This window comes from Miscanthus floridulus, chromosome 1, assembly GCF_019320115.1.
Source record: "Miscanthus floridulus cultivar M001 chromosome 1, ASM1932011v1, whole genome shotgun sequence".
NCBI classification, from domain to species: Eukaryota; Viridiplantae; Streptophyta; class Magnoliopsida; order Poales; family Poaceae; genus Miscanthus; species Miscanthus floridulus.
Genome location: NC_089580.1, coordinates 82979806 through 83121392, shown reverse-complemented (window position 1 = coordinate 83121392; position 141587 = coordinate 82979806). Strand labels below are relative to the sequence as shown.

General features: G+C 44.3%; 9 protein-coding genes, 2 non-coding genes and 2 pseudogenes across 27 annotated transcripts; 8 read left to right on the top strand and 5 right to left on the bottom strand.

Moving 5' to 3' along the window:
• Nucleotides 1-659: 659 nt before the first annotated feature.
• LOC136536965 (large ribosomal subunit protein bL28c-like) lies at nucleotides 660-3656 on the bottom strand. Of its 10 annotated transcripts, none has more exons than XR_010779100.1 (7): nucleotides 2926-3656; nucleotides 2430-2658; nucleotides 2142-2255; nucleotides 1611-1740; nucleotides 1322-1468; nucleotides 1133-1208; nucleotides 660-847 (listed from the first exon to the last, which is right to left on the bottom strand). XR_010779100.1 is itself a non-coding variant. In XM_066529094.1 (3 exons), exons 1-3 carry the CDS (start codon nucleotides 3083-3085, stop codon nucleotides 2202-2204), a joined length of 438 nt encoding a protein of 145 aa, XP_066385191.1. In that variant the 5' UTR covers nucleotides 3086-3325; the 3' UTR covers nucleotides 2101-2201. The 10 variants fall into 10 exon arrangements, 5 of the variants coding, with proteins under 5 accessions (XP_066385191.1, XP_066385210.1, XP_066385208.1 ...); XR_010779099.1 differs by having other exon boundaries at nucleotides 1322-1428; XR_010779102.1 differs by having other exon boundaries at nucleotides 2142-2250; nucleotides 2926-3324.
• On the bottom strand, nucleotides 3480-3676 carry LOC136511625 (U2 spliceosomal RNA). Its single transcript, XR_010772776.1, has one exon. It is a non-coding gene; the product is annotated as a U2 spliceosomal RNA (small nuclear RNA).
• A 674-nt stretch (nucleotides 3677-4350) lies between these two features.
• On the bottom strand, nucleotides 4351-9746 carry LOC136536942 (cationic amino acid transporter 3, mitochondrial-like). Of its 3 annotated transcripts, XM_066529074.1 has the most exons (14): nucleotides 9360-9746; nucleotides 8990-9191; nucleotides 8746-8830; nucleotides 8526-8666; nucleotides 8066-8184; nucleotides 7883-7979; nucleotides 7597-7769; nucleotides 7412-7478; nucleotides 6327-6485; nucleotides 6057-6237; nucleotides 5526-5655; nucleotides 5237-5343; nucleotides 5049-5124; nucleotides 4351-4751 (listed from the first exon to the last, which is right to left on the bottom strand). In XM_066529074.1, the coding sequence occupies exons 1-14, from the start codon at nucleotides 9520-9522 to the stop codon at nucleotides 4631-4633; spliced, it is 1821 nt and encodes a 606-aa protein (XP_066385171.1). In that variant the 5' UTR covers nucleotides 9523-9746; the 3' UTR covers nucleotides 4351-4630. The 3 variants fall into 3 exon arrangements, with proteins under 3 accessions (XP_066385171.1, XP_066385176.1, XP_066385180.1); XM_066529079.1 differs by lacking the exons at nucleotides 5049-5124; nucleotides 5237-5343; XM_066529083.1 differs by lacking the exons at nucleotides 4351-4751; nucleotides 5049-5124 and having other exon boundaries at nucleotides 5264-5383.
• A 25892-nt stretch (nucleotides 9747-35638) lies between these two features.
• Nucleotides 35639-54289, bottom strand: LOC136536925 (protein RRP6-like 2). Of its 3 annotated transcripts, none has more exons than XM_066529068.1 (14): nucleotides 53414-54289; nucleotides 52703-52858; nucleotides 50692-50850; nucleotides 50526-50609; nucleotides 50115-50194; nucleotides 49966-50016; nucleotides 49741-49840; nucleotides 48962-49044; nucleotides 48828-48873; nucleotides 48617-48704; nucleotides 48363-48532; nucleotides 47987-48262; nucleotides 47802-47915; nucleotides 35639-36021 (listed from the first exon to the last, which is right to left on the bottom strand). In XM_066529068.1, exons 1-14 carry the CDS (start codon nucleotides 54134-54136, stop codon nucleotides 35986-35988), a joined length of 2166 nt encoding a protein of 721 aa, XP_066385165.1. In that variant the 5' UTR covers nucleotides 54137-54289; the 3' UTR covers nucleotides 35639-35985. The 3 variants fall into 3 exon arrangements, with proteins under 3 accessions (XP_066385165.1, XP_066385161.1, XP_066385159.1); XM_066529064.1 differs by lacking the exon at nucleotides 35639-36021 and adding an exon at nucleotides 46281-46413; XM_066529062.1 differs by lacking the exon at nucleotides 35639-36021 and adding an exon at nucleotides 46573-47450.
• Nucleotides 54290-59726: 5437 nt separating this feature from the next.
• On the bottom strand, nucleotides 59727-60700 carry LOC136459648 (uncharacterized). The gene is made up of 3 exons (XM_066459493.1): nucleotides 60545-60700; nucleotides 60218-60468; nucleotides 59727-59799 (listed from the first exon to the last, which is right to left on the bottom strand). Exons 1-3 carry the CDS (start codon nucleotides 60698-60700, stop codon nucleotides 59727-59729), a joined length of 480 nt encoding a protein of 159 aa, XP_066315590.1.
• Nucleotides 60701-61456: 756 nt separating this feature from the next.
• On the top strand, nucleotides 61457-62435 carry LOC136488670 (uncharacterized). The gene is made up of 4 exons (XM_066485520.1): nucleotides 61457-61640; nucleotides 61746-61855; nucleotides 62047-62165; nucleotides 62233-62435. The coding sequence occupies exons 1-4, from the start codon at nucleotides 61457-61459 to the stop codon at nucleotides 62339-62341; spliced, it is 522 nt and encodes a 173-aa protein (XP_066341617.1). The 3' UTR covers nucleotides 62342-62435.
• Nucleotides 62436-80695: 18260 nt separating this feature from the next.
• LOC136536901 (soluble starch synthase 2-1, chloroplastic/amyloplastic-like) lies at nucleotides 80696-91035 on the top strand. The gene is made up of 9 exons (XM_066529041.1): nucleotides 80696-81007; nucleotides 81304-81534; nucleotides 82603-83074; nucleotides 85548-85612; nucleotides 86625-86702; nucleotides 86774-86884; nucleotides 87448-87492; nucleotides 87760-87933; nucleotides 89488-91035. The coding sequence occupies exons 1-9, from the start codon at nucleotides 80828-80830 to the stop codon at nucleotides 90442-90444; spliced, it is 2313 nt and encodes a 770-aa protein (XP_066385138.1). The 5' UTR covers nucleotides 80696-80827; the 3' UTR covers nucleotides 90445-91035.
• A 125-nt stretch (nucleotides 91036-91160) lies between these two features.
• On the top strand, nucleotides 91161-92534 carry LOC136536910 (uncharacterized). Of its 2 annotated transcripts, none has more exons than XM_066529051.1 (3): nucleotides 91161-91299; nucleotides 91457-91581; nucleotides 91674-92534. In XM_066529051.1, the coding sequence occupies exons 2-3, from the start codon at nucleotides 91482-91484 to the stop codon at nucleotides 92291-92293; spliced, it is 720 nt and encodes a 239-aa protein (XP_066385148.1). In that variant the 5' UTR covers nucleotides 91161-91299; nucleotides 91457-91481; the 3' UTR covers nucleotides 92294-92534. The 2 variants fall into 2 exon arrangements, with proteins under 2 accessions (XP_066385148.1, XP_066385144.1); XM_066529047.1 differs by having other exon boundaries at nucleotides 91162-91299; nucleotides 91398-91581.
• A 5877-nt stretch (nucleotides 92535-98411) lies between these two features.
• Nucleotides 98412-98608, top strand: LOC136511558 (U2 spliceosomal RNA). Its single transcript, XR_010772758.1, has one exon. It is a non-coding gene; the product is annotated as a U2 spliceosomal RNA (small nuclear RNA).
• Nucleotides 98609-99006: 398 nt separating this feature from the next.
• LOC136536867 (large ribosomal subunit protein bL28c-like) lies at nucleotides 99007-100131 on the top strand (annotated as a pseudogene).
• A 140-nt stretch (nucleotides 100132-100271) lies between these two features.
• LOC136536892 (protein RRP6-like 2) lies at nucleotides 100272-114339 on the top strand (annotated as a pseudogene).
• On the top strand, nucleotides 101787-102437 carry LOC136459641 (protein RRP6-like 2). Its single transcript, XM_066459484.1, has 3 exons — nucleotides 101787-101810; nucleotides 101893-102375; nucleotides 102432-102437. Exons 1-3 carry the CDS (start codon nucleotides 101787-101789, stop codon nucleotides 102435-102437), a joined length of 513 nt encoding a protein of 170 aa, XP_066315581.1.
• Nucleotides 103040-107164, top strand: LOC136536877 (uncharacterized). Of its 3 annotated transcripts, none has more exons than XR_010779098.1 (5): nucleotides 103040-103494; nucleotides 103582-103611; nucleotides 103695-103728; nucleotides 103834-103889; nucleotides 107026-107164. XR_010779098.1 is itself a non-coding variant. In XM_066529028.1 (4 exons), exons 1-4 carry the CDS (start codon nucleotides 103205-103207, stop codon nucleotides 103837-103839), a joined length of 360 nt encoding a protein of 119 aa, XP_066385125.1. In that variant the 5' UTR covers nucleotides 103040-103204; the 3' UTR covers nucleotides 103840-107007. The 3 variants fall into 3 exon arrangements, 1 of the variants encoding a protein (XP_066385125.1); XR_010779097.1 differs by lacking the exon at nucleotides 107026-107164 and adding an exon at nucleotides 106271-107007; XM_066529028.1 differs by lacking the exon at nucleotides 107026-107164 and having other exon boundaries at nucleotides 103834-107007.
• Nucleotides 114340-141587: the final 27248 nt, after the last annotated feature.

Below are 141587 nucleotides of genomic sequence, written 5' to 3'. Positions count from 1 at the left end.
TTGTATAGCCGAGTCCCCGCCTCCGTGCTGCTTGGCTGGGCGAGGTGGGACTAAAGGGGATGAAGCTGCACGCACTGCGTGCGTGGTGCTTGCGAGCTGCGAGCGTGAGACTGCTGCGTCGGTCCAGTGCTATATGTTAATGGGCTGCGGCCCAGCGGGCGTTGCCGCCTTCTCTACTTATTAGTTAGGCCCACTAGTAGCACGTGCTCGAACTCTCCTAACAGAACGGGTGCTGCTTCATTTCATGAGTCTTTAAATTGAATCTTTTTTATTTTTTATTATAATTACTGTTTTATTTATACCGATTGTTATTACCGCTTCATTTCATGTTTCTTTAAACCGGAGGAGACGAATGGTCTCACTTCAGATTTGACGGTACGATCGTACAAATGAAAATTGCCCAAAAAAAAAGCAATTTCTTTTCAAAAAAAATAGTGAATATCTCTAGTCTGGAGTATTTGGTTTAGGAATCAAGCTATTTTAGACGGACTGTGCGTCATGAATCTTAAATTTAGTTAAATGGTCATATTTCTCAAACGAGACTGGACACTGGGCACTTCTGTACTTCTTTCGTACATGTGCCTGTCTATGTTCATTATCCTGGTCCTCCTTCAAAACTGCAGGGATCAGAAACCCCCAGACATCTTTGAGAAAACAGCTTCTGTAGTCGCCATGTGCTTTCATTTTCTGCTATCAAAATGTAAAAGAACTCTACCCAACATTGAACTACAAAGGTGATATGCGATGGTAGGCCATGCTTGCCAGTGAACTATGCTTCAGGCCGTAGAAGAAGTATATGAGGGCCCCAGCCACCAGCCATATGGAAACACGAATCCATGTGTGACTCCTGAAATCATTTGAGTTGAAACTTAAGGTCAAGATGATCTTCTGGATTCCGACAAAGCATAGATCGCTATCTGGAGATTCTGAGTTCAGACATCTCAATATATTGTAAACTAAATATTTGGCTTCATTAAACTGCATATTATTAGCTTAAAAGAATATGTGTGTTGCCTGATCAAACAAACAGTCTTATGAAATTTGCACACCATGCAGACAATAGCAGGAATGTAAGCTATATTTTGCATAAAGGATGAACAAAAAAAAGATGGTTGTAAGCTATATTTCTTACCCGAGGTTCATAAGCAGGTATAAGTTGACGTTGATGCAACAAATTGGAAGTAATGGGACCAACGGGCACATGAAACCTAGGAGGGACAATAGCTAATTTGAGATTGCATTGAATTGCAAAACCATATTTCTCACTCAGAGTTCATCAACTTTACAGAAATGCTAAATGTCCATGTTCCTTGGCTTGTACCTCCAGTTTGTCCCAAAAATCTCTCGTCTTGTCCAATGCACAAAAGCACAATAGAAGAACTCAACACTACCAATCCGCCTACAGTGCATGCAATCGTTTGCACATAACTATAGAAAGCAAAACAGGATCAGATGATGTTGCCTTTTCCTGGCAAAAGAGAATAATAATATGCAGTTGTGGTCACACTCTTCAAGCTCAAGGAACAGTGTTCACAATTACTTTGTTTGTGCATTGTAGATATTTGAAAGAGTGCCCGCAGGGATACAGGAGGTGGAGACCTATCACTTACAATGGCAAAAAGGAGACAGAAACCGCAGAAATCAAGACGATGGCTCCGACACATATCAATAATATGTTTCCAATGGCTTTCTGTCGCCTCACTTTGCTGGCTACCTCAATGACAGTAAGTGCTTCTTGAACTAATTCCAGATACAATGGGGGAAAAAGTCAGAAAACGAATTAGAGCATCTCTGTAATCATGAAGGTAAAGCTAGAAATGCTGTAATATGATATCTGAAATAATGGGATGCTGGTGCAGATACTTGCAAGCAATTCATACAAATTACAAATAATAATAAAACAAATATATCAAGGAAGCGCTGCTAATGTGTCAGCCAGCTTCATTATCAAACAAGAAGAAGATGCAAGTTCCTAACGCGTTTCTAACGTTGCTGCCTTGCTGGTGCAGATAACTTGCTAACATATGAAGTTCAGCCAGCACCTTATTACAGTGTGAATGCAAGTTACTTGCTAAAAAAAGGCAAACATAGTTCCTGCTATAACTTGAACTTAACAGTTCATAAAAAATTATTCTCATTACCATTGCCAAAAGTATCTTCTGAATTTTGCTCCCAACACGATCGATTCAGATGAGGAAACCTTAGCTCCCAACACGAGACCAAAAACATATATGTGCAACCTCGATCTGCCTACACTGATTGGTATGGTACACACATCAAACTGGGGAGGAAAGTAAATAAAGGAGATATAATGCTGTGATTTGATTGTGAAAGAACAGCAGGAGGCAGGCAGACAGACAGACGAGACGACCCCGTGAATGTCAATGCTAAGCTAGTGCCACACCACTAGTTTGTTTGGCTGCTCTCACTTCTTGTTGAGGTCCATGCCGGCCTTGCGCGCGACGGCGTCGAGGCCGTGCTTCTCGATGGTCTTGAACGCCTTGGTGGAGAGGCGCAGCTTGACGAAGCGCTTGCCGGCCTCCCACCACAGCTTCTTGTACTGCAGGTTCACGAACTGCTGCTTCTTCGTCTTGTGGTTGGAGAAGGACACCTTGTTGGCCCGGTTCGTCTTCTTGTCCGTGAACGGGCACACCCGCCCTGAACACACACAGCACACTCCATCATCTCGTCAATCAATCAGGTGCCGATTTATCTTTAAAAGAATAAAATGCTCTGAAGATTAGCTGAATCAGTTACTACCAGAGGAGAGGCGGAGAAGAAGAATGGAACAGCCAAGACGGCTGAAGATTCAGATAAGAGCAGAGGAACCACGAAATCCAAAGGCTCGTGCGTACAGTAAACAAGGGAAGCAAACGAACAAGGAAACAACAGAAAATCAAATCGAAATCGAGATCGAAGACTTACGCGCGACAATGGGCTGGAGCTGCAGGGCGACGGCGGTTGGAGTTGCGGCGCCGGCGGAGAGGGAGAGGCCGGCGAGCTGCGACGTGGCGAAGCCCAAGGAGGCCCTACAGGCGGCGGCGGGCATGGCGAAGGAGGAGCTCAGCAGCGTGGCGGTCGCCATGGCGGATGGACGGACGGACGGGAATGGAATGGGTTCGTTGGATCAGCCAGACGAGCCTACAAGTTCCTTTTCGGCCCGGCCCATTTCGACCCCCTTCTCTAGTGATTATGGGCTGGGGGAACTACCACGAACAATTTCCTCTTATATATAGTATAGCTCCGGCTCTCTGACTAGTATTAAAGAGAGAATAGTTTTTTTAATACAAGTGGCTATCTGTAAGTGATTGTCTAATGCAACCTAAAGTTCCAACATTTTAATCAGCACTAATCACCCCTGTTAGCTAAAGTTCAAACACAAACCAAGTTTTATCATTTTTTGGTATAAATTAGAACCTACCACCTCAGTTAACAGAAGTTTAACCAGCCCGGGAAACCAAATTTTTAGCTAGCATTGGTTGGGGTGCGCCAGGCCCTGCCAACAGTGCAACGGCTGGGCGACACGCGAGGGCCCCAGTGGCAAGCCACTGTGGTGGACCCTCCCCCACAAAAAATAAATTTAATATCGAAGTGGGCACATGGCCCACGTATCAGATATTAAACTGATAAGAACAGATACTACACTTGATCTTAGCCAAAAGGCCGAGAAAGGTATGCCTTGGCCTGCTGCCCTGGGTCTCCTTGTATAGCCGAGTCCCCGCCTCCGTGCTGCTTGGCTGGGCGAGGTGGGACTAAAGGGGACGAAGCTGCACGCACTGCGTGGTGCTTGCGAGCTGCGAGCGTGAGACTGCTGCGTCGGCCCAGTGCTATATGTTAATGGGCTGCGGCCCAGCGGGCGTTGCCGCCTTCTCTACTTATTAGTTAGGCCCACTAGTAGCACGTGCTCGAACTCTCCTAACAGAACGGGTGCTGCTTCATTTCATGAGTCTTTAAATTGAATCTTTTTTGTTTTTTTATTATAATTACTGTTTTATTTATACCGATTGTTATTACCGCTTCATTTCATGTTTCTTTAAACCGGAGGAGACGAATGGTTTGACGGTACCATCGTACAAATGAAAATTGCCGAAAAAAAGTAATTTCTTTTCAAAAAAATAGTGAATATCTCTTGTATGGAGTATTTGGTTTAGGAAAGCTATTTTAGACGGAGTGTGCGTCATTAATCTTAAATTTAGTAAAATGGTCATATTTCTCATACTAATACTAATTACTAGCTTGTGAGGAACAAGGTAGTGATGGATCAACTTATTCCATTCCACAAACCAAACAAAAAACTAAAGAGTGAGATGATGATGAACTACTTCATTCCACAGACCAAACACCCAGCCGTAGTCATCCTCTTTAACCAAGAAAAAAAAATCAGAAACTTACAGAGGTAACTGTAAACTGTTCCAGTAGTTTGTGCAATTGCCAGAGAAAGAAACAAGCTCATACGAGACTGGACATACTTCTTTCGTACATGTGCCTGTCTATGTTCATTATGCTGGTCCTCCTTCAAAACTGCAGGGATCAGAAACCCCCAGACATCTTTGAGAAAACAGCTTCTGTAGTCGCCATGTGCTTTCATTTTCTGCTATCAAAATGTAAAAGAACTCTACCCAACATTGAACTACAAAGGTGATATGCGATGGTAGGCCATGCTTGCCAGTGAACTATGCTTCAGGCCATAGAAGAAGTATATGAGGGCCCCAGCCACCAGCCATATGGAAACACGAATCCATGTGTGACTCCTGAAATCATTTGAGTTGAAACTTAAGGTGAAGATGATCTTCAGGATTCCGACAAAGCATAGATTGCTATCTGGAGATTCTGAGTTCAGACATCTCAATATATTGTAAACTAAATAGTTAAATTTTGTTTGGCTTCATAAAACTGCATATTATTAGCTTAAAAGAATATGTGTGTTGCCTGATCAAACAAACAGTCTTATGAAATTTGCACACCATGCAAGACAATAGCAGGAATGTAAGCTATATTTTGCATAAAGGATGAACAAAACAAAGATGGTTGTAAGCTATATTTCTTACCCGAGGTTCATAAGCAGGTATAAGTTGAAGATGATGCAACAAATTGGAAGCAATGGGACCAACGGGCACATGAAACCTAGGAGGGACATAGCTAATTTGAGATTGCATTGAATTGCAAAACCATATTTATCACTCAGAGTTCATCAACTTTACAGAAATGCTAAATGTCTATGTTCCTTGGCTTGTACCTCCAGTTTGTCCCAAAAATCTCTTGTCTTGTCCAATGCACAAAAGCACAATAGAAGAACTCAACACTACCAATCCGCCTACAGTGCATGCAATCGTTTGCACATAACTATAGAAAGCAAAACAGGATCAGATGATGTTGCCTTTTCCTGGCAAAAGAAAATAATAATATGCAGTTGTGGTCACACTCTTCAAGCTCAAGGAACAGTGTTCACAATTACTTTGTTTGTGTATTGTAGATATTTGAAAGAGTGCCCGCAGGGATACAGGAGGTGGAGACCTATCACTTACAATGGCAAAAAGGAGACAGAAACCGCAGAAATCAAGATGATGGCTCCGACACATATCAATACTATGTTTCCAATGGCTTTCTGTCGCCTCACTTTGCTGGCTACCTCAATGACAGTAAGTGCTTCTTGAACTAATTCCAGATACAATGGGGGAAAAAGTCAGAAAACGAATTAGAGCATCTCTGTAATCATGAAGGTAAAGCTAGAAATGCTGTAATATGATATCTGAAATAATGGGATGCTGGTGCAGATACTTGCAAGCAATTCATACAAATAACAAATGATAATAAAACAAATATATCAAGGAAGCGCTGCTAACGTGTCAGCCAGCTTCATTATCAAACAAGAAGAAGATGCAAGTTGCTAATGCGTTTCTAACGTTGCTGCCTTGCTGGTGCAGATAACTTGCTAACATATGAAGTTCAGCCAGCACCTTATTACAGTGTGAATGCAAGTTACTTGCTAAAAAAAGGCAAACATAGTTCCTGCTATAACTTGAACTTAACAGTTCATAAAAAAATATTCTCATTACCATTGCCAAAAGGATCTTCTGAATTTTGCTCATCATGCTCTAAGTGCCCAGAGAATGAAGCTAGTGACTCAGATGATCCTGCAAGAGCCACTTCCATTGGCATCTCATACGGAGGAGCATATCTTACTACTAAAACAGAAATGGCAACCGTAGTAAATGCCAATAAGGTTCCCACGCTTACCTGAACAAACAGATCAAGAAACTGTTATCATCTGGAGTACCTCTATATCCAGCATTGCTGCCATTTTTATATGATGATTAGCATATTACCATCCCTGCCAATTGGGAGACATCCATGAAAAAGGCCAGGATAGCAGCACATATGCCAATTAATACTGTGCTCAAGATTGGCACTTGAGTTTTTCGATTAACATCTGAGAACAGTGGCGGGAGCAATCCATCTCTAGCCATAGCCATTATAATTCTTGGCTGACCAAAAGCAACATGTAAACAATTATTAGTCAGCCATTCAAGGTTTAACTTTTGATAAACGATTCTTCCTCAAATGGAATATACAATGACCATGCTACATTTCTACTTTAAATAAACCTAATGATTACTTTGTTTGTGTTAGTTTGTTTGGGAAAACTGGTGGGTAACCTTCTCTCACCATTCCACTCTGTAGTTAACTGAATTCCACAGGAAGTACCTAATACTTTTACATATTACAACAAAACATACCCTCAAGATAGGCAAACATATTAATCACGCATGCCTTGTTACATATTTGTTCACCACCATTTTCTCGGCAATTGTTACTAGACTAGTCTTGATGCCATGCTATCCACCTTATGGTGAACAGATCAATTTCAATGTGTTTGGTGAGATCATGTTGCACAAGATTGCTTGTGATGGTGACTGTTGATTTCTTTTTGTCATGTAACACCACATGTCATTTCTGAACACAAGTTCTGCCACCAAGCCCTTCTCATCATGCCACATTGGTCCTGGAACTACCTTGGCCTCCACCTCAGCTTCTATAATCTCCTCAATGGCCATGGACACCATGGTATCCTCCATAGCCACCACCATCAGAACCTCTGAAAGCTCCACTGCGGCCACCACAATTCTCTGTGAAAGGACAGCTGTAGCTCAGGTGTCCTTTCTGCACACAATTGTAGCATTTCCTGCCATCAGCTATGGTGACCTCAAGGTTTGGTGTCAGTTCTGGCCTTTGAGTCGCTCCTCTTTTGTTTAATTTTCTAAAAGATCATTAACGATCTCACATATTTCATTTAACTACAGCACATTTCAAAACAGTAGTTTTTGCATTTCTTTTACTCAGTCCTAACAGAAGCAGGAAAGTAACTGAAATGAAACGGGGAACTCGACAATGCTTTGGTTCATAAGTATACCTGGGGAAGAATACCGCCTATCAGGGATGCCACAAGAGCAAGAACAGCTCCACTGGAAACAACATACCTACAATTCAGTGGAGTAAAAATTGCTCAATAACTGACATAATACACAAGATGTGCAAATAACCTCCATCGCAGCTGGATCATTCAGCATTTCAGCTGGAAGGTAACCTGGAACTTACTCGGCCCACTGCATCCCATATCGCGCAAACGCAGAAGAAATAGGGGTGTCCGGATCCATCGCGTGGTACGGCACCAAACCGACCACAACAGCAGAAACCATCATGTAGAGGAAGCAACACAGGGACAAGGTCAGGCCCATTCCCAATGGAAGATCGCACCGAGGATTCTTTACCTGGAAATCACTTTGGCAAACCCAATTAAAGGCGATCATGTAACTGGTGTGCACAAGCTGGAGCAGCATTTACAGGAACACAAATGACATTTTGTGCATGAATGTAAGCTGACCTCCTCGGCCATACTAGCAACTGTGTCAAAGCCAATGAATGCGAAGAAGAGGGTTGCTGATCCAGAGATAACTCCACTGACACCATTAGGGAAATAACTGTGTACCAGCCAAATAAGTTTCAAAATCCAAATAGGGGTTCAATGTACTGATTCGGCTATATGAATCAAGAAATTTTACTATACCCTTCTGGCACTTTATAACCAACCCAGCCATTCCTGAATCCTAGCCATCCACCAGCACAGATGACAAAGAGCATCACTATGATATTTGCAGTGGTGATGATGCCTTCCACAGATGAGCTCTGATGAGGACATAGCTCATACTTGAGTGTATACTTTTAAGTTGAAAGTAGCCAACTGTTGAACTCCAGAACAAGTGGAGTCATAATTTCATAGAACAAGAAACATTTTAATCTATACTGGAGCACAAATGACGACACAAAAAGAGTGTGGCATCAACACATTTCCATATTACTATCTGTATCTATCTGATGGATAAATGTGCTTGTGTCTAGAAAGGGCACTAACACACAAAAGAAAAACCAAGATTGTAGAATCCACACCACAAAGGTTCATGTAACTGCATAACTGAAACGATGGAGAACAAAATTTCCAAGACAAGTTGTAGGCTCAGTGCTAGTACCTCTTTAATTCCCAGACAGAGTAATGCAGTAACTATCAGAACAAGAATAGCAGCACATGGATCAAGTGGGGTGTCAAGCCCTTTGACATGCACTTGTGCTAGAAAGAACGGCAACTTATCTTGGCCACCGAAAAATAGAGCCTGAAAAAGGATATTGGTGACCTTGTTACGAAAAGATCACTTCTCTGAAGAGATAACTTAATATAATAGATAGAATTACCAAGTTTGGCGACATGCCACGTGCCACTGATGATCCGCCAATGGTATACTCAAGGATCAAGGCCCACCCAATCAGCCAAGCAACACTGGACATAGTTTGTCAGGAAGAAGAGCAAAACGCTAAGGTGAGAGAGGGACCGACGTTTCTCCTTATGATGGATACTAGTGTTCATGCACCACCACCAAGTAAGGCAGAGAGGGGGAAATAGAAAGAAACCGATGCCAATGTACATTTGCAGATGTACCTCTCTCCAATGCAGATGTAGGAGTAGTGATAGGCGCTCCCAGCTGAAGGGAAACGGCAGGAGAGCTCAGCATAGCACAATGCTGAAAGCGCCGCGGCGACGCCGGCTATCAGGAAGGAGAGCGTCAGGCCTGGCCCGGTGTGCTCACGAGCCACGGTTCCAACTAGGACATAGATGCCGGCGCCAATCGTCGAACCGACACCTGAGGATCATGTGCGTATGTTCAAGTGAGGCACATCTTGCATTGCCTAAATCTGAGAGAGTAGTAGTAGATTCAGTGAAAGCACAAGAACCCTCTCCATCCAGAGTCAGGAAAGAGACTGCATGCCCACTGAAACTGAAGTCCGAACCCCCAAGGACCTGTGCGTACCGATGGCGGCGAGGTGGGGAACAGATAGCGTCCTGGCGAGGCGCTGGCCACCTCCCCTGTCGGCGTCTTCAGCCCAGCCAGCGGAGCTCGCCGTCGCCGGCTTCCGCCGCACCAGGCACTGCAAATTGGGCCAGGAGGGGCCTCCATGGCCATGCCTGATCATCCAAGGGCTGAATTGATGCCGTTGGGAGAAAGGGGATGAAGAAACTCGAGAGATTGTCAGGTTGTTGCAGTCTCGTCCTCCGCAGATCGAGATCGCTGCTAGCGTCAAGCGAAAGGTGGTTGACCTTCTCTGCTCTCTTTGGAAAAGGAGCTGGACAGCTAGAACAGCATTGACTTCTCCTCGGTTACTCCTCCCTCATCTGACTCGGCTCGACTACTTGTCCCTTTCGGCTAGTTCTCTTTCGGAGAAGGGCAGACTTCTGAACTGAACTATAGAGTACTGTGTCAGGTAAGGCGAGGGCGAGGGGCTCCACTAAAACATTTGCAAGACCAGCGCAAAACAGAGATAACCATCCTCTTAACCAAATACAGATACAGGATAATTGTATGCTAGAAAACTAGGAGCCTGTTCGGGCCGTATCGTATCGTGGATTATTTACTGCTGGCTGGTTTGGTGTGAGAGAAAAACACTGTTCCCGACTGGAAATTTACGATCGTTTACGAGCAAGCGAACAGGCTGAGAACGGAACCATCATCTTATCTCAGTTTGTCCTCGAACCCAACGGAAAGAAGAATAACAATTTGGAGTGAACTACCATTTCTATTAAAAACATATCGCTATAGGATTCATGCTGACTAGGTATGTAGAAAATATTAGCAACATTTATATCTCTAAATAAGTTATTATCAAAATATATTCAGCGATTTATCTAACGATATATATTTTGTACAATAAATATTGTTATATTATTACATATATATCTGGTTAGAATTAAAATATTTGATTTTAGGGAAAGGTAAGAATGATATTTTTTATAGGACAAATGGTGTAATTTGAAAGACTCTCTAATTAATAAACAATGAATGCTCCAAGTACGTACTACCTACAGAGGGTTTGAACATGAAAAGTTCTATAGTTGAATATATGCTGCAACAAGGCCATGTTGCTAACTTGTAGGAGCATACTCTTTTTAATTCTATATATACCGGAAAAAAAACTCATTATCTGCACACCAGAGTATAGAGTAGGGGCAGTTCTAATGGGATATTTATAATAGTTTCTATCTATCTTAATTACCTCGACAATTGAATAATTTGTTGACGTGGCAGTAGCTTTATTACGAGAGAGAAGAAAATAAGGAGAAACCGTTTCCTCCAAACGAAAACCGGTCTTCTCTCGTACCGATGCAACAAGAAACGATCGAATCTGCGTTGGGGAGACCCAGCTCGTTTCTTCTGCCTATGGCTCGGATCCTTGCGCCGCCGCAAACTTTCCTCGCGCGCGCTCTGCTTCCCCCCCTCCCCACGCTGCTCGACGCCCGCCTCCTCCCGCGCGGTCGCTCGCGGTCCGCTTCCCCGCGCGCGGCAAGCTGGTCCCGCTACGTCTGCGCAGGCTCGCGTGCGGCCAGTCGACTTCGCCGCCGTGGAGCTCCGGCCATGGCACGTCGCCGTTGCGCCGTCCTCCTTGCTCGACTCTGCGTACGCCGCAACAAACACCGTGGAGCGCACCCGCAGTCACCTGTGCGCTGCCGTGCTCCTGGGGTCGTGGACGAGGACACCTGTTCACGCGTCTCCCTCCTCCCTCGGCTCCATGCGCACGAGGAGCTCGCGCGTCTCCATCTCCCTCCCCTTCGCATCTGCGCACTGGAGTTCGCGCATCTCCCTAAACCCTCGAACCAGTCGCAGCTCTTGCCAACGGCGGCGGCGGCCCCGGCACACGCGGGCATAGTGCCTGATTTTTTTGCCCTTTTTCGAAAGTTTTTGACAAATGTGCCATGGAGGTAAGATTTCAAAATCTGGACCCTTAGCTCGGCGCCGAGCTTACACGTCTCGGTGCCAGTGCATATGGCGCCTAGGTTTTGAGGCCACGTAGGCGTCAATGAAAACATGGCGGTGACCTGGCAGGCACCATGGCGTCGAGCCCGACGCCAGATATCTTGGCGCCATACCGGCCTTATAGGTGGGTCTATTTTCTCTCTCCTCCTTCCTTTCCTCTCTCCCTCTCTCGTTCTCTCTCACGCCTCTGTCTCACGCTGCTCCGCGTCGGTATGCGAGCCCGCCTTGAGCACCGACGCCACAGCCAGCCACGCCCTGCCCCGCCCCGTCCCGCGCCCTAGCCGATCACGCACCGCCCCACGTGCCCAAGCTCGCCCCACCCCGTCCCGTGCGCCGGCCGGCCGCGCGCCAGCCCACGCGCCCTGTCCTATGCGTCGACCAACTGCGCCCCGTCCCGGTCGCCGGTGAGCTACGCCCCGCCCCGCACACCGTGCTGCGCCGCGTCGGCTGGGACTGCCCGACCATGCCCATCCCCACCCCGCGCACCGAGCCGCGAGGCGCCATGCCCCACCTGTCGTCGAACCTGGACGGCCGCGACCGCGCCAGCCCCTGCTACGCCGCCCTGCCTTGACCGCTCCACAAGGGCAGCCAGGGTCTTAGATCGGTAGCAGGGTGCCGTTTGCCGGCCTCCTGTGGCCGCCCGTCCCCGCCCGCTTGGCCACTCCGGTTGTCGCCCGAGTGCACGTGTGGGCGCACGACAGCTTCCCCGTCAGCGTCTCTGCCTCTTGTCGACCGACTGTGCCTCCCCTGCACTCGAGGTACATTAGTTTTTAAATTTTGTTATTTAACAGTGGTTATTAGTTGGTTAGTGTGGTAGTGATTTAGATAGGTAGAAAGATATTTAGACTGATAGGTTGATTGATGGATACTTTACATAGTTAGATATATAGTTAGTAAGATAGTTAAAAAGTTATATACTTAGTTACATAGTTAGTTAGATAGTTACTTGACATAGTTAGTAGTACTTAGTAGTGAGTAGTGAATTGATAGTATCTATTTAGTTAGTTATTACATACTAGAGAACTTCTACTTAGTATGCTTCATTTATATTGGACTAAAGGAATTGTGCGTCCTTATGTGTATGAACTAGATGGACAACCTAGTGAGCATATATCATGGAGGCGCCGTGGAAAGAGATCACTATGGATATGTTGAGTTTGTTGAGATGGAAAGCGTGCCTGTGTTATTCAATGAGAAGCCTTCATTTAGTAAGTTGGTTGCAAGGGCTCGGGAGGAGCTACATTGCCAGGGAGATGATGGCATCACAGTGGAGGGTGTACTTCACCTAGGTTCCCCTCCCAACATCTTAAGGAAGATGATCCCAATTGGGTGTGCAGACCAGTGAGAGAACTATGTGAGATCGGCTATGAAGTGCCAGTTCTAAAGTTTGGACGTGGTTGTACATCGGGTGTTAGTTGATCCTATCCCTCATGGGTTTTCCCCACCAATGGGTCAGCAGGCACACTTTGACCCTCTCGTCCCGGAACCTGATATGAATGTGGAGGTTGCACCTATGGTTCTCGATGCTCAATCGACCCCCAATGAGCTAGTTGTCAGACTCATGATGTTGTGCCAGATCCTCCTCATGAGATCCCTTTGACATAGAATCATCCAAGTAAGTGTCTTATCCACATGGTTATTGGGAGCTTACCCCCTCCCTTATATCATTTTTTCATTCTTTCCTCATTTTTCTACTTATATTGCAGGAGACATTCCTGACAATGTGGATGTGCCTACTGTTGCTGCGCAAGTACACTGTGGAGATGGATTCTGTGGCTCCAATAGTGTTGAAATTATGAATGATTCGAAGCCATATGAGATGGCAAGGGCTCTTGATTCTGATGATGATCGTCCTGTTGGAGAGCTAACAGAGAGTGATGTTGAGATGTCGAGGCGTATCTTTCTCGGCCGTCATGATCCAAGAGTTCACGAGTTCAGCGATCTTGCTCATTCCAATCAGGTCTGTGCAGAAGGACGTGATGATGAGCTCCTAGAAGCTCCTGAGGGCGGCCCTAACATGGTAATTGAGAAGGGTAGGGTATTCAAGAACCTCCCTACATTGAAGAGGCGGTTGTAGGCGTTTGAAGTGATACGAAAGAGACCTTACAAGGTCTTGCATTCATATGCGGAGCACTGTTACATAGTTGTGTGTGACAAGGAACGCTGTCCATGGAGGGTTTGTGCAAGGAAGCAAAAGGTCACCAAAAAGTGGAAGATCACAAAAGTTATCGGGCCACACAATTGTGCTGACCATGTGCTGACACTGAAGCATCAGCAGTTGACATCTACCCTTATTGCCAAGCGGTTGATGGGAATATTGCAGGGAGAACCCAATAAGAAGGTTAGGACAATTATTAGGACCGTTGAGGCGTTGTATGGAGGTTATGTGATAACTTATGGTAAAACTTGGAGGGCTAAGCAGCGAGCATGGAAGATGATATATGGGGACTGGGAGGATGGGTATGAGCAGCTACCAGTACTTTTCAATGCAATCAAAGCGGTGAATCTAGGCATGCATTATGAGTACATCCAAAAACTAAATGAATGGAAGGATGGGAGGTAGATATTCTTCTGTGCTTTCTGGTGCTTCCCTCAGTGTGTTGAGGCCTTTAGGCACTGTCGTCCCGTCTTCTCCACTGATGGTACGTTCTTGATTGATAAATATCAGGGCACACTTCTTATAGCCATATCCTGTGACATGAACAACAAGTTGGTTCCTTTGGTATTTGCTTTGGTTGGGAAAGAGAACAATGACAGTTGGGGATGGTTCTTGAGGCTAATCTAGATACATGTGGCTAGGCCTGGCAAGGAGGTTGGCGTCATATCTAATAGGCACCAGGGCATACTTAATGCCGTGCGAGAGCAGATAGAGGGGTATGCACCTTTGCACCATCGTTGGTGTACTCGGCACCTTGTCGAGAATCTACTTCGGAAGAATGGTGTGAAGGATAACTTTGATCTGTTCTAGGAGACTGCTCGACAGCTTGAGGACAAGTACTTTTAGAAAAAGTTGGAGCAGGTCAGAACCGCATCAAATGCAGAAGGTAGACAATGGCTCATAGGTTTGATGAGGGATTTGGAGAAATGGACAAGAGCTCATGACGCTAGTGGATGGAGGTACGAGTTTTAGTGCAGCAACATGGCGGAGTCATTCAATAAGTTGCTATTGGGGATACGTGGTATACCCATGAATGCAATCGTTCAATTCACCTTCTATAAGCTTATTGCCTGGTTCAACGATAGACACGCCTATGCATTGAAGTTGCGGAGTGATGGAGAGATATGGGCTCCAAAACTAAAGACACGCCTAGAGAAGGCAAATGAAAGGGCTGGCATACATGAGGTTACATGTTTTGACCATGCCACAAGGACTTATTAGGTCGAGCATAGGGGCGGTACAATGTCCGACGACGAGGTCCAAGAGTTGAGGATGCATGTGGTAATCCTCTAAGATTTCACATGCACTTGTGCTAAACCAAGGCAGTACCACTTTCTATGTTCTCATTTGGTGGCAGCAACTAGGCATCGCAACTTTAATATCGAGAGCTAGATACCTCATGAGCTTAGTGTCGACATGCTTGTACATATATGGAGCCCTCGCTTCGTGCCTTTCTAGGACCCTGGAGAGTGGCCTCCATATGATGGGCCAAAGTACATTGCGGATCTAGCTTACCGTTGAAACAAGCGTGGATCAAGGAAGAGGATAAGGCACAGGATGGTTATGGACCAGATACCTAGAAGAACGAGGCGTGGGAGAGAAACCCCATTTCTTACTGACCCCGAGCAGTACGAGTGCGGCAAGTGCGGTAGACTGGCCCACAATTCATGCACTTGCCATTGGCAGATTAGAGAGGTGCGACTATTGGTTGTTTTCATTATTTTATATTTGTTGTATTCATTCAATTAATTATGCATGTCTCAGTTTATGCTTGTAATTGTGTCAATTACCTGTACATTTCTAAGTTTATGTTTCATTGTATATTGAATTTGCATTTCATTGACTTTTTTGTAGGATGGCGCAATTCCACCTGCTCAACCCGGCGTATGAGGAGACCCACCGAGGATGTCTCATAGCGGAGGGGCAGGTAATAATCTATACGTCTTGTTCAAATTTTTATGAGCGTACATGTGTTCATAAAGTAACGGGAGACTATGTTTTATTCCATGCAGGACCTTCCGCTCCTTCATCCTAGAACCCACAATGTGTTCTTGGACATGCAGTACGACAACAGGTACACTCCTTTCCTATAAAGAGCTGGCCTAGATGTCATCTCTTTTTAGGTTCGTCGTGGGTTGCCCAAGTTCAACTCAGCGGCCATAACTACATTGGTTGACAGGTATTATCTTCAATCATTACCTCCATTCATGGCCATTTGTTTGTGTGCTTGCCTTTTTGACATGTAATCTTGCTTTGTCTAAAATGTAGATGGCGGCTGAAGACTCACAACTTTCACTTGCCTTTCGGAGAGATGACAGTCACGCTCCAAGACTATCAGAAGATGCTAGGTCTGAGGATTCATGGCAATGCAGTGACTGGGCAGTGCAGGTCAGAAGGTTGAAGAGCACGAGTAGAGGCCTTTCTTGGGCGTGAGGTTGGCGAGCAAGGGGCTCGCAGTTCTGGAGTTCTAATCTCCTGGCTTCGGTAAGAGTTCACACAGTGCCCTAAGAAGGCAGATGAGGAGACAGTTGGGTACTACTACAGGGCATGGATCCTACACCTGTTTGCCTACGTTCTCTTCCCTGACGCCATGGGTGACACTACATTGTGGATGTGGGTCCACTGCCTCACTACCTAGGACTAGGCGGGTCAGTACAGCTAGGGCTCTGCAGTGTTGGGTTTTCTTTACCGACAACTTTGTGAGGCGTGTCATCGGACTTTGTCCTCATCGTCACTTGGTGGATGTGTGTACTTTCTCTAGTTGTGGATGTGGGCTCGTCTACCAGTTGGTCGTCCCGAGGTTCTGGCTAGTCATGAGTGGTTCCCAGGTCAGCCTCCACATCGACAGTCGACGTGGGCGTACCTTTGGGACCAGGTTAGGGTTTTGCACGTGAGGTTAGAGCGGGCGTACATTAAATTCACAAACAATCTAGACACGCTTATGGCATCTAGTGTAAGTAAATTTTATTTCCCATGCTGGTTTGAAATAGTTTAGTATAGCATCTAACATCTTGTTTGGACATGTTGCAGGTGTCGTGGGAGCCATACGATGGAGAGGGGGCACTTCCTTTTTAGTTTAGCAACATGTGTGGGTGCGACAATGACTTCTACAGGATGGGGTGCCCTCTAATCTATTTCTATGCTGTCGAGTTCCACCTGCCAGATAGAGTTGCACGCCAATTTGGAGTGAGATAGCTTTGGCCAACGACTCCGTTCTCGACTGGCGTTTACTTACACAAGTAAGTGTTTTGCTATGTTAATTGTCTCATGATGGTCCATTTCCATTAATTCCTATATAAGATGAAGTAATGATGACATACGTGCACTTTTAATATGATGACATGTACATCGATTGAGATGAATTTGCGTGTATGGGCATTTCTTGTTCTCATCATTATGGCAAGTTATAGGACTATGGGTTCAACCCATGTAGTGATCTATTTTCTCTTCTTTCTTTGGAACCCACATGGTAACATTTTCCATAGTGAAGCTTACATATGATTATATTGTTACGTATGATTTCTTCAATCACTATGTACCTTTCTTAAGAAGCTTACATCAAATAGTCGCATCATATAGCTTAGGCGCCATTGTTTTACAGCATTAATTTCATACCTGCCAGAAACTAACATCTTACGTGACGTGCGGGTTGGATCGTCAGAAGGATAGAAATATTTTTGATTGGGAGAAACACCACCAGTACTACATTGAATAATGAGAGATGTTGCATGACAACGTGGATGAGAACAACAAGTCACACACGAACTGTGAGTATAGGCGCTACCAAGCTTGGTATCAACATGTGACACATTGTAGGCTAAGGCTACAATGGACAGAAGATGACTACGCCAACATCGAGTCCTTCGACGATGAAGACACGGCGTACGACCAAATTACTCGTGTAGGAAGACAGGTGGAGGCAGGACCAATCTTGGATAGAGTGGTAAGTCAATTGCCTTATTTTTCTATGTTAAGTTGCATAACAATACATTCTGCATTTGAGGTCTCTATTTTAGTTAGTGGCACCTTCAAGTCGTAGCATCCTTATAATTTAGTGCAACAGATAGAGTTGAGGAACTGGTCAGGAATTAACTAGTACTCTGTACTAGATTAGTAGCGTCCTCATTTTTCAATGTCCACCACAATCTTACTGTGAACTTTGTTGCAGGGCAATACCCTCAAATGCTCGGTTGAAGACATTGAGCGTTTTCATCCGAGAGTTAGGGACGACGATACGCATAGCTTCCTAGATGTAAGATTCAAAATATTCTTTGAAATATATTATTAATACATTAAATTCTTTTAGTTAACATTATTTTGCACAGCAAAGACTGTCATGTCGGCTACGTCGTGTGGCTGCTCGTTGTGGTTGCAGGATAGCCACGACGCAAGACATGCACGTTCCTTCTATAGGCAGAGGAGGCTTAGGTTTGTCTAGCCAAGCACCTACAGGGTCCATAGGCATTGCGTATGAGGATGAGGACGAGGACGATGACGAGGTGGACCAGAGGCACAAGGAGCTTGGCCCGTGAAAGCTCTAGTTTGGTTTTGGTGAATTGATGAAACCCTAAGTGCTAACCTAGTTTATCAAGTGATCATGAGATAGGTAGCACACTCCAAGTTGCGAAGCAAACAAAGATCATAGCATGATGATGAAGACACCATGATGATGATCAAGTGCTTGGACCTAGAAAGAAGAAAGAGAAAAACAAAAAGCTCAAGGCAAAGGTATAAACCATAGGAGCTATTTTGTTTTGGTGATTAAGACACTTAGAGAGTGTGATCACATTTAGGTTTGATAGCCATACTATTAAGAGGGGTGAAACTCGTATCGGAAAGCAGTTATCAAAGTGCCACTAGATGCTCTAACTCATTGCATATGCATTTGGGATCTAGTGGAGTGCTAACACCCTTGAAAATGTTTGTGAAAATATGCTAACACATGTGCACAAGGTTATACACTTGGTGGTTGGCACATTTGAGCAAGTGTGAAGAAGTTAGAAGTGAAATGGAGTTGGTCGCAATGATGCTGCCGTTGGTCAACTGACCGAATGTTGGGTCGCTCTGCGACCGGAAGCTGAAGGGCTGTGTCCGGTCGTGTTGTCGGTCAGCACAGTGATTAGGGTTAAGCACCGGACGCTGGGCTGTGTCCAGTCAAGCATGACCGGACGCGTTCGGTTGGCAAAAACATGTTTTGGACCCTAACTGTAAACAACCAGACGCTGAGGGTCCAGCGTCCGGTCAGCTCTGTCGGGGCGTCCGGTCAACATTTCAACCGTTGAGATCAAACGTTCACTGTTGAACACAGGAGACACGTGGCCGCCATCAGGCGACCGGACGCTGAGGAGCAGCGTCTGGTCAGCTGGACCAGAGCGTCCGGTCTGCCCGTGTTATGCCCAGTGAAGGGGTATAACGACTCTATTTCGAAGGGGCTTCTATTTAAGCCCCATGGCCGGCTGTGGCTCACATCTTTGGCCATTTTCATTGACATAGCAACCTTGTGAGCTTAGCCAAAGTCCTCCCACTCATCTCCATCATTGATTCATCATCATAGTGAGATTGGGAGTGAATCCAAGTGCATTGCTTGAGTGTTTGCATCTAGAGGCACTTGGTGTTCGTGTTTCACTGTGGATTTCGCTTGTTACTCTTGGTGGTTGTTGCCACCTAGATGGCTTGGAGCAGCGAGGATCGTTGAGCGGAGGGTGGTGATTGTCTCTGGCTCCGATCATGGTGATTGTGAGGGGTTCTTGACCTTTCCCCGGCGGAGCACCAAAAGGTACTCTAGTGGATTGCTCATGGCTTATGTGATCCTCATCTTGTGTTGGTTGTGCAGCACCCTATTGAGGGTTTGGCGTGTGAAGCCAATTAGCGCGTGAACCTCCAAGTGAGTGAATCGCCACAACGAGGACTAGCTTGCCAGCAAGCAAGTGAACCTCGGTAAAAATCATTGTGTTCATTATTGATTCTGAGGTGATTGGTCTTCATTGTTATTCATCCTTGGGATTGATTGGTTCATTCATCTTCACGGTGGTATAATCTTCTTGATCACTCTCTTTACATTATCGCAAACTAGTTGACAAGCTCTTTAGTGTAACTAGTTGTGAGAGCTTACTTGCTTGGTTGGTGTGGCTCTTTAGTTAGCCTTTGAGAGCACACTAACATAGAGTAGTGTCATACCTCTTGTGTGAATCGACACTATCAAACTAGAATTGTGGTAGGTGGCTTGCATTTTGAGTAGGCTAGCGCAACACTTGCTTCGCCTCATAATTGTCTAACCATTTTGTTAAGTGTTGTTGTAGAAATTTTATTAGGCTATTCACCCCCCCCCTCTAGCCATTAGGACATTTTAAGTGGTATTAGAGCTGAGGTCACCGTTATTTGAGGCTTAACAACCTTCGGTGTTAAAATGGCTCAAATCAACAACACCAAGAAGCCACCCCAATTTGATGGCTCCAACTATTCCTATTGGAAGGCCAAGATGACAACTTATATCTAGTCAATCAATAGGAAGGTTTGGAAGGTGGTAGAAACAAAAATTGAGATTGAAGATCCGGAGAATCCCACCGCGGCCGAAGAAGTACTTCTCCAAAACAATGACATTGCTCTAAGTGCTATTCATGATGCAATTGATGAAAGAACATTTGAGCAAGTCAAAAATATTGAGATGGCTCATGAGGCATGGAAGAAGTTGGAAGAGTTATTTGAGGGCACTCAAGCCATGAAGGGTGCAAAGGCTTACATTCTCAAAGAAAAGTTTGCAAGCTTCAAGATGAAGGATGATGAAAGTGTGTCGAAGATGTTCATAGGCTTCAAGTGCTTATCAATGATCTCAAAGCACTTGGAGAAGAGGTGAAGGACAAGGACTTCTCCCACAAGTTCTTGAGATGCTTGCCTTCAAGATTTGGTACATTGGTCACCATTCTAGTGAGAAGCGGTTTGGACACCATAACACCAAACCAAGTATTGGGAGATATAATGACCGATGATACTTATAGAGATGATGATGAGAAGGAAGAAAAGAAGGAGAAGAAAGATGAGAAGAAGGATGAGAAGAAGAAGAGCGTGGCATTCAAAGCCACATCATCCAAGGGCAAAGCAAAGCAAGAAACATCAAGTGAAGAAGATGAATCATGGGATGATGATGATGATGAGAAGATGACTCTATTTGTCAAGAGATTTGGCAAGTTCATGGTGAAGAAGGGTGTCAATGAAATATGGTCGGCAGTCTACCTAGGGGTATGCCCAAGGTAGTAGATTGTCGGCAGACAGATGCGCAAGCCACAAACAAGATGGTGACGTAAGATAGACATGAGGTTTTATCCAGGTTCGGCCGCCGCGAAGGCGTAATACCTACGTCCTGCGTCTGATTGTATTGTTGTATGTCAATGAGAGCTGTTTTTAGAGGGGTCCCCTGCCCGCCTTATATAGTCCGGGGGACAGGGTTATAGATCTAGAAACTAATCCTAGCTAGTTACAATTGCCATAGGTGGCCGGATAAGGATTCCTATTCTAACCGACCAGGATCTTGCTTGACCTCCAAATCTACCTTGACTCCTTGTGCGGGATTCCGAACAGGTTGGCTAGGCCACGCGTCGTCTTCTAGTGGACCGGACCTCCTGATCTAGGCCAGCCCAAGCCTAGCCGTAAGGGTATAGGGGTTAATACCCCCACAAAGGGCTACCGTGCTAGAAGAAAGAAGTCTTCATCCAAGAACAAAGAAGAGTCAAGAAGGTGCTTCAAGTGTGGAAGCAAAGATCATCTTGTTGCTCAATGCCCATACAATAGTGACAATGATGATGACAACAAGAAGAACAAGAAGGAAAAGAAAGAGAAGAAGGACAAGATGGCCTTCAAGAAGAAGAAGGGTGGTTCATATGTAGTCACTTGGGATAGTGATGCTTTCTCAAGTGATGATGATGATGACAGTGATGATCACAAGACCACCAAGAAGAAGGTTCTTGCAAGCATTGCCATAAATGAGAAGCCTTCTCTCTTTAAATCTTCATCATGCTTCATGGCTAAGGCCACTAAGGTACAATCGTGTGATGATGAAAGTGATGAAGAACATGTTGATGATAATGAACATGAAAATGAAAATGATAGTGATAGTGATAATGATGAACCTACTAAAGATGAATTATTTGACATGCTAGAAGATGCTAAAGAACATTTTGACATTAAGAGAAGAGAATGCAAGAGCTTGAATAAGGAGGTAAAAGCCCTTAAGCAAGCCCTTGATGAGCTCAAAGCAACTCATAAGAAGCTAGAGGAAGCCCATGAGAAGCTTGGCAAAGCTCACAAAAAGCTTGAAAAGGCTCATTCATCTTCGCTTGATGAGCAAAATAAAAAGAAGCATGTTGAAACTTGCAATGTAGGTTTAACTTATGATATAATTGATGAATCACTATCTATGCCTATCATTGTTGCTACTACTAACCCTTCTTGTAGCACTTCCACTTCTACCTCATCTAGTAGTTATGGTCTCACTTGTGATACCTCACTAGTGGTTGAGAATGAGAACCACAAGAAGGAGGTCACTAAGCTCACTCACACCTTAGCTAAGGCTTATGGTGGTGAGGACCGCTTGCTTATGTGCTTGGGTAGCCAAAGAGCTTCTCTCTACAAAGAGGGATTAGGCTATACCCCCAAGAAAGGCAAGGCAGCCTTTGCTCCTCACAAGACTAGTTTTGTGAAGAACAATGGTCGGTTTTGCACTAGTTGCAAGCAAGTTGGTCACAAAGAGCAAGAATGCAAAAACAAGAGCAAAAATGCTAATGTATCCTCCATTAAGCTTGATTCATGCTATATGCTTACTAGGGGTACAAATGGTGTAAAGGCTAAGTTCATTGGTAAACCATGGATGGGCTCAAAGAAGAAAGCCATTTGGGTACCAAAGAGCCTAGTGACTAACCTTCAAGGACCCAAGCAAGTTTGGGTATCTAAAAAGAATTGATCTTCTTTTGTAGGTCAATTACAAAGCCAGAGGAAGGCATTGGGTTCTTGATAGCGGGTGTACTCAACACATGACCGGTGATGCAAGAATGTTCAACTCAATCAACACCAATGGCAATGATGGTTATGATAGTATCACATTTGGTGACAATGGCAAAGGCAAGGTCAAAGGGCTTGGTAAGATTGCAATATCCAATGACATGAGCATATCCAATGTGTTGCTAGTAGAGAGCTTGAACTTCAATTTGCTATCCATGGCACAATTGTGTGATCTTAGATTCAAATGCATATTTGGGGTAGATGATGTAGAGATCATAAGTGTAGATGGCTCTAACTTGATCTTCAAAGGCTTTAGATATGAGAATCTATACTTGGTTGATTTCAATGCTAGTGAAGCTAGATTGTCCACATGCTTGTTCACTAAGTCTAGCATGGGTTGGTTATGACATAGAAGGCTTGGTCATGTTGGAATGAACAATTGAATAGATTGGTTAAGCATGACTTAGTTAAAGGCTTGAAAGATGTTGTGTTTGAAAAGGATAAGCTTTGTAGCTCTTGTCAAGCCGGCAAACAAGTTGGAAACACCCATCCTAAGAAAAGTATGATGAGCACTAGCAAAGCATTTGAGTTATTGCATATGGATTTGTTTAGGCCAACACAATACACTAGTATCGGTGGAAACAAATATGGCTTTATGATAGTGGATGATTACACTAGATACACTTGGGTATTCTTTCTAGTGGACAAAAGTGATGTGTTTGCAACATTCAAATCATTTGTCAAAGGCATTCACAATGAGTTTAAAACAACCATCAAGAGAGTTAGAAGTGACAATGGTAGTGAGTTCAAGAACACTAGAATTGATGAGTTATGTGATGAATTTGGAATTAGACATCAATTCTTGGCCAAGTACACACCTCAATCAAATGGCCTTGTTGAGAGGAAGAATAGAACACTCATTGATATGGCAAGGTCTATGCTTAGTGAGTACAATGTGAGTCAATCTTTTTGGGCCGAAGCTATCAACATGGCTTGCTATTGTAGCAACCGCCTCTATTGTCACCGATTGAAAGAGAAGACACCATATGAGCTCTTGAATGGTAGAAAGTCCAATATTACATATTTTTGGGTCTTTGGTTGCAAATGCTATATCTTGAAGAAAGGCACAAGATTAGGCAAGTTTGATAAGAAATGTGATGAAGGATTCCTACTTGGCTATTCCACCACAAGCAAAGCATATAGAGTTTGGAATTTGAATAATGATACTCTTGAGGAAGTTCATGATGTTGAATTTGATGAAACCAAGGGTTCACAAGTAGAAAATGAGAACTTAGAAGATGTTAGAGGCATTCAACTTTCAAATGCCATGAAGAACATGGATATTGGTGAATTGAGACCTAGGCAAGTGAATGATGATAAAGAAGATGATCAAGTGCAAGTGCTCTCTAACTCAAATGTGCAAGATGATACAAATCAAGTTAGTGCAAGTGAATCTCATGACAATGAACAAGATCAAGTGGCTAGTACATCATCTCAACCCAATGATCAAGCAAGTGCAAGCAATCAAGTTCCAATCCTCCAACCAACCAATATTGCAAGAGATCATCCTTTGGACACTATAATTGGAGATATTTCAAGAGGTATACAAACAAGATCAAGATTGGCATTATTTTGTGAGCACTTCTCATTTGTATCATCCATTAAACCAAAGAAGATAGATGAAGTATTGAAGGATGTTGATTGGGTGAATGCTATGCATGAAGAATTGAATAACTTCACAAGAAATCAAGTATGGGAGTTGATAGAAAGACCAAAGGGACACAATGTGATTGGAACCAAATGGGTCTTTAGAAATAAGCAAGATCAAGATGGGATAGTAGTAAGGAACAAAGCAAGATTGGTAGCATAAGGCTATACACAAGTTGAAGGTCTTGACTTTGGAGAAACATATGCCCTGGTTGCTAGATTGGAAGCAATAAGAATCTTGCTAGCTTATGCTTGTGCCCACAACATCAAGCTATATCAAATGGATGTTAAGAGTGCATTTCTCAATGGCTACATCAATGAAGAAGTATATGTTGAGCAACCTCCCGGTTTTGAAGATGACAAGAAACCCGACCATGTGTACAAGTTGAAGAAGGCATTGTATGGATTGAAACAAGCACCTAGAGCATGGTATGAGAGATTGAGGGATTTCCTACTCTCTAAAGGGTTCACAATGGGCAAGGTTGACACCACTCTTTTCATCAAGAAGATTGGAAAAGATCTATTTGTATTTCAAATCTATGTTGATGATATCATATTTGGATCAACCAATCAAGAATTTTGTGATGAGTTTGGAAAGATGATGGCTAATGAGTTTGAGATGTCCATGATTGGAGAGTTGAGTTACTTCCTTGGGCTTCAAATCAAGCAATTGAAGAATGGTACATTTGTGAGTCAAGGCAAGTACATTAAGGACATGATCAAGAAGTTTGGCATGATTGATAGCAAAGTCATTAGCACACCAATGGGAACAAATGGCAACTTGGATAGTGATGCAAGTAGAAATATGGTGGATCAAAAGTTATATTGGTCTATGATTGGAAGCCTACTCTATGTGACTGTATCAAGGCCGGATGTCATGTTTAGTGTATGCATGTGTGCAAGATTTCAAGCCTCACCAAGGAAAAGTCATTTGAAGGCTACAAAGAGAATATTGAGGTACTTGAAGCATACACCAAATGTTGGTTTGTGGTATCCCAAAGGAGCAAAGTTTGAGCTAGTTGGTTACTCCAACTCGGATTATGCGGGATGCAAGGTTGAAAGGAAGAGCACCACGGGCACATGCCAATTGTTGGAAAGATCACTTGTTTCATGGTCATCAAAGAAACAAAATAGTGTTGCATTATCAACCGCCGAAGCCAAATACATATCCGCCGGTAGTTGTTGTGCACAAGTACTTTGGATGAAGGCCACTTTGAGTGACTTTGGAATCAAGTTCAAGAAAGTGCCATTGCTATGTGACAATGAGAGTGCAATCAAGTTAACCAACAATCTGGTTCAACATGCAAGAACAAAGCACATTGATATCCGTCACCATTTCATAAGAGATCACCAACAAAAAGGGGACATTTGCATTGAGAGTGTAGGCACCGAAGATCAACTTGCCGATATATTCACCAAGCCATTGGATGAGAAAAGGTTTTGCAAGCTAAGGAATGAGTTGAACATATTGGATTTCTCAAATATATGTTGATGCACCCCACTCATATGACATGCCTCTCCTTCGAGCAATTCAAGGTAAAAGTTGATTGGCATGGCATACATCCTTGCTAAGGATATGTTTAGTGCATCTAGTCATATTTTCAATCTTATTAGGACCTTTCAAGTGGTTCTATTTTATTAGGCTCATTCATGAAAATCAAATGATTTTAATGTCTATATGGTATCACTATTGCTTCTATGCTTGACTTGATCTAGTGATGGCATATGACATGTTTATGGGCTTGTAAACCTAGTGTTTAATCTAGAAAATGAACTATAAGTGTTTAACTCAACATGGTACAAGATAACCCTTATTTGGAGGTGTGAAGAAGTTTGTCCTTGGATCAAACCGAGTTAAATATCTTTGGCAAATAATCTAGATTGGACCAAATTTGGGAAAATGGTCCTCACCCCATTGATTGACATTGATAATCTCAACCCTACAAGTAATACTATCTATATTTAGAACCTTTGTGGTCATTAATGACAAAGGGGGAGAGAAACAAAGATAGTAGCAAAGATAGTGAAAAGGGGAAAGAAATATCATAAAGGGAAAGAAACATATGATATCTTGATATATGACATAGGGGGAGAGATATGACAAAGGAAAGGGATCAACTAAAATTTTGAGCACACAAGTAGGGGGAGCAAGCTCATGAACTTGGATGGTGCATTTGAATGTGCATTTCATATGTTTGCTTGCATGTCACAAGTATTAAATTTAAACATCCATGCTTGTGTGATGTATGCTAGTTGTTAGATTGAATGATGAATTGAAATCACTAGATAACTTTCTTTTCCAAGTATTGTTTCCAAGTGGTATTGAGCTAACCATGGTGCTAAGGATGGTATATTGGTGCACTCCGATTGGTATCATGCTTCAAAGGTCCATCTCTTATACCTTAGCATAATGTGGTAGACATTGACTCCTATATTTTCTATCTAAGCATATGTGCAAGCTACAATCCAAACTCTTAGCACATGTGTAGGGGGAGCAATTGCTACCATTTGGGGTTCATGAAACTTGTCCATATCTTTTTACACATGGTAAATATGCTTGGGCAAGTAACATGGATTCAATTGAATTTCAATTCATATCTTTGTGAAAGGGTTGTCATCAATTACCAAAAAGGGGGAGATTGAAAACTCTAGTTTGGTTTTGGTGAATTGATGAAACCCTAAGTGCTAACCTAGTTTATCAAGTGATCATGAGATAGGTAGCACACTCCAAGTTGCGAAGCAAACAAAGATCATAGCATGATGATGATGACACCATGATGATGATCAAGTGCTTGGACTTGGAAAGAAGAAAGAGAAAAACAAAAAGCTCAAGGCAAAGGTATAAACCATAGGAGCTATTTTGTTTTGGTGATCAAGACACTTAGAGAGTGTGATCACATTTAGGTTTGATAGCCGTACTATTAAGAGGGGTGAAACTCGTATCGGAATGCGGTTATCAAAGTGCCACTAGATGCTCTAACTCATTGCATATGCATTTGGGATCTAGTGGAGTGCTAACACCCTTGAAAATGTTTGTGAAAATATGCTAACACATGTGCACAAGGTGATACACTTGGTCGTTGGCACATTTAAGCAAGGGTGAAGAAGTTAGAAGTGAAATGGAGTTGGTCGCAATGATGCTGGCGTTGGTCAACTGACCGGACGCTGGGTCGCTCTGCGACCGGACGCTGAAGGGCTGCGTCCGGTCGTGTTGTCGGTCGGCACAGTGATTAGGGTTAAGCACCGGACACTGGGCTGTGTCCGGTCAAGCATGACCGGGCGCGTCCGGTTGGCAAAAACATGTTTTGGACCCTAACTGTAAACGACCGAACGCTGAGGGTCCAGCGTCCGGTCAGCTCTGTCGGGGCGTTCGGTCAACATTTCGACCGTTGAGATCAAACATTCACTGTTGAACGCAGGAGACACGTGGCTGCCATCGGGTGACTGGACGCTGAGGAGCAGTGTCCGGTCAGCTAGACCAGAGCGTCCGGTCTGCCCGTGTTATGCCCAGTGAAGGGGTATAACGGCTCTATTTCGAAGAGGCTTCTATTTAAGCCCATGGCTAGCTGTGGCTCACATCTTTGGCCATTTTCATTGACATAGCAACCTTGTGAGCTTAGCCAAAGTCCCCCCACTCATCTCCATCATTGATTCATCATCATAGTGAGATTGGGAGTGAATCCAAGTGCATTGCTTGAGTGTTTGCATCTAGAGGCACTTGGTGTTCGTGTTTCGCTACGGATTTCGCTTGTTACTCTTGGTGGTTGCCGCCACCTAGACAGCTTGGAGCAGCGAGGATCGTTGAGCGGAGGGTGGTGATTGTCTCTGGCTCCGATCGTGGTGATTGTGAGGGGTTCTTAACCTTTCCCTAGCGGAGCGCCAAAAGGTACTCTAGTGGATTACTCGTGGCTTGTGTGATCCTCATCTTGTGTTGGTTGTGCAGCACCCTATTGAGGGTTTGGCGTGTGAAGCCAATTAGCGCGTGAACCTCCAAGTGAGTGAATCGCCACAACGAGGACTAGCTTACCGGCAAGCAAGTGAACCTCGGTAAAAATCATTGTGTTCATCATTGATTCCAAGGTGATTAGTCTTCATTGTTATTCATCCTTGGGATTGATTGGTTTATTCATCTTCACGGTGGTATAATCTTCTTGATCACTCTCTTTATATTATCGCAAACTAGTTGACAAGCTCTTTAGTGTAACTAGTTGTGAGAGCTTACTTGCTTGGTTGGTGTGGCTCTTTAGTTAGCCTTTGAGAGCACACTAACATAGAGTAGTGTCATACCTCTTGTGTGAATCGACACTATCAAACTAGAATTGTGGTAGGTGGCTTGCATTTTGAGTAGGCTAGCGCAACACTTGCTTCGCCTCATAATTGTCTAACCATTTTGTTAAGTGTTGTTGTAAAAATTTTATTAGGCTATTCACCCCCCCTCTAGCCATTAGGACCTTTCAGCCCGTCTCAGCTCTGGGACGCTCCCTCGACTCAGCCTACACAGCCTTTAGGCACTAGGCGACGCCGTCCACCTGACCCTTACACTCCAGGCACCGACGTTATTGGTCACAAGGGTAAGGATAAGACTAGGAGACAGTGAGGGTTTGTGGTAGATGTTATTATGTAGTATTATGGACTTTGTGGACTTTCATTATGAACTATTGTGGATTGTATGGACTATTATTATCGAATATGAACTACTATAAACTATAATTATGGACTGTGTGGACTATTAATATGCTCATGTATATGGTTTCAGATGAATGTGGTATATATTTGTATGTTTGTACATGTTGTATTGAGGTTAAATATTTATCTCATATTTATGTATGGATGGCATCAAAAATAGGGGAAATTATGACAAAATTTTCTGCCTAAAGTATGTATTAATTAGCGACATCAGTTTTTTCGGTTTGAAATAGTGATTGATGTCTGAAATTGAATAGGCTTTTCAGTCATAGAATCTAGGGGAAATAGCCTTTACAGTGATTTGTCATGTCACCGTTGAATAGACTTTTCAGTGTCCTTCGAAATAGGGATTGAAATCTGAAATCGAATAGGCTTTTCAGTCATAGAATCTAGGCTCTCCAGTAACCTACGATGTAAATTTTTCAGTGATTCTAAGTAGACTTTCTAGGAGCATTTACAACACAATACAACAGCTAGCAAACCTGCCTCCGCCTATATATGCGTTCTAGGATGCATTGCTAACCAAAAGAAAAACCAAACTAGTATTCGGTTTTGTTTGAGTAGGAATGTCTAGAGGGTCATCTAGAGGAAAGAGTTTTGGGAGTGGGAGAGAAAAGGGGGGATGAAGGGAACTCCCATTGTGTGGGAGGGGTCTCTTGGGCCTGATTTCTTTAAGGAACTAGTGTATCAGTTTTCTTCGAGAGCAAGAGTGATTTCACTAAAGAGTACCCTCTCAGAGGATACGATAACAGGAAGGAAGATTGGCCAAAATGCATGCATGGTGAGGACTGCTTAGTATAGATGTTCACCGAGGGGGTCGATGGAGGTCGTCGCTTCTTCAAATGCCCGCGAGCATGGGTAATTGCTATTACATTTTGTTTGTTAAATATATTTCTCGAAAACTCTTACAACTCACACGATATACTTATTGTAGTCTTTCGAGTCCGAAGAAAACTATGGGTTCACTAGGTGGGTTGATCCTCGACCAATTTATCTGCATCAGCAGTACATCTACTACCTGCAGGACCAAATCTTCGATCTACAAAGGGAAATTAGTAGCGGGTACAAGGAAGATGAAGACGACGACGACAACAACAATAGTGCAAGTTCAAAGGAGGCACTTTACAATGATCCATATTACACCTGCCCTAATCACAAGAACAAGGGGCCTCCGCCGTCACCCCCGCCGCCGCCACCACCAATAATGAGAGGCTACTGTGGAGAAGGTGCAACACAATTTGCTATGTGGCCACACTACTAGGACGACCCTATCTTATTCACATGGCACATCCATGTGTTTGTTGTTTGGTTTAATTACCTAAGACAAGTTAGGTTTAGTCAAATGAACTATGTACCATTGTTTGGTACATGTTCTCACATGTCATTTCTTGTGCTTATTGTTCACTTCAATTACCTAAGGCATGTTAGGTTTAATTTATGACCTCTGTACCCTAATTCGGTACATGTTCTCACATGTCATTTCATGTGTTTTGTGTGTTGAATTATATAATACCCTACTTCGTTAGATTTTGTTTGCAACACGTGATCATATTTCACTACGTCCGCGATATTAAACTGAATATTATGACCATAAATAATGAAAACAACTATATAATAAAAAGTTCAATACTTTGACACATTAAACAACACAATAATACTAGAAGTACGTGCCGACAAACTAAATAACGCAGTACATGACCTAAGCATGCCCATACTTAAAGTGCATTACACGACAACACAATGAAAAGTCCATAGAACTAGCAAGTAATGGAGACTACTGAGTGCAACGAGGCCACTTTCTCTTCCTCAGGGCATCGGGATTCTCCTCCATTGCTGCTTTCGCTCGGCGTGCACGCTCAAGCTTCTTCTCCCTCTCCTTCCTGTACGCAGCAACACACCTCATTTCCTCCTCTTTCTTGTGCTCCTTTTTTGCAGCCTCCTCTCCGCGTCTCTTCTCCATCATCTCCTTGTCCTCTGCCTCCCACCATAATAGTTTCTGCATCCATTCCTTGTCTTCAGGCTTGATCTAAGTGTCAATCCATTGCTCAAAATCACAGAGCGGTGGAGGGGTCTGCAAAAAATGCAATTGTTACAAAACAAAAAAATCATGCAAGATGTCATATGACACAAACATCAATTCCTCACCATCTTGTTAATGCGGCGCTGACGAAGTGTAGGCTCAAACGCAAAATTAGAACACATCTAATACATCTGTCTATATGTGTCCTCTTTATCGGGCTTGACTACCTTGCAAGGATCATCGCAAAAGCACATGGGCACTGAAACACCACTAGGCAGAGGCAATGGATCAAAGGAATTTCTGGTTATTCGGCCATAACTATAATTTAGCCATTTTCGTTTTAAGAACCGAAAGCAATTAACATTAAATCCTACACCTAGGGTTTCCCATTTAATCCACAACAATGAACCCATACCATAACAACGTGCGTTGAGGTTACCTTTGTTTGGTAGCTTTTTCATGTTTTGGCATCCTACGGTTGTATAATTTAAATATTAGAATTGCATGAAACTCTAAGTAATGACGATTCTTAAGTTGAAAAATCTAGCTAATATACCGAATCGATTTAGAAAAAACTAGGAGGGAGCGAGGATACCTTGCTTTCGAAGATCTACGGATCAAATCAAAGTTTTTAAAGTCCAATATGCTGATTCGTGAGGTAGGGCAAAGTGGGTGTGGCAGAACCTCCTAAGGAATCGGGCCCACGTGCACCTATCGTTGTCTTAACAGACCTCGGATAGCGTACACGAGTTCCCAACAACTCAACAGGTCTGTCGGGTGTCCTCGGGAAACCCGAATCATCCACGATTCTCTTTTCAAACAGGATCCCAACCACAGTCATTGTAGATTACAACAGTTTATTCAAATAAATACATCAGAGTAAATGATAGCGGAAGTCTTAACGTAACATAGGTTACAAACCAGTTGTTTTCAAACTTACAATACCACAAGTGTCATACGACCATAGTAGCAGGATAATATTACATTAACTTTATTTATCATACAAACTAGTGCCTTGTCCAAAGGCCATTCATCACTCCTCATCGTCATTGACTTCAAACACAGACATGCAGCAGGGACCAAAACAAGCCTGCGCATGTGACTCACCTGCAACAAGGGTTAACAAACCCTGAGTACAAAGGTACTCAACAAGACTAACCCGACGTAACGGGGTGTAAGACTTTTAAAGATGCAGGGGTTTGGGACAAGGTAAGGATGTAGCAAAATTCAAAGTCCTTTGCCAAAAGCTTACTATTCTTATCCCATTTTCAAATTTTACCCTTAAGACCTTTAGTTCATTATCTCAAACTAATTGTACTTTTTCCATATTCCATTCCTTCTCATTCCATTCTTTTCTCATATTTTAGTAATTCACCAGTCCTGCATTGCTTCTGTAATGAATCGAGTCTCCATATCCGTGGAGCACCGACAATTCGAATTGATTCAAGTCCCAGCTAGGGATTCCTTATCACACGACATATGTAGAACTTAATCTTGCATACATCAACCTCGCTACCAGATCCTCCTATACTAAGCCGTCTCCACGCCACCCGAGAGCACAGCACACCTCAAATCCAGCCACATTCCAGCCACGAGGATACACGCTACTCCCGCCATCTCTCCACTCCCAGTGCGTGGGCATTCGTCTTAGCATTAGATTAGCCGAAGTAGGCTTACCGGAGTATGTGACCAGTACTACAAAGTGTCTCGTTCAGAAGATCCACAATGAGTGGCCTTTAAGCGACATAGTCGGCAACATTACCCAACATTCAAGATAAGTTACCCGACTAGTCTCTAGTTCATTCTACCTTCTTTCTTTCTTTGGCCAGTATGCCATCTTTGATTATATCAAAACTTTTACTTTGAAAGCCTACCATAAAGCATACTAAGCATTCTACGTCTTTGTAAATGAAAACATCTTCAAGGATGGTAAACAATTAACAAGGTAGGCAATGCATCAAGTAGGTAACATTTGACATATCAACTTAATGCAATAAGTAACATAGGTGATAAACTTTTCAAAGTAAACAAGGTAATGGTTTAATGCATAAACCGGGGCTTGCCTTCGTTGACGATCTTGGGTTCCGGATCAGTACCACGATTATCGAATCCCGTGACAACCAGGGATTCTTCCAGAACTTGCTCAACTAGAATCGTTTCACTCTCGGATTCTACATGAAATAATAGCATATGCTTCAACATGATGATAATGTAAACATGATACTTTCATGGTGCATGAAATATAACAACACCTTGAATACAACTTTTCTTCATGGTACAGTTACAAGCCAAACTAACCAAACCATATTCGTAATGGATGTGACCACGCCAGCACCGACCACTTCGGCGAGCTCTCCGACCACTTCGGTGAACTCTCCGACCACTACGGTGAACTCTCCGACCACTACGGCTAATTCTCCGACCACTACGGTGAACTCTCCGACCACTATGGCTAATTCTCCGACCACTATGGTGAACTATCCGACCACTACGGTGAACTCTCCGACCACTACGGTGAACTCTCCGACCACTACGGCGAATTTTCCGACAAAACATGACCAAAACAAGATCAAACACTTATGGTTTGCTTTTATTTATTTTTGAATTAATTTGGAAATAAGCCCAAAAATGAACTTGTTCCAAATGACCTCAAAATTTTATGTAAGCTTCCTCATGTCAAATTAGTGTACCAAAACAAATTTCATAATTTTTGGAATTATACAGTGGCCTACAAAAATCATGGAAATTGCATTTTTTTAATTAATGGACTGAATATTTGAACATTAAAAATTTATTCAAATTTTAAACCATACTAGAGCATGTACAGAGGCTACATACAAAATTTCAGAATTTTTGGAGCTATGATGAATTTCCTACAAATTCCCAAAGTTTTAGCACTATTCACAATTTCAGAAAATACAAAAATTGCACTGTTCTTCTTCCTCACTCGCACTGACAGCCAGGCCCCGCTGTCAGTGACTCAAAGAAGACGCACGTCGGCGCTGTTAGTTCCGATCGGCAAAACGCGCCGGCGGTGAAGCTCTGGCGAAGCAGACCGCACCTACATGACCTACTCTTTTCCCCGAACCGATCTCAGCTATCAGAAAGGAAGAAGGTGCACCGGAGACACCTCCACGCCGGGCATGGCGGACTGGGCACGACGGTGTACGGCGTAGCCACGGTGACGCTGTAGTAGGGACTAAAGCTAAACGATCTTCACGTTCAGGAGCTCACCGTGATCACGTAGGTAGACTCGGTGAAGACGAAGATGTACTGGATCGACGGGTCCACGGTGAGACCGAGGATGGCGGAGCTCCAGCCGGCTCCGAAGAAGACGAAGTCGCGCGGCGGTGCTGACAGGCTAGAGGCGAGGCGAGCAGGTCGGGAATGAGCGGCAGGGCGAGGCGGAGCTTCTGGCCAAAGCAAATGGCCCTAGATACTACGGCGAGGACGAATTGCGCGAGTGCGGGCAGGACACCGGCGGCGAGCAGTCGACGGGAAAACTCCGAAATGACGACGGCGTGCTCCTATTTATAGCAAGGAGGGCGTGCGGTGTTGACAGCACACGGGCGAACTTGCCACGGAGGTATTGGCGTGTCACTGTGCGTGAAAGCGACGAAATCAGATCGGCGGCGACCTCCGCGTGGCGTCGGCGGCAAGCAGAGAGGTGGATGTTGATTTTTGAAATATTTACAGAACTGCCACTGAGTCCATTTTTCAAATTACTCTCAAATTTTCTAAAGAAGTTGAAAATTTCCAAAAATGAAAGTTGTTCAATTTTTCAAACTCTACAACTTTGCTTCTAGGAATATTTTCAAATTCTGCCTCCATTTTGAAATTTGAATTTGGGGTGCATTTGAGCATTTGAATCATTTCAAAATTACTCCAAATTTTATATGTAAACTTGAAAAACTTTGAATACCAAAGTTGATCTACATAAAATAATCTCCAACTTTGCTTTTTGCCTCAACTCCAAATTCCACATGGATTTTGAATTAGTCAAAAGGGACAAAAATGACTTTTATAAATTGAATTTGAATTCAAATTTGATTTGTCTTCCTTTTACTTAAATTTTGATTTTTTTTGACCAGTAACATGGCCCATTAGGGTTATTTGAGTCAAATGACACATGGCCTCATATGATCACATGAAATTTGACCCTTGTGGTCATGATCTTTATTTAGGGTTTTGAAACACATCACATGAAATAACAACATTATGAAATAAAGCTTATTTAGTGAATGCATTCAAAATTTTCTACTTCATGAATGCTTTGCGATGCATATGATGACATGGCAAGTTTTAGTGTTAGGTCAAAACACCAGAGGTGTTACAGTGGGGAGAGAAAAAACACAAGAGGGAGGAGAAAGAAGAGAAAAAAGGCTCGGGCAGAATGTTGGGTGCCGGGTTAAAACACCACCTCGACGTCATAGATCTTGGCGCCGTTCTCGGCGCCAATAACCACGGCGCCAAGCTCGACGCTAAGATCTATGACGCCAAGGTGCCTGTCAAGTTACCGTCACGTCTGCGTCGAACCCAAGACCTAGGCACCAAAAACCTATGGCGCCAAGACATGTAAGCTCGACGCCACCAACTATGATACTGAGTTAAGGGTCCAGATTTTAAAAGTATACATTCGGCATATTTATGAAAAAATTTGAAAAAAAAGAGGCTAAAAAACAAAAATTTCGGGCACAGTGCGCGCGCTGCGGAACCCGTCGTTCGAGCATCACGCTCGCATCGTTATCCATCCGATAAACTAGCAGAACTTGCTGTACGCATGCATGCCTGCTGCCCGAAAGGACATGTTGATTTGCTTCTTTCTAGTGCACGAACGTGGACAAGCTTTGCTAGCTTCTTATCCCTGAAACATGTTTGCACGTGAAGAAGACTTGTGCAAATACTAGTTACCTGTGTTGTTCTTTGCTGCGAGATGTTTGATCTGATCTGCATAAAGCAATCAGGCTATATGGTTGCTTGCCACAGTTGATCCATTCAATTTTTTGTGTTGCATTTAAGTTATCTCTTGTATAAAAATTATTGTAGGCTCTCTTTTGGAAACTGCATCAAGAAATTATCCATTGGGACTGCCCTCGTGGACCCTGTTTAGAAATGCAGTGCACGTTTGGAAATTAGTTTAGGAGAAAAACTGTAGAGCGGTAACAAAACAGGACCCTGGAGCTCAAAAGCAAAAACACGACAATGATTGTGTAGAAAACATCGTAAAATGTACATCCTTCTGAACTACTAGGGCGCTCTCATGTTCCAAACACCTTAAAAAATAATGCAATACCGAACACTGTTCTCGTAGTCACCTAGCACGTTCATGTTACCAACACATCAGGACACCGCAGTGCAGTAGCAGTCTCGGCGGTTTCTTTCCCTCATGAGTCATGATGAAAGGGCCAGATAACAAGTTGTCTCCGAGATATCCCAGTGCAAATACAAATAGAACATACAACGCGTGTTTACCCTTTTAGGGTACTCTTTTGCCCACAATTTTTGGAATAATCCAATTTCGTCAGTTATACATCTCAACTTACTAGTGATATGTAGCACTTCGATTGCCAGAAGGCGGGAAAGCCTGCCGTCTTCTTGGATGCTAGAAATTTCCCTCGTTCTCTTCCCCGCCTATCTTTTTTGAAGCCATCCGCTTATCTCCAGAGTCTAGATTTATGGCCCTTGCAACCGCATCGTCTTTTCTCCTCTCAGCTTTAGGCTCACTAGACACGAGATTCTTTCTGGCTTCGGCATAATCAAAAGGGACCACCGGAACACTAAATTCGAATTCTCAAGGTGTCTTCTGATTCTGCTGAACGTTTCTTTCTTCGTTGAGTGTTCGGAATCGTTGCTTGGTACCAGAGGTAGACATAATCTCCCACTTTGAATTCTAGCGGTCGTCTACTCTTATTAGCATAGCTTTTCTGTCGGGATTGAGCTACCTTCATATTGGCTTGTATGAGTTTAACTTTCTCTTCAGCTTCCTTGACCACATCCGGTCCAAAGAACCAACGTTCTCCAGCTTCTGACCAATTTAAAGGTGTTTGGCATCTACGGCCATACAGTGCTTCGAATGGTGCTATTTTAATGCTCTCTTGATGGCTATTGTTATACGAGAATTCAGCTAAGGGAAGACATTCATCCCATTTAGTACCAAAGGAAAGGACACATGCTCTCAACATATCTTCAAGAATTTGATTTACCCTTTCAGTCTGTCCATCTGTTTGCGGATGATAAGCAGAACTACGGATAAGTTTAGTTCCTAAAGACTCATGTAGACTTTTTCAAAACTTGGATATGAACAATGACCCTCTGTCAGAGACAATGGTCTTGGGTGCCCCATGTAGACTGAAGATTCTATCAAGATAAAGCTTTGCATACTGCTCCGCTCGATATTTATCTCTGACTGGTAATAAATGAGCTATCTTGGTTAGACGATCAACAATAACCCATATTGAATTGTAGCCTGCAGATGTCCTAGGCAATCCCACGATGAAGTCCATACAAATATCTTCCCACTTCCAAGATGGAACTGGCAACGAATGTAATGGACCTGCAGTCTTCATATGAACCGCTTTGACTCTCTGACAAATATCACACTTGGCTACATATTGAGCTATTTCTATTTTTATTTTGGTCTACCAATATCTCTTTCTCAGATCATGATACATTTTGTTGCTACCCGGATGAATGGAGTATCTTGTAGAATGAGCTTCATCAAGAATCTGCTTTCGCAGCTCTGGATTTTTGGGTACTACCAATCTATCCTTGAACCATACGACATCTGATTCATCAATCTTGAAACATGTTGGTCTCCCAGATCTGACTTTATCCTTAATATGGGCTATGCCCTTACTTTTCTGTTGAGCAGCAATGATCTGATCTTTGATAGTGGACTCAACTACAATATTGGACAGGGAACCTTGTTCTATGATTTGTAAATCCAGATGCTCCATCTCTTGACACAATGTTCGCTGCATAGGTTCTACAATTAGGCAATGACAATGACTCTTGCGACTCAGGGCATCGACAATCACATTAGCCTTGCCCGGATGATAGTGCACTTCTAAATCATAATCTTTAATAAGTTCCAACCATCTTCTTTGCCTCATATTCAATTCTGACTGGGTGAAGATGTATTTCAAACTTTTGTGATCCGTATAGATATGACATATATTGCCCAATAAATAATGTTGCCAAATCTTGAGTGAATGGACAACAGCAGCTAATTCAAGATCATGGGTGGGATAATGTTCTTCATGCTTCTTGAGTTGTCTGGAAGCATATGCTATGACTCTGCCTTCTTGCATAAGAACACAGCCAATACCAATTCCAGATGTATCACAATAGATATCAAATGGCCTATCGATATCAGGTTATGCTAAAACTGGTGCAGTTGTCAGCAACTTCTTCAATGTCTGAAAGGCCTCTTCACATTCTATTGACCATACAAACTTAGTTTGATTTTTCAGCAATCCAGTAATTGGCTTCGCAATTCTGGAGAAGTCAGGGATAAACCGATGGTAATACCCTGCCAACCCCAGAAAACTACGAACTTGATGAACAGTTGTAGGTGCTTTCCAGTTAAGGACTTCTTCTACCTTGCTCGGATCAACAGCTATACCTTCAGCAGATAGCACATGACCCAAAAATTGTACTTCCTCCAACCAAAATGCACATTTGCTGAATTTGGCATATAGTTGGTGATCTCTTAATCTTTGTAGAACAATACGGAGATGTTCCGCATGTTCCTCTTTGCTCTTAGAGTAGATAAGAATGTCATCAATAAACACCATGACAAACTTATCCAACTCGGGCATGAAAACTGAGTTCATCAGGTACATGAAATGAGCCGAGGCATTGGTCAGCCCAAAAGACATGACTAAATACACATATAGACCATATCGGGTAGTTAATGCTGTCTTTGGCATATCTTCATGTCTGGTCTTAATCTGGTGGTAGCCTGATCTTAAGTCTATCTTCGAGAATACCTTAGCTCCCGCAAGTTGATCAAAAAGCAAATCAATTCGGGGTAAGGGGTATTTGTTCTTTATGGTGACTTCATTTAATGGCCGATAGTCAACACATAACCTTAAGGTTTGGTCCTTCTTCTTCACGAAGATAGCAGGGCATCCCCAAGGTGATGAACTGGGTTGAATGAAACCTCTTGTCTAACAACTCTTGTAGTTGCATTTTTAATTCTGCTAGTTCTTTGGGTGGCATCCTATATGCTCTTCTGGACACTGGTGCTGTTCCTGGTTTCAGATCAATTCTGAACTCTATATCTCGGTCTGGTGGCAGACCAGGCAGATCATCGGGAAAGACATCCGTAAACTCACATACCACTAGAATTTTCTCGGCTCCTTCAACAATAGTTGCACAGACTATTTCCATTGTACTCTTAGGAAAGGGAAGTTGGATGAGAAGTTGGGTTTTGCTGCTAGGTGCATTTACCCTTATGGTTCTACGCAGGACATCTATGATAGCCCCGTGCTGAGTTAACCAGTTCATACCAAGGATCACATCTATATCTTGATCCTTTAATATCAGCATATTGGTAGGGAACTCATAACCTCCTAAATCAATAGGTACATGCTGAACTACCTCCCTTGTACAGATTCGTCCCTCGGGCGACTGTATATGATATGGTTCTTTTGTTTCCCCAATAGCTATCTCATGCTTCACAACAAATATACGATTGATGAATGTATGGGATGCACCAGAATCAAATAAGGTAATTGCAGGATGCTTAGCAATGGGAAATATACCCATCATAACTGGTTCTCCTTCTGGAATAGATTTCACCTGAGTATAGAATACCCTTTCAGTTTTCTTCTCGGCCTGACCCTTCTGATTGATCTGAGCATTGCCCTTGTACTGATTCTGAGCTTGAGTAACAGGGGCTTTGGGTGCATCAGGATTGTTCTTCCTAGGATACGGACATTCTCGGGAAAAATATCCGGGTTTACCACAATTATAGCATGGAAAATTGTGATTCTGGGGAGTAGCATTGCGGTTTGCATTATTTGTATTATTTTGCTGCTGCGGTGCTTGATGAGTATAAGGCGTATTAGTTGCAGGGCGAATGAAGATTTGCTGCCTGCTTTGGCCTTGTTGTGGGCGGAATGGTGCACGGCCATGATTCTAAGGATGGTATACTATCTTCTGATGCTTTCCACTCGACGATCCGGAAGCAAATATTTTCTTTTTTTTCGCCTCCTTGTGTCGGCGGTAATTCTCCTCCGAAGCGATAGCAATGTTGATTGTCTCATGGTAAGTTGCGTTACCATAAGTTGCCATCATGGTCTGAAGTTTAGTGTTCAGGCCTCTAAGAAAATGATTCTTTTTCTTCTTGTCAGTATTCACATACTCAATAGCATACTACGACAGGTGGTTGAAACGCCCAACATAATGCATCACCGGGTGCTCCCCTTGCTTAAGAGCCAAGAACTCTTCTAACTTCATGGTCATCACACCGTCTGGAATATAGTGTGCCCTGAAGGCATCCTTGAACTCCCTCCAGTTGATTTGGTGACTAGCGGGCTGTACTGCTACCAAATTTGCCCACCAGGCACCAGCAGCTCCTCGGAGTTGCTGTGCCGCAAACCTTGGTTTCTGAACCTCGGTACAGTGAATCAACTCGAACTTTTGCTCTATTGTCCTAAGCCAATCGTCTGCTTCTAAAGGTTCTTCTGCCTTAGAGAACACAGGCGGACGTGTGTCAGTAAAATCCACATAGGTTGACTCGTCATTTCCATTACGACGGCCACGATTAGGGTATGGTGCCTGCTGGTTCTGCGCTAATTCCCTTAACAGCCTAGCATTCTCTGCCGTTGCGTTGACGAGTGCGGCTATGGCATCTGCCATAGTCGAAGGCATTGGTGGAGGATTTGGGCACTCATCATCATCATGCGAGCCACTAGCACCAGTTCGGGTGATAGGACGAGGCATCTGTTAGAGAAACATGTTTACTTACATTATTCTTTATTGAAAGCATTTAAACAGTTTCATACTACAAAGGGTCCTTATTTAAATTACATGTCTTGTATCCCACAAGACAACCCTGGTTTTCTAGGAAAGCAGTAAAGGAACTAATTCTACTCCGAGCTCTCAGTCTTCGGCATCCGTGCCCATATCGGACGAAACCTCATCTTCATCTGAGAAGTACACTAACTCCTCAGGATCCTCCTCCTCTTCTTCATTCTCGACTTCTCTTGGATCTACAATTATTTCTTCATCTGTAACTTCACCACCCCCATGAGGAGGATGAAGTTGAGCATACAACAGGTGGACATTCTCATGAAGAATGGCATTGTCCATCTCCAGGTCTTCCACGTAGAACTCCAACTCATGGACGCGTTCATTGGCCGCATCCTCTCATGTCTAGGCTTCATTCCACAGCTCCATGGTCATGGTGATGCCCCTTTGCATTTCCGCCAACTCCTCTTGATCTTTGGCATGAGCTCGACGAAGAGTGTTGAGCTCCTTGTTAAGGTTCTCGACGTTGGCGGGGTTGCTTGAAGATCCTTCCTCTCCTATGTTCTTGGAACTTCCTTCACCAAGCTCGTGGTTTCTTGGTGCTAATTGGTGACGAGGGACTCCATGAGGTCCGGTGGACTTGCATGTGGTTTTCTTGGTCTTTGCCATAGCCTTTAGGATTTAAGGTAGGACTATAAGAATAGCTTGAGGATAATGGAGGTTAGCAAGAATGAGATTGACATTACTTACCCAACCACTATTAAGGGGAATTATTATGCAAGGTGCTCAAGCATGATGCATGAATCGATCTTACAAATCTAAGTACAAAAGATTTATATAATCATAAGTACTAGATTTTTAATACATAGGACAAACCTAAGCATATTATCTGCCATAAACTTTTCAAATAAGTCAGGATTGAGTCTAGATCAAAGGTAAGAAGAAAGAAATTGAACTTTCAAAATATCAAGTTTACTTTCTTTGATCCAAATCAATTTGAAGGTTTTCCAAAGTAACCTACAATGATCTTAGATGGGAACTGCTCTGATACCAACTGTGGCAGAACCTCCTAAGGAATCGGGTCCACGTGCACCTATCGTTGTCTTAACAAACCTCGGATAGCGTACATGAGTTCCCAACAACTCAACAGGTCTGTCGGGTGTCCTTGGGAAACCCGAATCATCCACGATTCTCTTTTCAAACAGGATCCCAATCACAGTCATTGTAGATTACAACAGTTTATTCAAATAAATACATCAGAGTAAAAGATAACGAAAGTCTTAACGTAACATAGGTTACAAACCAGTTGTTTTCAAACTTACAATACCATAAGTGTCATACGACCATAGTAGCGGGATAATATTACATTAACTTTATTTATCATACAAACTAGTGCCTTGTCCAAAGGCCATTCATCACTCCTCATCGTCATTGACTTCAAACACAGACATGCAGCAGGGACCAAAACAAGCCTACGCATGTGACTCACCTGCAACAAGGGTTAACAAACCCTGAGTACAAAGGTACTCAACAAGACTAACCCGACGTAACGGGGTGTAAGACTTTTAAAGATGTAGGGGTTTGGGACAAGGTAAGAATGTAGCAAAATTCAAAGTCCTTTGCCAAAAGCTTACTATTCTTATCCTATTTTCAAATTTTACCCTTAAGACCTTTAGTTCATTATCTCAAACTAATTGTACTTTTCCATATTCCATTCCTTCTCATTCCATTCTTTTCTCATATTTTAGTAATTCACCAGTCCTGCATTGCTTCTGTAATGAATCGAGTCTCCATATCCGTGGAGCACCGACAATTCGAATTGATTCAAGTCCCAGCTGGGGATTCCTTATCACACGACATATGTAGAACTTAATCTTGCATACATCAACCTCACTACCGGATCCTCCTATACTAAGCCATCTCCACGCCACCCGAGAGCACAGCACACCTCAAATCCGGCCACATTCCAGCCACGAGGGTACACGCTACTCCCGCCATCTCTCCACTCCCAGTGCATGTGCATTCGTCTTAGCATCGGATTAGCCGAAGTAGGCTTACCGGAGTATGTGACCAGTACTACAAAGTGTCTCGTTCAGAAGATCCACAATGAGTGGCCTTTAAGCGACATAGTCGGCAACATTACCCAACATTCAAGATAAGTTACCCGACTAGTCTCTAGTTCATTCTACCTTCTTTCTTTCTTTGGCCAGTATGCCATCTTTGATTATATCAAAACTTTTACTTTGAAAGCCTACCATAAAGCATACTAAGCATTCTACGCCTTTGTAAATGAAAACATCTTCAAGGATGGTAAACAATTAACAAGGTAGGCAATGCATCAAGTAGGTAACATTTGACATATCAACTTAATGCAATAAGTAACATAGGTGATAAACTTTTCAAAGTAAACAAGGTAATGATTTAATGCATAAACCGGGGCTTGCCTTCGTTGATGATCTCAGGTTCCGGATCAGTACCACGATTATCGAATCCCGTGACAACCGGGGATTCTTCCAGAACTTGCTCAACTAGAATCGTTTCACTCTCGGATTCTACACGAAATAATAGCATATACTTCAACATGATGATAATGTAAACATGATACTTTCATGGTGCATGAAATATAACAACACCTTGAATACAACTTTCCTTCATGGTACAGTTACAAGCCAAACTAACCAAACCATATTCGTAATGGATGTGACCACGCCAGCACTGACCACTTCGGCGAGCTCTCCGACCACTTCGGCGAACTCTCCGACCACTACGGCTAATTCTCCGACCACTACGGTGAACTCTCCGACCACTACGGCTAATTCTCCGACCACTACGGTGAACTATCCGACCACTACGGTGAACTCTCCGACCACTATGGTGAATTCTCCGACCAAACTGCTCTTGAACCCTACTGGTCACAAAACATGACCAAAACAAGATCAAACACTAATCAAACACTTAGGGTTTGCTTTTATTTATTTTTGAATTAATTTGGAAATAAGCCCAAAAATGAACTTGTTCCAAATGACCTCAAAATTTTATGTAAGCTTCCTCATGTCAAATTAGTGTACCAAAAAAAATTTCATAATTTTTGGAATTATACAGTGGCCTACAAAAATCATGGAAATTGCATTTTTTAATTAATGGACTGAATATTTGAACATTAAAAATTTATTCAAATTTCATGTTTCAAATTTTAAACCATACTAGAGCATGTACAGAGGCTACATACAAAATTTCAGAATTTTTGGTGCTATGATGAATTTCCTACAAATTCCCAAAGTTTCAGCACTATTCACAATTTCAGAAAATACAAAAATTGCACTGTTCTTCTTCCTCACTCGCACTGACAGCCAGGGCCCGCTGTCAGTGACTCAAAGAAGACGCACGGCGGCGCTGTTAGTTCCGATCGACAAAACGCGCTGGCGGTGAAGCTCTGGCGAAGCAGACCACACCTACATGACCTACTCTTTTCCCCGAACCGATCTCAGCTATCAGAAAGAAAGAAGGTGCACCGGAGACACCTCCACGCCGGGCATGGCGGACTGGGCACGACGGTGTATGGCGTAGCCACAGTGACGCTGCAGTAGGGACTAAAGCTAAACGATCTTCATGTTCAGGAGCTCACCGTGATCACGTAGGTAGACTCGGTGAAGACGGAGATGTACTGGATCGACGGGTCCACGGTGAGACCGAGGATGGCGGAGCTTCGGCCGGCTCCGAAGAAGACGAAGTCACGCGGCGGTGCTGACAGGCTAGAGGCGAGGTGAGCAGGTCGGGAATGAGCGGCAGGGCGAGGCGGAGCTTCTGGCCAAAGCAATTGGCCCTAGATACTACGGCGAGGACGAATTGCGCGAGTGCGGGCAGGACACCGGCGGCGAGCAGTCGACGGGAAAACTCCGAAATGACGACGGTGTGCTCCTATTTATAGCAAGAAGGAGGGCGTGCGGTGTTGACAGCACACGGGCGAACTTGCCACGGAGGTATTGGCGTGTCACTGCACGTGAAAGCGGCGAAATCAGATCGGCGGCGACCTCCGCGTGGCGCCGGCGGCAAGCAGAGAGGTGGATGTTGATTTTTGAAATATTTACAGAACTGCCACTGAGTCCATTTTTCAAATTACTCTCAAATTTTCTAAAGAAGTTGAAAATCTCCAAAAATGAAAGTTGTTCAATTTTTCAAACTCTACAACTTTGCTTCTAGGAATATTTTCAAATTCTGCCTCCATTTTGAAATTTGAATTTGGGGTGCATTTGAGCATTTGAATCATTTCAAAATTACTCCAAATTTTATATGTAAACTTGAAAAACTTTGAATACCAAAGTTGATCTACATAAAATAATCTCCAATTTGCTTTTTGCCTCAACCCCAAATTCCACATGGATTTTGAATTAGTCAAAAGGGGCAAAAAGGACTTTTATAAATTGAATTTGAATTCAAATTTGATTTGTCTTCCTTTTACTTAAATTTTGATTTTTTTTACCAGTAACATGGCCCATTAGGGTTATTTGAGTCAAATGACACATGGCCTCACATGATCACATGAAATTTGACCCTTGTGGTCATGATCTTTATTTAGGGTTTTGAAACACATCACATGAAATAACAACATTATGAAATAAAGCTTATTTAGTGAATGCATTTAAAATTTTCTACTTCATGAATGCTTTGCAATGCATATGATGACATGGCAAGTTTTAGTGTTAGGTCAAAACACCAGAGGTGTTACAGTGGGGAGAGAGAAAACACAAGAGGGAGGAGAAAGAAGAGGAAAAAGGCTCGGGCAGAAGGTTGGGTGCCGGGTTAAAACACCACCTCGACGTCATAGATCTTGGCGCCGTTCTCGGCGCCAATAACCACGGTGCCAAGCTTGGCGCCAATAACCACGGCGCCAAGCTCGACGCTAAGATCTACGACGTCAAGGTGCCTGCCAAGTTACCGCCACGTCTGCGCCGAACCCAAGACCTAGGCGCCAAAACCTATGGCGCCAAGACATGTAAGCCCGGCGCCACCAACTATGGTACTGAGTTAAAAGTCCAGATTTTAAAAGCATACATTCGGCATATTTATGAAAAATTTTGAAAAAAAGAGGCTAAAAAACAAAAAATTCGGGCACGGTGCGCGCGCTGCGGAACCCGTCGTTCGAGCATCACGCTCGCATCGTTATCCATCCGATAAACTAGCAGAACTTGCTGTACGCATGCATGCCGGATGCCCGAAAGGACATGTTGATTTGCTTCTTTCTAGTGCACGAACGTGGACAAGCTTTGCTAGCTTCTTATCCCTGAAACATGCTTGCACGTGAAGACTTGTGCAAATACTAGTTACCTGTGTTGTTCTTTGCTGCGAGATGTTTGATCTGATCTGCATAAAGCAATCAGGCTATATGGTTGCTTGCCACAGTTGATCCATTCAATTTTTTGTGTTGCATTTAAGTTATCTCTTGTATAAAAATTATTGTAGGCTCTCTTTTGGAAACTGCATCAAGAAATTATCCAATGGGACTGCCCTCGTGGACCCTGTTTAGAAATGCAGTGCACGTTTGGAAATTAGTTTAGGAGAAAAACTGTAGAGCGGTAACAAAACAGGACCCTGGAGCTCAAAAGCAAAAACACGACAATGATTGTGTAGAAAACATCGTAAAATGTACATCCTTCTGAACTACTAGGGCGCTCTCATGTTCCAAACACCTTAAAAAATAATGCAATACCGAACACTGTTCTCGTAGTCACCTAGCACGTTCATGTTACCAACACATCAGGACACCGCAGTGCAGTAGCAGTCTCGTCGGTTTCTTTCCCTCATGAGTCATGATGAAAGGGCCAGATAACAAGTTGTCTCCGAGATATCCCAGTGCAAATACAAATAGAACATACAACGCGTGTTTACCCTTTTAGGGTACTCTTTTGCCCACAATTTTTGGAATAATCCAATTTCGTCAGTTATACATCTCAACTTACTAGTGATATGTAGCACTTCGATTGCCAGAAGGCGGGAAAGCCTGCCGTCTTCTTGGATGCTAGAAATTTCCCTCGTTCTCTTCCCCGCCTATCTTTTTTGAAGCCATCCGCTTATCTCCAGAGTCTAGATTTATGGCCCTTGCAACCGCATCGTCTTTTCTCATCTCAGCTTTAGGCTCACTAGACACGAGATTCTTTCTGGCTTCGGCATAATCAAAAGGGACCACCGGAACACTAAATTCGAATTCTCAAGGTGTCTTCTGATTCTGCTGAACGTTTCTTTCTTCGTTGAGTGTTCGGAATCGTTGCTTGGTACCAGAGGGGTCATCTGAAGGGGACTTTGACATCTCAGTGTCTTCAGTCTCACAGTGTCCATCCTCGTTGCCATTTTCTGGTGGTTGTGGCTCGTCTGTTTCCATGTCCAACTGTATCATTTCTTCCAACTGACAAGCTGGATCACTGTGTTTGATGCTTTCTGGTTCAGAATGCAACGATTCTTTCGCTGGGAGGACAGCTGATGATGGTTTTGCACCACCAGAGAAATGATGAAAAGGAAGTACCACGGAAGACGTTATCTTGTCCACCTTAGTCTTACCCTTAAGTTATCACACAAACAACATAAGTCAGGACAACTGTGGCCATCAAGCATTCCATATCAAAAGCTACCAGAGTGGTACGAGAACCCAACTTAAATACAACAGCAAATCGAAGTTAATAAAGCCAGTAAATCAACAATCGGCGAACTTAGGTTCTACTATGTTGCGCTGATGCATGCTCATCAAAGAGTTGCAAATACCAAGCATGTCAAAACTCTAGCAATGCACTTAATGTTTCAGCAAAGCAGTAATTCGATTCATGGAAAGGGCATCTTCCTAGATACAAGGCTTCAATACCACCACCACTGAGATCAACAGTTCTGATAGAGAAAAATGTACAACAGATAATACCTGAACATTTGAAACCCCTAGGAAAAGATCTGGCCTTCTTCCAGCAGCTGGTTTTCCAAACAGAGCTCCAAAAGCTGTAGGCCTCTTTGATACTTGAACAGTAGCCTTTGCTGCCTGGATAATTCAACTGTTTAAATACAAGGCCAGAAATACAGAGGAACATATGTAAAATGATTTTTTCTTACTTGCTGCTGGTCATTGCTCAGTTTTTCCTTATCTGCCGGTCCAGTAAACACTGATGAAGTACCCGAATCCTTTGTTTCGGGCGCAACGTCCTCTAAATGCATATTACCCAAAGAAGCTTCGCTTGTAATAGTCCCCATACAGGGAGCAGCACCAACATCTGTAATCACTGCAGAAACTACAGCAGATCCATCATTCGGATCTTCAATGTTATCAACATCAACAGCAGGAATCATTTCAGTGTCCTCACTGCTGTTCTTCACATCTGCCACTGTTAACTGCAGAAAACCATATTTTCAGTTCAAATGAAATCCAGCAAACTGAATAGAAATCTCATAGTAATGTGGAAGACATGTTAAGTTAAAATCAGATAACAACCTCTTCCAGCTTTCCCTTCTTCAGCTGCTCCGCTATTCTTTCAAAAGCACCAGAAGCTGCTATGGCATCCCTTATATTGTTAATAACATCTTTGAGACTGCGCTCAAGAAACGGATTTCTTGATTTAACAATTCTTTTTAACTTCCCACTTGTGACAGGCATCTCCTTTGCTATAAATCCAAAAATCAATGGCAAAGTTATTAGCCAAGGCAAGCAAAGCAATACAGCTAAATAGGTTGAGATTAGTAATAAACCTATCTCAAGTAGAGTCCTATTGGGTAATATATAGCCAGTGCTCTCATCCTCAGCACGGGCAATGCCATCTCTCCATCGATATAGACTCTGGGAGGGAAAAGGAAAAGAAATTAGATGACGGGTAATAGAATGTTTTTTTACAATTACTTCAATGTTGCGGCCTGGTTAACGCCAGTATGATGCCCTGAAAAGGAGGAATAATGTACTTACGGAAAGAACTGACAGCTGTCTTGCGTTCAGCTTGTTTTCTTTCAACCTGCAATTGAATAAACAAATATTACAAAACTTCAATAGATTTTGTAATCTATTGAATAAAGCCACATTAAAGCAAGCACAATACAGACCCATGTATATGTAGATATGATGTATCAGTCAGCTGCTCCTTCTCATATAGTTGCAAGCAAATGTCATTGCTGCGCTTGCAAACCTGCAGTAAACTAAAGAAACATCAGTTTAGTTGTTCCTGCCCGTATGATGTATGGTCACACACACAGGAAAAGTGAATCTGTAAGCAATAAGGGTGGAATGAGAAAAAATGCATGTGATCAGTGTTCAAAATCAGTTAATAAGATATAAAAACACACATTGAAGAATGCAACAACTCAGGTAAGTAAGACGCGAATCTTAATTTTAAGACATCTCCATTTTATACAATAGGGCCTACCACACTTGTCTCACAGATTAATAAACAGTGAAATTTAGTAGTTTACATATGAAATAGAAAAAAGAAGAGAAATGTCCACCCTGCTAATATAGATAATTGATTGCAGAGCCAGCTGCTCCAGTGCTCTACATTAATCTAGAGGAGAATACCAGAGGAAGAGAATACTGAGCAAGTCCAGTAAAGGGCGTGTTTGGGACCGCGTATTCCGTGGTGACGGTGGAAAGAATCGAACAATCGCGCCAAACGCCCTGCGGCCGTGATGATTCTTTCAACCGCACTTGGCACGGGAGTCGCGAAAATGAACTAGCTGCTCGCGGTGCTCGCGTTTACGCCACCGCGACTCGGAGCTCGCGGTGCCCATACCGCACCGCGCAGTCGACGACCGTGGTCCCAAACACACCCAAAGTTGGACAATAGATAGGGAAGACGGGAAAATGCACTAACGAAACAAAGATTTACCTCTAAAAGAAGATCATTTTCACCTGATGACTCGTTCACTAGTCTCAATCTCATCAGGTCGTATATATATAGCAGATAGTGTGTATCCTCTCTAGCATATCTGCACACAGCAATCACAATGAGATACACTTGGTGGAAATTATTCTCTGGAGTCAGGATGGAAAATGATAAAAAGAAATATTAAAAATACATGATATCAAAGGACAGAATATCAATGCACAGTACTTGATCATTTCATCAGGAAGGGGCCTCAATCTCCAATCAGCAGCTTGGTATCTGCAGGAAAATGTATATCATGCTTTACAGTTCCCAATTTCCCAAGACATGGAACCTGTAAACTAGAAGCGTTAAGAAGGTAAAAAGAAATCACGCACTCTTTATTTGCGGTCACTTCACAGAAATGGTGCAAAAGATGCTCCAAGCTGTTGCGGTCCATCTGCATGACCTTTGAAGCCTATTTTAAGTTGGAGGAAAAGATCAAGTTTCAGTTAACAAAACATTAAGATGACGACTAAGGGGGGCGTACCCAGTGCAGAGAGCTCCCGCTCTGTGCGGGGGGTCTGGGGAAGGGTGTCAGTGGCAAGCCTTACCCTCGCCTGTGCAATGCAAGGAGACCGCGACTCGAACCCGGGACCTTCCGGTCACATGCGGTAAGACTCTACCGCTTGCACCAGGCCCGCCCTTCATTAAGATGACGACTAAGTATAACAAAAAAAAATGACAAGTAAAAGAATCAGAAGTAAAATGTATGAACTATGGACATAATCATGCTTTGTGCACCATACCTGGCCTGTGTCAAAAAGGTTGCACACATATATGCTGAAGTCTCGTTGAAGCCATATTATATCACGACCTGCGCCATGCATTACCTATTTGTCATAAGACCAATAAGAAACTACAGTTTTAGACACATTACAAAATATAAATGTATAGAAAGCAAGTATATTGCACCTTTTTCTTGGTTGGATCTCTGAAAAAATCTCTTAGATAATCACCAAGATATTTACGAAGCTTAAGAGTGTCAACAATAAAGTCCTCTGTTCTTGTTGAAATCTGCATCAAACATGTCAAACCCTGAAACGACCTATAATGGTTGTGTTCCAAATCGACCTGAAATGATCAGACAAAGGGTCAAAATATTTTAATTAATAAACAGTGCTCAGTGCATAGATGCATAATCACGCAAAGAAATAACTTTTACGACAGCACAACATAGAGAAAATAGGAGTGCATGTAATTTCCAAACATTATGTTTAACAATATAGAGTAGAAATCTCTTCTAGAAAATGTGATGCATCAATAAATGGTGAAATTCAACCAAAGTATTTTGAGTGATAAGACGGTAGAACTAACAAACTGCCAAGGAATCTAAACAAGCAAAGAAGGTAATGGACAACTGTTACTTATACTCCAAGTTGTAATTGACCATATATATAAAAACCAACCCCCCCCCCCCCCCAATTGGGTGTGAGGTGTTCCCCTAATTCTGTACAACAACAATATATCTAACCACTTTGTGCACATTAAAATGCCTAAGCCCTAAATTGGCAGCAGATATGACATTACTATACTAGGATCCATCATATTCACCACAGTACTGATAATTAAGAACAATAGTTTGAATTTGATGGCTGATATGATGACAATTAACACATTCAACATGCATAACTCACTGTTGCACCCATCCAACAGTTGATGTGTGAAATCTCAATTTATTAGATGTCGGTGCCACAGGATCGGGCATCCTGCCAGGCACATGGTGGGCCATGATGGCTGACTCAAACGGGGGGCTGGCCCACTAAGGCCCGGACAGTGAACAGGAGTGTAGTGACCAAACCGAGGAAGACCAGACGTGGCCCTCAGCGCCTGGTCACCTGTGGGATGCTGGTGTGCTTGGCACTTGCGTCCCGGCCAAGCAGGTTCCGAGCCTAGTCGGGCGAGCAGCTGCTGGGCAGCGATGGGACGCACCTGCCCAGGGCATTGGGAAGGTGCTAGGCCGTTTTGACATTACCCCTGACTGCACCCCGATGCCCAGGACTGTGTGCATTAAATGAGATGGAAATGCTAAGGCACGCACGGCGCGGGGGCAGACGCCACCATCATTGACTGCCTCAGTCACGTCAAGGGGCACGCGCTGGGTCTAACGGCGCACCGTGCCATCGCGGTTTTCCTGGCGCCAACGCTGAGGTGTGGGGGAAGGTGGGCTGACGGTGAGGAGCAGCGCTGCATTGCAGCCAGAGTACGGTGTGTGGCTCCCTGGGGCTCCACGAGGGCGGGCGGGCGCTGGTGTGGCGGGCGGGCACTGGTGTGGGGGGCGGGCATTGCAGCCAGGGTATAAAAGGCCGCCTACACACCCATGTAAGGGATTGAACATACAATAGAGTAGCAAAGGGATCCAGCTCACCCACTAAGAGCGTGTTCTCGTCCTCTGAACCCTTCAGTCGAAATCTAAGCTAGCTTCTGCTGGTCTGTTGTCATTCATCACTGGCAGATCTTCATTGAGGCCAAAAGGGCCCCCCCCCCCCCCCCCCCCCCCCCCCCTTAAAGTTTTATACTTAAACATTACTAACCTAGCTCTTTTAGCACTAGTGGCCCCCTCTCACATTTATGTGAAGCTTCACCACTGCCGTTCATCCGCCGACATTAGGTTGGTAGTGCAGACTGACCCTTAATTCTCAATGTACACTTACAAAACAGAAATTCTCAATGCACATGATAGCACCAGTACAGAAATTAATGTTCAACAGCTAGAACTTAAGTATGATGACACACAATGCTACCTTCAAATTCCTAATCTCAGTTGGTACTTGGACACAATCAAAGTAAACAAGCCTCCTGAATACTCACAGTAAACAGTATGAACTTAAGCATGATGACAATTATATCTAAGTAAACTGCGTGACATGCAATTGTCACAATCATTGATCTATTGGAGGCATCAACAAGGAAGAAGCACACTTACAGCAAACTCAGTTGCATTCTTCAGCTTTGTGGCTAGCACCTCCAAGGTTTTCAGGTCTTCAACAAATGTAAAAGGAGTGTCATCTAAAGCGGGTGGCTTAACTGGCTCACTATCAGGAACATTTCTGCTGATTAGTTGTTCAACAGGGAGTTTTTCCTGCAAATACAGGACATGCATGCAAATTAATTGTTTTGTACATTTGATATACAAATGCAGAACATGGACAACAGCATATACTTCTCTAATGCTGAGGCTAAATTTGTGATGCCTTGGTGACGAGATTTTCTGCATGCATGGATTTTGCATCCTATCAAGTCGCCAGGAATGAATTGAATGTCCCCACCCCCCCACCCCCCACACACACACACACCCAAACACACACTATTTTGAAATCCATTGTGTTTCCATAAAAATCAAGCATAATCAATTCGTAATAATGTTGCATTGATTCTCAACTATATGGTTGATACACATTTTCACATGATCCATCACCAGACACATGTAAAACCCATTGATCCTATGTACACGCTACCAAACAGAAAAGCGCTTCTCTACATCTTTATTCTGTCTTTAAATTAGTCAAATCAAACACAACATACAAACAGTAAGCCGAAGTATTGTTTCTGTGTCTCGGTGGGTGAGAATCAGATATTAAGAAAGTGGCATTGCTTTGATGTGAGATTAACAAAAATTGTGCAGAGAAACACTAACCAATGGGTGCACGACACGAGTGCCATCCTCGCTGCGCTCAAGCAATACATGCTCGAACGGCTTGCTGGAGTTGTCCACCACAATGCGGTACACATCCTGCGGCCGTGGGATGGTTCGGATGTGGAAGGGCACCTTCGCCTTCACCCCCGGCGCGGCCGCCTTGTCCTTGGTGACCATCTTCACAGAGCCAGAACCCCCAAACGCCTCAACTCTTCCAACGCGTTCCTCACCCACATCGCCCACCTTCTTTTTCTTCTTCCCGCACACCACTTGGAACCCGTCCCCGTCCCCGTCCCCGTCCCCAGCCTCCGGCGCCGCCCTCCGCCCGGAGGCCTCCTCCTTCTCCCGCAGCGCCTTGAACTCGTCCGTGGAGGCGCCGAAACGCTCGAGCAGGTCGTCGTTGAGGGCGACGAGCCAGTCGTACGCGTCGTAGAGGTCGCCGCCCCCTGGGAACGGCTGCTGCTGCCGCGTCGGGAGAAGCGGGGCCGCGCCGAGCACGCCGAGGGAGGCGTCGGCCTTGGCGGCCGCGGCGCCGACGGGGGATTTGAAGGCCGGGAAGTTGTTGTAGAAGTGGAAGTCGCGGGACGAGGGGAGCGCACGGGAGCGGGCCGAGAGGCGGGAGGCCGCGGCGGCGAGCGGGCCCGACGAGGCCTCGATGGCCGCGGCCGACTTGTTCTGCGCCCACGGCGGGGGAGGCGGCGCCGAGGCCTCGTCCGCTTCCATGGCGAGATTGAGTGGGGAATGGGGGTGGTTTAGGGTATATGAGAGAGGAGGCCGCCGCCGCCGCTGGCCTGCGAGTGAATTCAGCGAGCGAGAGCAAAAAATCGCTTTTTGGCCGCCGCTGGCGTTTTCGCTAGGTTTTCCTTTTCTGCTTCTTTTGTGTTGATGAATGAACTGCCGTGAAGTTTTGTGTGCCCGCACATGCTTTGGGTGTTTTAAACCGAGAAGCTCATGCAAATGTGGATCGCAATCATATTCAGACATTCATTTAAGTAACGGGTTGTCGTTGCAATTGTTTTCTTAAGCGGCCGGGACATCGTATTAGCAACTGCGATCTGCGACAATAGTTCCATTTGGTCATCGTTTGTGATCATGTACTATGTTGGCCTAGTTTAGGTGCCTATCTTACTTTGATCTCTGTTGTTTGTGCCAAGTTGAAAACTTAGAAGGTCGCGAGATAAGTTTTTGTATGTACTATTGATCAAATGGTGAATAAACTTTAAAATGCAGTTAAGCATTGCCTAGACCTCCAATATAAAGCTGAAATTTATAACGTCATGTGAAAGAATTTATATGATGGATTAGTAGCATCATTGGATGAAAGCATTTAATATACATGTTTCGGATTAAGCTACTGAATGAACTAGTATATTACGTTTGCTAACGCTACGGCAAATCCCAGCATGTCCAAAGAGATCAACCATACATCCATAAACACATCATGTGATTTCATCTGGTTTTTCTAAAAAAACCCAAATATTACGAGATGTACTTGCTCCCAATTTCCTTCTACTTCCTTCAAGTTGTAAGCATTTGTTCGGATCGAGCTACTGAATGAATGATGAATGAGCCAACATTTGTTCGGTACAGGATGACGTGGGAAGGAATGATCTTTTTTTTTAATAGGACTATCCTTTTTCTCATGTGTTAGTTGAGAGTGATAGATTTTATTCTATTTTCTGGTTGGTAGAAGGATGAAACCAAATAAAATGGATGACGTTTTACCGTGAGCAACTATCGAGTGTGGGGTCCACCTAATCATTTGCGGGGCCCAAATGTCAACCTAACATTTTTTCTCTTATGTAAAAAACAACTTCTTCCTCTATTCCTTTTCGGCCCCGTTCGCTTGGAGGGATTCCGGAGGAATCTGGATAAATCTGAAGAAATTTATGAGAGAAAAAGACTGTTCCGGATGAAAAAAGAAGCGGATCTCCCTAGCACCGCCCTCTGTCTTTGCTTGATCACCTCCATCCGTAGCGGCCTCTCCGCTCCCATCGGTGCCACTATCTTTGCCCACACCCGTGTTGCCCTCTCCACCCCATCTTGCGACACGAGCTCGCTGGAGAGCCCAGCCGCCGAGATTTGCAGCACCACAAGCTCAACAGTAGCCATGAGCTCCATGCTCCATCACGTGCAATTAGCCCGAGCTTCTTGCCTGCCATCGCCAACTCCTCGTCAAGCCATCCATCGAGCCTATGTCGTCGGTTTTTGCGCCTCCCAGTCAAGACAGTGTCGCCCAGTTAAAGCCCTGCTTTTACCTGTGCTAGCAGCTACAAGACAAACAAGCAACGTCGTTCAGAGAGAATAAGCTGGTCCCCTCAATTTCAAGGGATAGGGGCATCCAAGGGAAACACGAGGCAAGAAGGGTCATCTTGTCTCATTCCAGATCGTCCTATGAACCAAACAATTGGTTAGAGTATTAGTTTTTGGGGTCTCATCATTTGTAGTTTTCATTTCAAGAATGTGGTTAAAGAAAAGAAATTTTGTGTCATGTAGCTTTTGGTTTGATTCTTTATCATGCAATTCTATCAATCCTGAGAAACTTGTTGTTTACAAAAAGCAGAGAACACCTAGGGCTGGATTTGCCACTTGGGTGGGGATACGTGGCTCGTGCCCCTCCTACCCTAGCCATGCCACCCCACACCCCCATAAAAATTGGGTTTGTCTACCTTTTACTCGTGTGACATGACACCGAGTGACACATGCCAAATAAACACTCAGAAACTAGCCGGTTGATAGAATCGAGTGTTCTAAGGCCACGAAACACTCGAATTTTATAACCACAAGAATGATCAAAATTAATTCAAACAGATAGAACATATAAAATAAAAAATTATCCAAATTATTTTTATGAAAGCCAAATTAGAAGATTTCAAAAAGGAACCAAATAAAACATACAGACAAACAACTGGATTTAGATCAAATGATCAAAGTTGATTCAAACAGATAGAACATATAAAATAAAAAATTACCTAGATTAGATCTATGAAAGCAAAATTAGAATATTTCAAAGGGAACCAAATAAAACATACGAACAAAAAAGAGCCAAAAAATGATCTGACAACTGTTTAACTAATTTTGACTACTCTCGTTTACGGATAATTAATTTACACCAATTAAATATAGAATTTATACCTATATAGAAATAGTAAATTGTGGTTCAATACAATGTAATCCACTCCTGTTAAAGGAATAAATCTGTATCAAGGGCGAGGTGACGTGATAGCGACGAATCAGCAACGAGCCGGTCCACCAGCCTTGCTGCAACACTACCAGGTAGCTGTACACATGCATGCCTAGCTAGTGGGTAAGCCGGTGGTCTTGAGGCAGCAAAAAGCGAGACGCACAGCATGCACATCTCTGGTTTCGCAATGTCAACGGAGAATTTTCCGTCGGGGGTTACTACCCCATCCCCGTTTCCGCGGGGGCAAATTTCTCCCGTCCCCGTTCCCGTTAAGGCTTATGAGGGGCACTTTTTCCCCATCCCCGTCCCCGCTCGGGAATTTAATCCCCACGGGGATCCCCATCTTGCATCAACTGCACGTAGAAAAGACCTGGTATCAGAAAGCTACTCACCGTACAAAGCATTGCCTTCCTCAGGGTGACAATGGACTTAAAATGAAGATGCGTAAACAAGACATGTGGTACTCACGCCAAAAAAACAAAGGTCAGTGCTAGTAGAACAATGCACATGTGTTGAGACATACAATTATGCATTAATGTTCAACTTCAAATAACTTTTTCCTTTCTGTTTACTTACATAAGAAAAAAAGTTGGTTTAAGAATTATAATTGTTCAAAGAAAACATAAAAGGTGTATTCAATGGTAGAAATATAGAGATAATGCAAGATCGTTGCAGCCTGAACCCTACCCAAGCCAAGCACAATACAACAACCACAAACCGACCCTATGCACAACCGGTCTCAGCTGCTTATGTTAAAACAATTAATGGGATTGTGCAAGTCCTGGTGCCTTTTTGAACTCGAGTAGGCCTAAAGCCCAGCAGCATATACATTATTTATGGAGTGTGCTTTGCAGAAATATGATATAACAGATAGTATGTCAGCTGTGAAAATTGGGTACCAACTACAGTTAAAAACGTATAAAATAGGTTCAATGATTGTAGGGCTACACATTTCCTGAGATGATAAATGTTCATATAATTAAACACACCTGAATTTTTTTCCTCAAAAGTGCTTATCAACATTGCAAGTATTCAGGTAGCAAACTCACCTTCCCAACTAATTTAATCAGGATAATCCCTCAACATACAACCAAAATGCATGAGAATTAATACTTACTTCTAGTGAACCAATGCCAGTAAAAGAGTAAAGCCGCGTCGGAGTGACAACCATCACATAGTATCTTGTGGAGTTTCCAACCACAGCAGTCTCCATCTGCACAACCAATTGCTCAATCACGGTCACTACAGTTAAAACAGAATAATCAATTTAGTAGCAGCAATCTGTCTAAGGGTGACAATGGACTGGATGTCTGGATCCTCCCACCACGTTTGTTCTAGAGCACAAGAACATGTCACACAACATCAGTAACCAAATAACCACAGCAGTTAGGGGCAAATAAGAACTTGGTGCTTCGGCAATACAACAGTGCATCACCAACTAGGAATCCAGCATAGTTTGCTTGGCACAACAACACAAAAGTAGCACCATAAATTTACAAGTTCATGGGCTCATCACAAAGAGGAGTTATGACACAAAATGACAAATTCATAACAATCTTGGAAGCAAACACTAAGGAGTGATACAAGAGCCCAACAGCAGCCAACTGACCCAACTCTTGTCTTCAAAGTTCAAACAAGTGCCGGTCCCTATATCCAACAACCAACAAAAAAAATACAACTAGTCAAGTATGAGTCAACAAAGAGACTAAAGTATTTATCAATTTTAGTTTTACACTTTACCTCAACCCCATCTTGAATCTCTTGAAGACAACTCCAAAAGCTAGCAGTTTCAATATTGTCTTCACCTACAGAAAAGTATTAGAAGAATTAATTTAGAACCATGACACTTATAGAATGTATGGAGTATGCCATAAATGGGACAGCACAAGTACCTTGGTATTTGTTTCGTGGCCAGTTCTGTGAACACATTAAAGCCTCTAGGGTATCTGAATTAAGCCTACTGTGGTGCTCACTAAGAACACGTCCACTAGTGCTAAATGCAGATTCAGATGCAACTGTACTAACTGGGATGGCAAATATATCTCGTGCTACCTTCCTCAATATGGGATAACGTGTCTCAGCTACCTTCCACCAAACAAGAATCTTGAAGTTTTCTGTCTCAATTGGAACCAACTCATCTTCCAAGTACCTTTCTAGCTCTGACTTGAATCTAAATGTTGTTGGCCTTCTACTAGCAACACGTGCACTGATTATAGACAATACACCCGAACTGGAAAGTGAAGGAGCTGAGGATTCTGTATTATCTTCATCCTCTTCCACTTCATACTCCTTCATCAAATCATACAGACAGTTTCTAATCTTAGTAACTCTCTCTGTACACTCTTCATGTGAGTGACCAGTGAGAGTTTCAATGAACCCAAGGAGGAAGTCGGTCTTAAACCGGGGATCTAAAATGGTGGTCAATCTCATTGATCCTTGAATCTCCTTCCAATACTTATTAAACTTCTCATTAATTTCAAACAACATTTTCTCTATAATGGGATTGCCACATATACTCCATTTTCTGATTTGCTCTTTAGCCTCACAGATTTTAAGAAGATGAATATTGGCTGTCACATAATTTGTCCTAGAAAATACTGTTGTAATATCATTAAACAACTTGAGTCTACCAACTACCTCTCTACAAAAATCCCATTCTTCCTCGCTAGGTGCACAATCATACAACTTGTGATGCACGACTAAAAACAGCTTTGTAAGGTGCACAAATATACAACTTGTCAACAATTGATGCACGACTAAAAACAGCTTTGTAAGGCATTGCAATGCTAAGTATCTTGAAGGTAGAGTTCCACCCAGTCTTGCAATCAAGGCCTAACTTGTGTTCCAATTTTACTTTGATATGTTTAGCAATTTCTTCAAATTTCTCTATTCTTTTAGGTGTGGCTGTCCAATATGCAACACTCTCATGATTTTTTGCAATTGAATCCTTTATCACCTCTAAACCATCCCTCACAATTAAGTTTAGAATTTGGGTAGCACAACGCATATGCAACAATTTTCCATCCAACATTAGCTTTGATTTGCCTATCTTCTTGACAAGTTCAGGGATTACCTTAGCATTAGTGCTACAGTATCAAGAGTCAAAGTCGAGATCTTTTCATCTAAGTTCTACTCCACCAATGCTTCATAGAGCACTTCACTGATAACTTCAGCTGTGTGTGGAGCTGGGACATAGATAAACCTGGAAATACATGACGACAACAATATTTTATCAAGACAATAAACTGAATATGATGGTAGCAAGAAATAAAATCATTTTTTGATGAAATACCTCATGATAATGTCTCTAAATGCCCATGAATCATCAATGAAATGAGCTGTAATAGCCATGTACTCTCTTCTTTAGTTATCCGAGGTCCACAAGTCAGTAGTAATAGCAACTCTCGACTTAGTTCCAGGCATGTAGGATAGTGCCTTTTTCTTTTCTTCCACACACGTATTCATAATATCCTTCCTAAAAATTACAGCAAGAAAAGGTAAAAAAAAGAATAAAACTTTAGTGCAAACACACACAAAAATGACAGCTAGGTAGTGCCAAATATTACCTAATAGTGTTTCTAGTCATCATCTTGAATAATGACCGTAATGCACTCACAAACCTTCGAAAGCCAGCATGGTCAACAATACATAAAGGATACTCATGCACTACAATCATGGAAGCAAGCTCCTTCCTAGCAACTTCTGGATCAAATGTGTAATTCTCCACTGATATTTTCCCTCCTTTAGAACCGAACCTCAAGGCTGATGGTTCAAGTGTCTTCTGCTGACCCTTTAGCTTGATCTTTTTAAGTGTGCATATTTTCAAATGATCATGTAGATGCCTTGTCCCATTTGTGCTTTTCCCTCCAAGCTGTTTGTAGTAATGAAGGCATTGAGCCTTCACAATACCACATACTTTGACCTTCTTGAAATCATTCCAAACAAACAACAGAAGTCAGCTTTCTCTTAGTGCCAAAGTCCATGTCTTCGGGCTCATCATCATCAATTTGTATCGGCTCAGAATCATTAACAGATTCAGTTTGTGGTGGAAGTGATTGTGAATCTTGTTGGCTGCTACTCCCGCTGCCTTGAGTTGCGTTCATAATGAATCTGACAATTAACAAATAAATATGAATGAAATCTGCGACTATATATGAAATATGCAAACATAAATAAAATGCACAAAAACATGCTGCAATAATCTGAAGCTCAGAGCGTAGAATATAAATATGAACATTGTAGCATACTATGTAAATCGTTACACACACACATTCAATAATAATCTGAAATTTTAACTAAGGGCGCGTTTAGATGGCAAAATTTTTTGGTTTTGGCTACTGTAGCACTTTCGTTTGTATTTGGTAATTAGTGTCTAACTATGGACTAATTAGGTTCGAAAGTTTCGTCTCGCAATTTCTCATCCAACTGTGCAATTAGTTTTTTTTCGTCTATATTTAGTACTCCATGCATGTGCCGCAAGATTTGATGTGACATTTTGAGGTGAAAATTTTTAGAATCTAAACTGGGCCTAAATGATTCAGAACCATGGGCGGAAGCCGATACATTCGGTGTTGCAGGAGAAACCGCGCGTGCCGTGGCGGCTGGGCCTCGGCGCTCGGCTCGCGAAACCGGGGCGCCGCGCCGCCGTTCGCCTCTGCTGCATGGCAGACACGAACTAGTCATATGACCCTGACAGGCCCTCTACCTGCACATGCGTGACGACGCGTCGCTACCACGCTCGGGTCAGGTCTATCCACTGACCGCACCAGTATATATAGCACAGCACGTCAGCACGATGCCGTCCAGCAAACTTGAGAAAAGCTTTGCCGAGAGTCCGAGAGAGAGAGAGAGAGACGACGATGAAGGTGCTGGTCGCGGTGGACGACAGCGACGGCAGCCGCCATGCGCTGGCCTGGGTGCTCGACCACCTCTTCCCGGCCGCCGAGCAGCAGCATGAGGAGGAGCCTCAGCCGCCGCCGGCGCTGGTGCTCGTCCACGCCCAGGAGCCGCTCCGGCACGTCATGATGTACCCGGTCGGGCCAGGTGATTCCACGTCCCCGTAGCACGACCACGGTCACCGGCACATGTTTATGTCCGCCTTCGGCCATACGCGTCTCACCTCGTAGTCTCGTACGCGCTGGCTCGCAGGGTCCGCGGTGTACGGTGCGCCGTCGATGATGGAGTGGGTGCGGGCGGCGCAGGCGGAGAATGCACGCAACCTGCTCGACAGGGCCAACCGGATCTGCAACCGACGAGGGGTAACTTTTTTATTTATTTATTTTCTTTCTACTACGTACTACCACTAGTCTCCTACTACTGGTACTAGTAGTATCAAATCATCAAGGCACGTTGCATATGCTGCTGCATCTTGCATATGATGTATAACCAACATACTGGGTGTGCGACGTGGCGCAGGAGATGTGACGCATTTTGCATCGTCCGCCCGTAGGTGAGCTCGGAGGGCGTGATGGTGGAGGGTGATCCCAGGGATGCGTTGTGCCGCGCCGCCCAAGACATGGGCGCCAGGCTGCTCGTCGTCGGCAGCCGTGGCCTCGGCGCCATCAAGAGGTATGTTGGATTGAATGGAACACGGTGATCGATCGACCGATCCAGAGTCGTTCCTGTGTGTTTGCAGGGCGTTCCTGGGGAGCGTGAGCGACTACTGCGCGCAGCACGCGAGCTGCCCGATCATGGTGGTCAAGCCTCCTCACGACAACGAGCATGACCACCGGGCGACGACCTGATTTCCGGTCTCCGTTCTTCGATTCCAGCGAGGCCTTGTTCGGTTCTCTCGGAACCGGCCGTTCCGGGCCCGAAAATCTTTCGCGCTAATACAAATTTGTGCGGCTGGAAATCATTTCCCTGCAACCAAACGGCCTGGAGAATGTATCACTCTTGTCCCCTCCGGTCGCCTCCGGCTGTCCTTATTTTCCTGCTGCCATTCGTTCGGTTCACCCTGAAAGGATCAAGATGTCTAAGAGGAGGTGAATTGGACTAATTCTAAATTTTCTTTCAATAATTAAATTCTACGGTTAGCCCAATTAACCCCTTTGCCTAGAAAAGTGTTTCTATTAAACTAACGCACAAAGGACTTGCAACTTATGTTTCAAACTTACTCTAGCATGGCAATTCTATGAATGTAAAGACAAGTATTGAATTGCTCAAAGTAAATGCTCAAGGTAAATAGAGAGAGAGGAACGCGGCGATGTTTTGCCGAGGTATCGGAGAGTCGCCACTCCCCACTAGTCATCGTTGGAGCACCCGCGCAAGGGTGTAGCTCCCCCTTGATCCGCGCAAGGATCAAGTGCTCTCTACGGGTTGATTCTTCGACACTCCGTCATGGCGAATCACCCAAAGCCGCTCACAACTTGAGTTGGGTCACTCACAAGCTCCGTCGGGTGATCACCAAGCTCCCAATCACCACCAAGCCGTCTAGATGATGGCGATCACCAAGAGTAACAAGCACGAACTCTTATTTGACCACTCGAAGCCTAATGAGAAGATAGATGCACACTTGGCTACTCTTGATTCACTAAAGAGGCTACTCTCTTGGATTCTCAAATCTCAATCATCTCACTAGGATCTTGCTCTTCTTGGCACTCACAAACATGTTGCTCAGCTGTTGGAATGAGCAAAAGTAACTCCACACACGAGTGGAACTTCTATTTATAAGGCAGCTTAAAAACGAACCGTTATGAGCTTCTGCGGGGTGACCGGACGCTCCGGTCGTATTGACCGGACGCTCCAGTCAGTTCAACCTGCGAACCAGTGAAAAATGTATTGACTGGATGCTGGCAGGGTCCGGTCACCACTGACCGGACGCGTCCGGTCGTATTAAACCCTTACTGGAACCTTATTGTACTCGACCGGACGCTGAACCCCCAGGGTCCGGTCAGTACTGGTCGCAGATTCCCTTCTCTGTAACTTTACTGGAGTCGACTGGACGCTGCCTCTCAGCGTCCGGTCACATGACCTCTCCAGCGTCCGATCGCACCGAACGCAGACTGCTTGATCAAATGAACTGACCGGACCCTACGGCCAGCGTCCGGTCACACCGGAGCCAGCGTCCGGTCAGCATTTGACCCTCCATTCACTTTCAACTCTCAATCATATGTGAATGAAGTTTGCTCCAAAAGATCTTAGGTATTCATAGGAGCTACCTAAAGCTAGTTTTAACAAGTGTGCACCACACCTAACTCACTAGTCTCACCTAGGTCAAGCTACCCGTCCATACCCCCCTTAATAGTACGACCAAAGAAAAAAAACAAAGTCCTAAACTACTCTAAGTGTCTCTCCAACTCCAATCGACACTTAGAACTAGTCATCCTTAAACTTGTCGTCCATCCTTTGAAAACTGAAACGATTTCCATCGTAGGGGCATGACAACCTTGATTGCCCAATCGATCTCCATTACCATGACCTAACTTAATTGTCTCTGCAAAACACACGTTAGTCATAGTAATCTTGTATTGTCATTAATCAACGAAATATAACTAGGGGCCTAGATGCTTTCAATCTCTTCCTTTTTGGTGATTGATGACAATACCACCTTGAGTATGTAAAGGAGTAAGGTATTTGACGAGCTTAGTTCATATAAGCTTTTGTCGATAAGAACAAAAGTGTTAGTCAAGCTTATATGACCCAAGCCAACACAATGTACTCAAAGGATATGAATTAAGCATGAGTACAAGTAATAAAGCTCATTTGCATCGGAGTATAAACGCGGAAGCAAAGGCAAATGAGCATAACACAAGTGATAGGACATATAAATAATGTAAAGTAGAGAGCACACATGTCATATATCACAATCACGTAGATATCACTATCACATAGATATAATAGTATGCATGAAAGTAACACATGAATACATAAACGTAATAGTGTATCACACAAATAAGACTCCAAATGTATATAGTAGACTGATACTAGATAACTAGCTCCCTCTAAATATCGCTCCCCCTGAGTCTACATACTTGAACCCTCTCCCCCTTTGACGTTAAACACCAAAACCTAAGGGTCGGTCGGCGGGGCTACAACGGATGAGCCAGGCGCTGAAGTACATGGAGCAAGATGAAACTGAGTGCCATCATCATCTGACCCTGAGCTCTGTACTGACTGACCCTCTATAGCAGGAAGTGTCGCTGAAGCGGTCTGGGTCTAAGCTGGGGCAGGTGCTACCTGTGATGCTGCTAGGACGTCTGTCGTAGGATCTGACGAGGCGACAGACGAGGGGAGCCTCTGAGTAGTCATGACAACTGGAGCTGCTGTAGAAGCACCGGCGGCATGCATATGAGGCGGTGTAGGCATGCCGGTCAACTCGCTGAAGGATGCTCCAAGACTCCTAGAGACTAACGTGTCAGGCACAAAAAGCGAGGAAGACTGATCCGATGAGAAGCCCGTATGATATGGAGTGAACTGCGGGGCAACCACTGGTGAGGACAACCACTGGGACACCTGAACTGTGGGTGAAGCAAAAGGAGCTAGAGGCTGTCCCTGACTCTGAAGCCCACTGGGCTGTACTGTTGGAGTCGTCGTAGTGGTGGTAGGCTGGGTAAGCTGGGGCGAAGGCTATGGCAGTGGGGCCCTAAGTGCTATTACTACATGCTGCATAAATCCCATGAGCTGCTGCTGCCTCTAGAACTCGTCCTGACGAGCCTAGAACTGTGCGAAGTTGGCAGCAGTCTCCTGTGCCTGTCGTGCCTGATCCTGCTACATCCGCTCAAGAATAGCAATCAAAGTGGGGTCCGTCTACGGTGCAGGTGGGGCTGAGCTAGAACTGCCGGCCTCTACATCATGTCTGCGTGGAGGCATCTGAGGAATCAGCTGATAGTCATCATCCGAACTGTCACTGGACTTGGTCAACTCCTGCTGTGCCTCAAGTTGCTCCTCCTCAGTAGCGGCTATGCCTCTGATGATCTTGTCCTGCTGAGCTACTGACTCTAAAACATCTAGACGACGACTGGGCCGAGCGGGTGCCTGTGGTGTGCTATGCAGGATCCTCTGTGTCATGTTATAAGCTGGAAACTCTATGGTGGCACCTCTGTACTCGGCAACCATCTCTGGGGTCCTAACCTGCACAGACTAGAGCATCAGGAATGTAATCCAATGTGCATATGGAAGCTGTCTATGACCCTTGAAGCCCTCAACTATAGTATCCTCCATCTCTGATAGAAGGAGGTCACAAATGTCGAACACGGTCTGCTGCATCAGGGCGTTGAGGAGCCAGAGCTATAAGCGAGTCAGACCCTCTCTGTATCCCAACCTAGGAAGTAATGTCCTCCTAATGATAGCCTCAAGCACTCACGCAGTAGGAGTAAGATCACTAGGGTTCCTCCTCGACCCCTCACCAAAGGGCTCCTTGAAGCAATGTCGCACCAGATTAGTAGGGGGCACCATCCCTCCATGAGGACGCATGGGAGGCTCCTGCTATCCATAATATACCTCATGCAATCTAACAGGCTGATCTTGTAGCCTCAGTATCTCCCGGGCCCTGAAACTCATCACCTTGTAGTCTCTGCCGTTGAATATAAAGTGTATAAAGTTATGCTGCGGATCAACGTAGAGTGAAGCATAAAACTGCCGAACCCAAGATGGTACATATACTCCTGTCCGGCCAATCAGATCTGTCAGCCCCGACAAATACGACAAGTAGGGGCGGATATGCTCTTCGGCTGCTGCCATAATAGACTCTATACTGCAGACTCTCTGAGATCTGAACACTGCCCCACTGTTGAGATAAGCATTATAGAAATCCTCCTAGAGCGGTGTATAGAAACCCTATGTTGCTCTCTCATCCCTCCTCAGAGGGAACCACACGTCAAACTCAACAAACCTCAGCTGGTGAACCTGTCTGGCTGTGGTGACCCTCAAGTCAAGGTGTACCACTAGAGGCAGACCCTATGGTCTAGGCGGTGGGCGTGAACCCCTACGTTGTGTAGCTGGCCTTGGTGGAACAGTAGCATTGGTACGACTAGAGTGACATAGCTGGGGTGCCGACTCGGTCTCCTCGGCCTGCTGGCCCTCCTGAGTCTCCTGAGCTGGCTGAGGTGCTACTGGTCGGGGCTGCTGTTGTGGCTCCTACTGGGACTCCCCCTGACGCTGAGGCTCCTCAATAGCCAGACAACGTCCTGCCATCATGATAGTCCCAGGTGGACTACCATGAAGTCGCTCAATCTCCCTAAGTCTGCCCTGAGCATTGGGTGCTAGATGATCTGCTATGACAACTCCACTACGAGCACCACCTCTCTCGGCACGCTCTGCGGCCTTAGCGACTGCTGCTACTCTCACTGTCTCTGCGTCGGGGTACTTGCGCTTCTTGGATGTCACCTGCTTCGTTGCCTTGCCTTTCGATCCTGTAGGCTGGCAAGGCGGGGGCCTTCGATCGTCATCTCCTAGACCACCACCAACATTCTTCGTGTGAGCCATCTGATCTGACAAGAAGGTGAACTACCGCTGATGAAGATCAACTGTCAAACTGACACTCCCGAGGCTTGGCCTCGATCCATACTCGTGAGCTTGGCTCCGAGTTGTCTGACAACTGCCATAAGAACCTCAACGGCACCGACTCGCTGCACGATGGAATAGATGGATATACAAATAAATACAATATATCTAATAGATGCGAAAGACCTAGGAAGCAAGCAATGTAGGTACGAAATTGAGACGACGGGCATTCTACCTGACGATCAGCGATCCAGGAAAAGAAGAGACGTCACGCGGGGAACCTTAGAACCGACTAGGGTTAGGGTAGATCGAAAGCCCTAAATGTGATTTGAAATCAGTGCATTGCAATTTGATCTAGGTCACAAGCAAATCAAATTGGGAGCAAAGGTCTGGCCTTACCAACGAGGAGGTAGGGCTAGGGCACTGGAACAACGGCCTTGAGTGGCGCTCGGTGCCTGGGAGCCGACGGTGGCACACGCGGGCGACGACGACGTGGCGAAGTGCTTGGATGCGGGCTCAGCACAGGCAGTCGCGGACGGTGGTGGCGCGCGGCTGCAGTGGATGGCGGCGCGTGGAGCTGGACGATGGCGTTGGCACGGGAGGCGCACGGCGAGCTAGCGAGGCGTGCTGTGGCAGCGTCGGCGGCTAGGGCATGGACTGGATGGGGTGGTATGGCCGAATTGGATTAAATAGGTCCCCCCCAACGCAATAGATAAGGAAATGGAAGAAGAGTCCTGATGTCGCGCGAGATCCACTGACGGGACGCTCCAGTGGTAGCGACCGGACGCTACCACCCAGCGTCCGATCGATTCCAGAGAGGTCCAATTCCTCAGGAATCATGACCAGACGTGTCCGGTGGTCCATGACCGGACGTAGGCAGGGTCCAGTCAGTACAGCCTGTTTCTTCTTCAAATGACCGGACGCTGGAACCCTTCCTGACCGGACGCACAAACGCAGCGTCCGGTCACTCCTTCAGCAGCAGTTCACCTCCTTTTCCAGCAAATCTTCAAAGTTCCTTCGCGTTGTCTGTTTCCAATCAAGTCCCAACTTGAATAAGATCCAAATAAACACCAATTGGGACTGATATGAGTGACCTCTCTCAAACCCTCATATTTTTCAAAATATTTTGCCTTAGGCTATAGTTCTTTTTAAGAAAATAGGCAATAAGAGGGCAAATGGAACAAAATGACAAAACAACATCCATGCATATGCAATACTTTGTAAGTAAATCTAGTTGCTTGTCAAGTTTGATCCAAGCTTAAGCTTCTTCACACGCTTTTCGGCGGTTATCTTAACCATGTTAGATAAGCCCTATATGCATTGCCAAAAATTAAACATGTTGTATATTATAATGAATGCAAGGGACAACACAAGCTCAATTTTTAGTAAAGTTGCTAAAGTCAAGTACATTGAGCTCATTCCGCAATCTACAAAATATAGCCTTATCTAGCGGTTTAGTGAAGATATCCGCTAATTGATCTTCGGATCTTACACCTTCTAGTGATATATCATTTTTAGCAACATGATCTCTTAGAAAGTGATGGCGGATATCTATGTGCTTGGTGCGAGAGTGTTGAACTGGATTATTTGCAAGTTTTACCGCACTTTCATTATCGCACAAAAGAGGTACATTTTCTAGAACTACACCATAGTTTAGCAAAGTTTGTTTCATGTATAAAATTTGTGCACAACAAGCACCCACGGCAATGTATTCTGCTTCGGCGGTAGACAAAGCCACACTATTTTATTTCTTGGAGAACCAAGACACAAGTGATCTACCAAGCAAATGGCACCCTCCGGATGTGCTCTTTCTATCAACTTTGCATCCGGCGTAATCCGAATCAGAATAGCTAACTAATTCAAATATAGCTCCTTTGGGATACCAAAGGCCAATGTTTGGTGTGTGCTTAAGATACCTAAGGATTCTTTTTACGACAATTAAATATGTTTCCTTAGGACTAGCTTGAAATCTAGCACACATACACACACTAAACATGATGTCGGGCCTAGATGCGGTTAAATATAACAAGCTACCAATCATAGAACGGTAGAGAGTTTGATCAACCGGGTTATCTCCCTTATCTAGGTCGAGATGTCCATTGGTAGGCATTGGTATCTTGATTGGCTTACATTCATCCATCTTGAATCTCTTGAGAAGATCTTTTGTGTATTTCTCTTGAGAGATTAAGATGCCTTCTTTCATTTGCTTGACTTGAAAACCCAAAAAGAATGTAAGTTCATCAATCATAGACATCTCGAACTCTTTCGACATCAAATCATCAAATTCTTTGCATGAGTCTTCATTTGATGATCTAAAGATGATATCATCAACATATACTTGACAAATAAAGATATGCCCATCGAGCTTCTTGGTGAATAGTGTGGTGTCGACTTTCCCAATGGTGAAACCCTTCTCAATGAGAAAGTTCCGAAGGTGCTCATACCAAGCTCTTAGGGCTTGCTTAAGCCCATATAGTGCCTTGGACAACCTATAAACATGATTAGGATATCTAGGGTCTTCAAACTCGGGAGGTTGATCAACATAGACTAGTTTATTAATAAAACCATTTAAAAAAGCACTTTTCACATCCATTTGATATAGTTTCATTTGATGATATGATGCATATGCAAGAAGGATACAGATGGCTTCTAATCTTGCAACCGGTGCAAAGGTCTCTCCAAAATCCAAACCTTCAACTTGATAGAACCCCTTTGCAACTAGTCTTGCCTTGTTCCTCACAACAACACCTTGATCATCTTGCTTGTTGTGGAACACCCACTTTGTTCCAATGACTCTTGCACCTTTTGGTCGCTCTTCAAGAGTCCAAACTTCATTGCGAGTGAAGTTGTTCAACTCTTCATGCATGGCATTGATCCAATCTAGATCTTTGAGAGCTTCTTCTACCTTGGTAGGCTCATAGCAAGAGACAAAAGAGTGATAAGCAATAAATAAAGCAAGTTTTTGAGATCAAGTTATTACACCATTTGATGGACTCCCTATGATGAGATTTTGTGAATGATCTTGTAGGAGAGGTGTATTTCTTCTATTGACCACTTGAGGAGGAGGTTGTGAAGCATCAACATCTTGTGCTTGTACCACCATTTGCTCATGGAAGATATGAGTATCTTTATTTTCTACTCTCCTATCTTTTTCACCATCTTGTGGCACACTTGATGAAGAAGGTTGATCAATGACTTGTACATGATCTTCATCATCTTTTGGCTTGATGTCTCCTACCAGAATATTCTTCATAGCCTCCCTCAATGGTTCATCACCTACATTATCAAGATTCTCATGTGCTCCTTAGGAGCCGTTAGATTCATCAAATTTCACATCATATATTTCTTCAACCAAGCCGGTGGCATGATTAAATACTCTATATGCTTTGGACTTTGACGAGTAACCAACAAGAAAACTAATATCGCAACGTCTTTGAAACTTTCCTAGGTGTTACCGCTTCTTATAGATGTAGCATTTGCAACCAAACACCCTAAAGAAGGAGACGTCCGGCTTCTTTCCATTGAGCAACTCATAAGGAGTCTTGCCAAGGAACTTTTGAAGGAATATGCAGTTTGATGCATAACATGTGGTGTTGATTGCTTCCACCCATAGAGCTTCAGGGGTGTTGTACTCATCTAGCATTGTCCTTGCAAGAGTGATCAAAGTCCAGTTCTTCCTCTCAACTACACTACTTCATGCTTGATCCCAACTTTATCACAATAGGCTTCAATGTTTGTATTGTCAAATTCTTTGCCATTGTCACTTCTTATCTTCTTGAGCTTTACTTCAAATTCATTTTGAGCTCTCTTGGCAAACTTCTTGAAGCAAGATGCAACTTCGGATTTGTCATGAAGGAAGAATACCCATGTATACCTTGAATAGTCATCAACAATCACAAGACAATAGAGATTCTCTCCCAAACTCTTATATGTTGTTGGTCCAAATAAATCCATGTGTAGGAGTTCTAGCACTCTTGTGGTTGACATAAAAGCTTTGGTTGGATGAGTATTTGCAACTTGCTTGCCGGCTTGACATACACTACAAAGCTTGTCCTTCTTAAACTTCACATCCTTCAACCCTCTCACCAAATCATTCTTCATAAGCTTCTTGAGTGAGCTCATCCCAACATGAGCAAGTCTTCTATGCCATAGCCACCCAAGTGTTATTTTGGTGAATAGACAAGTCTTTAAATTTGCATCTTCGGAGGTGAAGTCCACTAGATATAAGTTGTTGTATCTAAATCCATTGAATATCACTTGATTGTCATCTACCTTGGATACAACAACCTCCTTCTCGGTGAATAAGCATTAGAAGCCAAGATCACATAATTATCCAACAGATAGCAAGTTGAAGCTCAATGAAGCAACATAGAGCACATTGGAGATGGAATGATCATTTGATATTGCCACTTTGCCCAATCCTTTAACCTTGCCCTTTGAGTTATCTCCAAATGTTAATTTCTCTTGTCCATTTACCTCTTCATCTAGTGAGATGAACATATGAGGATCACCGGTCATATGTTGAGTGCAACCACTATCAATAACCCAATAACTTCCACCGGTCTTGTAGTTCACCTATACACAAGAGATTCAAGCTTTAGGAATCCAAACTTATTGAGGGCCCTTCACCTTCTCAACAAGTAACTTAGCCACCCAAATCTTCTTAGGCCTATTCTTGTTAGGGGGACCTAAGAACATGACTTTCATCTTTCCACTAGAGTCCTTTCTAAGTATGTAGTGAGCATTGAAGGCAAAGGGTCTAGCATGCTTGGGCAATGGTTGTGGTAGTGGAGTTTGGCACTCATGAGCAAAATGGCCTTCTTGTCCACACTCAAAACATCTCTTTGGCTTTGGCTTTGGCTTTGATTGTTGTTGTTGAACTTGAGCCTTCTTCTTCTCTATACTTGCCACATATCCAATGCCACTTCTATCCATCTTTATGACGGTGTTCATGAGTAGCTCACTTTAGAGGTGTTTGTCTCTAGCAAACTTGCTCAATCCAATCTTGAGATGCTCTTTCTCCAACTTGAGTTTCTTATTTTCTTCCTTTAGAGCATCATCTTTCTTCTCTTCCTTGAGCTTCTTGTTTTCTTCTTTGAGCTTCTTATTCTCAAGAATCAACTCTTTGTCATGATCAAGAGTTTCTAGCACAATGGTGTTGTGGCTTTTCATTTCTTTAAGATCTTTCATGAGCTTCTCATTTGTATTCTTGAGCTTGACATATTCATCATAGTCATTGCATTCAACCACTTGCTTACCTTTGCCACTAGATCTTTGCTCAATGCTCTCATCAATCAAATCATCACATGATGTAGCTATATCAATCTTAACAACATGGTTAGTAGCATCATGTGGCTTACTTGGTAGGAATTCTTGAGCAATGACAAGAGTATCATAATTGATCTTTAGGGTTGTATGTTCATCTTTTAGCTTGTTGTGGCTAGTGATGAGCTCATTGTGCACCCACTCAAGTTTATTATGTTTATCTTTAAGCTCTTTCTTAGAAGATTTGAGCTTCTTGAGTTTGGATGATATAGCATCATTTGTCTCTTTAAGCTCAACATTAGCCTTTTCCAATGTATCGCATTTTGCTAAGAGTGAGTCATTTTTAGCATCAAGCTTTTCATTTGTAGCTCTACTCTTTCTAATGATCTTAGTGTATTTTCTTAGTATTTTGACAAGATCATCATATGAAGGTGAATCATCATCATCGCTATCGCTCTCATCATCACTAGCTTGCTCATCATCACTACTATCATCATTCTTAGTTACCTTGCGTTCACCCTTGGCCATAAGGCATAGGTGAGTAGAGGATGATGGCGATGGTAGCGGTGAAGATGAAAGATCAATAGCAATGGTGGCCACCTTCTCATTTTCACTATCATCATCGGATGATCCACTAGATGAATCAATGTCCGTGAGTCAATCACCGACGATGTAGGCCTTTCCACTCTTCTTCTTCTTATGGAAGTCCCTCTTTTTGCCATCTCTCTTCTTGTATGGCTTGTTCTTCTTCTTTTCATCTTCATCTTCGTTACTTGAGTCATCTTTCTTGCCCTTGTTCTTGTTCTTGAACTTGTTCTTCTTGGGCTTGGTGCATTGATGTGCTAGATGACCAAGTTCACCACAATTGAAGCAATCCATTTCAGAGGTTGACTTTCTTCTAGAGCTTGTGAAGAACTTCTTCTTCTTGCCGTCAAACTTGATGCCACTCTTGTTTAGCTTCTTTAGCATCTTGGCGGTCTTCTTCACCATGAGAGCAAGACTTTCTTCATCATCTTCTTCATCACTTGAGCTCTCATACTCAAGTCTTGCTTTGCCCTTATCTTGGCTAGCTTTGAATGCTAAGTCCTTCTCTTTCTTCTTTGTAGAGGATGAGCCATCTTGTGGCGTGATGTGTATGTACATCTTATGAGCATTGATCTTTCCCAAGATTTGTGTTGGTGTAGCGGCGGAAAGATCACCTTGATGTAGCACGGTCACAATGTGCTCATATTTGTCAATGGGGAGGACACTTAAGATCTTTCTCACAACGTCAGATGGTAATATTTGAGTAAGTCCAAGCCCATTGACTTCCTCTACAAGAACATTTAAACGAGAATACATCTCATTAGCACTTTCTTTGGGAAGCATTTCAAATGAATTTAGCTTTTTAATCACAAGATGATAGCATTCCTCACGCTCACTCTTGGTTCCCTCATGGAGCGCATAAATGTCCGACCATAGTGCATGGGCGTCTTTGTGGTTCCTTACACAGTTGAACACATCTTTGCAAAGGCCTCTAAAGATGGTGTTACGAGCCTTTGCATTCCATTTTTCATAATTAACCTCATCGCCTTGTAGGTTAGTAGCATCCCAAGGTTTTAGGAAGCCTTGTGAGGCGGCTCTAAGAATACCAACGTCTAGAGCTTCTAAGTACGCCTCCATGCGGATTTTCCAATATGGAAAGTCATCTCCCTCAAAGATAGGAGGAGGTCTATCCCCATGAGACATCTTGCTCTAAGCGGTTAAGCTTAAAAACGTGAGCACGAGGCTCCGATACCAATTGAAAGGATCAAGATGCCCAAGAGGGGGGGTGAATTGGGCTAATTCTAAATTTTCTTGCAATAATTAAATCCTATGGTTAGCCCAATTAACCCCTTGTGCCTAGAAAAGTGTTTCTATTAAACTAACGCACAAAGGACTTGCAACCTATGTTTCAAACTTACTCTAGCATGGCAATTCTATGAATGTAAAGACAAGTATTGAATTGCTCAAAGTAAATGCTCAAGGTAAATAGAGAGAGAGGAACGCGGCGATATTTTGCCGAGGTATCAGAGAGTCACCACTCCCCACTAGTCCTTGTTGGAGCACCCGCGCAAGGGTGTAGCTCCCCCTTGATCCGAGTAAGGATCAAGTGCTCTCTACGGGTTGATTCTTCGACACTCCGTCGTGACGAATCACCCAAAGCCGCTCACAACTTGAGTTGGGTCACCCATAAGCTCCGCTGGGTGATCACCAAGCTCCCAATCACCACCAAGCCATCTAGGTGATGACGATCACCAAGAGTAACAAGCATAAACTCTCACTTAACCACTCGAAGCCTAATGAGAAGATGGATGCACACTTGGCTACTCTTGATTCACTAATGAGGCTACTCTCTTGGATTCTCAAATCTCAATCACCTCACTAGGACCTTGCTCTTCTTAGCACTCACAAACATGTTTCTCAGCTGTTGGAATGAGCAAAAGTAACTCCACACACGAGTGGAGCTTCTATTTATAAGGCAGCCTGAAAAACGAACCGTTATGAGCTTCTATGGGGTGACCGGACGCTCCGGTCGTATTGACCGGACGCTCCAGTCAGTTCAACCCATGAACCAGTGAAAAATATGTGTTGACCGGACGCTGGCAGGGTCCGGTCACCACTAACCGGACGTGTCTGGTCGCATTAAACCCTTATTGGAACCTTACTATACTCGACCGGATGCTGAACCCCCAGGGTCCGGTCAGTACTGACCGGACGCGTCTGGTCGCATATTCCCTTCTCTATAACCTTACTGGAGTCGACTGGACGCTGCCTCTCAGCGTCCGGTCACATGACCTCTCCAGCGTCTGGTCGTACCGAACACAGACTGCTTGATCAAATGAACTGACTGGACCCTGCGGCTAGCGTCCGGTCATACTGGAGCCAGCGTCCGGTCAGCATTTGACCCTTCATTCACTTCCAATTCTCGATCATATGTGAATGAAGTTTGCTCCAAAGGATCTTAGGCATTCATAGGAGCTACCTAGAGCTAGTTTTAACAAGTGTGCACCACACCTAACTCACTAGTCTCACCTAGGTCAAGCTACCCGTCCATACCCCCCTTAATAGCATGGCCAAAGGAAAAAAACAAAGTCCTAAACTACTCTAAGTGTCTCTCCAACTCCAATCGACACTTAGAACTAGTCATCCTTAACCTTGTCGTCCATCCTTTGAAAACCGAAACGATTTTCATCGTAGGGGCATAACAACCTTGATTGCCCAATCGATCTCCATTACCATGACCTAACTTAATTGCCTCTGCAAAACACACGTTAGTCATAGTAATCTTGTATTATCATTAATCACCGAAACCCAACTAGAGGCCTAGATGCTTTCACACCCCTGCTTCCTGCTCTGCTATAGATGGATCCATCATCCGTTGTTTCCCCTCTCATGTTGATGGACTGAGAGAATCATCATGCTCGCTTTATAAGAGGTAAATGTGTAGATTACCACGATGTGAATGAACATCTTGATTCTTCCATATGTTGCAACACATCATGGTTCCGCGAAGTAAACTATCTATCGTGCTGTTTGGTTCAAATGTGGGAGTAGCAACGGGAATGTAACCTGCTGCCGGTGCTAGCTATTATGGTGCAACTAAAAGTGTCTTTCGTTTGGTTGGTTTGGGCAAGTAAAAGTTGCGTGTGGGGGTGGTCCGACGGTCAGCGGGACGTGTTACGTCAAAAGGGGAGCAACATTGGCGTGTTATGGGTCGTAGCCAATTATATTGTAATAATAATAATGCATCCTAAGCACAGTAACACAGTACACATCACCATATGGACTAGAGATGAGTTTAGCCAATTACATTGTAATAACGGATCCTAAACACAATATCACAGTACATATCGTCATATACACTAGAGATGAGTTTAGTTTGTACCCTTGAGTGCAACCCGAGTTGGAGGCAGGAGAAATGCTCGCCTAAGCCCCTTGTGCGTGCAAGGAGCTCAGGTCAGAGAGCAGCTTAAGCTGCTCACAGGGGGTGAACCTGGACAGGTTCCCGCATGAGTAAATCGGTAACTTCATGTTTGGCCTGCACCCATGGCCAAGGCCACGGGCCGAGCACGGGCATGGGCTCAGCATGGCGGTGTGCGCATGTGGTCTCCCAACTCTCCCTCCAACAAGCTTCCTATTTAAGTTGAGCACTTTCTTAATGAGTGTATCATGTGCTATTAATCTCACTCTCACTTAGCACTTATTGTGGGCCTTTGAAATTTCTTTGATTAATTGCTAGACTAACCCTGGGCCAAGCCCAATAAATGCAACAGGATTACCGAGTAGTTTAATCAAACAGCTAGCAACACTATTTGTTCACGCCGTGGACTTATTGCAGGCTGGAAAGGCCTAACCAAACAGCAGCATAAGAGAAACAAATAAAACTGAGTATGGCCTCCCCCGAAGTTCTTCTCAACGATGGTTCTCCTGTGCTGTTGGCAAATTTGGAACCATAGACACGATGTCATCTTTCGCCACCTCCAACCTTGCCTGCGGCGCCTATTGGCTGCTTGCAAGGAATCCTGCCATTTATGGAGCTGCCGGCTAAAAGCTGAAGATCTATGGATAGTCGATAAATGGTGTGAAATGTTTGTAATGAACTAATCTCTCCCCCTCACCTAAATGTAATCTCAATGACACTGGGTCTTCAGACCCTATAGGTGCCCCGGCACCCTCCATCCACCGGCTTACCAGCATCAATGGAAAACTCATTCAGGTGGAGCTCTCACCCCTCCGGTGATATCTTAAAAAATTGAGTATTTATTTTGGGGCTAGTGGTAGAAAACTATAGAAATAAATAAAACTGAGTAAATTTATTTTAGAGGTACTGGTAGAGAACTTAACGCATGTTTAAAGGACTACTGGTACAGGGCTTGAAACATGTTTTTAGGAGTATTGATAGAGGACTTAAAAGCATGTTTGTAAAGAGCTCCTTAAGGGCAGCTCCAACAATTGACTCTTAAGCTAATTCTAAGTATTTTTTATATATTTTAATAGAAGAGAGAGAAAAGCTAACTCTTGATCAAGAGTTAAGTTCTTGTATGCATTTCAAGATTACGTGAGAGTATCATGTGGGTCTATCCATGTAAAAGCTAGCTATATGCTAAAAGTTAGTACTATTGAAGAAGTTGACTTAGAGCTAGTACTAACTATTGCGGGTGCCCTAATATTAAAGCAAGGGGAACATTTTCTTCATCTTTTAGTGCTTACAACCGTCTGATGAGGATGGACTCAGGACTCAGTCTCTTTCGTGTCAACATAAGTTAGAGTAGCATATCCAAGTACATTATGAAGTCTGCTCCGGATATGAATTGGAATACGAAGTGTTCTGGATACATATGACATGACACAACATTGATAAATCTCTAAACCTCCCATGCCGATACGAGTTAGAGCAGAATGAGTTCAAGCATAATGTAGAGTTTGATTCCCAGATCAATTAGAACGCATGGCATGATTGCTAGATAAATCTTCAAGCCACAAATCTTCTTGGCAACAAGTTGAACGTCCAATTGCAGAGTGTAATAAAGTAACCATGGACATATTTTCTCTTTAGGCTAAAAGCCCGAGACTTAACTAAATGCAACCCAGGCAGGTTCTAAGCAAAGATCCAAGCTTACAGGCGAAGGGTTGCATCAAACAAGCCTAGCACAAAGAGCGCACGCAATTTTTATCGCGAAGGATTGAGGGGCCATGGGGCTGGCTCAAATATGGGTTGCGGAAGGGATTATTTTTATAAAGACCCTTACATAGGTGCCTTATATCTGATATATATATCAAGGAAAACACATGCTAGTACAAAAAATAGATAACATGATAAATAACTTAAAAATTAGAGTACATCAAACAACATTTCAACGTCTTCTTCTTTTGAGCGTCCACTGTCTAACCAAGCTTAAAAATAGCACCGAAGACAACAAAGAAAAGAGACACCTGTAAACACCATCAACAAGCAAGGCTTTAATGACAGCAAAAGACACTCGTTATTGACAACGAGATTTAGTACCCACTGAAAGAACATTGGCTAGAAACCCTCCAAGAAACGTAGACTTACGATCCTTCAGCATTACAATAGAGTATTAGAGATGCTAGACCTTGCTATAGAACAAACTAAAAGAAGTCGAAATCATTGCATTGAAAACCAACCAATTCCTTTCCCTAATGAATACACCAACTGCCAAAATCTGAAGAGAACCAACATATCTGACAAACAAAACTCTCACCGGCCATTCGCCGACGCTAGATCTAACACCATCGAGGTAGGAAGAGACTAGAGAGACCTTATCTCAATACACCATCGTCACCACCACCTCGTTGATGAAGCCAAAAACAAAACCCTAAAGATCTGTAAATTACAAAGAGGTCGGATCCCTACTCCTCTAGCCACCGACAGGTCTCCGGTTGGGAGAAAGGAGAGAACCTAGGCAGTGACGCAGAAGAGGGCGGCGATAATGGTTATTTTGGAGGAGGCGGCATGCATAAGTGCTGACAGTTGTTAACATTCATCATAAACCGTCAATATATCCTGTATATATGCTTAATTTCCATCACCAACATAGGTATAGTGTTTTAACTAACAAGTCCCACAAGTTTTGGTGAAATTATGAATACAGGAGGATTTATCCAGAAAATGGATCAAGTGGGCCATACTATTTCAAAGATTTGATTTTATCCGTAATGAAACCGACTCCACTGGACTCTAATCCACCGTCCACAAATTATCGACAAAGATCAAAGGGATTGGAGTTCAGGGAGGGGTCGGGCGACCTCACCTATAGGTCGGCTAACCCCCTAGTCCCACCAATCGGCCTCTTATGAATCGGGGATCCTCCACCGATTTCAAACATCAATCTCCACCATTGTATTCAAGTCGGTTTAGAATGGAGAGTCGAGATGGGGCATGGATTCATGAGCCTATAGAATGCTGGGTGCCCTGTAAAAGGACCCCAGACCCCTCTTAGAAGGGACCGCAATTGAAGAGAAGAATAATAGTCCTCTATACTAGGCTATGTTCTTTATACATAGAAAATAGAGAAATAGAGAGCGAGGGAAGAGTTTGGAGAAAGTATCGGTTTTGTCAGTGCTCTCTCTTTGACTTGTACCTTGGCGGATTCAGGTTTTGCTCAAGCCTATGTCTGAGACATCTCTGATAATTGATTTCTAATCCAAAGTAAGTATTGTGTTCTTTGTATTCATTTGGATCACAACTCGTCAGAGTGCTTTAATCCTTGTTAAGCTCTAGGGTTAAAGTAGTAATCATTAGTATAGGAGTGGTGCTTAGACTTTCGGCTACTCGTGGATGCACTCTACATTCTAGAACGTATAGTAGATCGTGGGAGTGACAGTCTCATTGATACTCTGTAGTCCACCTCCCGTCTATAGACCTAATAGGACTTGAGTTGCGACGGAAGAAGTTATATTTTTCTACTGTGCTTTTCCTACGTCCCCAGGTGAACACAAAAATACAACTCTTCCTTAGGTCAGAAGTTAAGAACCTTAGAAGTTCTTTCTACACTCATGTTTATCTTTAATCTTGTTGCTATCTCTGGTTAAATTAGTCCGTCGTTAATCTCACACGTTTCCGTGTGGATACGATACTCGATAATACTCTCGAAAAGCTAGTTTGATATCCGTGCACTTACAGATTTTTCTACGTGCACCACAAGTGTCAACAATAAGCCGCTTCAAAAATTAGAAGGAATGCTTTTGGACAAACCTAAAAATACGTTATTTATTTTAGAGGGATATTATTTTCCCCAAAGCCCTAAAACAGGTTTTGGGCTTTTGGTTTATGTTCTTGGAGTTGCTCTATGAACACACACACACACACACACACACACACATATATATATATATATATATATATATATATATATATATATATATATATATATATATATATATATATATATATATATATATAATTGTGATGTCATCTAATTCTACTTGTGCTACACACACAATTGTGTTATAAGCATCAACTATGTATGGCATGCGAAATGAAAATGAAATAAATCCAGCCTTCTTCACAATCCAAACAAATAACCTCCAAAGAAAACTCTGAATGCTTGTTGGTGTTCTACTACTAGGAGAGAAAAAAATTCCTGGCCAGGATTCAAAGGGAGAGTGGCGAGAAAGAGCGGAAAAGGATGCACACGCAGGCCACACGTTCTTCACGGCCTCCCCTCGTGGCCAGCAACGTCGCACAGCTTGCACGGCGGAACTGAAGAAAACGACGCTCCAGAAAAGGCAATAAAACGCAACAGAAACTAGCAACGGCACGAGCTGGCTCGCACCGAGGCCGCCTCCGGGGGGAGAGAGAGAGGCGTAAAAGAGCACATTCTTCTCCGCGTCCCCTTCCCACCTCACCTCCGGATCAGTACTCCAGTAGCGAGGTAGCCTGCACCACGCGCCAGGTGACGAGTACTAGCACCGCTCCGGCTCCACTGGTGGAAGTGGAACGGAGGCCACTCCCGCCCCCCACCTTGCTGCACGCTCCAATGGCGGCTTCCGCCTTCCTCGTCGTCGCCCCGGTGCACGCGCCGCCGCTGGTGCGCCCCCGCGTCGTCCTTCTTCCCCCCACCTGCGGCTGCCGCCGCTGCTCCGCTCCACGCGGGGGACTCACCCTGCGCCCACAGGCTTGCGCTTCACGCCGCCGCTGCAACCCGGCGATCCGCCCGGTGAGCCTGCTTCTCTCTCTCTTCCGCTTGAAATGCGCGTCTGTTTTAGTGATCTGGCAGCTGAAATTATCGGCGGAGGCGCTCTCCACCGGTGCCCCGCCGCACCGCGACCTAAGTCAGTGTTCTGAACATGAGTCCTTCAACAGTGAAGCCTGGGCCAATCCGTTGGCTCTGTCCAGGTCATAAATCGGTGGCACATGGCGGAATTTGGGTTAACTCTTGGGGGTGCATGTCTTGATGTCTAGTGTTTTGCTGTGCGCGTGCTGACTGGTGTTGCTCTCTCCGTGTGTTCCTAGGTGAGGTTCTGTGCGGAAGTTGGTTCGGGGTGGCCCGTGGTGCTCACTCACTCAATCAAAAGGGGGTTTCACAAGGGTATAAGTGTCGCAAGGGTGGATGGTAATGCTGCTGGTCAAGTCAGTGTCGACGACGGCGACGACGATTTAGACCATATCACCAGCGAGACCGTTCGAGCTGCCATAAGGAAAAGCAAGGAGGTGCTGGCAAGGCACAAGGTCATAATGGAGCAGGTACTATTTTACATGCTTTTGTGATGGAATCAAATATTATTGTCAATAATTAATCCATACCATTTTAAATTGTATGTACTGTTTGAACTGTGCGTCTTTGATATATTGTGTGACAGTCCATGAAACTAGAAAATTATTATCTGTATTCCAGCAATCGAGTCCGATGCTGTTGTACATTACATAGCCTATGTCTTCCATATGTAGATGAAGTTTACATACATGCACCTGCTCAAATTGTTTGAAGAGTCAAACTTTGTTAAAATATGGTTTTACAGAAGAATGTTGGACTCAAAATTGATTCTGGCTTCTGTTTTCCCTGTAGTCACTTTTTTTTTTAATTTTACTGTTTCACACATGAGGTGTGTTTATGCCAAACATGGGTTGTGGATAGTCTGGATGGGTTACATTTCTGTGGAAGACGCTGACAGTATCAGGAATCGGGCCTGGATGGGTTATATTTTTGTGGAAGAAGGTGACAGTTTTAGGAATGGAACCTCTATTTACCACTGATGCAATTTCATCGTTTTACAACCTTCCCATATAAGCAAATGATTACTGCTAATGCATAGAATAGAATATACTGAGGAATGTGTCCCTTTAATATATTCCTGTCGGAAAGGGCGTACCCAGTGCAGAGAGCTTCCGCTCTGTGCGGGGTCTGGGGAAGGGTGTCAGTGGCAAGCCTTACCCTCGTCTGTGCAATGCGATGAGACCGCGACTCGAACCCGGGACCTTCCGGTCACAGGCGGTAAGACTCTACCGCTTGCACCAGGCCCACCCTTCTTAATATATTCCTGTTGGAATCTAAGATTTTTCATAATACAGATTGGGAATGCGCGGATAATTTAAGAATGCCACCACACTGCTGTTCTTTTCCCATTTTGGCCTATTTTTCAGTACCTGCTCTGCTTTGGAACTAGTGTTTAAAGATAGATTTGCTGGAATTATTTGCAGTTCACCTTACTATGCATCCAATTTACTAGCTACTTACTTGTATGGAGGTGTAGTATATGCATCTGTTGTATTGTTTTGATGTTTCAAATGATGATATGTGGGTAACTTATTCAGATAGCAGAAAAGAAGCACCTCGCAGCTATGCTTGACAGTTCCATTCATAATGAGCAAGAGCCACTCAGTGGTCAGAGTGATGGTTCCTTAGCAAACCTGAATGCAATTGCAGAGAGCACAGAGATTGGCTATGGCCATCAGACATACCATGATAGTTCTTCACAGCAATCTGAATTTGACACCACTTACGGAGAATCCATCTACAATCAGAATGAATACTATGAAAGTTTAAAAGATGATGGCAATGATTTCAGTGAGAATTATCAGCATAACAGTTTTCCTAGAGCTGCTCGTAGTGTATATGAACTAGAAGCAGATAATGGTATGAAACAAGATTATGTGGTACTACTAAGTCAAGTAAGCGAACATGAGCAGTCAGTTAATGAGGGAACAAATGACAATGCATCTGGTGGAGTTGATGTTATGAATGTCATATTGGTAGCCGCAGAGTGTGCTCCTTGGTCCAAAACAGGCAAGAACTGAATGATATAATTGCATTTCTTATGTGCTTTGTTTTTCTTGTAAGGGTGTGGTTGAAAGCATGAACATTATTTTTCCGATTTGTATGCTGGTGCTGTCACTTTACCACATTCTTGGAAAAGAATAGCTGTGTGTGTGTGTAGACTGTGGGGTGGAATTGGGTTGTGATTCTGTGATTTGGGACTGTAGTGATAGCTAAGAAAAGGAAGTACAAGCTCACAATCTGAAACTTTTTCAAAGGGATGATTAGGTCAATAGGATTACAATCAGTCCAAAAAGAAAAATATATAGCATGGCAAAGAACCTCAACGGCCAAATAACTCCAGAAAGGATGGCAATTTTGGAAAATAGCAATCCCTGGAATATCCCGTTGGACATTTTATCATAATGCCACAAATGCTCTACTTCTCTAACTTAGATTAGGCTCACAGGGCAGAGGAATCCATCTGTTCTCTTGTATGGAACTTTAAGTCATTATAATGGTGAAAAACCGCCATTTTTTTCTTAATGAAATGGCACGCAGCTCTCCTGCATTGTTCGAGGAAAAAATGCCATTTGACCAAGGAGTGTAATTTCCAAATTTACATGTGTTTGAGATTTTATTAGGTAGTCAAGTGTAAAATTGATGTTATTTCTCTAAATACGACAGAACAGGTGCTATTAGGCTCATTTCCCAATTTTAAAACCCAACCCTGTAACTCACTAGTCATGTCCACTCTGTAGTGGCTGCTCTAAAGTCTACATGCAATTGTGCTGCAACGCTTGAGATCAGTTTCAGCGAATCGTGAAAAGTATCTAGATGAAACTAGGCTACCTTTTGCTCTTTTCTGCTATTTTTTCTCCATAGGTTTTACTTCATGTTTCGCTTATTGTGCTTGCTTGAAGAAGAGCACACATGCTAAAGTTTACACGTTTGATCTTTTGGCTACTTAATAAAATGTGATGCCTATATGACCAACAATTCAATACAAAGGCATTTATTTTTCATATGAGTATGTGTTGCATGCTGAATTATTTATCCGCAACTTGAGGCATGCACGCCAACTTCTCAAAGTTGTCCCTACCATGTATGATTTTAAAACTTTTTGTACATATTATCGATTTCATATCCATTTTGGCAATACATGCAGTGTGAATTTCACGACTTTGCAAGCTATTTATGGTAGAAGCCTGTGTTTTTTTCCTCGAATACGCAGGAGAGCTGCGTACCTTTGTATTGAGAGAGGGAAACCAGCCCCTTACAAAGATCACCACCTCACTCCACCGTGTGGGGAGAGAAATATATGTTAAGTGGAAGCCTGTTAAAGTTTAATTTTTATGATTTTAGAAAGAGGTTTGCTACCCTCTCTGTCGTTTGGGATAAGTTGTTTTGTAAGTTCCGAATTTCAGTGTACACCTTTCACCTTTGTTTTTATGGAACATATGCTGGTAAAACAAATAAAGATATGCGTAATAAAAAGTATATTAAATCTAATAGCATTACTTTATGTTGTCAGCCTACATTTTATATAAATTAGAGGTTAAAATTTCAAAATTGTGCCTGCATGGATCCCATGCATCCTATATTTAGGGCCTGTTGGGCTCCCGCCGCGAGTGTTGCGGACGAATCGTCCGCCAGACATTTGGCAAGCTGTGGCGTCAAAAATGAACTAGCTGCTGCGGTGGCCGCCAAACCTTTGGCGAACTGCAGTGCGAGTGTTTGGCCGACGCGACGTATCACTTGCGGCGCGACGAGCTGCGGCGCACTGTGGACGTGAGCCAAACAGGCCCTTAGTGGTGGAGGAAGCACAACTTTATAGAAAACCATTACAACCCGTACTGTTGCCTAATTCTTGATTATGCTGCATCCTGGCCATAACTCAGTCATGTACTTCTCTGAGTGATGCAAAATTCAGAAGTGAATCGCAAGTTAAATGGTTTACATCTTTGCCTTTTCATGATTGAATGTTGTGTTCGATGTTTGAAAGATGACTGAACTTTTCATATTCCACTTAAAAATTTGGGTGATCTTTTCAGTTTTAGAAAGGTGGGATTGCTTGTCAGGGGGTTGTTAACCTATGTTCTGACTTGTGGGGTCAAAGAGACAACTGGACAGACTGATATTTTTCTTTTTCTCTAACAGGCAGATTGATATTTTTTATTTGGCTACTTAATATGCTTGGAACTAAAGGCTTTGCTGTTGATGTGCCTGCCTACATTTAGTGACATCATTTCATCCCTTATTTTTAAAAATAAAGATGTACATGTAAATAACCTTTTCTTTGGGCAAAAAGGGTGTGGTTTTAGTGACCCCCTAATGCACATATGAGTTCGCCACTGATTTTAGTGATATATCCGCTAAATTATTATAGATATCGAGAGTTGTTAATTTTATCATGCACATATACATATATGCTCCGCATATACTGATCATTTTAACCCCTTGTTCACTTTGTTTGCAATAACCTCGTACCAATTTCCTGCAGGTGGGCTTGGGGATGTTGCTGGAGCTTTGCCTAAGGCTTTGGCCAGGAGAGGTCATCGTGTCATGGTGTGCCTTTTATGAGCTATTGTATCTGAAAGACATTTAACTAAGCTCCTACTAGTTGGAAGTGGTGCAAGTTAACATGGAAGATAAACAGGATGGCTGTAAAGTCCGTAAAATCACTTATTCATCCAGTAGATGGTTGCAAAATCTTTAGTTTTTTTTCGAAAATGCAGGAGACCTGCGTTTCTTTATATTAAGAAGAAAAAAAGGACAAGAACCCTTACACACACCAACACAAAATCAGTTCAGCTCACATTGTTACAGAGAGCACCAATCCTAAGCCTTCTACTGTTCCCCATCCGGCACAAGGGAAAATCGTTTTTAGTTCAACTAAAGAGGATTGACAATTGAGTTTGTAGGTACCTGACATTGTGGCCACTATAAGACCATATTGAATGGACAACCATAATTAACTAGCTGTGCCAGTCATGTGCTTTATTTCCTCCTTATACAAAGTGGATTTTCACAAAAAACTAAGATCTATTCATGATATGTTCAGCAGAACTCATGTGTTTGGGCCAAAATATTTCAGCTATAATAGAAGCATTTTTCTGCAGCTCAAATTGCCTAAATTCTAAGCAGTGCACCTGGATATTCTGGCTTTCAGTTTTAGGGCTAGATTGCGCTGTTGTGCTCTGCTACCTTCACTGTGCAATCTAGTTAATTGTGGGAGTCTACTAATTCTATTAACCTTTTGCTTTATGGTCCCAGTAAAAAAACATACCTTCATATAATTGTTATGTCAAACATTAAAAAGTACGCTCTTGAAAAGCCACAATACCATTAGGCACAGTATTTTTTTTCTAAAAAATAGTATCTGTATTGTTAATTTTGGTTAGTGCCTGGTATGGGAATAACTCATGCAGTACATTCCAAAGCAAACCCGCGTTCTTATTTGAGAGAACATAGGCTATGTTTCTGAGTTTTTTGGTCAGACAGCACAAATTAAATTTTCAATAGCCACATTTGGAGAAGCATTTAAATATAAATACATAATCACTTTTTTTTTTGTTAGGTAGTAGCTCCAAAATATGGTGACTATGAGGAATCACAAGAGATAGGAGAGCCAAGGAGTTACCAAGTTGCAGGGCAGGTATTTTCCTCCGCTATCATATTATTAGCTTAACATATTGAATATAGCTTGAAAATGTTCTGTTTGGACAGGATATGGAAGTAAAGTATTACCATGCATACATAGATGGTGTGGATTTTGTTTTCATTGACAATCCTGTCTTCCACTATGTTCAGAGTGAAATTTATGGTGGGAACCGAACTGTGAGTATACCACTTCATTTGCTGATACTTTTTTCTCGAACCACACGGGAGAGCTGCATGTCATTTCATTAAGAAGAGAGAAAAAAGCACAAAGGAGAGGCAAGTGCCTGCTCCTAGTACAAGGGAGAGGCTGGAGCCTGCTCCCAAACACACCTAACACACACCAGGCTATAAAAACATTTGCTTTACTAAAAGATGATATGAGATCTATATCCAAATTACTCCCTCCATTCCAAATAATGAGAGTTTTTGGCTTTTTCTAGATACATTGATTTTTCTATGCATTTAGACATAATGTATATCTAAGTGCATAGTAAAAGTTATGTATCTAGAAACTTAAAACGTCTTATAATTTGGAATGGAGAGAGTATAAGACATTTTGGCTTTTCTAGATACATAGCTTTTGCTATGCACCTAGATATACACTATGTCTAGATACATAGTAAAAGTAATGTATCTAGGAAAGCCAAAACATCTTATAATTTGGAATGGAGTACCTGTCAGATTCTTGCTTTTTTGGGTTGTTTATTGTTGACACTAAGAATATTAACCTTTATCTGCAGGACATCTGGAAACGAATGGTTTTGTTGTGCAAAGCAGCTGTAGAGGTAACCTTTCTTGGCTGTAACATCTATAGTTCCATTGACATCTAAGATGTCTATTTACACAATTAACACTCCTTCAGATACATCCAGTTTTTTATGTATAAGACACGATATCTTTATGACTTTATCATTTGGTCTGTTTGAGTGCCCTTTCTAGGGGTACATTTTTTTTCCCAGTTGAAGTATTGCCTACATACGTGGCCTTTGTTTAACCTTGTTATTTCTCTTTCATTGTCTTATTCAATATGCTTATAGAAAACATCATTTTAGGTTCAATGGTATGTTCCATGTGGTGGCTTCTCGTACGGTGATGGAAATCTTGTGTTTATTGCAAATGATTGGCATACTGCACTTCTACCTGTTTATTTAAAGGCATACTATCGTGACAATGGTTTTATGCCATATGCCCGTTCTGTTCTTGTGATACACAACATAGCACATCAGGTAAGATCTTTTTTTTTGTTATTGTTACCTTCTATATCCTGTGTATATAATCTGCCTGAATTATTAGTTTATTACTCTTTCATACTACATGGATCTCACCTGTTTCACCTATTTACTTCTGTTGTCCTCTTCATTGGTGCATCTTGTTGGGTTTATAGGTAGTCTACCCCCAACTTGTTTAAGACGACTTTGCTATTGCTGTAGTTAGTAGAAAATTATGTGATCTACTCTAGTATGGCAGTTAGGCCGGTGGGCACAGGTCATAGTGGCCCATGGTTGTACCTGCCAGGCAATTTTAGCCCAGGCGCATGTCTAGCATGTGTATGGCAACCTTTGCCCATGCCTCTTGTGAGCATACAAAGAGAAATCCAAAGAGATTGAGAAAATAAGTACCTGGGAAATCATTCTGGACCGACAAACATGGTGAATCATGTAGCATAACCCCTACCTACTGCCGTTCCTTGTGATGAACTGACGATGCCTTGACACGTTTGAGGTTGGTCTCTCAAATTGGAAAGAAGTCTATAATATGGAATGCATCTTTGACTGAGCCTTTGCTGATCAAAAGGCCTCAAAATGCTTCTTTGATTTGGGCTTGGAACCCAGAAGGTACCATTAAGTGGCTGGAAGGCAGCAGGTAGGGCTGTAGAGGCAACCAATGAAGGTGCTAAGCTGGTGTGTCCAGGAGGATCTCCTTTACCTGAATGTGTGTCAGTGTGTGTAATGAGGCTGAGAGAAAAGTGAGAAACAGTGCCTGAGCGCTGAGTTTTCTTTCCCCTAGATTCTAGAGCTAGGATTTGTGCATAATTGTGTGGGTCCACATGCCAAGGTAATGTCTCTCTCTCTCTCTCTCTCTGGGGTAGGGGGGTGTTCCCAGGACATAGGTCTTTGTGTTCATGAATGTGCCTGCAGTAAAAAGAAAAGTCAAGAATACGCACCTCCTGTATTTACCCACAACCAATCGGGTAAATGAGCAAAACTGAGTACCCTAGATTTGATTCTACAAAATGAATCTAGTAAAGTAAACAATCACATGGTGAGTGTTTAAAGTAACATACCTCTAGGTATCATGAAAATTTTAAGTGGCCTTTTAGACAGGGAGCCGGGTGATCATTAGAGCCTTTGGATGCATCATAACTCACGCAAGATCATGGCAGAGTTTTGTATGCAAACAATGGGCATGAAGATTAACATGGTCTCAGATAGGAAAGCCAGAAATTATGTAGTGCCTTTACTGTCTTGCATATTTGTTGCACTAGAAAATAATGGGTATGCCAGAATGCTTGTACATAATATGGTTCATGTTTATTGTCTTTAAAGATATATGTACAGATAACAGCTTCTATTTTGCTGCCCTCTTTATAACTATACCCTCTGTAAGTGCTGTACTGGTTGCTATACTCTAGAACCTGTTTGCATTGGCAATTTAGCATTGATGCTATTACTTTATAAATATTTTATCTATTAAAACTACTTCGTTTATATTATCCATGAAGATAAATTCACTCAGTTTTCTATCCATTCAGATAAGTTAATTTCAATTTCTCTTTCCAGGGTCGTGGCCCGATAGATGATTTCAGTTACCTGGATTTACCAGGTCATTACATGGATCAGTTCAAACTTTATGATCCATTTGGAGGTGATCATCTAAACATTTTTGCAGCTGGTATTAGAGCTGCTGACCGTTTGCTTACCGTTAGTCATGGTTATGCATGGGAGCTAAAAACACCTGATGGTGGTTGGGGCCTTCATAGTATCATTAATGAAAATGATTGGAAATTCCAGGGTATTGTAAATGGTATTGATAATACGGATTGGAATCCTAGGCATGATGTCCATCTACAATCTGATGGGTACGCCAACTATTCTCTAGAAACCGTTCAGACTGGTAAAGCACAGTGCAAGGAAGCACTACAGAAAGAGCTCGGCCTCCCAGTTCGTGGTGATGTTCCAGTCATTGCTTTTATTGGACGGTTGGACCATCAAAAAGGTGTAGACCTGATAGCAGAGGCAATGCCATGGATTGCTGGTCAGGATGTACAATTAATTATGTTGGGTACTGGAAGACAAGATCTTGAAGATACATTGAGGAGGCTCGAGAGCCAGCATTATGACAAGGTTAGGGGCTGGGTTGGGTTTTCTGTCCGGTTGGCTCATCGGATGACAGCAGGGGCTGATATACTATTGATGCCGTCAAGGTTTGAGCCATGCGGGCTGAACCAGCTATATGCCATGATGTATGGGACTGTCCCTGTAGTTCATGCGGTTGGAGGTCTCCGCGACACAGTCGAACATTATAATCCCTATGAGGAGGTTGGAGTTGGATGGACTTTTGAGAAAGCAGAGGCAAACAGAATGATCGATGCCCTAGGGCACTGCTTGAACACATACAGAAATTACCGGAGCAGTTGGGAAGGTATCCAACGTAGAGGGATGATGCAGGATCTAAGCTGGGATAATGCTGCTAAACTCTATGAGGAAGTTCTTCTTGCCGCCAAATATCAGTGGTGACTGCTGAACTGTCCAAGGAACTGTTGATATTTGTCATTCACAGACCTGAGGGCTTTCTGTCGCATAGAAGTCGCCCACTGTTTCAATGCTTTTGGTGCTTCACACAGCTGCTGCATGCCTTATCCTGAATTCCTGGATTTTGCAGGATGGTGAGTCGCACAGCCAAATTTTTTGTTTCCAGATCCTAATAATGGCATCAAGTGTGAATTCAGGGTCTACCTCCTGGACAAACAGTGGATGGGGCCTTTCCTGGGAAGAGGTTAATGTTAGAGGAAAGATTCAGGGGAAGCGTCGTGCATTTTTTGAAGTGGCTACGAATTCATTTGTTCTACAGGAAGAGCTAAGTTAGACGCTTTGGTACAGACGCTTTGGTACAGGAGGGTTTCTTGAGTAGTTTTGTTGTATCTCTAAATTAGGATACTTGTTAAGTTCTTCATTTTTTCGTGCATAACCTGTAGATGATTTAGTGTTGCAGTCTTCCTAAAGGAACGGACTCAACTGTCAAATCATACTCCAGGCACCATAGCCCAAACAGGCCCACCGGTGCCAAGATGCTGATCTTAAAACTTTGGGGTTCCATACTTCCATGTAGCTTTGAGTGTCTTGGAGACCGACCTCATGAGGCCACTGTGCTTGAGCGTCCGTGGACGGTGGCTGGCCGGGGACACGCAGACGCGATCCTGGGGAAGAAGACGTGGTCCAGGGCGAGGGACAAGGTATCGCGCCATTCCTTTCCCCCATCGGAGTTGCCCCCAAAACTCCACCTGCAAAATTACCCCTCCGTCAAGCGATTCCTACTCCACGGACCTGCACTTCTGCTCACGATGACCATCGGCCCCCATGCGTGCAAAAGGAGTACGTGTGTGTTTATATATTCATCTGACCATCAACGCAATCTTCCATGTCCTCATCAACTCAATAAAACTACTGTCCCGTGCATACTCCTCTCCCAGACTTTCCTTGGATTTTTTTTTAATTCCCGTTCGTCCACCATCTCTGAATCGGGAGGCAGAAGAGAAGCCAGAAGCGGGTGATCCATGGCTTCCAGCGAGCGCGTGTACGAGGACTTCGTGCCTCCGCACCAAATGGAACGCGAGCCGGCAACCCACACCCTCACCGTCAACCTCTCCGCCCAAGGCAAGCAATGCGTATACCCTTCTTCTTGGCTTCTTGCTTCATTTTCCTCGTGCAAGTAACATTAATTAGCTGGGCGGCACAATGGCTGGCAGGGTACAAGAAGGAGCACATCAGGGTGCAGATGGTGCACAGCCACCGGCGCCTGATCGTGCGTGGGGAGCGCCCCGTCGACGGCAACCGCTGGAGCCGCTTCCGCCTCGAGCTCCGCGTCCCCGACGGGTGCGACGCCAAGGCCATCCACGCCAAGTTCGACAGCGGCGTCGTCCGCGTCACCATGCCTGGCGTCCTGCCGGAGCCCGTCCCGGTCATCGACTCCGTCACCGGCGGCACCGGCAAGCAGGAGCCGCCGTTGCCGTCCCCGCCGCCGAAGCAGCATGCTAGTACGGCCGCCGTGGCCGGCGACGTGCAAGACGGTGGTGGTGATCGTGATCGTGCCGCGCGACGAGGACAAGAGGACGACAAGCACGAGACGCCGCGGAAGCAGGAAGCAAGGCAGCGCGTGCTGAGCTCGTCGGTGAAAGACGCCGCCGGCGGCAGTAGCGGTAGCGGCGACGACACCGGTGGGGTAGGGGAGGTGACGGCCGCTTCTCCGTCGGCACGCCAAGGCTACGGCTTCCTCCATAACCGGAAGAAGATGGCCACCACTGTGCTCGGCGTGGTGCTCGTCCTCATCAGCCTCGGCATCTATGTCAAGTACAGCCTCTGGCCATAAACCGTGCTGGCGTGTGGCGCGTGCATATGTATGGTACGGGATATGGTATGATTCCTGGCCATAGCGACGAATGCTGCGCGCGTATGTATCGAAGAATCTGCCCATCACATGGATGGCCGACTGAAGAAGGGATGCGTGTGGCTTTACTTTAATTTATTTCTCAAATATTGAGTGAAGAAAAGGATTTCTATGATGTTGCCTCTCGAATGAAAAAATGATGACACATACAGCTACTTGGTAATCATTTTATCCGGATAGCACTATTATTATATTTTAATTCGAATCCAAACACATATACAAATATTATTAGATATACAAAACGATATCTTAAATTCAGATTCGCATTCGGGTATGTACTTGATTTTAAAGATGACATATAGATTTGCTCATCTATAGTTTTATAGTACATACAAAATCATGTAAGAATTTAAAATATAATTTTATATACATATAGATAAAGATAGCTCCCAAAATAACATATATATATATATATATATATATATATATATATATATATTAATAAATATTTCGATAATGAAATATATATAAAAACAATAAGAGTAGAGATAAATATTTCAACACATATAAATATTTACCTATAAATAAGTTTAAATATATATAAGAAATTCATAATTATATAAATAAATTAAAGTGCTTAAAGTTAATATGATTAGTCATATCAAAGTTAATTAAACTTACCATATCATTAATTATAATATTAAAATTATCACAAATATAAATGTTTATAGTTTAAATATTACAAATTAAAATTAACCTTTATGATTAGCCATATAAATAACTTTTAAATAGTTTAGTCGAGTTCTGTTAAAATAATTATCATTTACATGGTTAATTAGTCATAAATATAAGTTTGACATGGTACTTTGTTCTTTATGGATATAGATAATGTCAAATATTTCACACTTTTTCAAATACAGATCTGAAGTTGGATAGTGAGGATCATTAAAAACAGATTCAAATACATCCATGTTAAAATTGAATACGAATACGGATATCCATATTAACGCTAAAACATATACGAATAATATCGGATCTTTCATATGTTTAGACAGCCGGATCCATGCCCTACGAATTTCACTTGGTGTTGCATGCTACGAGCTAGTATATTATAGTTGCATTGCCGTTTAACGGTAAATATTAAACTCCATAAAGCTCCTAGCATCCGCGCGACGAGAGCGCTCCAGCTACTGTACAGATACTGTTCATGAATCGGACGACTCCACGTGTCTCGTGCGTGTGTCCGCGTCCTTTTGCGCTCTCCCGGTTCATTCAATCTGTTCACGAATCAGACGCCTCCACGTGCCTCGTGCGTGTGTCCGCGTCCTTTTGCGCTCTCCCGGTTCATTCAATGCCGCCGCCTAGGGCCTCTGGAAAAAAAACAACGACCTCCTAGTGCCTCGACGCCTCCGCTTCATCCTCTTCCCCTCCCCCAGCCATCGCCTCGGGTGGGTGCACACTCCTTTTAACCGCGCAACTCCCCCAACCGCGCGCCCCCGTTCCTCCCTCGGCGTCGTCGCTCCCGAACCTCCCATCGCTGCCGCCGCGTCCTCGGAGTCTCCTCCACTATACGCCGCCTCCTAAACGCCTCCTCCCCTCCCAGCGTCGCCGCTCCGGCCTGCGCGACCGGCCCCTGGCGCGGTGGCGGCGGGCTCCAGGTGAAGGTGCGTCCTCTCCGTTGCTCCCCTCCGCTTTCCCTCGCCGATGCCGCGGCCTCGCCGTAAACACGGTTGCGGGGCGCCGCTATAGCGGCCAGACATGCGCAGGCGCGTTACGGTGGAGGTCCTCTGCCTCGATTCAGGCTCATGCTGACGGGGCCTTCAGAATCGATTTTGATGTTTTCTTTCTTTCTTTTTCCCCCTCACCTTCTTAGGTTCCCGTCTTCAGGCAACGGCACACCGACCTTGGATTTGGCTTCTGCACGTCTGGATGCTGCTGGGTTACCTTTGCTATGTCCAGCCTGTCAGCCAACGTCAGGTGTTCCTTCACCTTCCGCATCTACAGCTGCCAAGCCAGGAAGATAGACAGTAGCGGTCCCAGGATTTTTCTCAGATGTAAGCCTAACTAATTGCAATCCTTATTTTGTTCACTGTATTTTACTTATTCAGATTGCCATAGAATTCTAATTATTGGCCTAAGCCATGTCATCATATATTCTACCTATTGGCCTCAGCTAAATTCGTTTTTTTTTCCAAAATTTGACAGAGAGGAACAAATAAATATGGTACTAGCTGTAGTACCTGCTGGTACTAACTGTAGTACTTGCTGCTAATTTACCACAGAGACCGTTTTCCATCAAGGAGAGCATAACCGATGTGTGTTTTAGTCTTACTTTTTTCTCCGGTCAGAATTGCTTTGTGATATTGTGAGGTTGTGCTCTGCTCACTGTCTGATATGTACATCCAGCTTACGTTTCTTCAGGTTTGTTTTTTTCCCACTCTTATTTTCAGATGTTGTGAGATTGTGTTATGTTCGCTGTCTGCCTGCCACAATGCTGGTGTACAATGTGCGTTTCCACACTCATACACCTGCAAAAATCAAGTGAGTTAATAGCGCCGCCTGCCTTTCCGCTGTTACTATTTATAGGTAACTAACAAATTACACAATTTCTTTTTGCCCAAAGTAATCTTGAGCATATGGAATCTAACTAGGTTCGTTGTAAAATTAATTTTCTTCATGTGTTTCTCTATACGTAATAATTGGTATGCTTACCTACCATGTCCTCTCTGATTACACAATATCAGTCGAATTAATGTGTATAGATTTTATCTCACTTCTCCATCACACTTCCTGTGTTACCTCACACTATCTACGAATAATTCCATACCATGGTTGTTAACCTTGTGAGCTGAATCATGATAGTGTCCAGGTGTCTGTAGTTCGATAACAGTTAGTACAAGCTAAATCCAATGAGCCTTTAAGTAGTGTTTATTTTTCTTTATCAATAGTTTGGCATAACTATCTAGGTTAATTTTGTACTGCTGACCTTTACTAATTCTTAGCGACTCAGTATGTTAATATCAACTTTAGGTTGTTCCGCTTTTATTTCTACCTATTTCTTATGACCTCTTGCCCGATGTATGTTGTCCACTGACAGCAGCAAAAACACACCATAAGGCTTCGGTTATGGTTGTTGAATGGTTACTATATCCTTGCTCCTCTATTCATGGTTTCAGTTCCATTCTCTATCTATTTTTAACTAAAAAATGGTCTCCATAATGATTACATCAGAAATTATCTTTTACAGAGCACCTGTAGCTGCAGGGAATGTGCAACCAATCCTATTGGCATGTATTTCCATACGTTTTTCATTTTGCAATGCAGAAATTAGAGTTAGATAACAGCACTAGAGTATGACCAGCAGCATACCATTATGTCTGTCTTCTAACAAGCACCAGACCCATACTGTATTGTATTGTTAGCTTATTATTTCCAATCAATTGTTTCATCTGTAGGTGTGGATTGTATGACTAATTTGGGTATTGCACCTTATTGGTGCCTTGCCAGTTTTAAGAGAGAAGTTTCACTATATCCAAATTCCTTTAGGGCACGTTCGGTTTCCATGTATTGAAGGCCTGGAACAGATCCGGCCAGGAATACTATTGAATTTTATACAGCCATACTTCACCGGGATATGTTCCCGTCAGGAATGGCATCAACCGAACGGGCCCTTAGGATACTCATTTCGGGATAGCATTGTCTCTGTACGAGGGTATGCCAGATTATGACATCTATCTGTTATATGGTCTCTCTTATATCATCCCATTATTTCGAACGTTCAGAGTTGTCACGATTGCTCGGTAAAATTGTCATGATCATGGTGCACGAGCAATCTGTTTATGTTGCAATGATATTCATGGCAAAAGTCAACACGATAATAGACAACCCACGAACCCAGGCAAAGCTAATCATGGACAATGCGTTGCCCGGGTTCAGCCTGCTTGCTTAAAATGATTGCCGTCTAGCGTTTCACGTGCTTGCTTAGGTATGCAGAACTAAAAGCAATGCTTATGCGGGCGCAGCGCAGCGCGCCTGACGTCCTAGTTTTATTTATGGACGACGATATGCCGCGACCCGTCGCGCCAACAAGGGGAGCGCGCGACCCCTCCCCGAAATGACCCACTGACGCAAGCACCATGCGGTAGAGCCCACGCGCGCTCCTCACTTCCACATGCGTGATTCCAGATTTTGAGTGCATGCGCCCTCTAGCACCTGCTACCGCTGACGTCAGGCTGACACAAAAAAAAAAGCAAAACATTTTGTTTGAATAGCTATAACTTTTGAATGTTATATCCCTTTCCAATTCCGTCTAACGAGGCGAACAAAACTAGACTCCACTTGCATATATTTCGAAGAATTTTATTTTAGTAGCAATTTATATGTAAATATATGCTAGGAGATTTATCAAAGAAGTTAATACCACGTAATACTAAAGTTGCTACTCCAAATATACTAGAGTTTTTGCGTGGTATGCACATCGATTGTTATCATGAAAATATAATAAAATTGTTATATAGTATTTACATAAAGATACTAGCCCTATATTATTTTATTTTAAGAGCAAATTACATGGATCGAGTTGCTAGTGAGAGTTTGTTGCAACTTAGAGCATCTCTAAGAGTATCCTAAAATTTTCTCCCAAAAAATCCATGTTTTTCAACTCCTAAAAATATATTGGAGAAAAAAAGAAGACTATCACTAATAATTTTCAATAATTCACTCCTAAAATATAGAAGATAATTTTACATCAGGAATCATATACTATTTCTAAATTATTTTAACCAATTTTATATATTCTTTCTCTCTGGTACATTTGCATCTGAAACCTTTTTATACTCTTTATTCTTTTTCCGCCTTTCCACCTTTAATTGCCCGAACAATACGCGTGTATCCACGCCACCCCAACTCCGCGCAAAGTTACGCACGACGGGGGAGGATTTCCCAAGTGCGTAAATTTTAGGAGGAAGGATTAGAAGTTGTTGGAGATGAATTTTTTTCTTATCTTGCTAAAAATCAATGATTATGAAGGAAAATAGGGTACTCTTGGAGATGCTTTAGTTATAATAAAAAAACAAAAAAGATTCACACAGCTGCAAGCATGGCCTACGATCGCATATCACCTTTGTAGTTCAATGTTGGGTAGAGTTCTTTTACATTTTGATAGCAGAAAATGAAAGCACATGGCGACTACAGAAGCTGTTTTCTCAAAGATGTCTGGGGGTTTCTGATCCCTGCAGTTTTGAAGGAGGACCAGGATAATGAACATAGACAGGCACATGTACGAAAGAAGTACAGTGTCCAGTCTCGTATGAGCTTGTTTCTTTCTCTGGCAATTGCACAAACTACTGGGACAGTTTACAGTTACCTCTGTAAGTTTCTGATTTTTTTTTGGGTTAAAGAGGATGACTACGGCTGGGTGTTTGGTTTGCGGAATGAAGTAGTTCATCGTCATCTCACTCTTTAGTTTTTTGTTTGGTCTGTGGAATTGAATAAGTTGATCCATCGCTACCTTATTCCTCACAAGCTAGTAATTAGTATTAGTACGAGAAATATGACCATTTTACTAAATTTAAGATTCACGACACACACTCCGTCTAAAATAGCTTGATTCCTAAACCAAATACTCCATACAAGAGATATTCACTATTTTTTTTGAAAAGAAATTACTTTTTTTTTGGGCAATTTTCATTTGTACGATCGTACCGTCAAATCTAAAGTGAGACCATTCGTCTCCTCCGGTTTAAAGAAACATGAAATGAAGCGGTAATAACAATCGGTATAAATAAAACAGTAATTATAATAAAAAAACAAAAAAAATTCAATTTAAAGACTCATGAAATGAAGCAGCACCCGTTCTGTTAGGAGAGTTCCAGCATGTGCGACTAGTGGGCCTAACTAATAAGTAGAGAAGGCGGCAACGCCCGCTGGTACGCAGCCCATTAACATAAGCACTGGACCGACGCAGCAGTCTCACGCTCGCAGCTCGCAAACACCACGCAGTGCGTGCAGCTTCATCCCCTTTAGTCCCACCTCGCCCAGCCAAGCAGCACGGAGGCGGGGACTCGGCTATACAAGGAGACCCAGGGCAGCAGGTCAAAGCATACCTTTCTCGGCCTTTTGGCTAAGATCAAGTGTAGTATCTGTTCTTATCAGTTTAATATCTGATATGTGGGCCATGCGCCCACTTCGATATTAAATTTATTTTTTGTGGAGGAGGGTCTACCACAGTGGCTTGCCACTGGGGCCCTCGCGCGTCGCCCAGCCGTTGCACTGTTGGCAGGGCCTGGCGCACCCCAACCAATGCTAGGTAAAAAATTGATTACCGGGGCTCAGTTAACTGAGGTGGTAGGTTCTAATTTATTCCAAAAAATGTTAAACTTCTGTAAACAGTGACCGTAGGGCTGGTTTGTGTTTGAACTTTAGCTAACAGAGGTGATTAGTTCTAATTAAAATGTTAAACCTTAGTTTGCATTTTTTTTGAACTTATCTTTTAGTTTGCATTTGACTATCACACTTACAGATAGCCACTTGTATTAAAAAAAACTATTCTCTCTTTAATATTAGGCAGAGAGCCAGAGATATATATAAGAGGAAATTGTTCATGGTTGTTCCCCCAGCCCATAATCACTAGAGAAGGAGGGCAAAATGGGCCGGGCCGAAAAGGAACTTGTAGGCTCGGATGGCCTGATCCCAAGTGGCCCTGCCTCTTCCTTTGCTTATTGCTTATCCAACGAACCCATTCCATTCCCGTCGGTCCGTCCATCCGCCATGGCGACCGCCACGCTGCTGAGCTCCTCCTTCGCCATGCCCGCCGCCGCCCGTAGGGACTCCTCCGCCTCCTTGGGCTTCGCCACGTCGCAGCTCGCCGGCCTCTCCCTCTCCGCCGGCGCCGCAACTCCACCCTCCTCCCCAAGAGGCAGCAGCTCCAGCCCATTGTCGCGCGTAAGTCTTCGATTTCGATTTCGATTTGATTTTCTGTTGTTTCCTTGTTCGTTTGCTTCCCTTATTTATTGTACGCACGAGCCTTAGGATTTCGTGGTTCCTCCGCTCTTATATGAATCTTCAGCCGTCTTGGCTGTTCCATTCTTCTTCTCCGCCTCTCCTGTGCTAGTAACTGATTCAGCTAATCTTCAGAGCATTTTATTATTTTAAAGATAAATCGGCACCTGATTGATTGACGAGATGATGGAGTGTGCTGTGTGTGTTCAGGGCGGGTGTGCCCGTTCACGGACAAGAAGACGAACCGGGCCAACAAGGTGTCCTTCTCCAACCACAAGACGAAGAAGCAGCAGTTCGTGAACCTGCAGTACAAGAAGCTGTGGTGGGAGGCCGGCAAGCGCTTCGTCAAGCTGCGCCTCTCCGCCAAGGCGCTCAAGACCATCGAGAAGCACGGCCTCGACGGCGTCGCGCGCAAGGCCGGCATCGACCTCAACAAGAAGTGAGAGCAGCCAAACAAACTAGTGGTGTGGCACTAGCTTAGGATTGACATTCACGGGGTCGTCTCGTCTGTCTGTCTGCCTGCCTCCTGCTGTTCTTTCACAATCAAATCACATCATTATATTTCCTTTATTTACTTTCCTCCCCAGTTTGATGTGTGTACCATACCAATCAGTGTAGGCAGATCGAGGCTGCACATATATGTTTTTGGTCTCGTGTTGGGAGCTAAGGTTTCCTTCTCTGAATCGATCGTGTCTCCATTCCACGGTCGTGATCAATAGCAGAAAGTTAAGAAACCTGGTCGCCTGGTCCTCTCACGAATTCGCTGCTGATGAAGTAGAAATTGAATTGAAATTTGAATGAATCGTTCCTGCCCAAGAGAAGAGATTGTGTTCTGGCACATGCTTGCAGTCTGCACCTTACCTTACCTTCCATTCCTATCCCACCATGCATCATATACATGCTGGCTACCTCTGCAATGCAAGCAGCAGAGGAGGATGCATGACTTTTTCTCTCTCGCTCTCTCTCTCCTCGCGGTCTTGATCGGTCAAGTGTAAGAAAGGGAATGTTTATTGTTCCTGGCAAAATACTGGAACGACTGAATAATACCAGAAGAAAACATGTCCAATTCTTCAACCCTTTAAGCCTTGTTTGTTTCATCCTTAAACCATGGGGATTAGGGGAATTGGAGAAGATTTTGACTTGTATGAGATTTAATCCCACAATTCCCTTTGGTTTTGGAGTAAAACGAACAGGGTCTAAAGTGGAGTAGGACTGAAGTGGGTAGCAACTCCAAGAGTCTCTTTTATATACTTCTTTATTGATAGAAATAGAGATTGTGGTAAAAAAATGTCCTCTAATAACTTTTAAAATTATATCTTCAAATAATATCATCTACTATTCCGTATTTCTCGTTCACTAAAGATGCAAAGTGGGACTAAGATACAAAGAACCTGCTGGAGGATGGAAAGATATATAGAGCAATTTTTATTAGAGCAATTTTTATTCAAATGTCTCTTCAAACGATAATTTAGAGAGTGAGTTTAAGAAAAGCTCTGGGAGATGCTTAAGTGTTTCTTTTAAATTCAATCTCTAAATTATTATTTGGAGAGCGATTTGAATAACTTTCTATATCTTTTCACCTTTCAACAAATTTTTTATATATTTTGTGCATACTCTATAGAGCTAATCCCGCTCTCTATTTTTGGCTAGCGAGAAATCCGAAAAGAGGATAGCAATTTTTGGAGAAGCTGGTGGAGAGCATTTTTTTAATCAAATCTCTATTCCTATTTACTAGAAAGGATATAGAGAGACTTTTTGAGTTGCTCTAAGATCATGGAGAATTGTTTTATTTTTTTTAAAGATGTTATTCGTGTTTTCATAATTTGGTCATATGCCTCTCAGCCTGTAGCCAACATTACGCACGCATATGGTCCATCATAATTTTTTTTTGTTATATATAAACAAATGGCATCTCTTGGTGGCTACAACATCTATTCATGGATGGTTAGGGCATTCTGATTCCAACAGTCTTGCACAAGGAACTAGTGTCGGGGTGGGAGTGCTGGCCGATGGATAGCGGGAGGGCCTCTCTATAGATTTGCATGCGGGCGGTTTTATGCAAAAATGAAGGAGATCTCTTTTTTCTTCTTCTTGGTGTTAAGATAAGTTTTATGTTAGGGTCTTAAATGTAAAATAACTCAACATGTTTACTATATGACCCCACCCAATTGGACTACGGTTTTATTTATGCGAACTTAGAAGGTGTTTCTAGAAAAACAGCATAGGCGACTTGTTCGCTAACAGATGAGCCACGGAGTTCCAAATGCTGTGGGTGAAGCGGAGTCTAGTGGGTTTTAACAGCTTCCGATGGAGGCGTCTGTACTCTGAAGATCTGAGGAATGAACTCTGAAGATCTGAGGAATGAGGATAGACAGACACCCGCTCGAACTACTTTAGTAGTACATTTCAGTGAATGAATAGTGATTTTCTCTCCCAACAAATCAGTATCAGGATAAGCCAAATTTCAGTGAAACAAATGGCGCCATTTGTAAACACAACCGTATATCTCTGCATTTGCATAGGCTCATGTTTCGTTTCCAGATCCTGGCAGTTTAAGCAACCACTGTAAAACGGGTTGTCAGTTGTCACTGCACACTTGTGACAGTAACCGCGCGTTACGGTTCCCTCTCGCGACTCCGCCCGCCCGTCCGCCGCCGCCCTCTCGCTCCGCCGCCAGGCCGCGCGCCTCCTCGCTCTCGAGCCGCGCATTCCTGCTCCTCCGCTCCCGCCTCTCGGCCCGCTCCCGTGCGCTCCCCTCGTCCCGCGACTTCCACTTCTACAACAACTTCCCGGCCTTCAAATCCCCCGTCGGCCCCGCGGCCGCCAAGGCCGACGCCTCCCTCGGCGTGCTCGGCGCGGCCCCGCTTCTCCCGACGCGGCAGCAGCAGCCGTTCCCCGGGGGCGGCGACCTCGACGACGCGCACGACTGGCTCGTCGCCCTCAACGACGACCTGCTCGAGCGTTTCGGCGCCTCCACGGACGAGTTCAAGGCGCTGCGGGAGAAGGAGGAGGCCTCCGGGCGGAGGGCGGCGCCGGAGGCTGGGGACGGGGATGGGTTCCAAGTGGTGTGCGGGAAGAAGAAAAAGAAGGTGGGCGATGTGGGTGAGGAACGCGTTGGAAGAGTTGAGGCGTTTGGGGGTTCTGGCTCTGTGAAGATGGTCACCAAGGACAAGGCGGCCGCGCCGGGGGTGAAGGCGAAGGTGCCCTTCCACATCCGAACCATCCCACGGCCGCAGGATGTGTACCGCATTGTGGTGGACAATTCCAGCAAGCCGTTCGAGCATGTATTGCTTGAGCGCAGCGAGGATGGCACTCGTGTCGTGCACCCATTGGTTAGTGTTTCTCTGCACAATTTTTGTTAATCTCACATCAAAGCAATGCCACTTTCTTAATATCTGATTCTCACCCACCGAGACAAAGAAATAATACTTCGGCTTACTGTTTGTATGTTGTGTTTGATTTGACTAATTTAAAGACAGAATAAAGATGTAGAGAAGCGCTTTTCTGTTTGGTAGCGTGTACATAGGATCAATGGGTTTTACATGTGTCTGGTGATGGATCATGTGAAAGTGCGTATCAACCATATAGTTGAGAATCAATGCAACATTATTACGAATTGATTATGCTTGGTTTTTATGGAAACACAATGGATTTCAAAATAGTGTGTGTTTGTGTGTGTGTGTGGGTGGGTGTGGGGGGGGGGGGGGGGGGGGGGGGGGGGAGGCCCTTTTGGCCTCAATGAAGATCTGCCAGTGATGAATGACAACAGACCAGCAGAAGCTAGCTTAGAGTTCGACTGAAGGGTTCAGAGGACGAGAACATGCTCTTAGTGGGTGAGCTGGATCCCTTTGGGCGTGTTTGGTTGCCCGCATAAGGGCAAACCAGGCTCTCGGGATGCAGCCTGCTCATGTTTGGTTCCCTGGCCACCCTCCCGAGCCAGGCTCCGCTCGTGCAAAACCCCCCTCCTGGCCTGGCTCGCGAGGAACGCCCAAATCGGCCGTTTTTCTTCAGCCTGGCTCACTCCGTGCTCCCGCGAGCTCGCGCGCCTGGCGATTCCGTGCGCGGGGAGATGGCGCGAAGATCCTAGGGTTACCTCCCCCGTTCCCGCCATTCACCGCCTATATATCTTCCCTCCCGCCGCCTCCCTCTCTTCTTCTTCTTGTCGCTCCTCGTCTGCGCCGCCGGTAAGCTCCACCTCTTCCTCCTCCCCCTGGTGTTCTTGATGGATTCGTGGCCTCCTAATGCCTACCCTCTCTCTCGATTTGTTGCAGGTGCCGTGGATTTGCGTCCTCTCGAAGCAAGTGAGTTTTTCCCCTTCTCTTTCTCCATTTTTTCTGTGCGATTTGAAACCCTAGGTCACCATTGTTTGTTGATCTCGCTGCAGGCACACCAGATCTGATTTCTTGGCTGTTATTGCGGTATGGATCCTTGTTCTTAGGTCTCAATTTTTTTTCTTGTTTTTTTCAAGTAAAAATCCTATTTTGTGTATGCTAATCCTCTTTTCTTTGCTTGTGTGCTTGCAGATCTGAGCTCTCTCACCTGCTGGGTTGGGCTTTTGCTGGTGCTGCTGCTTGTTGACGTGGGTATTTTGTATATCTACTCCCCTTCTCGCCTCCCCCCTAATCTGTACCGTGCGATAGTGAGTCCTGCGTTCTTGGATTCGGATGCATGTCCTACTTTGTGAGATTATGAGCAAGTATATGAAGTTGCCATTTTGTCTGAGCTATTGTCCAAGTCTATGATGATTCCTTTTGTCCTGAGCTATTGCCTTAGTCTATGATGATGCCTTTTTCTGAGCTATTGCCCTAGTCTGTGATGATGAAAGTCTTATTTTTAGCATGTTCTAGTATATGATGAATCCTTGATCTGAGCTTTTGTCTAAGTCCATGATGATGACATTGTCATTCTGAGCATTTGTCCTTAAATTCCATTCATTTTTTCTAGATGGACTTGGAAGAGAAGAGACGCATTCTTTTTGCTCGTGCTGCTGCTCTTATCACTGCTATGTATGCCCTGCTGTTTGCTAGACTTAGAATGCTTCAGAGTCAGCGGCCTCAGATCAGTTATGGTCCAATGAGCATTAGGGATGAGGAGCGCCAAAGGAACTTGAACTTAATTTACAACTACAATGATATAGAGTGTGTGAACCACAGTTCTTAAGGCGTCGCCTAGGCGATGCCTAGGCGTCCAGGCGTGCCCACCTCTCCGTGGAAACAATGGCGCCTTGCGCCTTGCCCCCTAGGCGTCGCCTAGGCATCCAGGCGTACCAAGCACTCGCCTGGACGCCTCACCGTCTTAAAAACTATGGTGTGAACATGCTTAGAATGAGAAGGGCATCCTTTTTTTTAGTTTGTGCAACTTGCTTAGGGACAAGAAGCTACTTGCTGACAACATAAATTCTTGTGTTGAAGAGCAAGTTGCAATGTTTCTCCATATTGTTGGTCATAACCAACGATTTAGAGTTGTAAAGCAAAACTGGAGAAGGTCTATAGAGACAGTCCACCGCCATTTTAAAGATGTGTTGTATGCTATTGGTGAACTTAGACAAGAGATGATTAGACCTCCAAGCAATGAGACACCAGTAAAGATTAGCAACAGCCATAGATGGTATCCTTACTTTAAGGTAAAAAAAACCTGTCATATAGCTGTTAGGATATTGTTGCATTAGCTCATGTCAATTTACTATGCAATTTTGGATGCCATGTAGGACTGCATTGGGGCCATTGATGGGACTGATGTATTTGCCAAAGTTCCAGCCAAGATGCAAGCTGCATTTAGGGGTAGAAAGAATGCCGCCACACAAAATATGCTAGCAGCAGTTAGCTTTGACTTGAAATTTACCTATGTGCTGGCTGGTTGGGAGGGATCAGCTCATGATGCCACAATTCTTGCTGATGCATTATAGAGAAGATGGGTTGAGGGTTCCACCAGGTAATTAAATCAACTGTGATAATAAGAAGCAAATGTAACTGCAAAATGATGAATCTAATTGAACTCCACATTTGTTTTAGGCAAATTCTTCTTAGTAGATGCTGGATATGCTTGTCGGCCTAGATTTCTTCCTCCTTATCGAGGTTGTAGGTACCATCTTAAAGAATATGGGAATAGGAACTACCCAACCAACCCAAAAGAGTTGTATAATTTGAGGCACTCTAGTTTGAGAGTAACTGTAGAAAGGGCATTTGGGGTTTTGAAGAACCGTTTTCGCATCATTGACACCAACAAACCATTCCATCGCTTGAGGACACAAATCAAGCTTGTGCTTGCATGTTGTATAATGCATAACTGGATCCTTAGTTTTGGGGTTGATGAGGTTATTCCAGAAGAGTTCTCTTGGGTACCAAATGACACAAACAGTCAGCCCCATCCTGCTCATATGGATGACAATGCTGCTTGGGCACTTCAGAGGGATGAATGGGCTAATCACATGTGGGCTAATAGGGGTCTTTCTAGAATCTAGAGTTCTATTATGTATCATTAAGTTGCCTGTAATTCATTTTATTCATGGACAAATACTGTTTTTTTTCCTGTGATTCTACACTTGATCTGAGACTTTGGGCAATAGCATTGATGTTTTTTTTCTGTGATACTACACTTGATCTGAGACTTTGGACAATAGCAATGATGTTTTTTTTTCTGTGATACTACACTTGATCTGAGACTTTGGGCAATAGCAATGATGTTTTTTTTTCTGTGATACTACACTTGATCTGAGACTTTGGGCAATAGCAATGGTGTTTTTTTTCTGTGATACTACACTTGATCTGAGACTTTGGGCAATAGCAATGATGTTTTTTTTTCTGTGATACTACACTTATGCTGAGGCTTTGGGCATGTGCAATGATGTTTTTTTCTTGACCTAATACACCTGTGCTGAGGCTCTGGGCATGTGCAATGATGTTTTTTTCTTGACATAATACACCTGTGCTGAGGCTCTGGGCATGTGCGATGATGAATTAGGCTATGGTTGAGGAGATGATGCCTGCTGATGAGCTTGTGTTCCCTGGACTGGATGGTGGTCTTTTGGCTGGTGACAATGTGGTTGCTGGGGATGATGTGACTGGTTTCATACCAGCATCACAGGAACCTGCTCAGCAGAGGACCTCTCTGAGGTGGACTGAGCCCATGTCTGCCTTTGTGCTGAAGCAGATGTGCCAGCTCATTACCACTGGAGTGAGGACTGATAAGGGCTTCAAAGAAGTGCACCTGAACAAGGTGGCAAAGGCCCTGCAAGAGTTCTGTGGTCATGAAGTTAGTGGTACCCAGGTGTACAACCACCTGAAGAAGTGGAGGCAGAGGTGGGTGATGTTTGTTTTTTTATATCTGAACACATGTCCATTGCCTGTGATGCTTTATGACTGAACTGAGCACTTGTCCATTGCCTGTGATGTTTTTGGATTGATCTGAGCACATGTTCATTGCCTGTGATGTTTTTTGATTGATCTGAGCACATGCCCATTGCCTGTGATGTTTTTTTTGTATGTTATTTTGATTAATCTGAGCACATGTCCATTGCCTGTGATGCTTTATGACTGAACTAAACACTTGTCCATTGCCTGTGATGTTTTTGGATTGATCTGAGCACATGTTCATTGCCTGTGATGTTTTTTGATTGATCTGAGCACATGCCCATTGCCTGTGATGTTATTTTGATTAATCTGAGCACATGTCCATTGCCTGTGATGTTTTTTTGATTGATCTGAGAACATGTTCAGCTATGGCTTGGTATGTTGTTCATGTTGGGAAGGAGCCTGGGGTCTACTCCAGCTGGGCCGAAGCACATGCTCAAGTAGATGGTTTCAAGGGAAACTGCTACAAAAAATACAAAACAAGAAATGAAGCTTTGCTAGCTTTCTATGGTGATCAACCTGAAAATCCACCTCTCCTCTAACCTGTCAGTGCACCTCTACTAGAAAATGATGGAAATAGCAACTTCCGCTTGTGCCACAGTTCATTTATACTTGTAATAGCAGTAGTTATTGCCTTGCTAGTAGGTTTTTTCATTTGGAAATTGATGTAATATCTGATGTTAACTAGTGGGTGGTAATGTTACCACTACATGCAAGAGGTGACTAGAACTTGTTGTATGCAGCCAACCAAACAATGATTCATGCATGGGCTTTTTAAATCTACAAACACATGCATGCAACCAAACACTGTCTCAGCCCAGCCTGGTTCCACAGATGTATGCAACCAAACAACCCTTGTTGCATGCATCTGGCCTGGGCAAATGCAGCCTGGCTGCTTGGAGCTGGCTTGGTTGGGCTGGGAAGGGTACTAAACACGCCCTTTGCTACTCTATTGTATGTTCAATCCCTTACATGGGTGTGTAGGCGGCCTTTTATACCCTGGCTGCAATGCCCGCCCCCCACACCAGCGCCCGCCCGCCCTCGTGGAGCCCCAGGGAGCCACACACCGTACTCTGGCTGCAATGCAGCGCTGCTCCTCACCGTCAGCCCACCTTCCCCCACACCTCAGCGTTGGCTCCAGGAAAGCCGCGATGGCACGGTGCGCCGTTAGACCCAGCGCGTGCCCCTTGAAGTGACTGAGGCAGTCAATGATGGCGGCGTCTGCCCCCGCGCCGCGCGTGCCTTAGCCCTCGTTTAGTTGCCCAAACTTGCCGCCGTCGAAATTCATGTAGCGCACTGGAGCGTACTGTAGCATTTCGTTTATATTTGGTAATAATTGTCCAATCGTTGACTAATTAGGTTCAAAACGTTCGTCTCGCAAAATACAATCAAACTGTGTAATTAGTTTTTGATTTCGTCAATATTTAGTACTCCATGCATGTACCGCAAGTTTGATGTGACGGGGAATCTTCTTTTTGCATAGTGCCAAAGTTTGGATTCTGGGGTAACTAAACACATAGCCTTTCCATCTCATTTAATGCACACAGTCCTGGGCATCGGGGTGCAGTCAGGGGTAATGTCAAAACGGCCGAGCACCTTCCCAATGCCCTGGGCAGGTGCGTCCCATCGCTGCCCAGCAGCTGCTCGCCCGACTAGGCTCGGAACCTGCTTGGCCGGGACGCAAGTGCCAAGCACACCAGCATCCCGCAGGTGACCAGGCGCTGAGGGCCACGTCTGGTCTTCCTCGGTTTGGTCACTACACTCCTGTTCACTGTCCGGGCCTTAGTGGGCCAGCCCCCCGTTTGAGTCAGCCATCATGGCCCACCATGTGCCTGGCAGGACGCCCGATCCTGTGGCACCGACATGTAATAAATTGAGATTTCACACATCAATTGTTGGATGGGTGCAACAGTGAGTTATGCATGTTGAATGTGTTAATTGTCATCATATCAGCCATCAAATTCAAACTATTGTTCTTAATCATCAGTACTGTGGTGAATATGATGGATCCTAGTATAGTAATGTCATATCTGCTGCCAATTTAGGGCTTAGGCATTTTAATGTGCACAAAGTGGTTAGATATATTGTTGTTGTACAGAATTAGGGGAACACCTCACACCCAATTTGGGGGGGGGGGGGGGGGGGGGTTGGTTTTTATATATATGGTCAATTACAGCTTGGAGTATAAGTAACAGTTGTCCATTACCTTCTTTGCTTGTTTAGATTCCTTGGCAGTTTGTTAGTTCTACCGTCTTATCACTCAAAATACTTTGGTTGAATTTCACCATTTATTGATGCATGACATTTTCTAGAAGAGATTTCTACTCTATATTGTTAAACATAATGTTTGGAAATTACATGCACTCCTATTTTCTCTATGTTGTGCTGTCGTAAAAGTTATTTCTTTGCGTGATTATGCATCTATGCACTGAGCACTGTTTATTAATTAAAATATTTTGAACCTTTGTCTGATCATTTCAGGTCGATTTGGAACACAACCATTATAGGTCGTTTCAGGGTTTGACTTGTTTGATGCAGATTTCAACAAGAACAGAGGACTTTATTGTTGACACTCTTAAGCTTCGTAAATATCTTGGTGATTATCTAAGAGATTTTTTCAGAGGTCCAACCAAGAAAAAGGTGCAATATACTTGCTTTCTATACATTTATATTTTGTAATGTGTCTAAAACTGTAGTTTCTTATTGGTCTTACCGTCTTATGACAAATAGGTAATGCATGGCGCAGGTCATGATATAATATGGCTTCAACGAGACTTCAGCATATATGTGTGCAACCTTTTTGACACAGGCCAGGTATGGTGCACACAGCATGATTATGTCCATAGTTCATACATTTTACTTCTGATTCTTTTACTTGTCTTTTTTTTTGTTATACTTAGTCGTCATCTTAATGAAGGGCGGGCCTGGTGCAAGCGGTAGAGTCTTACCGCCTGTGACCGGAAGGTCCCGGGTTCGAGTCGCGGTCTCCTCGCATTGCACAGGCGAGGGTAAGGCTTGCCACTGACACCCTTCCCCAGACCCCGCACAGAGTGGGAGCTCTCTGCACTGGGTACGCCCCCCTTAGTCGTCATCTTAATGTTTTGTTAACTGAAACTTGATCTTTTCCTCCAACATAAAATAGGCTTCAAAGGTCATGCAGATGGACCGCAACAGCTTGGAGCATCTTTTGCACCATTTCTGTGAAGTGACCGCAAATAAAGAGTGTGTGATTTCTTTTTACCTCCTTAACGCTTCTAGCTTACAGGTTCCATGTCATGGGAAATTGGGAACTGTAAAGCATGATATACATTTTCCTGCAGATACCAAGCTGCTGATTGGAGATTGAGGCCCCTTCCTGATGAAATGATCAAGTACTGTGCATTGATATTCTGTCCTTTGATATCATGTATTTTTAATATTTCTTTTTATCATTTTCCATCCTGACTCCAGAGAATAATTTCCACCAAGTGTATCTCATTGTGATTGCTGTGTGCAGATATGCTAGAGAGGATACACACTATCTGCTATATATATACGACCTGATGAGATTGAGACTAGTGAACGAGTCATCAGGTGAAAATGATCTTCTTTTAGAGGTAAATCTTTGTTTCGTTAGTGCATTTTCCCGTCTTCCCTATCTATTGTCCAACTTTACTGGACTTGCCCAGTATTCCCTTCCTCTGGTATTCTCCTCTAGATTAGTGTAGAGCACTGGAGCAGCTGTCTCTGCAATCAATTATCTATATTAGCAGGGTGGACATTTCTCTTCTTTTTTCTATTTCATATGTAAACTACTAAATTTCACTGTTTATTAATCTGTGAGACAAGTGTGGTAGGCCCTATTGTATAAAATGGAGCATGTCTTAAAATTAAGATTCGCGTCTTACTTACCTGAGTTGTTGCATTCTTCAATGTGTGTTTTTATATCTTATTAACTGATTTTGAACACTGATCACATGCATTTTTTCTCATTCCACCCTTATTGCTTACAGATTCACTTTTCCTGTGTGTGTGACCATACATCATACGGGCAGGAGCAACTAAACTGATGTTTCTTTAGTTTTACTGCAGGTTTGCAAGCGCAGCAATGACATTTGCTTGCAACTATATGAGAAGGAGCAGCTGACTGATACATCATATCTACATATACATGGGTCTGTATTGTGCTTGCTTTAATGCGGCTTTATTCAATAGATTACAAAATCTATTGAAGTTTTGTAATATTTGTTTATTCAATTGCAGGTTGAAAGAAAACGAGCTAAACGCAAGACAGCTGTCAGTTCTTTCCATAAGTACATTATTCCTCCTTTTCAGGGCATCATACTGGCGTTAACCAGGCCGCAACATTGCAAGTAATTGTAAAAAAAACATTCTATTACCCGTCATCTAATTTCTTTTCCTTTTCCCTCCCAGAGTCTATATCGATGGAGAGATGGCATTGCCCGTGCTGAGGATGAGAGCACTGGCTATATATTACCCAATAGGACTCTACTTGTGATAGGTTTATTACTAATCTCAACTTATTTAGCTGTATTGCTTTGCTTGCCTTGGCTAATAACTTTGCCATTGATTTTTGGATTTATAGCAAAGGAGATGCCTGTCACAAGTGGGAAGTTAAAAAGAATTGTTAAATCAAGAAATCCGTTTCTTGAGCGCAGTCTCAAAGATGTTATTAACAATATAAGGGATGCCATAGCAGCTTCTGGTGCTTTTGAAAGTATAGCGGAGCAGCCGAAGAAGGGAAAGCTGGAAGAGGTTGTTATCTGATTTTAACTTAACATGTCTTCCACTTTACTATGAGATTTCTATTCAGTTTGCTGGATTTCATTTGAACTGAAAATATGGTTTTCTGCAGTTAACAGTGGCAGATGTGAAGAACAGCAGTGAGGACACTGAAATGATTCCTGCTGTTGATGTTGATAACATTGAAGATCCGAACGATGGATCTGCTGTAGTTTCTGCAGTGATTACAGATGTTGGTGCTGCTCCCTGTATGGGGACTATTACAAGCGAAGCTTCTTTGGGTAATATGCATTTAGAGGACGTTGCGCCTGAAACAAAGGATTCGGGTACTTCATCAGTGTTTACTGGACCGGCAGATAAGGAAAAACTGAGCAATGACCAGCAGCAAGTAAGAAAAAATCATTTTACATATGTTCCTCTGTATTTCTGGCCTTGTATTTAAACAGTTGAATTATCCAGGCAGCAAAGGCTACTGTTCAAGTATCAAAGAGGCCTACAGCTTTTGGAGCTCTGTTTGGAAGACCAGCTGCTGGAAGAAGGCCAGATCTTTTCCTAGGGGTTTCAAATGTTCAGGTATTATCTGTTGTACATTTTTCTCTATCAGAACTGTTGATCTCAGTGGTGGTGGTATTGAAGCCTTGTATCTAGGAAGATGCCCTTTCCATGAATCGAATTACTGCTTTGCTGAAACATTAAGTGCATTGCTAGAGTTTTGACATGCTTGGTATTTGCAACTCTTTGATGAGCATGCATCAGCGCAACATAGTAGAACCTAAGTTCGCCGATTGTTGATTTACTGGCTTTATTAACTTCGATTTGCTGTTGTATTTAAGTTGGGTTCTCGTATCACTCTGGTAGCTTTTGATATGGAATGCTTGATGGCCACAGTTGTCCTGACTTATGTTGTTTGTGTGATAACTTAAGGGTAAGACTAAGGTGGACAAGATAACGTCTTCCGTGGTACTTCCTTTTCATCATTTCTCTGGTGGTGCAAAACCATCATCAGCTGTCCTCCCAGCGAAAGAATCGTTGCATTCTGAACCAGAAAGCATCAAACACAGTGATCCAGCTTGTCAGTTGGAAGAAGTGATACAGTTGGACATGGAAACAGACGAGCCACAACCACCAGAAAATGGCAACGAGGATGGACACTGTGAGACTGAAGACACTGAGATGTCAAAGTCCCCTTCAGATGACCCCTCTGGTACCAAGCAACGATTCCGAACACTCAACGAAGAAAGAAACGTTCAGCAGAATCAGAAGACACCTTGAGAATTCGAATTTAGTGTTCCGGTGGTCCCTTTTGATTATGCCGAAGCCAGAAAGAATATCGTGTCTAGTGAGCCTAAAGCTTTGCAAGGGCCATAAATCCAGACTCTGGAGATAAGCGGATGGCTTCAAAAAAGACAGGCGGGGAAGAGAACGAGGGAAATTTCCAGCATCCAAGAAGACGGCAGGCTTTCCCGCCTTCTGGCAATCGAAGTGCTACATATCACTAGTAAGTTGAGATGTATAACTGACGAAATTGGATTATTCCAAAAATTGTGGGCAAAAGAGTACCCTAAAAGGGTAACACGCGTTGTATGTTCTATTTGTATTTGCACTGGGGATATCTCGGAGACACAACTTGTTATCTGGCCCTTTCATCATGACTCATGAGGGAAAGAAACCGCCGAGACTGCTACTGCGGTGTCCTGATGTGTTGCTAACATGAACGTGCTAGGTGACTACGAGAACAGTGTTCGCTATTGCATTATGTTTTAAGGTGTTTGGAACATGAGAGCGCCCTAGTAGTTCAGAAGGATGTACATTTCGGCTTATTTTATTCACTCGTATCTTGTTTATAATCCACGGCTTGAACAATGTTTTTCTCTCACATCATAGTAGTATTTTCAGCCATGGCTTATAAGTCAATTTAGCCGAAACGAACAGGCTCATGTTTTTGCTTTTGAGCTCCAGGGTCCTGTTTTGTTACCGCGCTACAGTTTTTCTCCTAAACTAATTTTCAGACGTGCACTGCATTTCTAAACAGGATCCATGAGGGTAGTCTCAATGGATAGTTTCTTGATGCTCTTTCCAAAAGAGAAAGAGAGCCTACAATAATTTCTATACAAGAGATAACTTAAATGCAACACAAAAAAAATGAATGGATCAACTGTGGCAAGCAACCATATAGCCTGATTGCTTTATGCAGATCAGATCAAACATCTCGCAGCAAAGAACAACACAGGTAACTAGTATTTGCACACGTCTTCTTCACGTGCAAGCACGTTTCAGGGATAAGAAGCTAGCAAAGCCTGTCCACGTACGTGCACTAGAAAGAAGCAAATCAACATGTCCTTTCGGCAGCAGGCATGCGTGCGTACAGCAAGTTCTGCTAGTTTATCGGATGGATAACGATGCGAGCGTGATGCTAGAACGACGGGTTCCACAGCGCGCGCACTATGCCCGCGTGCGGCGGGGACGCCGCCGCCGCCGGCAAGAGCTGCGACTGGTTCGAGGGTTTAGGGAGATGCGCGAGCTCCAGTGCGCAGATGCGAAGGGGAGGGAGATGGAGACGCGCGAGCTCCTCGTGCGCAGGGAGCCGAGGGAGGAGGGAGACGCGTGAACAGGTGGCCTCGTCCACGACCCCAGGAGCACGGCAGCGCGCAGGTGGCTGCGGGCGCGCTCCACGGCGTTTGTTGCGGCGTACGCGGAGTCGAGCAGGGAGGACGGCGCAGCGGCGACGGGCCATGGCCGGAGCTCCACGGCGGCGATGTCGACTGGCCGCACGCGAGCCTGCGCAGACGCAGCGGGACCAGCTAGCCACATCAGCAAATTGTTCAATTGTCGATGTAATTAAGATACATAGGAACTATTATAAATATCATTAGAGCTGCCCTCACTCTGTACTCCTGTGTGCAGATAATAAGGCCCCGTTTGGCACGGCTCGCACCGGCTTCAGCTCATCCGAAGGAAACAATGTAGCAGTACTGTAGCAAAAGCCGGTTTTCTCTCTCCTCCTCTTCCCCTCTCACTGACGCCGTCACTGTTCATCAAAGCCGCACAAGCCAGTTTTCCTGGCTTCTCCCCGCGTGCTACAGTGTTTTTGCTACAGTGAGAGAAAAGTAGGCGAGAGAAAACCGGTTTTTTGCTACAGTGCTGCTACAGTGCTTTTGTCAGATAAGCCGAAGCCGGTTGAAGCTGTCCCAAACGGGGCCTAAGTTTGTTTCGGTATATATAGAATTAAAAAGAGTATGCTCCTACCGGTTAGTCTTATGGCCTTGTTGCAGCATATATTCAACTATCGGCCTGTTTTCTGGTTGGTTTCTAGATTGATAAACCTAGTTGGTGCTGATTTATTATGAGAGAAAAACACTGTTGACTGGTTAATATACTCTGGCTAAAACCAATAAGTAAACCGGCTGTATAGAACTTTCCATGTTCAAACGGTCTCCAGGTAGCACGTACTTGGAGCATTTATTGTTTATTAATTAGAGAGTCTTCCAAATTACACCCTTTGTTCTATAAAAAAATGTTATTCTTATTTTTTGATAAAATCAAATATTTTAATTCTAACTAGATATATATTGTCGGGTTCATAAACCTGGGGTCTCTTATGGATCTGCTTCTCAGTAAGGGCTTAGCCCAGCAGACGACGTTGCGAACGACACACAACTCCTGAGCTAGCCCAAAAACCCAACGACGAGCCAGAAGAGCGATCTCTGACCGAAAGGCTTAGCCAAGGGGAGGACCGATGCTCGCTTCCGACTCTGGCCTGCCTCTCCGACCGGAAGGCCTGGTCGAAGAGGAACGACGTTCGCTTACCGATTGCGGTCCGCCTCTCCGACTGGAAAGCCTGGCCTGCTCGCTTTCGACTCCGACGCTCGCTTGCGACTCCAGCCCGCCACTTCGACTGGAAGGCCTGGCCAAGGAGGAACGACGCTCGATTCCGACTCTAACTCGCTTCTCCGATCGAGAATACACCAAACCTCTGCTTACAGCTCTTCTCCGACCGGGAGGCCGGATCCGACTGGGGACCAACCGACCGGGGACGCCCGCTCGATGAGGACCCAGGAAACGGGTAGAACAAATAAGACAGGGCGCGCAAGTCAAACCGTAATACCAAGGAACGTACCCTATACACCTACAGGACAATACCAACAGGGCATGTCAGAAGGGTGCCCTGCAACCTTCTAGGCATGTCAGAACCCAAGTAGTGTTGTGGACGTCGATGTTTGTTCTACAGTGTTGTGAGCGCCATCAATTCCCATACCAGGAAAACATGCTAAAACCCCCCACATGCCTCTAGGCATCGCCAGTGTTGTGGGCGCCGTCATTTGCCATACATGATGAATGCGGTAAAACCTCCCACATGCGTCCGACACAAACAGTGTTATGGACACCTACCATCATCTTGTACCCGACGTCGTGGGCAACAAGACTTCATAGCATACGTACTCTCTCTCTCACTTGTAAGGCCGTCCCCTTCATCTATAAAAGAGGACGCACTCTCTCCCAATAGAAGACGACTCTCGGACGATCAATCCCTCGACGACAACACCGATCATCACATTCACGATCAATCTTACAAACACAGAGCACTCGCTCGAATACTTAGGGCACGTAGGAGCTCCCGTCGTTCTCGGTCCTTCGGTCCGGAGTTCGACCGGACCTCTTGCACCCTCCATCTTTCTCCCTCTCGTTTGTAACCCCACAGCAAACTTCGAGCACCTGGGCTCAGGAATAAAGTCACCGACCGACCCAAACTGGACGTAGGGCATATTGCCTGAACCAGTATAAATCCTGTGTCATTGAGTGCTAGGCCATATCTGATCACAACATACGGTAAAACTACAAATATTTATGTGTTGATCACTTTCTGCACCGACAGTTGGTGCCATCCGTGGAGAGGACGCCGTACGTTCATGCTTTTGGTCATCAGATGGCCCCACTTTTCCACCGTCTTCGCCATGGCAGGCTCAAGCGATACGACTCGCTTTGACTCACTGGAGTTTCCCGCACTTCCACCTATTGGGATGTGGGTAACCCGTCTTCGAGCTATCCCAGGCCTTCCTTGGAAGCCTGTACTTCGTCACCGATCGGCTCGGCGTGCTGCACCTCCGTGAGGAGGCACTTGTTCTAGCGCCTGTCGGAGAAGACACGTCCTCCATCGACTCTGGGACACCCGACGACTTCAACGGCGAGGCGCCTACGCTTTGTTCTGAGCATACGCTCTGCTCAAACCCCACTGTGAGTAATGTACGTACTCTTATTTAGTCGCTATTTACTGTCTTTTGCCGATTCTCCAGAGGGACCCCGTTGTCCCTACCATGACCGCCATGCGACTAGTTCCCCTATGGCCTTGCGTCCCCCGTGGACGCGGACGCCAGGGGGCTCCGAAGGATGCTGGCGCCGCCCTCTCTCACATCCGAATTCATGGGGATGGCGAGCTACGCTCTTGCCTCTTTTCATGCCCCCATGGATGACGATGTTGAGAGCGATGAATCCAGCATCGGCGACATCATGGCACCCGACCACCCTCTGTCCTACGAGTGCGCTATGGCGGATGCTCCGGGACAGCCGCTAGTGGTGGCGGAGTCTCTACAGACCCACACCCCTCTGGACCCTCGCACGGATGCCCTCACGTGTGCCTAGGCGCACGGTAAGGAGCTACGACAAAGGCGGCAGAACCAGCCACCACCAGCGCCGGCACGCTCGGCGCATCACGATGCGTCCCGTGCATGGGACCCGGTGAGCAGCGCCCAGGGTCACGCCCGCCAGGTCTAGCGCGACATCATCCATGGGGGGAACGATCCCCCATAGTTCACTCAGGCTGGCCAGAGCATCGCCGTGTCAGTGATGCTCCTGCGTGGCCTTTCTGAGCCGGACAACCCCTAGGAACAGGCGATCCATCGGAACCTCTGGGCACTGGTGGAGACCACAGCTGTTCAACAGGCGGAGAGCTCCACATCACGACACTGACTCGTGGCCTCTCTCCCCACTAGGGAGGGTGGGGACACACAAGACACATCGCTCCATCCGCTCACCACTACAGCCACCAGGCGTAGAACAGGAGGGCGCATCTGTGCCATAGCCTGACCCGACACCTGCTCCACACCAACCTCCTATGCACGAATGCCTCAGGCCAAACCAAGATGCTCGTAGCATCATCAGCAACCAGTGTCGGGCCCCGACACAATGATGACGTCCATCGGGCGACGGTGAGAGCAGACGACACGGGCTTCGGCCGGACCATCGAGGGGACCGATGAAATACACCCTAGGCGTGGTCACCGACCCAACGACCGGACTCCCAGCTGGATGGTCTGGGACCATGGGCCTTTGGCCGGCGCATCCAGAGAGCACCATTCCCACAGCGCTTCCGACTGCCGACCAACATCGCCAAATATACCAAGGAGACGAATCCTGGTATATGGCTCGAATACTTCTGGCTCACCTGCTGAGCCGGGGAGTGGATGATGATCACTTCATCATTCAGTATCTCCCCATCTGCGTGGGGGAACATGTTTGAGCGTGGCTCGAATTCGTTCCGCATGATAGCATCCGCGACTGGGCAGAACTCAAGAGGGTCTTCGTCGAGAATTTCAAAGGGACGTATGTCCGCCCTAGGAACTCCTAGGACCTCAAGAGCTATCAGTAGGATCCCAACGAGTCCCTGTGGGATTACATTCGCAGGTTCTCGAAGCGGTGCAACTCCCTTCCTGATGTCATCGACGCAGATGTCATCAGCGCATTCCTCTCTAGGACAACCTATGAGTCCCTGATCCACAAACTTGGCTGCCTAAAGCCCTGAACCACCCGCGACCTGCTCGACGTCGTCATGAACCATGCCTCCAATAAGGAGGCGGTCGGAGCAGTTTTCAACGGAGGCCAGGACAAGGGCAAGGCCAAGCACGAGGACCAAGACGAGGGCCCCTCCACACAGAGGGGTAAGAAGAACAAGAAGGATCGGCGCCGAATGACCAACTCCACGTTCGTCGTCGCAGCTGATCGCACGAGCAAGCAGCCCTAGCAGGGCCTGCCTGACCACTTCAACAAGCTCATGAAAAGCCCATGCACCAACCATGCTTACCCCATCAAGCACCTCTACAAGGACTGCGAGCTCCTCAAGTGTTTCCTGCGATAGGCCGGTGGGCCGAAAGAAGGAAAGGACAAGGAGGCAACAACCAAGAAAGGAGGCGCGGTGGGCAAGGATGGGGACAACTTCCCCGACCTCGAGGAATGCATCATGATCTTTGAGGGATCCGATGCCGTCTACTCCAAACGCTAGCACAAAGTGCGCTATCGAGAGGTGTGAGTCGCCGAAACGGCCGTCCCCTCTTTCCTTCGCTGGTCAGAATCTCCGATCACTTTTGATTGGAAGGACCATCCATCCCACATCGCTAGACCAGGGCGCTACCCGCTCATCATTGACCCCATCATCCGCAAGAAGCGCCTCACCAAGGTGATGATGGATGGAGGCAACGGCCTCAACATCCTCTACGTCGACACCCTCGACACCATGCGTATCCCCTAGTCAGAGCTCCGACCGACAAGCTCTCCCTTCTACGGCATGATCTTGAGAGCGCAGGCGTACCCTCTAGGACAGATCGACCTGCCCATCACGTTTGGCGACCAAGCCAACTTCTGCTCGGAGGTGCTCACCTTCGAGGTGGTGGACTTCCTGAGGTCTTACCATGCCATCTTAGGGCGGCCATGCTATGCCAAGTTCATGGCGGTCCCCAACTACACCTACCTGAAGCTAAAGATACCGGGACCAAATGACGTCATCACTCTGGGTAGCACCTTCTCGCACGCCTTCACATGCGACCGTGAGCATTTCGAGCTCACCACTGCGGTCATCAACTCGTCCGAGCTCCCGTGGCTCGGGGAGTTATCGACCCCAGCAGTCCCAGACTACAACAAACCAACCCCCTCAACGACCTTCCACCCACTCGAGGAAACTAAGGCGGTGGGGATCAACCCCACTAACCCAACCAAGATGGTGCGGATCAGGACCTAGCTCCCGACCAAATAGGAATGCGAGCTCGTCGACTTCCTATGCGCCAATCGTGATGTCTTTGCATGGAAACCATCTGATATGCTAGGCATACCGTGGGAGGTCGCCGAGCATGCACTACGCCTCGTCTTGGGCTCGAAGCCCGCCAAGCAACGCCTGTGTCACTTTGACGACGAGAGGCACCGGGCCATAGGCGAGGAGGTCGCCAAACTCCTAGTAGCCAGATTCATCAAAGAGGTATTCCACTTCTACTGGCTTGCTAATCCTATTCTTGTTAAAAAGAAGACTAGGACATGGAGAATGCACGTTGACTATACTGGCCTCAACAAAGCATGTCCAACTGATCACTTTCCTTTGCCATGCATAGACCAGATAGTCGACTCCACCTCGAGATGCGAGATCCTCTCCTTTCTGGATGCCTACTCATGCTATCACCAGATTGCAATGAAAGAGACTAATCAGCTCGCAACCTCGTTCATCACCCCGTATGGTTTGTACTATTACGTAACCATGCACTTCGGTCTAAAGAACGCTGGCGCCACCTACCAAAGGTGCATGCAACAATGCTTCGTCGATCAAATAGACCCGCTCGATCAGCCTGATCAAGCCGAGCGGCCGAGACCAACAATCACCGTCTATGTTGATGACATAGTGGTCAAAACAGCTTAAGCTTGTGACCTGATCGTGAACTTGGCCATGACATTCGCAAACCTCTGAATGTTCAACATCAAATTGAATCCCAAAAAATGTGTTTTCAGGGTTTCGAAGGGGAAGTTGCTTGGATACATCGTGTCCAAACGCGGTATCGAGGCCAACCCCAAAAAATCACGGCCATCTCCAACATGAACCCTATACACAATGTCAAGGGTGTACAAAGGCTCACCGGCTGTCTAGCCGCCCTGAGCCTATTCATCTCCTGGCTCAGCGAGCGAGGGATGCCTCTCTACAAGCTACTCAAAAGGATAGACACGTTTGTCTAGACTGAGGAAGCACGACAGGCTTTGGAGAGCCTCAAAGCATCACTGATGTCGGCCCCAATCCTCATCGCTCCCAAATAGGGAGAGCCCCTCCTCCTCTATGTCGCGGCTAGCAACCACATGGTAAGCGCCGCCCTAGTCGTCAAAAGGGAGGAGCCAGGACACCACCTTAAGGTCCAACGACCCATATACTTCGTCGGTGAGGTACTCACCCACCCCAAGGTTCGATACCCCTAGGTGCAAAAACTCCTATACTCCGTGCTGATGGTGACTCGGAAGCTCATGCACTATTTCACCGACCACGAAGTCACAATCGCCACTTCATACCCGCTCGGAGACATCGTCTGCAACCGCGACGCCGTGGGATGGATCTCCAAGTGGGCACTCAAACTCATGGGCCACGACATCAGGTATATCTTCTGTACCGCTAATAAGTCTCAGGCTCTCGTGGATTTTGTCGCCAAATAGACGGAGGTCCAGCTACCGACCCTAGACATCACCCACGAGTACTAGATGATATACTTCGATGGGTCCGTCATGGCGCCCGGCTCGGGGGCTGGAGTGGTTCTGATCTCCTTAGATGGGAGTAGGCTCTGCTACGCCATCTGCCTCCACTTCTTAGCCTCAAACAATGCCGCAGAGTACGAGGCCCTCATCAACAGACTAGGCATTGCCATTGAGCTTGGAGCTACATGACTCTACGTTCACGGCAACTCAGAGCTGGTCATTGACCTAGTCATGAAGGAGTCCTCGTGTAAAAGCCCTCTCATGGCAGCATACTGCCAAGAGATGCGCAAGCTCGAGGACAAATTCTAGGGCATCGAGCTACATCATGTCCCCTGAAAGGACAATGATGCCATCGATTTTCTCGCAAAATTGGCCACCAGGCGGGATCCATCTCCGAGCAGGGTCTTCATCAATGACCTCCACGAGCAGTCCATCTGCATCCTGGAAGGTTCAACCCAGACACACCCTGATGCCAACCCGACACTCAGGGGCTCCGACTCCGACGCCAAACCGACGCTCAGGGGCCCTGAACCTAGTGCCTCCAATGCGACGTCGCTCGTCGATGTCGCCGTGTTGGCACTCGATCAAACGGACTAGCGAGCGCTGCTACTCGCCTACCTCCTCGAGGAGGTTCTCCCACATGAAAGGACTAAAGCTCGAAGATCGCTCGATGCGCCAAGACGCTCGTCACCATCGGTGATGAACTCTACAAGCGAAGTTGAAAGCTCTAGTTTGGTTTTGGTGAATTGATGAAATCCTAAGTGCTAACCTAGTTTATCAAAGTGATTATGAGATAGGTGGCACTACTCCAAGTGATGAAGAAATTGTGAAGATCATGATGATGGTGATGCCATGGTGATGATCAAGCGCTTGGACTTGAAAAGAAGAAAGAGAAAAACAAAAGGCTCTGGGCAAAGGTACAAATGGTAGGAGCAATTTTGTTTTGGTGATCAAGACACTTAGAGAGTGTGATCACAATTAGGTTCGATAGCCGTACTATTAAGAGGGGTGAAACTCGTATCGAAATGCGGTTATCAAAGTGCCACTAGATGCTCTAACTCATTGCATATGCATTTAGGATCTAGCAGAGTGCTAACACCCTTGAAAATGTTTGTGAAAATATGCTAACACATGTGCACAAGGTGATACACTTGGTGGTTCGCACAATTGAGCAAGGGTTAGAAACTTCATTGGTGGAGTGTCCGCCCATAGAGTGCAGATAGTCTGACGGTGCCATCGGCGCTCTATACAGAAAAGACGGAGGTCACTGTAAGTGACCGGACGCTTGTCTCGGTTGGACCGGCACGTCCGGTCAGTGGCAGCAGAGGGCGCGCAGTTTCGGTCTCATGACCGGACGCTGGCGTGAAAACTGACCGGATGCTTAGGGCCTGAGTCTGGTCAGTCTGATGTATGATGACGTTGAGTGACCGGATGCTGGGTGTGCCCAGTCGAGCATGATCGGACGCGTCCGGTCGTGATTTCTCGCTTCTGGATGCTTACTGGAAATGACCGAACGTTGAGGTCCAGTGTCCGGTCACTTCGAAGCAGCACGTCTGGTCACCACTTAAGTGTACTGATGACCATTGAGATCAGGCGATCAGCGTTTGAAACCGATGACACGTGGCAAGCATCAAGCGACCGAACGCTAGGGTCCTGCATCCGGTGACATCGACCGGCGCGTCCGGTCGTCCCATGTGTAGTGCAGTGAGGAGCCCAACGGCTCTATTCGTGGGGGCTCTTTATTTAAGCCCCATGGCTAGCTCAAGCTCACTCTCTTGGCCATTTGCATTGACATAGCAACCTTGTGAGCTTAGCCAAAGCCCTCCCACTCATCTCCATCATTGATTCATCATCTTTGTGAGATTGGGAGAGAATCCAAGTGCATTGCTTGAGTGATTGCATCTAGAGGCACTTGGTGTTTGTGTTTCGCTGCGGGATTCACTTGTTACTCTTGGTGGTTGCCGCCACCTAGACGGCTTGGAGCAGCGAGGATCGTCGAGCAGAGGGTGGTGATTGTCTCCGGCTCTGATCGTGGTGATTGTAAGGGGTTCTTGACCTTTCCCCGGTAGAGAGTCAAAAGGTACTCTAGTAAATTGCTCATGGCTTGTGTGATCCTCATCTTGTGTTGGTTGTGCTGCACCATATTGAGGGTTTGGTGTGTGATGCCAATTAGCGCGTGAACCTCCATGTGAGTGAATCGCCACATTGAGGACTAGCTTGCCGGCAAGCAAGTGAACCTCGGTAAAAATCATTGTGTCATCATTTGATTCTGAGGTGATTGGTCTTCATTGGTATTCATTCTTGTGATTGATTGGCTCATTCCTTGACATAGTGGTATAACCATCTTGCTCACTCTCTATCAGTGTTTTCCTAAACGCTAAATGGTAAACAGTCGGTCACCTACCGTTTAGCCATTATTCAGGCAAAACGTCCCATTAAACGGGCTAAACGGCCAATTAAACAGGGTAAACGGGTGATTAAACGGAAACGGCGCACCACCGTGTAGCGTTTACACAGTGTTTAAACGGGCTAAATGACCGTTTAGGCGAACAATGCTCTCTATATTACCGCAAACTAGTTGTCAAGCTCTTTCGTGTAACTAGTTGTGAGAGCTTGTTAGTTTGGTTAGTGTGGCTCTTTAGTTAGCCTTTGAGAGCACACTAACTTAGTGTAGTGACATAGTTATTGTGTGGATAGAAACTACATAAACTAGAATTGTGGTAGGTGGCTTGCATTTTTAGTAGGCTAGCATAACACTTGCTTCGCCTCATTATTGTCTAACCGGTTTGTTAAGTGTTGTTGTAGAATTTTTAATAGGCTATTCACCCCGCCTCTAGCCATTAGGACCTTTCAGAAGTCCATCGGGGGTACTCATGAAGTGCATCCCTACCAATCAAGGGAAATAGCTCCTCCTCGAGGTCCATGCCAAAATCTATGCACATCACGTGGCCCCAAGGTCGCTGGTCGGAAAAAGCCTTTCGCCAAGGTTTTTAGTGGCCCACCGCACTATGAGATGTAGAGGAGGTCATCTGTAGGTGCGAGGTATGCTAGTTCTATGCTCGACAAACTCATTTGTTGGCACAAGAGCTCCAAACCATCCCCATCACTTGGCCATTCGTGGTCTGGGGCCTCGACATGGTAGGACCCCTCAAAAAGGGCCTAGGCGGCTTCACTCATCTACTCGTGGCGGTCAACAAGTTCACCAAGTGGATAGAGGCCAAGCCCATCACCAACATCCGCTCGGAGGAGGCGGTCAAGTTCTTCCTCGACATCATCTACCGGTTCGACATTCCTAACTGTATCATCACTGACCATAGAACTAACTTCACCGGAAAGAAGTTCCTAGACTTCAGTGATGGATACAGCATCATGATCAACTAGGCCTCGGTCGGACATCCACGTACTAACGGCCAGGTCGAGCGTGCTAATGGCATGGTCCTCCAAAGACTTAAGCCACACATCTTTGACCGACTCAACAAGTACGTTGGGCGATGGGTTGTAGAGGTCTCAGCGATCCTCTGGAGCCTGAGAACGACCCTGAACTGATCCATGGGGTTCACACCCTTCTTCCTAGCCTAGAGAGCTAAAGCAGTGCTGCCCTCCGACATCGACCACGGTGCCCCAAGAGTGAAGGCCTTTGACCATGACCGAGCCGTGAAGGCTCAACAAGATGCAGTCGACCTACTCGAGGAGGCCCACGAGACGACCGTCATCTGCTCCGCTCGCTACCAACAGACTCTCCGCAGGTGCCACGAGAGGGAAATCAGGGGAAGGATCCTCGAGGTCGGAGACCTCGTGCTTCGAAGGACCCAATCGACCAAGGAGAAGCATAAACTCTCTTCGCCATGGGAAGGACCCAATATGGTGATCGAAGTGATCCGACCGGGCACCTACCGACTGAAGCACGACAACGGCGATGTTCTCACCAACACTTGGAACATCGAACAGTTACGTCGTTTCTTCCCCTAAAATTCGGTCTTTACCGTTTTTCTTTTATTCAACGTTCGCTCCTGCAAAGCACCCCGGCCCAAACACTTTCGGCCTAGGTTGCTAGGGGGCTCCACGAGGGTGCGATACCACCTCTTCTTGTTTACTATCATATGGTAAATACATTTTTTACCCGAACAAAAATGTAGTCCGTTCCTTTAATTATCTTACATAAATTTACTTCAACATTCCGACCGATCGCACCCCGTGTCATAGAACCGACCAATTTATAAGAGCACAAGTACAAAAACAATCACCGAAACGATCAAATTCTCGCACTTGAGCCCATATAAACCTGGTAGTCAACTGAAATCTCGAAGGATTTCAAACCAACTTGCATACAACCAAGATCACAGTAATTCAACATAACATATCATACGTTACAACATTTCACAGACGGTTTGCAAATAGATTACATCACCTCAGAGTCATCGTTATTACAAAACAAGTGTTGTAAAGTACGCGGAAGCAAATAGTTTGACTTACACACCCGAGTTCAAATACAAATACTAGTTTGCTAATCACAACCCGCAAAAGCATTCGGATAAGAGAAACAGAGATCATGCCCATGATCTAGTCTTCGTCACCCACCGGGTGGAGACAATACTTACAGAATCCTTGATATAGAAGGTCATCTGCAACAAGAGGGAATAAACCCTGAGTACGAGAATGTACTCAGCTAGACTTACCCGTCGGAAACCAAAATAATGACACCAAGGATCATGCATAGCTTAATTTAGTGGATCTGGCTGACACTTTCTTTTTGCGGAAAAGCATAAGTAATAATGATCAACTCTTAACCTGAACTAGCAGTGACTTTTAGCCATTAACCTGTCATCTATATTAGCACCTATACTAAGCAATCATTTGATTAAGATGCAAACATTAATAGCCATATCAGGTATAAATCGTGGCAACATTATCATCATCATTCATTTAACCATATCGTTAAATTAATTGAATCTACGTTGCCGCTGCTCAGTCAAGTTCTCACTATCCGGGAGAGACGGCGATTCGAATCGATTCCTATCCAGCTGGAGGGGTATTCCTAACACAAACCTTGCTTCCCCCGTCAGGGTCGCAAACAAGTCACCGTTGGTACAATTCAGAAGTCGCGAGTCCAAACAGTGCCGCAAAATCAGAGAACCACTCTGCCATGAGTACTCAGTGACTTAACTCGCCCTTGGGCTTACGCCAATGGCTCCCTGCACATCCTTACTTCCATCTAGATTGCGGACCCCTGCTCGCGTCCCCGGCCTGAATCGAGCTACTAGGCTTCGCGGTCGGAATGACTTATCTGGGCAGCTAAGTGTTAGGCTGCGTTCAACATGACATAAGGACGTACAACGTATCAGTCCTTAAATGACACGGACGGAGTCACTATGTCCAAACCTACACAAGACCCCGCCCGGTCTTAATTCATTATTAACATGGTTCTTTTCCATGATAGCAAATATAGCCAACCATGATCCACCTCATCCTAAAGCTCGTAGGTGACAAGAAATCATCTGACTTCTACCGCACTAAGCATGGCTAAGCATTTAACCCGTTCCTGAACTTAAATAGGATTTCGGTGCGATATCTAGACAAGGATGGATATATAATGCAACAATTGGTTCCAACCAATTCCTATACTTAATGCATCATCAACGAATAAAAGATACTCAAGGTATTTGTAAATACATGGGAGCCTTAATATGCTCCGGGGCTTGCCTTTCAGAAAAGAGGAAGGTTGGTGGTCAGGGCACTCGAGCAATTCCACCTCGGCGGCTGCTTCGTCGGTTTCCTGCAACTCGGGCTCCTCCTCCTGGTTGGCTCCCTCGAACTCCAGCAGCGTCACTCCCTCCGGCACACCTATTGCATGAATGCGCAAGATAAATATCATGGATGCACATGAACGAAGTTAGGAATGCTCGGGGAATGCACATGCTTACTGTAGTCAGCATTTTCCGACTTAGGCTCTATTCAAATCACTTTACTTACCAAGTTTATACAATCTAATGTACAATTGCTCATCTTCAGTTAAGGACCTAGCACCTGCACCTAAGCATGTTCTCAAGTTAGGCTAGCACCTAAACAATCAACAAGAACATTGCAACAAGGCATGCACACAAACATTCATTTTTTAGCGAAACAGAGACTATACAGCGGTACGGTAAACTGACCATAACCGAAGATCTACAATTCCAAATGACATGATACAAGACAATTTGGAAAGCTTATGAAATTACCTACAACTCCGTTTTAGACCTCAAGGCTTGATTCCAAACTTTACCAGGTCGAATTTACAGAATTACATGATCAGGTCCAAACAAGACAGAGAACAAGCAACTCTGGAACCAAACTTTGAACAGCTGTAGCTCCTAAACTACTGGGCCAAATGCTACCAAATTTTGACAGGAGCTAGATACATAAGTTATCTACAACTTTATTATTCACCACATTCCCAGCAAACCAAATTATCATGGGAAACTTTGTAAAGTCCCTAGAACTGTCCCGAAAGACATAATGTAGAAAATACTTATTAACTTATGTTGCAAACATATAATTGGACAAAACTAACTTTGCTCACTCATCACACATGTCACAAGAACACCAGAAAGTAAGGTGTTCATCACCAAATCATTTTTTAATACCTTTCTTAATTTATTTAATTATTTAAGAGGAATAATAAATATATACGCCAACTGCACCATTTAATCTACACAACTTACAGTACGTACTACATGCTCTAAGTAGTCTACTATAAAAATTTCACACCATTTGAGCAAGTATCACAGCCTACAGAAAAATGATAAGACATAATGGCTTAAAATGACATAATTAGGAAACCTTAGTTAAAAGTGTCAAGCAACAGATTTTATATTTTTCCTAGCATCCTTAAGGTACTAGGATACTCCCCACAAAATTTCATGGTCATTGGATTCCTAGATAATTTACAAAAATTCACACAAGGATCATTCAATGATAAAAGGATAATCTATAACTCATAAACTATACATGCACTAGCTCTCAAATTTTTACCAGCGCTTCAACTCATCAAGAATAGCCCACCCACAAAATTTCATAATTTTTGGAGCACACAAACACAAGATATAATTTAAACAAGTTTGCATGCATTTAAAAACACATTTCGAGTTCCTATTTAATTCATCCAAAATTTCAACTTCAAGTGTTCATGTCATATTTTTCCTAAATACTACACTTCAGTATGATCCTAACAAAATTGGAATAACCCTATTTGGATCTACCAATTTGGAGATATACATTTTACAAAACAGCATCAAAACTGGAATATTTGAACTATCCTATTGCTCAACGGTCACTGACGCGTGGGACCCGCGGGGTAAACGGTCCCACCGGACAGAGAGAGCAGAACAGAGGAGCGGCGGTTGACCCGCGCTTTGTAACATCCTAATGGGCCAAAGTGGACCCAATTTAATCCAGTCATGGGCGGTGGTACTGTAGCAGAACATGGGCCGGTTACTGTGACATCCGAATTTCGGGTTACTGTACACCGAGCACTGCTCATCCGAAAATGGGCCGGCCGATCTCGTTTGTACTGTTCATGGGTTACTGTAGCATCGCGGAAAAAACACTGCGCACCCAGTTAGTACCATACTGGAAACTCTGAATTCGCCGGATCGACTTAAATACCAGGGCCAGGGACGCGTAGTAACTTTCGGTTAACCGTTTTGAACGAAGCGAGGACGAAAGTTCAAGCGGGTTGCTACGTGGGTGGGACCACTCCTAGGAAGAGTGGGCCTGGGCCATGTATGTCGGGACTGGACGTTACACGCTTGCTCGCCGGCGGCGAGGACTCCGGCGAGGCCAAGGACACCAGCGTGTTCTCCTCGACAATACGCACCTATCTATGCCCTCACCTCAACCTCTACCGAACTCGAACACGGATGGCGGCATGCATGGCGGACGGCGGAGGAAATCTGGCGACGCTCCGGCAAGGTCTGGCCATGTAGGGCGCGGCTAAGCTTGGTACAAGCTTCTAGGGCTCATGGGGGAGCTGAAGGAAGAAAGAAAAGAAGGCGAGAGGGCTCCGGTGATGGTCAGCCGCTGTGAGCTCCAACTCCGACGAGCCCCGGTCATGGTGGGCGACGGCGGAGGGGATGCGATAGGCCCTCACCTATGCTTGAATGACGCCATGAGTGGGTGGAGACGGTGGAGCTAAGCAAGGTGGAGCTTTGGCAATGGCAATGGGCGACGAGGTGCGAGCTTGCGCTGGCTATGGCGACGGCGGAGCCGCTGCGCTGCTGCTTCGGCGCTGTGGGCGAGCGGAGGAGGCGAAGGAGGAGACAAACTGAAGAATTGAGACACGGGGAATCACGGGCGTGCACTGCGGCTTCAATTGATGCGCTCTGGCATGACATGGCCTGGCCAATCAGGCCGGCGGCGATGCGCGGCGCCACGTGGCCGTCAACTTCTGAAACCTGTCAAAACACTGTAGTGCCGATTCAGTTAACCGACCGAGCCTGACAGCGTTACTTGATGACCTTCAAACTCCAAATCCGTGATGATCTAGCTCATGGTGTAATTGACAAAGTTTGAGATCCACGTGAGTACTACAAGTTTGCCAATTGGAGCTTGAGATAATTCAGCTTTGTTTGGGAGCTACAAGGTGAACAAGTTGGGTAAAAGAAACTGAAATTGCAATTCATACTTAGAATTTTTTCTAAGTGTTGAATCAGCCCTCAACACTGACTTGTGGGCCCTTTTTAGCATGTTTTTCACATTTTCATGAGTTGGTCATAAAATAACTTTTGTTCCTTAGGTAATTTCCTACAACTTTGCTTTAGGTTGCTCAGACATGCAAACACTCTAAGTTGTACTTTTTAAACAGTCAAACAAAAGAGTTTAGGGGTCAATACAAGTCAAACCATTACTTGAAATCATAATTAGACAACATGGTCAACATGAACAATGTTCCTAATGACACTCTAAGTGTAACTAAGGTTCTTAGGAGAATAATTAGCCACACCACACATTAGTCACACCAAAATCAAGCATCACATGCATTGAAACAAGGAAAAACAAGTGAAATGTTACCTTTGTTTCAAAGTCATGTTTCACATGTTTCATGATTTTGTTGCATAATACTAACTAACCATGTTTCACTAAAGTGAATTGCACATGTTGCACTTGAGTGTTGCACACTATTCATTTCATAAAACAAACACACATGAAATATAACAATGTGTTGCAATGTTTCTAAAACATGTTTCATGCAATATAAGCTCATGAATGGATGCATGATGCTCATGTTCATGAAATGCAAGTGCAGATGTGGAAGCCAAACACCTAGGGTGTTACAGCCCTCCCCCCTTATAAAAATCTTGTCCCGAGATTTGACAAGCGTACCATTGTTGATAGAATTCCTTATAACCGTCCCTCAAATAATCTTCTCTTTCCCACGTTGCATCACGTTCACTACCCTGATTACTTCACATGACTTTGTAAAACTTGACCACCCGACTCCGAGTCACTCGCTCACGAGTGTCAATTACTCGGACCGGCTTTTCTTCAAAGGTCAAATCAGATTTTAACTCGATATCCCCCAGTGGAACGCTCTCTTCAGGGACGCGAAGACATTTCTTCAATTGGGATACATGAAAGACATTGAAGATAGCACTCATCTTAGGAGGTAATTGGATCTTGTATGCTACCTTACCACTTTGTCCAATGATTTCAAATGGACCAACATATCTCAGTGCAAGCTTTCGCTTCACACCAAAGCATTGGACACTCTTCATGGGTGAGACTTTCAGATAAACGAAGTCTCCAACTTCAAACTCAATAGGTTTTCTACGTCGATCAGCATAACTTTTCTGCCTAGCTTGAGCTGCGGCCATATGGGTTTGGATAGTACAGACTTGTTCTTCGGCTTCTTGAACAAAATCAATTCCATAATATCTCCTTTCACTAGTTTCTACCCAATTCAACGGGGTTCTACACTTTCGGCCATACAAAGCTTCAAACGGTGCCATCTTGATACTCTCTTGATAACTATTATTGTACGAGAATTCAGCTAGGGGCAACCACTTTTCCCATGAACCCTTAGCCGACATGACACATGCTCTCAACATATCTTCTAAGATTTGATTCACTCGTTCAGTTTGCCTATTGGTTTGCGGATGATAGGCAGAGCTTCTTACTAACTTAGTTCCTAATAATCCGTGTAAGTGCTCCCAAAAGCGAGCAGTGAACTATGGTCCTCTATCAGAGACAATAGTACGTGGTATCCCATGAAGTCGGACTATCTGATTAAAGTACAACTCTGCATAGTCAGTTGGATGGAAATCTATGTGGACAGGAATGAAGTGTGCAGACTTGGTCAGACGGTCTACAATCACCCAAATGGATTTAAAATTCCTTTGAGTAGTAGGGAGTCCAACTATAAAATCCATACTTATCTCCTCCCATTCCAACCTGGAATAGAGAGTGGCTGAAGTAATCCAGCTTTCATGTGCACAGCTTTGACTCGACAACAAGTGTCACACCTAGCAACATAAGCGGCTATCTCCTTCTTCATCTTGGTCCACCAAAAGCGAGGCTTCAAATCATGATACATTTTGCTACTACCAGGATGAATAGATAATTTAGAGGAATGGGCTTCGGATATGATTTGATTTCTAAGCTCTCTATCCTTTGGAACCACCAACCTATCCTTGAACCATAACACGTCATTCTCATCTACCCGAAAATGTTTGGTTTCTTGCTCTTTCATCTTGCGCTTGATGTGGAACACACCTGAATCTGTCTTCTACAGCTCGATAATTCAACTCTATAGAGTACAACTGACAGTGATGTTGTAAAGGACTATAGGATGAAGGAGTTTTGACAAATGGAAGTCACTTTCAATCAAAGAGTGGCAATGAGATTTCTTGCTTAACGCATCCATGACGACGTTTGCCTTGCCAGGGTGATAGTGCACTTGAAGGTTATAATCCTTGATCAACTCGAGCCATCTTCTCTGATGCATATTCAACTCCGGTTGAGTGAAGATGTACTTACGACTTTTATGATCAGTGTAGATGTTGCACACATTGCCGAGCAAATAATGTCTCCAGGCCTTCAAAGCATGAACAACTGCAGTGAGTTCCAAGTCATGTGTCGGATAGTTTACCTCATGCTTTCGAAGTTGGCAAGAGGTATAAGCAATGACTCTACCCTCTTGCATAAGAACACCTCCTAAACCTATACCTGATGCATCACAGAACACATCGAAAGGTTTCTCGATATCCGGTTGTGCCAAAACCAGAGCCGAAGTTAGAAGAGTTCACAGGGTGTGGAAAGCCGCATCACACTTAGAAGTCTAGACAAACTTCATGTCTTTTTGCAGCAACCGAGTCATAGGCTTGGCTATTTTAGAGAAATCCGGGATGAAGCGACGATAATAGCCAGCCAACCCTAGAAAACTCCAAACCTCGTGCACCGAGATGGGAGCCTTCTAGTCCAACACTTCTTGCACCTTGGTGGGATCCACCATAATTCCACCATCGGACAACATGTGTCCAAGAAAAGGTACCTCACAAAGCCAGAATTCACACTTGCTGAACTTTGCATAAAGCTGGTGTTCTCGCAATCTAGTGAGAACCACTTGCAAATGTTCAATGTGATCTTCCTCATTCTCAGAATAAACTAGGATATCATCTATAAATACCACCACAAATTTGTCCAACTCGGGCATAAACACCGAATTAATCAAATACATGAAGTATGCGGGGGCATTGGTCAATCCAAAAGACATAACAAGGTACTCATATAGACCGTATCTTGTGGAGAATGCCGTTTTTGGAACATCCTCAGGCCGAATTTTGATGTGATGATAACCAGATCTCAAATCAATCTTGGAAAAGACTTTTGCTTTAGACAACTGATCAAATAAAATATCTATGCGTGGTAGAGGGTACTTATTCTTGATTGTAACTGCATTCAAAGGCCTATAATCTACACACATGCGTAGTGATTGATCCTTCTTCTTTACAAAGATAGTTGGGAACCCCCATGGAGATGAACTAGGACGGATAAGGCCTTTCTTTAGAAGTTCATTCAACTAGGTCTTAAGTTCAGCTAGTTCATTGGGAGGCATCCTATATGTCCTTCTAGAGATGGGCGCTGTACCGGGTAGCAACTCTATCTTGAACTCCATGTCTCGATCCGGGGGCAATCCAGGCAAATCATCGGGAAAAACATCCGGAAAATCACACATGACAGGGATATCTACCATAGCCTTTACTTGCACCGCATTAGTCGTACAAGAAAGATTGATGTCCTTGGGTAGCTATACTAGAAAACCCTCCTGATTACCAGGATCTCTAAGCATGACTACTCTAGTCGATGTATCAATAAGCACTCCATGACTACTCATCCAGTTCATTCCCAATATCACATTGATACCCAGCCCCAGTAAAACTACCAGATCAACCTGATAACTTCGCCCCTCTATCTCAAATTGTACATCCCCAACTACAAGCTTGGTTGGGATAGTACCACTGGCAGCCCTAATACAATAACCCTCACCCTCAACAGTGTATGTTTTCTGCATAAACTTGGATGCAAATGCGGGACTAATAAAAGAATGCGAAGCACCCGAATCAAATAGTACAACTACGGGGTGTTGATCAACTAGGAACTTACCAGCCGTTACCACCTCTCCTGATGGAATATCAGCAATATTAGTGTGGTTCACCTATCCCTGATGGCCACCTTAGTAGTTATTCTTCTTGGGGTAAGGACACTTCCTCGACCAGTGGCCTGGCTTGTTGCAGTTCTAGCACGACATGTTGCTTGGCAGAACATTAGAACTGCCTTGACTGGTAGTGCCCTTGGGAAGAGCAACTGTAAACGCCTTGCAAAACCCAGTCTTGCCTAGATTTTTCTTCAGCGGTGGGTGGAACTTAGCGGCTGATCCTGGTGGACGGAATGGAGCCCTCTGTGTGACTGGAGCCTTGGATTGTGAGGCACCTGCCTCATAGGCCCTCTTACGATTCTTCGAAGCAGCATATACATCATTGTTGTTCTCTTGCGATAAAGCATCACTCACAAACTCATTAAAATGAGCACACTTGCAATTTCCCATGGTCTTCATCAATTTGGGGCTAAGTCCCTGCTTGAAACTAGTGATCTTTTTGGCATCAGTGTCAACAAACTCAATAGCATACCTTGCAAGGTTATTGAAAGCCTGTAGGTATTCATTGAAGCTCTTGTTCCCCTGGGTCAGCTTCATGAACTCCGTATACTTGATTGCCATGAGACTAGGAGGAATATAATTTCTCCTAAAAGCAGACTTGAACTGATCCCAAGTGATTTGGGCATTAGCGGGCATAGTGGACCGATGATGACTCCACCAAATACCAGCTGGCCCATGCAGTTGGTGAGATGCATACTCAGTCTTCAGCACCTCTGTCAAGCGAAGCAGACGGAACTTCTGCTCGAGAGTGTTCAACCACTCATCAGCTTGTAGGGGCTCCTCAGCCTCCTTGAAGATCGGGGGTTTCATGTCAAGAAAATCTTTGAAGTCGTTATACTGATTTGGTTCTGGTCCTTGGCGTGCACCATGACCATCATGATTTGCAATCATGCGGAGAGCCTCAGCCATAGTGCGCTGTCCTTCCGTAAGAATTGACATCAATTCTGTTGGTGTGGGTGGTGGTGGCGGTGGAAGGTCATCATCATCACCAGCCGCACCAGTGGAACGAGTGCGAAGCATTTGCAGCCATGCGCAACCAGTAATTATTGGTGATGTTAGCACATTGGAGAGGAATAATGTAATTATGCCAAACTGAATTTACTGGAGAGAATGAAAACTTCATACAATAAACAGAGGCAATAATTCATTCTCCAATCACCATATCATCAATCAGATTACTAGCGCCATACGCAGTGCATTCCAATATGACAAGTTTTAAACTTAACCATCAAGATACGCATCCCGAAGGGAGCGAATTAAAGTACATTACATGCCAAGTTCGAATTAAAAAGGTACATCCAACATCAGTCATCGTACTTAAGTCCATTACATCAATGACTGCAAAAGCTTAAACTAGTGAGACTTACTAACTAACTACTCATCGAAGTGATCGCTGTCCACATCGAAGACACCTTGGACTTCTTTTGGATCTTCCTCTTCTTCTTCATTTACAGGTTCAGCTGCATTGTCATCCATCTACACGTCCTCTTCTTCTTCATCGGCCTCAATCACTTGAGGTCCACCCACATTAGGATACCTTGGTATGGGGTGAGGAATAGGAAACAAATGGTTGTTCAGTTGATGGTGTTCAACCTAAAGCTCTTGAAGCTGCTCTTGGAGCTCATGCTCCCTTTGGAAAGCATTATGGTTAGCCATGATCCAGCCCTGACGTCTTTCTTCTGCTAACTCTAAAGCTACATCTCTATGATGGGTCACACGATCCAACTCTTGTGCTGCCTCATCTCTCTCTATAGTGAGGTTCATCAGCTGGTTATGAAGCTCGTCTCTCACGTGCTGTTTGACCCCACTGCTGCAGGCGATAATTTGCGATACCTCAAACCTCATCTACTTCTTGCTGAGCTCACCCACATGCATCCGCCCTACGGCGATACTTGCGGGCACGCAACCTGAACTTGTGCTGGGCTGCCATTGCCTTGCCAGCTTCTTCTAGCACACTAGAAAGGGTGTCTTGCCTGACTCGACAAAGCTTCAAGACGGCCATCATAGCACTCATTCCAGCATTGTCGCTCTGAACACGTTCACCATGGCCTCGAACCAAGGCCTGACCAACTTCTTGAGTCCACTCAGCCTCAATAGGAGCCACTCGGGGAATGGATGAAGCTGGTCCACCCACTAACTCATCCCTGAAGCTCTGTGCTATATCCATAAGCACATCAAGGGCAGCAACTTGAGCGGCTTCCCATGGGCTTTGCCCATCAGTCTCAATGCTCCACCCATGCCACAATGGTCTTGTGTGGTTCTATGGCACTATAAAGGTCACAACGTACCAAGGTACGTCTCCTAATGGTACCGCCTGCCTCCACATGTAGCGGGGTGCCTCCGGGTACCCAACTGAACTGAGCACCCTCCAGAGCAAGGTGGGCGTACCTAACTGGTCCAAAAAGGTGCTGCTACCAGTAGGAAACATGGGCACGGCCATCTATATAAAAAAGGGATGCAACTCTCGTGAGAGGATTATTTTGCTGAGAGATTGAACTTAATACTTGGGATAAGCAATTATAAGGGAGGGAGTAATGTAATATGAATGACATGAGTGAATATGATGCATGCTCGTTCCGTACATCCTCACAAACCTAAAAAAATTTAAGTTATAGCGGAATATATGGTGGCATACATACGTTCTCTCAATTAGCGGTAACTAGTCGATCTACATGGTGCGTTGTTAGCGTACCTGCAGAAAACTTCATTGCAGCCCAACCCAACAAGATATAATGCTAATAACAAAAGTAGTAACTAAGATACTCTCCATATATACATCCCTAGATATATATACTTTGGTATCCAAACTACCCGACAGATGTACCCACAATTAAGTACCTTCATATATACATATATGCAACATGTAAATACTCCAGTAACCACAACTAACTCTCCCCTAGACCGACGGCTGGACGGTCATGCTCTCACAACTCACACTTACCTTAGCGTAGAGGCAATTGATCCATACATTACCATTCAAGCGAATGGCACCCATGCAATATCACGCCGCATGGACGATGAATTAGAAACAATCAATTTCCTCCAAGTTAGTAATTATATATAAGCCACCTAGAAGTCCTTAAGTGGGCTACAAGGGATGTGATCACCAGTACACCATAAAATTTTTGATTTTTGAACACTTATATATAACTATAAGTTGGAAAACCGTTTTCACAACAAAAGCTTTTGTTTTAAATACCCGTATGACATGTTTAGTGTTGAATCTAGCTCTGATGCCAGCTATCACAGAACCGACCAATTTATAAGAGCACAAGTATAAAAACAATCGCCGAAACGATCAAATTCTCGCACTTGAGCCCATATAAACCCGGTAGTCAACTGAAATCTCGAAGGATTTCAATCCAACTTGCATACAACCAAGATCACAGTAATTCAACATAACATATCATACATTACAACATTTCACAGACGGTTTGCAAATAGATTACATCACCTCAGAGTCATCATTATTACAAAACAAGTGTTGTAAAGTTCGTGGAAGCAAATAGTTTGACTTACACACCCGAGTTCAAATACAAATACTGGTTTGCTGATCACAACCCGCAAAAGCATTCGGATAAGAGAAACAGAGATCATGCCCATGATCTAGTCTTCATCACCCGCCGGGTGGAGACAATACTTACAGAATCCTTGATATAGAAGGTCATCTGCAACAAGAGGGAATAAACCCTGAGTACGAGAATGTACTCAGCTAGACTTACCTGTTGGAAACCAAAATAATGACACCAAGGATCATGCATAGCTTAATTTAGTGGATCTGGCTAACACTTTCTTTTTGCGGAAAAGCATAAGTAATAATGATCAACTCTTAACCTAAACTAGCAGTGACTTTTAGCCATTAACCTGTCATCTATATTAGCACCTATACTAAGCAATCATTTGATTAAGATGCAAACATTAATAACCATATCAGGTATAAATTGTGGCAACATTATCATCATCATTCATTTAACCATATCGTTAAATTAATTGAATCTACGTTGCCGCTGCTCAGTCAAGTTCTCACTATCCGGGAGAGACGGTGATTCGAATCGATTCCTATCCAGCTGGAGGGGTATTCCTAACACAAACCTTGCTACCCCCGTTAGGGTCGCAAACAAGTCACCGTTGGTACAATTCAGAAGTCGTGAGTCCAAACAGTGCCGCAAAATCAGAGAACCACTCTGCCATGAGTACTCAGTGACTTAACCCGCCCTTGGGCTTACGCCAATGGCTCCCTGCACATCCTTACTTCCATCTAGATTGCGGACCCCTGCTCGCATCCCCGGCCTAAATCGAGCTACTAGGCTTCGTGGTCGGAATGACTTATCCGGGCACCTAAGTGTTAGGCTACGTTCAACATGACATAAGGACGTACAGCGTATCGGTCCTTAAACGACACAGACAGAGTCACTATGTCCAAACCTAGACAAGACCCCGCCCGATCTTAATTCATTATTAACATGGTTCTTTTCCACGATAGCAAATATAGCCAACCGTGATCCACCTCATCCTAAAGCTCGCAGGTGACAGGAAATCACCTGACTTCTACCGCACTAAGCATGGCTAAGCATTTAACCTGTTCCTGAACTTAAATAGGATTTCGGTGCGATATCTAGACAAGGATGGATATATAATGCAACAATTGGTTCCAACCAATTCCTATACTTAATGCATCATCAACGAATAAAAGATACTTAAGGTATTTGTAAAAACATGGGAGACTTAATATGCTCTGGGGCTTGCCTTTCAGAAAAGAGGAAGGTTGGTGGTCAGGGCACTCGGGCAATTCCTCCTCGGCCGCTGCTTCGTCGGTTTCCTGCACCTCGGGCTCCTCCTCCTGGTTGGCTCCCTCGAACTCCAGCAACGTCACTCCCTCTGGCACACCTATTTCATGAATGTGCAAGATAAATATCATGGATGCACATGAACGAAGTTAGGAATGCTCGGGGAATGCACATGCTTACTGCAGTCCGCATTTTCCGACTTAGGCTCTATTCAAATCACTTTACTTACCAAGTTTATACAATCTAATGAACAAGTGCTCATCTTCAGTTAAGGACCTAGCACCTGCACCTAAGCATATTCTCAAGTTAGGCTAGCACCTAAACAATCAACAAGAATATTGCAACAAGGCAAGCACACAAACATTCATTTTTTAGCGAAATAGAGACTATATAGCGGTACGGTAAACTGACCATAACCGAAGATCTACAATTCCAAATGACATGCTACAAGACAATTTGGAAAGCTAATGAAATTACCTACAACACATTTTTAGACCTCAAGGCATGATTCTAACCATTACCAGGTCGAATTTACAGAATTACATGATCAGGTCCAAACAAGACAGAGAACAAGCAACTCTGGAATCTAACTTTGAACAGCTGTAGCTCCTAAACTACTGGGCCAAATGCTACCGAATTTTGACAGGAGCTATATACATAAGTTATCTACAACTTTTGTATTCACCACACTCCCAGCAAACCAAATTATCATGGGAAACTTTGTAAAGTCCCCAGAATTGTCCCGAAAGACATAATGTAGAAAATAATTATTAACTTATGTTGCAAACATATAATTGGACAAAACTAACTTTGCTCACTCATCACACATGTCACAAGAACACCAGAAAGTAAGGTGTTCGTCACCAAATCATTTCTTTTAATACCTTTCTTAATTTATTTAATTATTTAAGACGAATAATAAATATATATGCCAACTGCAGCATTTAATCTACAAACATTACAGTAGGTACTACATGCTCTAAGTAGGCTACTATAAAAATTTCACACCATTTGAGCAAGTATAACAGCCTACACAAAAATGATAAGACATAATGGCTTAAAATGACATAATTAGGAAACCTTAGTGAAAAGTGTCAAGCAACAGATTTTATATTTTTCCTAGCATCCTTAAGGTACTAGGATACTCCCCACAAAATTTCATGGTCATTGGATTCCTAGATAATTTACAAAAATTCACACAAGGATCATTCAATGATAAAAGGATAATCTATAACTCATAAACTATACATGCACTAGCTCTCAAATTTTTACCAGCGCTTCAACTCATCAAGAATAGCTCATCCACAAAATTTCATAATTTTTGGAGCTTATAAACTCAAGATATAATTTAAACAAGTTTGCATGCATTTAAAAACACATTTCAAGTTCCTATTTAATTCATCCAAAATTTCAACTTCAAGTGTTCATGTCATATTTTTCCTAAATACTACACTTCAGTATGATCCTAACAAAATTGAAATAACCCCATTTGGATCTACCAATTTGGAGATATACATTTTACAAAACAGCATCAAAACTGGAATATTTGAACTATCCTATTGCTCAACGGTCACTGACGCGTGGGACCCGCGGGGTAAATGGTCCCACTGGACAGAGAGAGCAGAACAGAGGAGCGGCGGTTGACCCGTGCTTGCTCGCCGGCGGCGAGGCCAAGGACACTGGCGTGTTCTCCTTGACAATACGCACCTATCTATGCCATCACCTCAACCTCTACCGAACTCGAACACGGACGGCGACATGCATGGCGGACAGCGGAGGAAATCCGGCGACGCTCCGGCAAGGTTCGACCATGTAGGGCGCGGCTAAGCTCGGTACGAGCTTCTAGGGCTGATGGGGGAGCTAAAGGAAGAAAGAAAAGAGGGCGAGAGGGCTCCGGTGATGGTCGGTCGCGGTGAGCTCCAACTCCAGTGAGCCCCGGTCATGGCGGGCGACGGCGGAGGGGATGCGATAGGCCCTCACCTATGCTCAAATGACACCGTGAGTGGGTGGAGACGGTGGAGCTAAGCAAGGTGGAGCTTTGGCGGTGGCAATGGGCGATGAGGCGCGAGCTTGCGCTGGCTATGGCGACGGCGGAGCCGCTGCGCTGCTGCTTCTGCGCTACGGGTGAGCAGAGGAGGCGAAGGAGGAGACGAACTGAAGAATTGAGACGCGAGGAATCATGGGCATGCACTGTGGCTTCAATTGATGCACTCTGGCACAACGTGGCCTGGCCGATCAGGCCGGCGGCGACGCACGGCGCCACACGGCCATCAACTTTTGAAACCTGCCAAAACACTGTAGTGCCGATTTAGTTAACCGACCGAGCCTGACAGCGTTACTTGATGACCTTCAAACTCCAAATTCGTGATGATCTAGCTCATGGTGTAATTGACAAAGTTTGAGATCCAAGTGAGTACTACAAGTTTTCCAATTGGAGCTCGTGCTAATTCGGCTTTGTTTGGGAGCTACAAGGTGAACAAGTTGGGTAAAAGAAACTGAAATTGCAATTCATACCTAGAAATTTTTCTAAGTGTTGAATCAGCCCTCAACACTAACTTGTGGGCCCATTTTGAGCATGTTTTGCACATTTTCATGAGTTGGTAATAAAATAACTTTTTTTCCTTAGGTAATTTGCTACAACTTTGCTTTAGGTTGCTCAGACATGCAAACACTCTAAGTTGTACTTTTTAAATAGTCAAACAAAAGAGTTCAGGGGTCAATACAAGTCAAACCATTACTTGAAATCATAATTAGACAACATGGTCAACATGAACAATGTTCCTAATGACACTCTAAGTGTAACTAAGGTTCTTAGGAGAATAATTATCCACACCACACATTGGTCACACCAAAATCAAGCATCACATGCATTGAAACAAGGAAAAACAAGTGAAATATTACCTTTGTTTCAAAGTCATGTTTCACATGTTTCATGATTTTGTTGCATAGTACTAACTAACCATGTTTCACTAAAGTGAATTGCACATGTTGCACTTGAGTGTTGCACACTATTCATTTCATATAACAAACACACATGAAATATAACAATATGTTGCAATGTTTCTAAAACATGTTTCATGCAATATAAGCTCATGAATGGATGCATGATGCTCATGTTCATGAAATGCAAGTGCAGATGTGGAAGCCAAACACCTGGGGTGTTACAGCCCTCCCCCCTTATAAAAATCTCGTCCCGAGATTTGACAAGCGTACCATTGTTTG

What these genes read in the sequence shown, in the direction of transcription:
- LOC136536925 (XM_066529062.1), bottom strand. Translation starts at nt 54,136, where the DNA reads ATGGAAGCGGACGAGGCCTCGGCGCCGCCTCCCCCGCCGTGGGCGCAG. An exon ending in AAAATGATCTTCTTTTAGAG is followed by an intron (nt 49,045 to 49,740) that starts GTAAATCTTTGT and finishes AGTTTACTGCAG; the next exon opens with GTTTGCAAGCGCAGCAATGA. An exon ending in TAGGACTCTACTTGAGATAG is followed by an intron (nt 48,533 to 48,616) that starts GTTTATTACTAA and finishes TTGGATTTATAG; the next exon opens with CAAAGGAGATGCCTGTCACA.
- LOC136536942 (XM_066529074.1), bottom strand. Translation starts at nt 9,522, where the DNA reads ATGATCAGGCATGGCCATGGAGGCCCCTCCTGGCCCAATTTGCAGTGC. An exon ending in GTGGCATGTCGCCAAACTTG is followed by an intron (nt 8,667 to 8,745) that starts GTAATTCTATCT and finishes ATCCTTTTTCAG; the next exon opens with GCTCTATTTTTCGGTGGCCA. An exon ending in TATGGGATGCAGTGGGCCGA is followed by an intron (nt 7,479 to 7,596) that starts GTAAGTTCCAGG and finishes ACTGAATTGTAG; the next exon opens with GTATGTTGTTTCCAGTGGAG.
- LOC136536965 (XM_066529094.1), bottom strand. Translation starts at nt 3,085, where the DNA reads ATGGCGACCGCCACGCTGCTGAGCTCCTCCTTCGCCATGCCCGCCGCC. An exon ending in GCTCCAGCCCATTGTCGCGC is followed by an intron (nt 2,659 to 2,925) that starts GTAAGTCTTCGA and finishes GTGTGTGTTCAG; the next exon opens with GGCGGGTGTGCCCGTTCACG. An exon ending in GGCATGGACCTCAACAAGAA is followed by an intron (nt 2,251 to 2,429) that starts GTGAGAGCAGCC and finishes CAATCAGTGTAG; the next exon opens with GCAGATCGAGGTTGCACATA.
- LOC136488670 (XM_066485520.1), top strand. Translation starts at nt 61,457, where the DNA reads ATGAAGGTGCTGGTCGCGGTGGACGACAGCGACGGCAGCCGCCATGCG. An exon ending in GATGTACCCGGTCGGGCCAG is followed by an intron (nt 61,641 to 61,745) that starts GTGATTCCACGT and finishes GCTGGCTCGCAG; the next exon opens with GGTCCGCGGTGTACGGTGCG. An exon ending in GGATCTGCAACCGACGAGGG is followed by an intron (nt 61,856 to 62,046) that starts GTAACTTTTTTA and finishes GTCCGCCCGTAG; the next exon opens with GTGAGCTCGGAGGGCGTGAT.
- LOC136459648 (XM_066459493.1), bottom strand. Translation starts at nt 60,700, where the DNA reads ATGAACGCAACTCAAGGCAGCGGGAGTAGCAGCCAACAAGATTCACAA. An exon ending in AGAGAAAGCTGACTTCTGTT is followed by an intron (nt 60,469 to 60,544) that starts GTTTGTTTGGAA and finishes TACTACAAACAG; the next exon opens with CTTGGAGGGAAAAGCACAAA. An exon ending in GACCATGCTGGCTTTCGAAG is followed by an intron (nt 59,800 to 60,217) that starts GTTTGTGAGTGC and finishes ATGTATTTCCAG; the next exon opens with GTTTATCTATGTCCCAGCTC.
- LOC136536910 (XM_066529051.1), top strand. Translation starts at nt 91,482, where the DNA reads ATGGCTTCCAGCGAGCGCGTGTACGAGGACTTCGTGCCTCCGCACCAA. An exon ending in CGTCAACCTCTCCGCCCAAG is followed by an intron (nt 91,582 to 91,673) that starts GCAAGCAATGCG and finishes AATGGCTGGCAG; the next exon opens with GGTACAAGAAGGAGCACATC.
- LOC136459641 (XM_066459484.1), top strand. Translation starts at nt 101,787, where the DNA reads ATGGCGCCATTTGTAAACACAACC. An exon ending in CGCCATTTGTAAACACAACC is followed by an intron (nt 101,811 to 101,892) that starts GTATATCTCTGC and finishes ACGGGTTGTCAG; the next exon opens with TTGTCACTGCACACTTGTGA.
- LOC136536901 (XM_066529041.1), top strand. Translation starts at nt 80,828, where the DNA reads ATGGCGGCTTCCGCCTTCCTCGTCGTCGCCCCGGTGCACGCGCCGCCG. An exon ending in ACAAGGTCATAATGGAGCAG is followed by an intron (nt 81,535 to 82,602) that starts GTACTATTTTAC and finishes TAACTTATTCAG; the next exon opens with ATAGCAGAAAAGAAGCACCT. An exon ending in TTTATGGTGGGAACCGAACT is followed by an intron (nt 86,885 to 87,447) that starts GTGAGTATACCA and finishes CTTTATCTGCAG; the next exon opens with GACATCTGGAAACGAATGGT.
- LOC136536877 (XM_066529028.1), top strand. Translation starts at nt 103,205, where the DNA reads ATGCAGCCTGCTCATGTTTGGTTCCCTGGCCACCCTCCCGAGCCAGGC. An exon ending in GCTCCTCGTCTGCGCCGCCG is followed by an intron (nt 103,495 to 103,581) that starts GTAAGCTCCACC and finishes GATTTGTTGCAG; the next exon opens with GTGCCGTGGATTTGCGTCCT. An exon ending in TTTGCGTCCTCTCGAAGCAA is followed by an intron (nt 103,612 to 103,694) that starts GTGAGTTTTTCC and finishes ATCTCGCTGCAG; the next exon opens with GCACACCAGATCTGATTTCT.